Source organism: Pleurodeles waltl, chromosome 11 (genome assembly GCF_031143425.1).
Source record: "Pleurodeles waltl isolate 20211129_DDA chromosome 11, aPleWal1.hap1.20221129, whole genome shotgun sequence".
NCBI lineage: Eukaryota > Metazoa > Chordata > Amphibia > Caudata > Salamandridae > Pleurodeles > Pleurodeles waltl.
Genome location: NC_090450.1, coordinates 941,949,958 through 942,094,136, shown reverse-complemented (window position 1 = coordinate 942,094,136; position 144,179 = coordinate 941,949,958). Strand labels below are relative to the sequence as shown.

At 45.7% G+C, this 144,179-nt stretch overlaps 1 protein-coding gene across 8 annotated transcripts; it reads left to right on the top strand.

Annotated features, from left to right (window-relative positions):
* The first annotated feature begins 29,768 nt into the window (after nt 1-29,768).
* On the top strand, nt 29,769-102,349 carry EIF4ENIF1 (eukaryotic translation initiation factor 4E nuclear import factor 1). 8 transcript variants are annotated; one of them, XM_069215074.1, is made up of 19 exons: nt 29,769-30,092; nt 41,571-41,686; nt 64,080-64,153; nt 64,725-64,855; nt 65,367-65,653; nt 65,952-66,153; nt 66,612-66,787; nt 84,695-84,830; nt 88,606-88,788; nt 94,409-94,641; nt 95,250-95,318; nt 95,751-95,934; nt 96,518-96,597; nt 96,957-97,099; nt 97,852-97,924; nt 98,299-98,413; nt 99,410-99,748; nt 100,003-100,170; nt 100,882-102,349. In XM_069215074.1, exons 1-19 carry the CDS (start codon nt 30,071-30,073, stop codon nt 101,070-101,072), a joined length of 2,922 nt encoding a protein of 973 aa, XP_069071175.1. In that variant the 5' UTR covers nt 29,769-30,070; the 3' UTR covers nt 101,073-102,349. The 8 variants fall into 8 exon arrangements, with proteins under 8 accessions (XP_069071175.1, XP_069071177.1, XP_069071181.1 ...); XM_069215076.1 differs by having other exon boundaries at nt 29,772-29,973; XM_069215079.1 differs by having other exon boundaries at nt 29,798-29,973; nt 94,409-94,605.
* The last annotated feature ends 41,830 nt before the right edge of the window (nt 102,350-144,179 follow it).

Below are 144,179 nucleotides of genomic sequence, written 5' to 3'. Positions count from 1 at the left end.
AATATAGCTACCACCATGGGCATACCTGTGGAAATATCGGAGCCAGACTCAGATGAGGATGATGATCACATACCACCCCTACAACCAGCAGACAGGACCAGTGCATCAGATGGAAGGCAAAGGCGTGCTGACATCACACACAACCATTTCAGATGTCAGTATGAAAAAACAAATCCACTGACAAATGTACCTGTAGTGAGTAAATGTATTACCTTAATGTCAGGTAATGTAAGTTCAACGAATACCAACAAAAGTAATTGTGAAAAAAACAATAGCAGTTCACAGTAAAGCACTATTCCTTCATAGTGTCCTCATTCCAGACGTACATACAGTCCCCTGTGGCCACTACAGTCACTTCTTTCGGCCACGCACGCCACTCGAGTGCACAGTTGCCTCACTGGCACCTCGATTGTCTGCCTCTGTGGCAGTGCTGTGCCTGGCACTGCGACGTCTGGTGTTCATTGCAGGCACAGCTAGGCTGCTGAGGCTGGATGTGTCCTCCGTGTCCCCCAGTCCAAGCTCGCTAGGTGTGGCTGACCGGTTTCCCATCATATTGTCTTTCACATTAGTGATCTGTACAAATCCTTAGGCCACATCCCTGCTGCTGTGTGCTGCCTCAACCTGTGCAGCCACTGCACGACGTGATATTAGGGAGGTGGAATTAGCCAGCCTAGCCGCAGAGCGACAAAATCCTCCAAAAATGCTCATGAAGCGTCGCTCCTGCTTGCGGTGGCTTACCCTGTCATGGCGCAGCTCCTGACATAGTTCCCTCACAGCAGTAGTGAGCTCCCTTGTGTCCTGCGATGCCTGGACCTGTCCCTCATGCAGCTGTTCAATGTTGACATTCAGGCACTCCAGCTGGCGATGCAGGCCCCCCATGTTTTCATTATGTTGCTGCATCTGCCTTTGTAATGCTGTGATCTTTTTATTTTGCAGGCGCTGCTGCTGCAACATAGCCGATTCCAGGCCACCAAATAAAGATGTTCCCTCACCTGCCTCATAAGCCTGTGCACCTGCATATGTAGGCATCCTGCGAGGTGCTGTGGTCTGCTGCGAACGGGGCTCCTGCATCTGGGTGCATCTGCCAGTTGGGGACGGTGTGTGTGAGCCTGCTGCTCATCAGGGTCCTGACTCAGTTCTGACAGAGGGAGTGCCCTAGGCCTGCATCGAAGTGGCGCAACGTTCTGAGACTCACTCGTACTGGAGTCTGAAGCAGGATGGGTGTCGGTCTCCCCTGCACTGGCACATGCTGTGGCTGCTGGGCCTGGCCCACCTGCAACGACAATATGCAGCATGTCAGTTATGTTTGTTACAATTAAGGTCACACAATGGTAATAAAGGTACAGTTACTTCTCTTCACTGTGTTGTGGGTGTAGTGTTCTTCTGTGTGTCGCTATGCCTTTTACATTGTATGTGCTACTTTCAGCTCTGGGTTGTGGACTACCACTCCCATAAGGCATTGTTGTGCTGCTTCTAAGATGTGGAATGGACTACTCCTCACAATGTTTTACATTACTTGCTAATTCCTAAGGGGCTTTTGTGCATACACATATGGGGTTACATTTCAATATTGCACTTACCTTTACTGGTACTTGGTGTGCCGGAGGTGTCAATCTCAGTGACCCCACTGACTGCTTCCGGGAGGAGTGTGGACTCCACTAGGTCTTCTATCGGGGTGGAGGGTGTCTCTGTGGGTGGTCCGCCTCCTGTGATCCTGGCCTCCTGCAGTCGTCTTGCCACCCTATTCTTGGCAAGGGACCGCAGGTCGTACCACCTCTTCTTGATTTCTTCAACAGAGCGCTGTGCCACTCCAACAGCACAGATCTTTGTCTGGATATCTGCACAGAGTCTGCGTTTTTCACTCTCAGGCACCTGGAGTGAGCTTTTGCCAAACAACCGGTCATGGCTCCTGACCACCTCCTCTGTGAGCACCTCCAGCTCTTGCTCACTAAACTTCAGCTTGCGCTTCCTTTCTCCCTTCTCCTTTCCCTGGGCAGAGATGTCCATGGTTGTTCTGCTGTGCTGCCTTCTTCAGAGACTTGCTCAGTGTGGCTGGGCTGACTCTCTCTGAGTGCTGGTTTGGGTGTGGCACCTGCAAACTGCCTGGGATGACTCACTTCCTGCTTGTGATGTCATCAGGCTCCTCAAGGTGTGCGTTCTCGCAATTTGCGATTTTCAATTACCGAATTGCAATTTGCAAAAATGCAAATTGCGATTCGATATTTGGACTTCGCAAACCACAAATAGCGATTTTTAAGAAATCGCTAATTCCGAATCGCAATTATGATACATGGCCTATTGCGATTCGTAAATAGTGATTTCTTAAAAATCGCTATTTGCGATTCGCAAGGCCATTTCATGATACATCTGGCCCTTTGTTCCTGTTGCAGGAACCTATCTTTTGGAGATTTTTTCCCCTTTTAGGGTTTTTTTTCTCTCTGGCACTACTTCTGAAGGACACGGCCTGCTCTTGGCGTACCCATTGCCTGCAGCACCGTGGCTACCAGAAAGAGTCACCCCTACCTGGGTCAAGGCCGAACATTCAAGAACAAGAGCTTCACCACTCGTTCAACGGACTCCCAGTTCAAGCAGCACGTAAGTCGTGACAGTTTTAGGTACTCCATAGATGGTAGGTAATTTAGGTTTGCTAACAAGCAGATATCCCTCTTAGGCTTTAATTATGGCACCACTAAGGATGCCACTGGTACATATAACTCTAATCCTAGAGCTAATGTATGTGCTGGGATTAGTTCTTATTTTCTGATAGTGGGCTGACACTGCTAACATAGTTCTAATCTTATGTTTATAGTTTTCAGTCTTCATCATCACAATACCTCCTCCTTTGTCACACGGTTTAACAGTGATTTCCTTATTATTCCGAAGTTCTTGTAAGGCTTTAAATTCTTCTCCTGAGAGATTCGGAACCGGAGCAGGTATATGCTTGAGTGCCCTATTGATTTTATCATACACTATCTTCTCAAACACCTCCACTTCTGGGCCCAAAGATTCTAAATTAGGAGTGAACTTAGATTGAGGTTTAAAAACCTCAATAGAATGTTGTAAATTAGTATCTTTATGCTGGAAAAACTTTATGAGTCTGATTTTGTGGAAAAACAACTGTATATCTCTCATGATTTCAAATTTATTTGCTCTCTGACTCGGAACGAAAGATAGCCCTTTACTCAAACGTTCAAACGTAGATCTCTCTACTGGGGAGCTAGTCAAATTGAAAATGGGGAAGGTCTCTGTGGTAACTAGTTCTTCCAATATTGCTGTCTCCTCGTTTGAAGAAATTGATGGGATTGATCCATTTGATGGTATGATCTCCCTCTTCTCGTATTTCGTGACCGTCCGCGGGAGCTGGACCAGCTCCCCCGGTTGTCTAAAAAAGTATTGGATTTTTTGTTCTTATCTTGTACAAAAGCATGTCTGTTAGACCCTCCTTCTCCATCAGATTCAGAGGTATCTGAAAATGTAACTCTCTGTCTTCTATATGTAGTATTGTTTTCACCCTGATCTGTATTGGTAGTCTCCACATAAAAGTTGTCTTTCAAGTATGGATAAACCCTCTCTAATGAAAAAAGACGAAGACCTTTCTTCAATTTGTCTGTCTTCCTTTTGAATAGATAGTCTTGATAAGTTTCAATCTCTGTATCTATTTTCTCTAATATTGTTTTAGCTTCCTCCAATACTCCCTTTTGTTTGATCTTGGTCTCAAGGGCAATACATTCGATTTCAAGGGCACTTATCATTTCCTTAGCTGTCTCTATGATCAGGATCATCCAATCCCTTGAGCACCTATTGGCTATCAAGGACCATTTTTCCAAGAATAGCTGAATTCTGTAAAAAGTCCTGGTATGTTTCTAACTCTTAAGCCCATTGGAATAACCCCAGCTTTTAGGTATTCCAATATAAAGTTGGCATGCGCTTCAACTCTTCTCAACTTCTTTCTTAAGTTGATGAGCGCCCATCCGTCCTGATCATATTCTTTTAAATGACTACTATGACTGGTGTCATTTGTGGGGGCGTGGCTAAGCCACCAAACATGGCGGGCGCGAGCTGGTAGAGCTCCGCGCCACAACCGGCCTAAACAACATCTAGGTGGGGGCGCAGGGGGGACACGACGCCCCGCGTTGGCTGCCTGGACACAGGGAACACGTCGGGCCGCCTGGACTGAGGCTGCTCCTCCGGTGGCCTCGGCCCCCGAACTTGTGTCGCAGCCGTGTGGGCCGCATTGAGAGACTGAGCCGTGAGTCGGCGAATACATGAAAGGAGGGACGGCCGACGCGGCCGGAACCGTGTGCTGAAGCCGGGACACCCCTGGCTTCCCCACCGTGGACACCCCAAACAAACTGGTGAGAGATGACGCCCCCTCCCGGCATAAAAATAACAAGCCGCGCGCGCGCCCTGCCGGGGAAACGCCGGAGCTGTGAATATGGCCGAGGCCGATCCCCTCTCCCCCCTCTGCTCCCCTGCATCTGTATCCGGGGGGAATCCGCAAAGCCTCGGATACCGGGACTAGCCGGGTGGATGAAAGAAAGCCCCACTGGAGCGACACATCGGAGCTGGGGCGCCCCCTCTGGACATTAACATAAAGAAAAGTGCATAAGCCCTGCGGGGGAGCTACACTGGGGTTGTGGGGGGCACCAGGGGGTACCTGTGGCCCCCTTTCCTCCCCCCCACCTCATTCTCAACAGAGGGGAGGCGATGAGGCCTTGAAAACTGGACCTGCCGGCCACCTACAGGGATGCCTTATCAGGGGAACAGAAGCGACTGCTGTAGCCAGGGCTGAACACCAGAGCTGGGGCGCCCCCCTGTGCTCTGTGGCCCCCCTGCCCGAGACACAACTGCACCCTTGAGGCGGCGGCTGGGTCGCTGGTGACAGCGGAGAGTCGGAGTGTGGGCGCGGCCCAACCGGACCCTGTGCCACACATAGAGGTGAACCCGAACGGCACGCGCGAACTTTTGAGCGGGCTGACGGAGACCGGGGGATCACACCCCTCACCATTGGCAGAGACATTTGAAAAGAGGGTGAACCCCTCCTGGTGGCTGGAGCCTAGTGGGAAACGCCTGGAGAGACACAGACAGAGACCCCGCCTGCCACATATCAAAACTGCTGAGACCGATAAATCAGACCTGCACCGACGCTGGGCCCCCTAGACCAGCCGGTACCCCTTGAGACATGTGGGGCACCGTGAGGGCAGAGGTGGGTGGCGAAAGACTCGGAGGGAGGTGCTGACCGACCGGGCTGCTCGTGCTGCCGTGGGGATACGACCGTCCAACCCCCGACAAGCGGGCCCTACCCTCCCTGAATAAACACAGGAGCTTAACTGAGGGGAAACAGCACTGAAACCATGCAGCGTGCTGATGATTAAAGACGAATGAAACACTCCTGGGGAACCTCCGCCAAATGTGATTCCTTGTAAGACTAGTCACGACAGGAACCCCACACTGAGGACCCGCGAACGATTGATGATAGGGAAACCTCTCACCAAATAGCAACATACCTCCCCGGCAACACTCTAATGGACACCGATCCACGGTATGTAGCATGAGCGGAGACAAGTCGAACGGAGAGCGCCGACCAGAAACCAAACAGAACTTCTCAACAATTTAGACTATGGCCGGAACTGGGTGACTTCGATCTGGAGCTGGATCCGGGAAAGCACAAGACCTCCCAACTCAAGATAACCAAAAGCTAGATGCGGTACTTGCTGCGGTGGAACGCATTGGGGACTCGCTGGAGTGTGCCCGTACATCTTTGGAAGCCAAGATAGACAGAGTGGCGAGTGACCTTGTCCTCCTACACGTGGATCACAGCAAACTATCAGACAGGACCAAGGAGATTGAAGCCACAGTACAGGAACTAATGCCTGCGACCACCCAGCTGAAAACAGGAATGGAACACATACAAGCCAGAGTGGCAGAGCTGGAGCGCCGGGCGGAGGACGTGGAGGGCCGCTCCAGAAGAAATAACATATGTGTGGTGAACCTGCCGGAAGGCACGGAGGGCCGAGACCCGACGACTTACTTGGAGAACTGGCTGCGAGGGCTGGTACCAGATGGAGCGCTCACCCCTTTTTTCTCCGTGGACGCCCATTCATCATTCGCCTCCTCCACTACGCGGACAGAGACATCATACTGCGGATGGTAAGGGCTGCACCGCCACCCCGGATAGATGACATGCAAATATTACTATTCCCAGACTACACCTTGGCAGTGCAAAGAGATCGGGCCCCTTACCTCCCCTTGAAACGTAAGCTACGATTACTGGGCCTAACCTATTCTCTGCTGTTCCCGGCCAAACTACGAGTCGTGATGGAGGACAAAACACACTTCTTCCCCACACCTGAGGAAGCTTGGGAATGGCTTGAATCAACAGGACTGTCCACTGGTGACACGCTGGAACGAGCTGAACGAGCGCCCGGGCCAAGCGCAGTCGAAACAAGCGAGAACGGAAAAGAAACACAACTCACACAGGACCAACAAAATTCGCTCCAAACCTGGAACAACTAATTCGGGAGAGAAGAGAAGCGATACATACCGCAATAGCGATGGGCGCATCCCCCCGGGCTCTGGATCAGACACTGAACTCTCACAAGTGACCGGGGACCGGCCCCTCACACCGGACCACTTATCAGAACCGGGCCTTATCGAAGGAACCCCTGTGACACCAGCCACTGCAGATGAACTTTTCTAAAAGACTCTCGTACAACGCAAAGTAATACCACACTGCAGGAAACATCCAATTAGAGACTCCCACGCGAATTGCTCTAAAAGATGAGCAAACAGCCAACATAACTAAGAAACACCCGTGTCAACCCATGCGGAGCTATGAGCACGCAGACGGATGCAAAGGCTGGCGCTGCACACTACGCTCCCCTCCCTCCTCTTTTTGGCGAACAAACCCAATGAAGATTCCCCTGTGCTCCCACCTATTATCTTAATTATCCATCGTAGCCGGACTACAGGGCCTAAGACTACACCATCTCTTGGTATATTTGGCCTGCCCCCATACTCCTATCAGTGGAGCCACAAAATGTATAGATACGCGTCTGCACGTTCTTGTTTTTGTTGTAGTGTTTGGGCGGTGACCCGTTGTTTAACTGCTCTGATGGTATTAGTTAAGCTTTGTTTTTGCCGATGGTCACACACAATCTCTCCGAATTCTAGCTGGGAACGGAAAACTAACGAAATAGCGCAGTGTAGAGGACAGGGGCGGGCGAAGCGGAAAAAAGACCCAACGCTCAAGACATGGCTAAATATGCAACAATTACCTGGAATGTAAGAGGCATACATACCCCTTCAGGGTATCCTTCCTACAGGAGACACACCTAACAGACCAGGAAATCCTTCGACTGCGCCAGCGCTGGAGAGGGCAACTGTATGCGACAGACCACTCTGCTTACGCCAGGGGCACGCTTATCTGGATTAGGGCAGGCACTCCCTTCACAGGGGAAGAGCAGATTATAGACCAGCAGGGTAGATTTGTACTCGTCAAAGGGAAGCTGGCAGGGCGCACAGTTGTATTAGGCTCCATATACACCCCAAACACAGACCAAACTACTTTTCTCTATAACCTATCACACCACCTGGAACACTGAAGTACACTCCTGTGGATACTGGGGGGAAACTTCAACAGCGTGCTAGACGTTGAACTAGATCGCTCCTTCCCTCCACTGACTACATCCCCAGTGGTAGCTGCTTCGCGTGGTCTGATAAACTGGACTCAGCAATGGCAACTGGTGGATGTGTGGCGGCAGAGACACAGAGAGGACAGAGTCTACTCTTTCTACTCCACCCCGCATTCCTTACATGTGCGCCTAGACCGCATATTTTGCACTGTGAACCTCGCCCCAGTGGTGGAGAACTCGGAATATATGGGACGCACACACTCAGATCATAACCCCTTGATAGCGCAGTTGTGCTGGAGATCCCCTCGCTCGCCCATCCCCACGTGGAAGTTGAGGCCAGAACCTTTAGAAGACGCTTATTTCAGAGCATCATTAAGTGCTGCAATCCTAGAATATTTTGAACAAAACGAAGGCACGGCTACCTTGGGGCTGATCGAATGGGATGCATTCAAAGTCTTCACCCGAGGACACTGTCTGGGAGCTCAGTGTAACATGCGGCGAACTATTGAAAGTGACCTGACCTGAATAGAGTGGATCCTACCGCAGTCAGAAGACAAAATCACTAATAACCAAACTGAAAAGGCGAGTCTAGCAACAATACGCACAGAACATCAGACACTACTAGAGCGTCTGAGATGTCTAAACTACACCGCACATTCCACGAGAACTTATGCATCAGCGGATAAAGCAGGTAAACTGCTGGCCTGGCTGATATGGCGGGACTGTGAGAGGAAACTGATAATAGAAATTCGCTCACAAAGAGGGCAAGTAGTATACACACCCGTGGAGATACAAACCAAATTTATAAGACACTATACGGCGCTCTACACCTCAAAGACAACCCCTGGGGAGGACCCCAGTGCGGAATTTCTTACTAAAATGAAACTCCCAAATCTAGAAAACGACCAGATTGAAACGCTTGAGGCCCCTCTCGACCTCGAGGAGATCAAAGCCAGTATCAGGGAACTTAAATCTGGCAAGACACCGGGCCCAGATGGGCTACCAGTCGAGTTCTACAAAGCATTCACGGTGCAGTTAGTGCCCAAGTTACTCCAGGTATATGAGGCAGCCGAGCAGGAGGGCCACCTATCGGATACACAAAGGGAGGCATTATTGGTCTCCCTTCCCAAACCTGGAAGAGATCCAATAGATATGGGCTCATACAGGCCGCTGGCAATGCTAAACACTGATTATAAAATATTAGCCCAGGTGTTAGCGACAAGACTAGCGCCAAGCGTACCAGAACTAATACACCCCGACCAAAACGGGTTTGTAGCAGCCAGAGACACCTCCCATAATATCAGAAGACTATTCCGGATTATGAAGTATGCGAGACGTGACTGGCCGCGGGCAGGCTGCCTTGTCCTTGATCTGGAGAAGGCCTTCGATTCCCTGGAGTGGCCCTACTTGTTTAAAGTGCTGCAACAATACGGCATGGGACCATTCTTCACTCGCCTAGTTAAACTACTATACACCAGACCAATGATACGGGTGGGTCTGGGCTCCGAGATATCAGAACCAATCCGGGTATGTAGAGGCACGAGACAGGGCTGTCCCCTCTCACAGTTACTATTCTCACTTGCAATGGAGCCCCTTGCGGCAGCCCTACGCGAGGAGGGAACCAACTGGGGAATCCCTCTAGGAGACGACTTACATATAGTGTCACTGTATGCTGATGACCTCTTGCTATATTTTAGAGACATCACACAGATCCTGTAAAGGGCCGGTTCGCTCCTACAACACTTCGCGCTGATGTCAGGTCTAAAGGTCAACTGGTCTAAGTCATGCCTCTTCCCATTCGACCCTGACCTACCAGACCCGAGACTTATCCTAGACGAAAGTCCTGTCCCATGGCAACCAAGCACATTCAGATAACTGGGCGTCTGAATCTATCATAGCGAAGAAGACATATTTGAGGGTAACCTAGTAAAAGCGATATCCTCAGTCAGATCCCAAATGACTTTCTGGAGGACGTTGCCACTATCTGTGGCGGGTAGGATAGCACTCCTAAAAATGGTGGTACTTCCACGGCTCCTGTACTTCTTCTCTAACCTCCCACACTACGTCCCCCCAGCTTCTTTAGAGCCCTGGAGACAGGGTTGAGAGAATTTATATGGAACGGTGGCCGCTGCAGGGTAGCCCTGAAAATACTGTACCTACCGCCCGATAAGGGTGGACTTGCGGTTCCCAACCTGGAGCACTATTATCTGGCAGCCCAACTTCAATGGATATCTAGATAGCTGGCTGGTATACAGCTTGCAGATACAGCAACAGAGGCAGGACCACGCCCGCTCCAACAAATACAGCATTTATTCCACCCTCTCACATACGCACAAACCCCACGACAACTGTTCCTTAGAACAGCTCATAAATGCTATCGCAGATCGCTCCGCCTCACGGGACCGATGATCCCATTTGCACCCGCCCTAGCGTTGGCGGGTACACCGAGGGGCCCTAAGATCACGTCAGACATAGAACTGCGCACATGGCACGAATCAGAATTACACACACTGGGCGACATCTATGATGAAAACCAACTATCACCGTTCGCTAAACTCCAAGAAATGGGACTCCCACCTGGCCAATTCCTTTTATACTGCTCACTAGTGAGGTCTTTGAGCTCCAGGTGGGGAGACATCACAACGGCTCCACCTACCCACCTGCTGGTCCAGTGCCTTCAGGTGGTGGGCTGTGGCCAACACCAGGTTAGATGGCTGGCGGATGCCCTGAGAATCCAAGCTGCCCCCGACAACGATGCACTACGTGTGGCATGGGAAACGGACGTTGGCGATTCCATCGCGATAGCAAGATGGAGATCTGCTCTCTCAGGCCACCTCAACATACCACGCAACTCGCGATTCAGACTAATCCAGTATTATATAGTGAATAGAGCCTATCTTACACCTGCACGCGTGAACAAATACTTTAACTGTCAAGATGCGGCCTGCCCCAGATGTCGTGAGATTGGGGCAGACATGCTAAACATGATATGGTCCTGTCCTAACCTAAGCGCCTATTGGAGGGCGGTGATCGACAACCTAACTAACTGCATAGCACAACAAATACCCTTCACATGGGAGACATGCATCCTAGGACTGTTCCCAAGAAACACACCACACAGAGCAGAGGTGTGATTCACAGACCTAGGACTAATTGTTGCGAAACGACTAGTGACCCGAACGTGCAAATCACCAGACCCTCTGCCGATACAGGCCTGGAGACGCTCGCTTGAGGTGTGGGCGAGAGCAGAGGGCTTAGCACTCAAACATGAAGAAATCTTGGGACTACGACAATTTCCGATCTCCACTTGCTGGGAGGGGTTCTTACTTCAACTATATAACACGGAAGCACACCCGATAGGGGAGGGGCTAGACTAAAGCGAACTAGTATCAATGAGCGAGAAGATCACACCATAAAGGGGGGTTGAATGCAGAACACTACTGAACAAGCTACGACATTGAGAAGCGGGAAAAACATATGCAATGACTTTGACAAAAGATCCCCCCGCCCCGCCTGCAAATTGATTTGTCACAATTGATCCCCAACCCGGCACGAAAACAGCGAAGTTTAAAATAATCACATAGGTGTTGACCTCGGCAGATGTTATTGTTATAGATGTTCTTTTTTCCTCTTATTCTCTTTTCCTTTAAGGTTAATCTACATAAAACTCATATTATCTGCCTTTTTCTTTTTAACCAAGCGCAACAATTGGACACTTGTGACAGAAACAATGTTATCCTAATAAGAACCGCAACTGTGATGAATAACTGAAGAATTGCCGAAACACAATGTAACATATGCTGTATAACTGTGCTGCCACTGTGCTAAACATTATGTAACAATGTGAACATTATATGCTAAAATATATTGTAACAAAATGAACACCAATTACAACAAGATGTAAAATTTAAGCAAAAAACTAATAATAAACAGATTTATGCAAAAAAAATGACTGGTGTCATTTGTATCTTTCCCAACCAGGGCTAAAAACTGTTCCTCTGAAAATCCAAACGTTTTCAATGAATCCATAATGTGGACTGAACCTACCGGAACACAGAAGACCAAACAAGAAAAAGCAAAAAAAAAAAAAAAGAAAGAAAACATACAAAGAAAACAAGAAACAGAAAGCCAAACAAAGGAACTAACACATAGAACAAAAACCCACACAAACCCTAAGCAGCAAGGCTGCGGGAAAAAAGTTCAAAAACATTAAAGGGCATCCCAAAGTAACAATTGGAAAAGGGGAGAATACAACCAAAAAATGTCAGGAAATGTCTCAAGGACACCTTGGGTGCCAAATACCCCCTTTCTCTTTTAGCCTCTTGACTACTGGCTTCATTAACCTGGTGAGGTACCTAGGCATTGAAAATAGTTCAAATTGAAGAGCCATGAATTCCTACCATTCTTTTCTCTGAAGGAACTGTACAAAGCACCTATGAGGGGCAAAAATGGGAACTGTTAGGTAGGCATCTATGAGGTTGAATCAGACCATTCAATATCTGTCCTCAACTACGACTCGTAAACAATGGATGCCCTTCAGCTTGAAATGTCTGAATACGATCCACTGGTCTCTGAGGTTCAAAACCAGCCTGTGGCCCTCACACTTCTTCTGTACCAAGAATATGCAAAGCCGCCCGTGTTTAGTGAAGGATGGGACAGTTTCCTGTTTGTGTAGCAGTTCCTGAAATTCTGCATCAATGAAATTTGCCTCTTGTTGGGAAAAATGGAGTTAGTTGAGTGCCCAAGCTTGGCCTGGAATATGGTAGAAATATAACTTGAAGCCTTGATCGGTGTCCATTACCCGGGCATCTTTTGTTAATGCAGCCTAGTTGTGGAGAAATATATTTACTCTGCTCTCCCAGGTTACTTGTGTGATAGGAATAATGCTAACCATTAACACTTGCACTGGTGTTGGGCTGGAAAGTATCTCAATAGGTACCTCTGGTGTTTCTGCTTCTAGGGAAACATGATCTGGTGGTGACAAAATCTCTGCCTCTTAATCCGAACTGCCATACTGCCAGTCTCCTCACTTGAGGATGCTATACCCATCTAGGGATCTTGGTAATACTGGCAGTCTGGCGAATGCCGCCAACTTTATCCATTCCTGTCAAAAAGGTTTGTCTGAAGAACTTTCCTTAATGATGTTGGTGCTTTGGATAGCACACTAAAAGTATTAATGTATTTGTCAATGTCTGACAAATCTGTCCCCAAATAAGAGACCTTCCGCCACAGGGCCAGCTTCTGATAAGGCTAGGTCCACCAACTTGAGGTCTATCTTCATCAACACTGACTTCCTTCGTTCAACTGATATAGTGCAATTTGCATTTCCCATAAGGCACACTGCTCATTGGGATCACTCTGCTAACACCTTCAGGTCGATCTCCATCCCACTCTCTTTGGTTTCCAAGCCGATATCTCGAATATTTGCAAGTGGGTGAGATATATCTAACAGCTTATCTTGGCATGCTTCCCACACCTGATCCAAGCCCTTCTTAAGATCCGTTGCATACTGTGATGGATTCCACTCCCCGTTCGTCTCCTTACCTGCAAAACAGGACAGCAGTCCTTCTTTTCCTTGCTCACTTCCTCGTGGGCGATGATATCTGAAAGGAAAACAAAACACACAATTAGAGGAAAGATGATGTGGGAGAACCATACACATCCCGATATTGATGAAGGGCTTTTCTAAAAAGATGATGTGGGAGAACCATACACATCCCGATATTGATGAAGGGCTTTTCTAAAAAGGATAGGGGCAGGGCCCTAATGGAGGAACAGGAGGCAAATGGGGCAATAAAAAAGAAAGGACAAACTTCCTGGAGGAGAGGAGGAGCGTAAGATGCCGACACAGAACCCTGAGAGGACAGTGCCCGGGAGGACAAGAGCGGACAGGAGGAGAACGCCTGGTCCAGTGCCGAAGAAGAGGAAGAGAAGGAGCCATGGGATAGCAGCGAGATGGAGGAGGCACCCTAGATTAGGTATGAGTTGGAGCAGTGGATGCCACCAGACAAGTTGCAGCAGCCTGTCATGGCTCAGGAGAGCTGTGGCCATTGCAGTGAGTAACCGGGGCATGGGGAGCAGAAGAGCAATTTACAAGGGGAGCACTATTATGAGGGAAGCACTGTTATGGGGGGGGCAACTGTGAGCTGGGGAGTATGATTACATGGACAATTGTGACCAGGGGAGCACCATTATGGGGGCAATTGTGAGCAGTGGGAGCACTGTCACTGAGAAGATTGGAAGTGTTGGGCGCTCTACTGTTAGCAAAGTTGGCAGGCAGGAGTAGCGTGGAACCCCTAAACCAAACCTTTTTTTTTTTTTTTTGGCAATGCCTGATAGTAGAACAGGCCCAGAAAACCCATGCCCTATTTTTTTGATAATTATAGACTTACCTGACAGCCTCTTTGATGGTCCTCGGCACTCCTTGGGGTCCAGGGAGTAGATGCAATTCTGATACCCTTAAGAAAACAAAAGAAGGACAAAGACAGAGCCCAATTTAGGAAAACACAGGTTATCTAGTGACAGGAGAACAATGTTACTAAAATAAAACACAATACTCACCGCATTGTTCCTATCTTTTGAGGGTGCTGATGATGACATCCCACCTCAGGAACCCTGTAGAAGAAAAGATTAGCACGTCGCCTGTCAATTCTAGGAAGGAGAATACCGCCTTTCCTTATATTCTAGAACTTTGCCATATTTTTGTTGTTTACTTTTGGTGTTCAGGGGTTATGTAACTTGTCTAATATTAACCCAATTACCGCCACGGACGTAATGATTACGTCCGTGGCTCTCAGGCTCCACGGACGTAACCATTACATCTGTGTACCGGCCCTCGGGGGAAGCGCTAGCGCTCCCCCCGAAGGCCGCTCCCCCACACCTCCCAGGTCAGGGCTGGAAAGGAAATAGCTTCCCCTTCCACCCTCGACCCCCCCAGTGATGTCTGATGACGTCAGCACGCAAAAGCATGCTTCCAGCGCGATTGCAGAACCAAAATGCTCAGCATTTCTCTTCCGCTCGGAAGTAGGGGGCCAGCAGAGACATGAAAGGAAAGGAAAGGCCTTTCCTTTCCTTTCATGTCTCTGCAAGCATTACTGCTGCCCGATCGCGATGCGATCGGGTAGCAGAAATGCCCACCAGACACCAGTTTTTTTTTTTTTTTAAATGGACATAAGGGGAGTGGCCCCTGGGGGCAGATTGGCCTAATATAATTAGGCTAATCTGCCCCCTGGGGGGGGGCAGAAAATCCTCTAGACACCAGGGATTTTTTTTTTTTTTTTATGTTTAGGGAGCGACCCCTTCAGCAAGGGTCGCTCCCTGGGGGGGGGGTCAAATTGTTTCTAGGCCATTTATGCCCCCCCTGGGGGCAGATCAGCCTAATATAATTAGGCCGCTCTACCCTCGGGTGGGGCAGAAACCACTAGACACTAGGGATTTTTTTTTTTATCATATACCTACGTATAAAGGGAGCGGTCCCTTGGGTAAGGGCCGCTCCCCGGGGGGGCAAATCATTTTTATGCATTTCTGCCTCCCCAGGGGCAGATTGGCCTAATATAATTAGGCCGATCTGCCCCCGGGGGTTGGAGGGGGGCAGAAAACCCCTAGACACCAGGGATTTTTTTGTTTGTTTTTTATTTTATGTTTAAGGAGCGACCCCTTCAGCAAGGGTCGCTCCCAGGGGGAAAAATTGTTTCTAGGCCATTTCTGCCCCCCTTGGGGGTAGATCAGCCTATTTTTGTTAGGCCAATCTGCCCCCAAGGGGTGCAGAAATCACTAGACACCAGGGATTGGTGTGTGTGTATGTGTGTGTTTTGTTTGGGGGGCTGCCCCTTGGGCAAGGGTTGCTCCCCATGGTGGCACATTACTGTTGGCCATATCTGCCCCCCTTGGGGGCAGATCGGCCTATTTTTGGAAGGCCCATCTGCCCCTGAGGGGGGCAGAAAGCCCACCAGAGACCAGGGAAGATTTTTTTTCAAAATAAGAGGGTGGGGGTATGGCCATACCCACACCCCAAATAAATGGGGCCAAAGTTGTTCTGCCCACCAGTGGGCAGATGGGGCAATTACCCCCGGTCCACACCCCGGGGGACAGGAAGTCTACTAGATGGCATGGAATTAAAAAATATATATATATAGTGGGGTGGTGGCTACCAACCAGTATGGGCTTGGTTATGCCCCCACCCCAACTGAAGGGGGTAACAGTCTTTCAGCTCTCCCCCCGCACACTGAAACATTTTATCCCACGGCAAGCAAGAAGACATTTGATTATTTTGGGTTTTGGTTTTACATTTGGGCCATGAGAGCTTGGTAACTCTCAAAATCGGCCCACTTGGAAAGGTGAGGGCTGCACTTTTTTTTAACTTTGGGACGCTGCCATGTAGAAAAATCCACAAGACCCAGACACATCTGAAAACGAAACACCTGGTTGATTCCAGGGTGGTGTGCTTCACATGCACCCCGCACCATTTTCTTACCAACATTGCCCTGTAAACCTCCCACTTTGCCGAAAATCACACATTTTTCCCACATTTTTGAGATGGAACCTTCTGGAATCTGCAGGAATCCACAAAATTCCTACCACCCAACATTGTCCTATCTATACTGATAAAAATTCTGCTGCACTTGTCAGCATAATTTTTTTTTTTCAAACTACCCTTCTGGACCCGCTTTGGTTCCCCCTCAATTTCGACATGTTTTTGGCTCTTCCCTGTCACAGGCACTTGGCCCACCTACACAGGTGAGGTATCATTTTTACTGGGAGACTGAGGGAAATGTTGGGTGGTAGGAAATTTGTCCTGGTGCGGTGATCACACACAGAAATGTGGGAACAAAGTGATTTTTTAGCTAAATTTGAGGTTTGCCGAGGATTCTGGGTAAGAAATCATTGGGGTATCCCCGCAAGTCACACCTCCCTGGACTCCCTTGGTTGTCTAGTTTTCAGAAATTTCTGGGTTTGGTAGGTTTCCCTAGATGGCTGCTGAGCCCAGGACCAAAAACGCAGGTTGCCCCCTCTCCCCCCCCAAAACAGGTAGTTTTGTATTTGATAATTTTGATGTGTCCAGATAGTGTTTTGGGGCATTTCCTGTCGCAGGCACTATGCCTACCCACACAAGTGAAGTATCATTTTTATCGTGAGACTTGGGGGAACGCTGGGTGGAAGGAAATTTGTGGCTCCTCTCAGATTCCAGAACTTTCTGTCACCGAAATGTGAGGAGAAAATGTTTTTTTAGCCAAATTTTGAGGTTTGCAAAGGATTCTGGGTAACAGAACCTGGTCAGAGCCCCACAAGTCACCCCATCTTGGATTCCCCTAGGTGTCTAGTTTAAAAAAACATGCAGGTTTGGTAGGTTTCCCTAGGTGCCAGCTGAGTTAGAGGCCAAAATCCAGAGGTCGACACTTTGCAAAAAACACCTCTGTTTTCTTTGGGAAAATGTGATGTGTGCACATTGTGTTTTGGGGCATTTCCTGTCGAGGGCACTAGGCCTACCCACACAAGTGATGGATCATTTTTATCGGGAGACTTGGGGGAACGCTGGGTGGAAGGAAATTTGTGGCTCCTCTCAGATTCCAGAACTTTCTGTCACCGAAATAAGAGGAAAAAGTGTTTTTGGGCCAAATGTTGAGGTTTGCAAAGGATTCTGGGTATCAGAACCTGGTGAGAGCCCCACAAGTCACCCCATCGTGGATTCCCCTAGGTGTCTAGTTTTAAAAAATGTGCAGGTTTGGTAGGTTTCCCTAGGCGCCGGCTGAGCTAGAGGCCAAAATCCACAGCTAGGCACTTTGCAAAAAACACCTCTGTTTTCTATGGGAAAATTTGATATGTCCATGTTGTGTTTTGGGGCATTTCCTATTGCGGGCGCTAGGCCTACCCACACAAGTGAGGTACCATTTTTATTGGGAGACTTGGGGGAACGCTGGGTGGAAGAACATTTGTGGCTTCTCTCAGATTCCAGAACTTTCTGTCACTGAAATGAGAGGAAAAAGTATTTTTGGGCCAAATTTTGAGGTTTGCAAAGGATTCTGGGTAACAGAACCTGGCCAGAGCCCCACAAGTCACCCCATCTTTACCTAGATGTCTAGTTTTAAAAAATGCACAGGTTTGCTAGGTTTCCCTAGGTGCCGGCTGAGCTAAAGGCCAAAATCTACAGCTAGGCAGTTTGCAAAAAACACATCAGATTTCAATGTAAAAATGTGATGTGTCCATGTTACGTTTCCTGTCGCGAGCATCAGGCCTACCCATGCAAATGATGTACCATTTTTATCGGGAGACTTGGGGGAACACAGAATAGCAAAACAAGTGTTATTGCCCCTTGTCTTTCTCTTCATTTTTTCCTTCCAAATGTAAGACAGTGTGTAAAAAAGATGTGTAATTGAGAAATGCCCTGTAATTCACCTGCTAGTATTCAGAATTCAGAAATGTGCAAATAACCACTGCTTCTCAACACCTTATCTTGTGCCCATTTTGGAAATACAAAGGATTTCTTGATATCTATTTGTCACTCTTTATATTTCAGCAAATGAATTGCTGTATACCTGGTATAGAATGTAAACCCATTGCAAGGTGCAGCTCATTTATTGGCTCTGGCTACCTAGGGTTCTTGATGAACCTACAAGCCCCATATATCCCCGCAACCAGAAGTGTCCAGCAGACGTAACGGTATATTGATTTAAAAAATCTGACATCGCAGGAAAAAGTTACAGAGTAAAACGTGGAGAAACATGGTTGTTTTTTTCACCTCAATTTCAATATTTCTTTATTTCAGCTGTTATTTTCTGTAGGAAACCCTTGTAGGAGCTATACAAATGACCCCTTGCTGAATTCAAAATTACGTCTACTTTTCAGAAATGTTTAGCTTTCTAGGATCCAGCATTGGTTTCACACCCATTTCTGTCACTAGGTGGAAGGAGGCTGAAAGCACCAAAAATAGTAACTATGGGGTATGTCCCAGTAAAATGCCAAAATTGTGTTGAAAAACAGGGTTTTCTGATTCAAGTCTGCCTGTTCTTGAAAGCTGGGAAGACGGTGATTTTAGCACCGCAAACCCTTTGTTGATGTCATTTTCAGGGGAAAAACCATGAGTCTTTTTTGAAAAAAACAAAAATGTCGGTGTATTTTGGATAATTTCTTGGTCTCCCTCAGGGGAACCCACAAAGTCTGGGTACCTCTAGAAGCCCTAGGAGGTTGGAAAAAAAGGACGCAAATTTGTCGTGGGTAGCTTATGTGGACAAAAAGTTATGAGGGCCTAAGCGCGAACTGCCCCAAATAGCCAAAAAAAGGCTTGGCACCTGAGGGGGAAAAGGCCTGGCAGCGAAGGGGTTAAACCCAAGGCAAAATTTGCAAAACAAACTAGCCTCCGAAGCCATATTTCCACCTGTTCCTCTCACAAATACTTTTTCAGGACGGTTAATATGCTGGGATCAATGTCTGGGGAGTTTGCCGCCTTGCCAGATAAATCTCATCTGGGGCAGTTGGCACGTAAAACTGTTTCTTACTTTCTTATTTGATCTTTTTCTTAAACATGCTTGCAGATAATCTGCCACCGCAGGGGCAGCACTCAATTTGATGACCTCCGAGATACAATATTTTCGATACAATATTTTCCAGATCAAAGGCTAATGAGTTATGTGTAACTAAAATATAATCTGCATTTCGGGTGAGGGTCCCTAGATCAGTGGTTCCCAACCTTTTGACTTCTGTGGACCCCTACTTTATGATTACTGGAACCCGGGGACCCCCATTGACTCGTTCTTGGAGTCCGGGGACCCCCCACTAAGTCATTACTGAAAGCTGGGGACCTAATCTTTTAATATTTTCTAATTATCTAAGCAGTCGCGGACCCCCTGAGGAGGCTTTGCGGACCCCCAGGGGTCCCCGGACCACAGGTTGGGAACCACTGCCCTAGATCTTTTACACTTCTGACTGTTAGATTTGATGTGATCCAAACAGGTTGATTTAGTCAGTGGCAGTGTTAGCGGTTGGATGAGCCTGCTTAGATGTCCTACTGGGGTCATTAACACTGTTCCTGTTGTCACCCAGCTAGTTCTATGGCATTTTTGCTACGGCCTCTGATGGAGGACATTCTTGAGACTTGGCTTCTGCGTTCTGGGGCTTAATGCCCCCTGATGGTATGGCCACAGAAGTCAAGGGTTGGTTTCTCTCTTGTATTTTTGCATTTTGTTCTAAATGCTTTTTAAATGGTTGATTCGCCACCACCAGCGCTTTGTTAACCAACTCCTGCACTGGCTGATCTAAAGCTTCAACTAGCCTAATTTCTAAGTAATATTCTGATGGGTCATCAGGGTCGCAGGGGCTATATCCAGTGAAATCAAATGGGTCACAATCTGACATATTGTTCAAGGTGGTCTCACCAAAGATACAGCCAAGGTACGAGCTCAATATACGAATTGGAAGTATTGTGGTCACATACCCTGAGAGAGATCCTCAGACAACGCCTGTGTGGGAGCAAAACACAGTATCATTTGCATTTTGCAGGAAAAATATTAATTGCCACTTAAAAATGAGGGCTGTGACAAACTCCTATTGGAGTGGGGTGGATTGGACTGAAGTGGGGTGGATTGGACTGGAGTGTATTGGATTGGTGTGGGGTGGCTTGATGTAGGGTGGACTGGATTGTAGTGGGATGGATTGTGATAGATTGGAGTGGGGTGGATTGGATTGGGATTGAGTGGGGTGGGGTGGATTGGATTGGAGTGGGGCGAATTTGAGTGGGGAAGACTGCTCTGGATTAGAGTGGGTTGTTTGGGATTGGAGTGGGGCAGGTTGGAGTGGATCAAATTGTTTTGGAATAAAGTGGGGCAGATTGGAGTGGGGCAAATTGAAATGGAATTTAGTGGGGCAGATTGGAGTGGGGCTGTTTGAAGTAGGACAGACTGTTTTGGATTGGAGTGGGGCTGACTAGAATGGGGCAGATTGTTTTGGATTGGAGTGAGGCAGATTGGAGTGGGGCGGTTTGGAGTGAGGCAGATTGTATTAGGGTGAACTGGAGTGGGGTGGATTGGACTGGAGTTGGGGTAGATTGGAGTGGGGTGGATTAGATTGGCATGGGGTGGATCAGATGAGAGTGGGGTGGATTGGATTGGAGTGGGGTGTACTGTTTTGAACTGGAGTGGAGCAGACTGGAGTGGGGTGGATTGGAGTGGGGGTTGATTGTTTTATAATTGGAATGGGGTGGATTTGAGTGGGAGACATTGTTTTGGAATGGGGTAGGGCAGGTTGGAGAGGGGCAGATTGGAGTGTACTGCACAATTATGTGTTAAAACATCATTTCAGAAATTACACATAAGAAACAATACAGCTTTGCAATATTTAGAACAAGTAAATCATCATCCTTTGAGAACAGCACCCAGCAGCAAAAACAAAAGAAAACATGACTGCAAAGTGAGAAAAAATGACTTGGCAAAATAAAAGATAGTTAGCTATAAAAAATAAAACTTTGCAGTTTTGTTTGTCCTGCTGGGCACAATATTGAGTCACAAGCCTTCTGTTTGTAAGGCACTAGAAGTTAAAAAGAATAATCACATTGGGAGCTATGGACGGTCACTGATTACGTTGAATCTATTAGTGCTTGATCCCTACTCCACACAGAGGAATGGAAATGATGCCAGGCCCGCAGCGACAAATTAAGAGGCTGTAAAGAAGAGTGGCAGGCAAGGCAACAAATGGTAAGTGACAGGCGGACTTCAAGCCCTTCACTGTATACAATAGAGTCACGCAAGTGAGATGCATGCACTAGCACATGCACTCGCAGGCTCAACCCTAAAAAGGATTATCATATTCCTATGGCCAGCCCGCTTATGTGGTGGAACTGGCCCCAGGAAACAGTGCAATCCTTTTCACAGCAGAAAAATTATCACCCTCGTAAACAGTGACACATGAAACCAAAGAAACCAACTTATAAATCATAGCTACATCTTATAAATTAGCAATTAGCATGTTACATACAATGACAAGCATATAAAAACTGAGAGACCCTTATCTTGACTGCTCAGCAGCAAAGAAAAGGGCAGTAAGATTGTGTCTAAGTTTTGATGGCTGGTGATTGGTAGAAAGAGGAGGGGTTGTACTCATGATGTTCATGGGATTTGTAGTCCTTTGAAGTTCTTTATTTTACTCGTAACTGCCTGCTGTTGAAATGACAGTAAGGAAAATGCAGCATAATCTGAGCCTCCAGTCCTGACATAGAAACTGCTGGCCTAAACCAATCTGAGGACATCAAGGAATGAAAACTTTCCTTGCAATCATAAAGTCCAACTGCATCATTTCCACAGAATGCAGGAAGTCCATTCTAGTGCGCATTGACCCAAAGCTCTTGGAGTTGGCCTCCGCAGAAGCTGGGCCTGTAGTTAACAGACTTCTGTTTGGTGACCCTTTTATCAAAGCCCTGGGTAACTTTGTGAATACTTTCACTGCCCTCAATAAGGCCCAACCTTAACTGAGGAAGGTATTCCATATGTGCCATTTAGCCATGGCTGAGTGTTATTGAGGCCGCTTGACCGGCCGTGCCTTCCTATGAGGTCTCCAGTGCTGCTATGATGACTGCCGATATTCCTCTTGGCAGGATTCTAGCAGCTGACCCAGCGATCCCACACTGGGTCCTACAGCGGATCACAGTTATCCATTACAGGTTAGAATGATTGCTCCTTCAGAGATTTCTTTGGGGGTCAGATACATTTTTTCCTTCACAACTGGGCTTAGATCACTTAGGACACTTGGATTCGCCAGACGGTATCGGGGTATCAGATAAAGGGGGTTATTCTAACTTTGGAGGAGTGTTAATCCGTCCCAAAAGTGACGGTAAAGTGACGGATATACCACCAGCCGTATTACGAGTTCCATAGGATATAATGGACTCGTAATACGGCTGGTGGTAAATCCGTCACTTTTCCGTCACTTTTGGGACGGATTAACACCTCCTCCAAAGTTAGAATAACCCCCAAAGTTATTTGGGACTCCCTCTCAGCATGTTCCTTCCTGTTGTCTATCTTTTTCCCTTCCAGATCAGTTGGTTGTAGAAGAAGAAATCTGAAATCTTCCGAGAAAGGGGGTCATATCCCTTTCTAAATGCCATCTGAAAGGGTTTTGCAGCACCATCTTTCTTGTCCCCAAACGCGGGGGAGGTCACATGTTGGTTCTAAACCTCAGAGAGTTCAACGTTTGGGTTTACTGCTGCCACTTCAAGATGGAGGGCATTCATCTCCTCAGGGATCTTCTCAGGGGAGGCGACTGGATGGCCCATCTTGACTTGAAAGACTCCTAATTGAAGGTTCCTATTTACACTCCTCGTAGTTGTTTTTTCTAGTTTCAATGACGGAACCTCTAGTTTAAGTATACAGCTCTTCCCTTTGACCTGTCCTCCATCCCTTTGTGCTTCACCAAGTTGATGAAGTCCTTGGTGGAGTTTCTACAGTCTTGTGGAGTCCAGCTTATCATTTATCTGGACAACTTCTTAACCCTAGCCCAGGAGAAGGACCTCCTTCTCTCTCATCTAGACATGACAGTTTCAATACTTTCGTGTCTGTGGTTTCTCCTGAATGTAGGGAAATCCATGTTGATATCTTCCTGTTCAGTGGAATTCCTGGGGTTCCAGATAAATTCAGTGATGGTGCAATTATGATTGCCTGCCCAGAAAGTCTGAGATGTCAAACGGGAATTGAGATCCCTCCTTTCCAGGATGCTGGTACACTTACGGCAGATTGTTTAAAACTTGGGGCTTCTAGCTTCCTCAGTTCAAACCATCTTCCAAGGCCTGCCTCAGTACTCTGTGCTCCAATGCCTCAGAATCCACCAACATCGGAAGGGCTTATCCTATTCAGACCTGATTCTCCAGACTCAAGAGACCATGGAAGAAACAAAATGGAGGCTGCATCACATGGAGGCGTGGAACAGCAGAGCGATCTTCAGGTCGCAACCTGATGGTGTCATTGAGGGCCTGATGTGCAGTTTGGTGAATGGGTTATTCCGTCACAAACGTGACAGATATTTCACCCGCTGTATTATGATTCCCATAGGATATCATGGGATTGTAATATGGCAGATGGTACATCCGTCACGTTTGGGATGGAGTAAACCCATCCGCCAAACTCTAAATCAGCCCTTGAGCCAGATGTGAGCAGATGGGTTGGAGTGCCCAGTGTTGCTTGATCTCCACAGGGGGATGGTGTTCGCAGGAGGAACTTCACCTCCATATCAATTTCCTGGAACTATTGTCCGGGTCCTTTGCCATCTGAGCTCTGTCCCCTCTGAAATTTTCAGGGTGCATCCTTTTGTGGATGGACAATGTGTCAGTCGTACGTTATGTCAACAAGCTAGGGGACACCAGGTCCCACATTTAGTTGGAGATCACCAAAGGTTTGGCACTTTTCCCTACAGCTCCTCAGTGATCGTGGAACACCTTCCTAGCCAATCCAATGCTACAGCGAATTGAAACTCCAGGTTTTTGAGAGATACCAGTGATACGAGTCTGTATCCGCCTCTCTTCCAAGGGCTTCAGCATCTTAGGAGTCCATGTCAGATCGATCTGTTTGCTTCACGTTTCAAAACTCAGCTGCCACGGTTTTTCAACTGGAGGCCGAACAATTTGGCCTTAGCAATGGATGCAAACTGGACTCAAGGTCTGCTGTAAACCTTTTCTCCATTCTTGATGATTCCTCAAGTGGCGGCTCAGGTGAGGGTTCAAAGGGCCAACATGATTCTGGTGACCCGTCTTTGGAGAGCCCAATCCTGGTTTCTGACTTTGATGGATCTGTCCTGCAACTTTTCGGTCCTCCTTCCATCCTTTCTGGAGCTTCTGACAGATTCATCGGTCCTTCATTCTCTTCAACTCATGGCATGGAGTCTTTCAGGGGTTGCTGAAGATTGCCTGGACTTTTGCAACAGTGTGAATTCTTCAATCCTGGTCTTCCAAAACACACAAACAATATTCATCTGTGTGGATTTGTTGGGTCAGTTGCTATTATCCACACCACAATGATCTGTGGGGGCAGGCGTACCACATGTAGTGAATTTTCTTTCATCTTTGGTGGACTAAATGGCCAATCAATCAGATAACAGGTTCTGCTGGACATCTTCCTCTTGAGGGTAAACCTATTGGATTCCACATAGAATTCTTCGGATCCCCAGCTCAGGTGGTAACACCAACCCCCCATTCTTTTCAGAAACAGAAATGGCCTTGATCGATGTAGAAGTTCAAGGGCTCCTCAAGAAAGGCACAATTTGCAGGTCGGTATTACACCCGTGAGGTTTCTTGAGCAGTCTATTTTTAGTAGAGAAGAAAGACAAAGGGTTCTGCTCAGTCATAAACTTATGAGCCTTAAACGAGTGGGTAATATTCCACCATTTCAAAATAGAGGGTATCTACCTCCTCAGGGATCTTCTGTTGTAGAGTGATTGGATGGTACACCTGGATCTCAAGGATGCGTATCTCACAGTCCCTCTCTTTCCATCTCATTGCTGCTTCCTGCAGTTCATTTGGAAACATCAGGTCTCCCAGTTCCAATCTCTCCCATTTGGACTTTCGTTGGCACTGTGGTGCTTCACGAAACTCCTCAAGCCTGTAATTGAAGCTCTCAGGACGAAGGGGATCAGGTTGATAATTTATTTAGACAACACATCCTTCTGATGGATCAGTCTTGTTCCCATCTTCTATCTCACTTTACCACGATTATTGCCTTATTGCAGGACCTAGGTTTTGTCATAAACCAACAGAAATCAGAACTGTCCCCAGCCCAGACCATAAATTTCCTGGGGTTTCTCATTGATTCCATTGCGCCCACCCTCAGTCCACTGGAATCAAAGGTAAAGAAACTGAGGAAGGTACTGAGGAGAAACAGGATTTTCCTCAGACAACTGGCCAGGATAGTTGGACTATTATCCTCCTCAATCCAGGGCATCTTTCCAGGCCCTCTACATTACAGGGCTTTACAAAGCTTGAAGGTGTCACACCTCAGGCGAGGCCTCACATATTTGGAACTGATTTCGCTGAATTTGGGGGTTCGGTGGAGTTGCAATCCTGGATAGAACACATGGACATGTGGAACGGCAGAGCAATTTTTGGATCCTCTCTGGACCTGATCATAGAGTTAGATGCCAGGGCTGGGGTGCCAGGTGTAGCTAGATCTCCGTGGGAGGGATATGGACACAGGAGGAACTGAAGCTTCATATCAACTGCCTGAAACTCCTGGCTGGATCGTTTGCTATCAGGTCCCTGACTCGGACAGGGTCTCCTGCTGCATTCTGCTCAGAATGGACAATGTGTCAGCTGTCCAATACATAAACCGCATGGGCGGAACTCACCCGAGGGCACTAGCGGAACTGGCGAAGGACTTCTGGAACTATTGCCTCCAACATCAGATTTCTGTGACAACAGAGTACCTGCCGGTGTCTCAGAATATTCTAGCGGATTGGAAATCCAGGTATATCAGGGATTCCAGCAACTGGCAACCAGACAGATCCATCTTTTGTGCCCTCATGGACCAGTGGGGTCCATGCACTGTAGATTTGTTTGCTTCTAGAGTGAACACCCAGCTCCTGAGGTAATTCAGCTAGTGCCTAGATCCTGGGGCAATGGTGCTGGACGCCTTTCTGCAGGCTTTGTAGACAGAGCAAGCATATGCGTTCCCCCCTTTTCTCCTGATCCAGAGAATGATGTCTCAAATTCATCATCAGGGGGCTTTTGTCATTCTCACAATGCCCCTCTGGAAATCGCAAGTATGGTTCCCTACTATTCTGGAACTATATTGGGATGCCCTGTTTCTGACACCATCATTCCTGTAGGTCCTGTTGGATCCCCTGGGTCATCCACATCCACTGATGTTGCAGGGTCATCACAGCCTCATGTTTTGAAGGATTTCCAGCGACAATGGAGAGACATCAGACTTTCAAAGGAGGCTGAGAAGTTCATTCAGCAGACATGGGCCCCAGGGACAAACAGGAGGTACAGATCAGCATGGGTCAGATGGGTTTGTTGGCGTGTGGAGAGACACCTGGATCCCGCGGGGGCCCAGATTACAGATATCTTGAAGTTCCTGTCTGAATTAGCAGGTTCCGGTTTAGCCTACTGTAAGGTGAATTCTTTCAGATCAGTGATTTCATCAGGCCATCGGTCCATCAACAGTACTCCAGTAGGGGAACATTCCTGGGTTTGTAAGTTACTTAAAGGCAGCCAAATGTCCAAACCCCCTGAACCCAGAATTCTGGTTTGTGGGATGTCAATCTTGTACTACGTTTTTTGTGAGGCTGGCACGATAACCAGTATCTTTGTAGGGAAGACATTTCTGCAAAGCTGGCCATTCTGGTTTGCCTGATTTCTTGTAGGATAGTCAAATGTCAGAGCTCTAGATAGTACAGCGGGGTAGTCACAGCAATCGCGTTAGTGGTGAGTGAGCTTTAAACATGCATAATCCACGCCGCTGGTTCTGACGTAGAATGAAAAATGTTCTAGCTAACAAGAAGGTAAGTTTCAATTCTGTTAAGGACACAGAGGTGAGGATTATCCCTCCCGACACATTGGTGATATGTCACCCTCCCAAGAATGGATGTAATAGGAAGTACAGTACAGCTATAAACAGGGGGTTTAGTTTTCACATTCACAGAAGGATTTGCCTGTTGTTGTTTTCCACCATACATCAATGAAATGTAAGATGATGGTATTGTGATGGATTTATTGGTACATAATACTAACATTACGTGATTGTGATTTAAGGGCATGTTGTTATTGAACATTGACATGTGTATTACATACACTGGGATGGATTTAACAAACTGTGTTTATGTATAGGTTCTCATACCAAGACCGATTGAGGCTGCTTGAACTTAACAGCAGGCCCTTCTGGCACACAAGGCACTTTAAAACGTGGTGCACTGGCTGCATTTGTGGGACCTGTTATGCGTGACTTAAGTGTTTTAGTGCGATTATGTGGACACCACAACTAAAATGTGTAAGTCTAACTCCTGATGCATGGTACTTGCCAGCGATGCAGCTCTTGTAAGTGGCAAATAATGAGGGAGGTTGTGACAGAATCATTTATATGATTATAAAGACTCTGATTGGGCATTTAGTGTCACATTTTTGGTAGTTTGCTATAAATGCCTACTGGGTATTGTGGAAGCAGAGATTTTAGGGATAAAAATCTAGAATTAATATGTACTTATTTTACAGATTAATGTGTGGTTTAATTTTTATTGAAGATCATATTAACAAGGCACCTGTTCTTATAATGTTTTGTGTAATAGCCACCATCTTATGTGGGCCTATGTTAACTTAGCATGAATAGAATTATTTTCATTTATTCTGCACATATTCTTCTCTAGTGTGTTTCTTAACCAATAAATGTGTTAACAGTGACACCTGCAGGACTAAAAGAGAAGCAGATGCAAGGTCATTGTATGATGTAATTAAAGAAATGTTTCAACTGTTGTTCCAAGGCATAATATTCTCATTGTTAGAGAAATGTTACTAATGTCTGTGATTTCCTTGTGGGTAGAAGTGAAAGAAACAAAGTTAATCGTACATCCTGGGTACGTGTTCTTGATGAGGGGGAAACAAAGGATCCGCAGACGAGACAGAAGAGAAGGAAGTCTAGGATACAAATGTATTAGTTTAGGGATTCGACAACCAATGGAAAACATGAACAATGACTACATGCGTAATTTCTAGATATCTGTCTTTATTCTAATTGGTTATATTTTCTTCACCTTATGTTTTGTCCAATCACTGTCATTTATCAAGTTTAATTTAACATTCTGTCACCGCTTCTTTGGGTCAGTCTTACCGGGGGGACTGTAGTCAGTCGTCTTTGGGGAGGCTTCTAGTTTTTCTTGGGAGTCTTGGGCAGTTTAGGCAGTGACCTCTTGGTTCATTGCATGGCTGTATTCTTAGTTTGTTTGTTCCTAATGCTTTAGTGGTTTAGTGTAGTTTATAGTCCAAAGTCTAAACCATTACCCTGTCCCATCCTGTATCCTGATGCTGATTGCTGATGGTGTCCCTCTGATGAAGTAGAGGAACATGCTGATTTTATAGTGCTTTGGGTAATGTATGAAATGCACTTGTCATGTGTTTTTGTTTTCCAGGTACCAGCTGGAACTCATTGATTTAACTGCTGCTAATGATTATTATTATAACCCGAGTTAGATGTTTTTCTAAATATGTTTCTAAACGTTTTACAAGGAAATGCTTTTCTTCACATGCTCATGAATTGTTACTGATGCTTTATCATTTTTCTGATGTATTCAATCTTGTTAGCAAAGATCTTAGTGCTATGGTTGTGTGTCATAACTCTAGAGTTGATTTGTTTACTTGCTTTGATTAAATTCAGATATATGAGGCGTTCTAATCAGACTTTGTTAACTTTCCACATGTATCATTTGTGTTTGAGAATTATTTTTGTGACCAGCGTTGTTAATATAGGGAAGTAAAATTGTTAATCTGTACAAAATTTGTGTTATTATTGGAGCCTCATGAGATTGTATTGATTATTTATGCTGTTGTGGTGATTATGACCTCATGCAATTGCCATTCCCCTCTATACAATGTCGTTTCGGTCCATCGGCCTGATGCGTGAGACCCACTATCTGTTCGGCTGTAATAGCTAGGCTTTCTCTGCGGTTAACAGTACTGTAGTTGTTTCGACGGCTGCTGTGAATAAACGGTAAAAAAAATTAAGGAAAATCTGAGGCTACGGTTTTTCCTCTAGTTGTCCATGCGCATAGTCGTCGTTATGTGGTCGTTGCAACAGACTGAACTAACAATCAAGCATCAAAAAAGGAGAGAATGGTGACTTTGACGGGATCTCTATAGAACATGACGATGATGACGGATGTGTTCTCTGCATTTGTAGTCCACCCCACGGTATTCTGGGTGTTGTAGTTTCATTGTTCTGTACTGTTCTTACGTTTTCTGTTCCTTTACTATCTAGATGCTATGTGATAAAACGAGAAAAACAGCATAATACTTGCCCACGTATCTTTCATACAACTTGAACTTTCAATATTTCGTAAAAAATCTCTATTATCCGCTTTTGGAGATCATGTTGTTAGTCTGTTTTTCATGTCCTTCGTTACGCAGGCATTTGAGGCATTCGTGCGTCATCTCGTACGTGCGTGGAAAAAGAGGGTGTTAATAGGGAGGGTGGAGGAAGAAAGCCTCCGGTTACGGTGGCCGAGAGGAGACTTAAAGCAGGCATAAAGAAAGGATACGCGGAGTGTGGCGGAGCGCGCGACTGTTTGCGAGCTTACGGATAGCGTGAGAAAAAAACCCAGGAGGCGCGTGGCGGAGCGCGGGCTTTCCCGGTGCGGGGAAGCCGGGGCTCCCGGGCTGGTACCGGTACGTGGCGTGGTGGGATGGAGGCAGTGCATGTGAGCTAGTGCGAAACTTCGGCGGGGCCCGTGAGCCAGTGACAGCAACCGGAGGCGGTGTGTTGATGAACTTCTCAGTGTGCCTGGGTTTGTTTATTTTGCCCTTTTTATCACTCAGTCCCGTGCCCACCGCCGCCCCTCCCTCGGGATACCTGTGCCTGCCCAATGGTCACTGCTTCTTTCCGTGGCACTGTTGTACGAAGGACCTCTTTAACTCCTTACGACTTTGCAGGTGCAGAGCTTTCTACTAATTACCTTGTTGAGTATAAGTGGACCGCCTTGAGCCAAGACTATAGTTCCCATAATGCACCTGTTTGTTTAGTGCAATCACATGAGAGCAACATGGCTGACACCGAAATATCTGATAGCTCACGACTCTCTTCCGGCGTTCCCACGACAGTGCTTTTTCTGCATTCGGGGCGTATCTTGGCTAATCGGTCGCGCAAGAGGCTCTCCGTCCAGCCCTGTCTCTTCCTTCATTATTCTAATGTGACTCTGTTCCTGCATAACGTTTGCTTTCCTCTGCCCGGGTGCGAATTCCTCACCCACGCTAATATCTTTGTATTATTCTCCCAGTTTCGTATTTTCCCGGTATAAGTGTGTTAGACTCGAAGGTGTTCAATCTTCAGATGCTCGAACACCCCCCAGCATCTTTTAGACTTCTAGCCTGACTTTTATGGATAACGACTGTTCCAGGCTAACTTCCGACACGACACTATTTTTGTTTGTTCCCCCACTCGTGCCCCACAGTTGTTAGTTCTGATGCGTTGGTTTCCTTTCACAGCGGTGTCTTTGGGGTACTCGCGCTTACATGTTACCCACATTTCAGAGTTGCTGCCTTGCTACTTGTCTCACTGCGGTGCTGGCCCCTTGTACATTTGTTAACGCCCATTTGTTTTTAGTTGTTGCTCATTGCTTCGTCGTGTTAGACATGCAATAGTTTGTGTTTTTGTTACAAGTATGAGTGCTTGAGCCTCAAAGGTATCTGATTTGCTTTACAGTGTTTCTAATTACAGACCTTCTTGACTTATAAGTTTTGTTTTTGTTAGTTATCTTAGCCTTCTGTTTGACGTTTCCCTGAGTTAGATCCTTATTTTTTTCGCTGAGCACTTCTACCGTCTGCCAACCTGAAAGATTTACTAAGCTCGCCCACTTCCGGGTCTCAGGGGTGCGTTTAGCTGGGTTCACGAATTGGGCTGCACCCTTATGATTTGTCTACCTGTTCCATCACGAGGAGTATTTTTGGCTATACAAATACATGTTTGCCATATTACACGATTTGACACTATTGGCGTATCACTTTACCTTACAAAGCCTGGTAGATGCTTCTTTTGATCTTTTAGGGCAAATATCTCATCTCGGTTTTAAAGCCTCTGAGCTGTTCCATTAAATTCTCAAACACCCCCCCCCCCCCCCCCCCCCCCCCCGACCCAATGACGGTCACCTGATTTATGACCGTTAGTTGAGCTGCTTATGATCCCTCTAACTGCTGTCCAGTTTAGAAAGCTATGTAGAATATCCATTTGCTGTCTGCAGTTATTTATTTATTCATTTAAATCCCTTTTATTGGCGTTCACTGCCATATCACAGACAGCTCAGTTTCATTAGGGCACATGCTCAGAAGAGTCAGGCAGGCACACAGTTCACTGCTGGGGACAGTGTATGGGCGTCCAATGCACCTGAACAAAAAAAAGCTGCAAAGTGAAAAATCGCAACTTCAGTAATATCAAGTCAATAACAATAGTGTAAACATTCCTCCCTTCACGGCGGACTCCTCATCCTCCATCTCAAATTTCAGGATATGCATGGCTCACAGTAGGCAATCAGTATCCTCACTGCCCTTGCGGCAAAGCCTGGCCAGTAAATCTATTTCAGTCGTGGCCCATTTTACCAGGTCCTGCAGGCATCACCCCACCTCTGGTGCTGAGCTGGCCTTCTAGCACAACAAACCTGCTGGTATGCTTATCCCTTTGGTACTGGGCCTTATTCCCAGTAGACAGTATTCCAGGGCTCTGCCATCTCCTGCAGTGTCACCTTCCTGCTTGCCTCCAGGTGGACAAGGCTGGCCCACACAAGTCATCAGGTTGTGCTGGCAGCACAGGGTACACCAACACACCCCCCCCCGGGAATATCCAATCGGTGTGCTTTGGTGTCGGATAAGTCTGGTGCAAGTAGTTAAATTGCACGTAAAGCAAATTGTCTTCCTGGATTCCTTCTTCACATGCCATAGTTTTCACCCATTGCTTATCAGATACGGTGGTGCCCAAAGCAGCTGTCCTCTTAGTTCTTGCTGTTCCCACTGCCTCACAGCGCTGGGCATTCAGAGTACTGTAAATCACAGTAAGTGCCCTTGGGACATCCCCATGCATAATCAAGACCTGTAACGGGAGCACTGTCTGCTGGTATTCAGCTCCCTCCCCCCACAGCACAGTATTTGTTAAAAATGGGGTCTGTGGTTGGCAGTAGTTTGCACCCTGTCCAAGTAGGGGCACCTTACTCTAGTCGGGGTTAGGGAGCAACACAGCCAAGATAACCTCTGCTCATCCCCCTTGGTAGCTTGGCAAGAACAGTCAGGCTTATCTCTGAGGTAAGGTGTAAAGTATTTGTGCACGCACAGTAACAGTGAAAACACTACAAAAGGATTTCATACCAGTTTGGAAAAGGCCAATATTTATCTGAATAAAACAAGACCAAACAACAAATACACAAGCAAAGATATCACTTAAAAAATAAAGTTGTAAAGAGTCTTAGTCCAGAGAAATCAGTGGTTGTCTTTTTAATACAGTTGACGGGATGCGTCAAAAACAGATGATGCAGGCTGTAGAGGAGGAGAGGCGCTGGAAAACAGTGTTGTCGGTCCGTGATGCATCAATTTTCTCCTCACAGCAACTGTTTCCAGTGTTGCAACTGCAGGTCTTGTTGTGGTGGGGGTTGATGTGAAAGTGACACACAGGGACGCTGCATGGGAAAATCCAGGTGCACTGCGATGATAGAGCTGCATTGTAATAGGTGTTGCATCAATTCTTCCACCGCAGGGCAGGCTCTGTGTCCATTTTCAGCCACAATGATCTAATGCATGGATTTTCTTCCTTACAGCACCAGTTTCCACTTCTAAGGGCCCAGGGTCTAGATTTGGCACGACTTGTCAAGTCGGGACTCTCAGTAGAAGGGTCCAGGCACTGGCAGATGAAGTCTTTGATGTCCATGAGACTTCTTTCCAGGAGGCAAGCTCAGTTCAAGCTCTTAGAGAACCTTGGAAAGCAGGATGTAGACAGCAGGGTCCAGCCCTTTCATTCCCAGGGCGAAGCAGCAGGCCAGAACAGCAAAGCAACAGGCAGAGATGCAGTTCTCCTATAGCATCCAGCTCTTCTTCCTGGCTGAATGTCCTCAGTCCAATAGTTTTGGTTTCAGAGGCCCAATACTTATACAAATTTCTGCCTTTTGAAGTAGGCAAACTTCAAAGAAGTCTTTGTAGTGCACAAGACTTGCCCCAGCCCCCCCCCCCCCTCTCCAAAAGTCAGACTGCTTCATGTAAGGACAGGCACTGCCATATTCAGGTGCAATTGTCCGCATCTTCCACCACTCTAGACCAGGAAAACCCATCAGGATATGCAGGGCACACCCCAGCTCCCTTTCTGGGACTGGATTGTTAGTGAATGCACAAAAAGCCCTACTGTCATACCGACCCAGACATGTATTCTACACCCAGACGGAGGCACAGAATGGTTAAGCAAGAAAATTCCCACTTTCTAAATTGGCATTTTCAAACTTGCAAACACGCTTCGCCAAAAGATGTATTTTTAAATTGTAAGTTCATAGACTCAAAACTCCATATCTCTATCTGCTCCCAATGAGAGAGTCCTTGCAATAGTAAACTGAATTTAGCAGTATTTACATGTCCTACCTTTTAAAAATATGCACCCTCCTTATAGGGCTGCCTTGGGCCTACTTTAGGAGTGACTTGCATGTAGTAAAAGGGAAGGTTTAGGCCTGGCAAGTGGGTGCAGTTGCCAGGTCAAGCTGGTAGTTCAAAATTGCATATGCAGGCACTGCAGTGGCAAGTCTGAGACACGATTACAGGACTACTCCTCAGAGTGGCACAATCAGTGCTTCAGGCCCACTAGTAGCACTTGATTTACAGGCCCAGGACACACATGGCACACTATACTAGGGATGTAGTAGAAAATAAAATATGCCATTCAGGAATAAACCAATCACCAATACAATTTAGACAGAGCACTTGATCACTGGTCATGGGTAAAGTGCCCATAGTACTAAAGCCAACAAAAACAAAACGCCGCACATGGTCAAAAACTAGAGGCCTGCTGCAAAGTTTGGGGATAACCATGTAAAAAGGGCCATTCCCAACACCTGTCGAATGGCATTAGTTTAGGAAGTGCCCCTACCAGTGTTGCATAAGTCTCCCAGAGCAAGTAATGACTGCAGTAGCACCTCCTGATAAATATTTTCTGTCTGAGGTTAAGGGGGCACATGCAGTCTTATAGTTCTTGGCCTCTTGTGAGTATTTTACATACCACACTAAAAATTCTGCTTGACAGTTTGGCAACTCTTACTAGAATAGTTGCTTCCCTCCTACCTTGATTCCCACCGCAGAACAATTTGTCAGTCAACACGTGTGCACATTACTCGAATATCAATCTCAAACTTGTAGTGACATTTGAAAAATGTGGTAGTCTATTTTGCTCACTCTGAATTCAAGAAAAAACATTCTGCCTTAGCAGCCAAAGAAGCGATTCTAGTCCTATGGGACATTCTACTTTGTTACAGTCTCCCTTGACCCAACATGGGGATGCAGCCTGTAGAATACATTCCATTACCCAGTACTACTACAGGGCCCCCACTTAATTCTTCATCTATCAGTCGCTCCTTTCCAAATACACTGATCACTTTATTTACCACCTCATAAGGGTTCTCCACCATCTTTTCTGAATAGAAGATAGCTAAAGCTCAGTGCTTTAGCTTGCTCTATGCTACCCAACCATGGTCTCTAAACCAATTGGGCCAATCAGATTAGATTCCTCTTATTAGCTAGCCTGTAAAGCTCCGTATTTGATGGCAGATCTGCATAAGCACTTACTCTTTTGAATGTATTTTACTTTCCCAGAAACGGGAGAACGTCTTATAAAGTCCCAGAGCCCTGAAGAAACGGGTCTATTCTTGCAAACTTTGGCCAGGCTAAGCACTGATTATCCCGAAATCCGTTTGCTATTTTGTATCTGCTGTCAATGTCTTGCCTATGAGCAAGTGGGATGCCAAAGACTAACTTCATCTCTGATGAGACTTCTCAGCACATTTCGATTCGAAGCAATTTGTTAACACACTTAAATGAGTTTCCTGAAAGACACTGCCAACGCTGGATGGGGCCTCCAAATAATGTAAAGATGCAACTTGGACTGCACTCTTCGAAGCTATCCTAGGCCACAGAAAGCTTTTTTTTATATAATGCTTCATGTTTAAAAAAAAAAAAAAAAGATGGAACCTTCTTAAGTAAAGAAAGCCACAGTAATTCAGTGAAACCCACCTGAAACGTATGCTCAAGTTATCGTAACAAAAAGCGGCAGGGACCTGAACTCTCCAGTGTAGCTCAATGTTGACCCTCTTGGACTTGTGCACTGTCATATTTTTGCTTCATATCAGGGTTGCCAGTCCCACCTACGTGATATTAGCATACCTGTTAATGGTATGGTTTTGCTGCACTTCCAGAGTGCTCATTCCCTCTTTGTTCTCAAGCAGCATTTATTTCAGTGGGTTTGACTGCCATTATGTTCCCTTAAATAGCCCACATTTGTATTGACAGATGTAAGGAAATGCCTCCTTGGCATGGTTACCCCCTGACTTTTTGCCTTTGCTGATGCTATGTTTTGATTTGAAAGTGTGCTGAGGCCTGCTAACCAGGCCCCAGCACCAGTGTTCTTTCCCTAACCTGTACTTTTTGTTTTCACAATTGGCACACCCTGGCATCCAGGTAAGTCCCTTGTAACTGGTACCCCTGGTACCAAGGGCCCTGATGCCAGGGAAGGTCTCTAAGGGCTGCAGCATATCTTATGCCACCCTGGGGACCCCTCACTCAGCACAGACCCACTGATTGCCAGCTTGTGGGTGCTGGTGAGGACAAAACGAGTAAGTCGACATGGCACTCCCCTCAGGGTGCCATGCCAACCTCACACTGCCTATGCAGTATAGATAAGTCACCCCTCTAGCAGGCCTTACAGCCCTAAGGCAGGGTGCACTATACCATAGGTGAGGGCACCAGTGCATGAGCACTGTGCCCCTACAGTGTCTAAGCCAAACCTTAGACATTGTAAGTGCAGGGTAGCCATAAGAGTATATGGTCTGGGAGTCTGTCAAACACGAACTCCACAGCACCATAATGGCTGCACTGAAAACTGGGAAGTTTGGTATCAAACTTTTCAGCACAATAAATGCACACTGATGCCAGTGTACATTTTATTGTGAAATATACCCCAGAGGGTACCTTAGAGGTGCCCCCTGAAACCTTAACCAACTACCTGTGTAGGCTGTCTGGTTTTAGCAGCCTGCCACACTCGAGACATGCTGCTGGCCACATGGGGAGAGTGCCTTTGTCACTCTGTGGCTAGTAACAAAGCCTGCACTGGGTAGAGATGCTATCACCTCCCCCAGGCAGGAGCTGTAACACTTGGCGGTGAGCCTCAAAGGCTCACTCCCCTTTGTTCCAGCACCACAGGGCATTCCAGCTAGTGGAGTTGCCCGCCCCTCCGGCCACGGCCCCACTTTTGGCGGCAATGCCGGAGGAGATAATGAGAAAAACAAGGAGGAGTCACTGGCCAGTCAGGGCAGCCCCTAAGGCAACCTGAGCTGAAGTGACTCTGACTTTTAGGAATCCTCCATCTTGCAGATAGGATCCCCCCAATAGGGATAGGAATGTGACCCCCCTCCCCTTGGGAGGAGGCACAAAGAGGGTGTAGCCACCCTCAGAGCTAGTAGCCATTGGCTACTGCCCTCCCTGACCTAAACACACCCCTAAATCCTGTATTTAGGGGCTCCCCTGAACCTAGGAAATCAGATTCCTGCAACCTAAGAAGAAGAGGACTGCTGAGCTGAAAAACCCTGCAGAGAAGACGGAGACACCAACTGCTTTGGCCCCAGCTCTACCGGCCTGTCTCCCCCCTTCGGAAGAAAACTGCTCCAGCGACGCTTTCCCCAGGACCAGCGACCTCTGAATCCTCAGAGGACTGCCCTGCTCTAGAAGGACCAAGAAACTCCCGAGAACAGCGGCCCTGTTCACCCAAGACTGCAACTTTGTTTCCAAAGGAGCAACTTTAAAACGACTGCGTTTCCTGCCAGAAGCGTGAGGCTTGCAACTCGGCACCCGGTGACCCCGACTCGACTGGTGAAGAAACAACGCTACAGGGAGGACCCCCAGGCGACTCCAAGACTGTGAGTAACCAAAGTTGTCCCCCCTGAGCCTCCACAGCGACGCCTGCAGAGGGAATCCCGGGGCACCCCCTTACAGCGACTGTCTGATTCCCAGATCCCGACGCCTGGAAAAGACCCTGCACCCGCAGCCCCCAGGATCTGAAGGATCGGAACTCCAGTGCAGGAGTGACCCCCAGGAGGCCCTCTCCCTTGCCCAGATGGTGGCTACCCTGAGGAGCCCCCCCCCCCCCTTGCCTGCCTGCACCGCTGAAGAGACCCCTTGGTCTCCCATTGATTCCTATTACAAACCAAACGCTTGTTTGCACACTGCACCCGGCCGCCCCTGCGCTGCTAAGGGTGTACTTTCTGTGTGGACTTGTGTCCCCCCCCCCCCGGCCCCCCCCGATGCCCTACAAACCCCCCTGGTCTGCCCTCCGAAGACGCGGGTACTTACCTGCTGGCAGACTGGAACCGGGGCACCCCCTTCTCCATTGAAGCCTAAGCGTTTTGGGCACCACTTTGAACTCTGCACCTGACTAGCCCTGAGCTGCTGGTGTGGTGACTTTGGGGTTGCTCTGAACCCCCAACGGTGGGCTACCTTGGACCCCAATTTGAACCCCGTAGGTGGTTTACTTACCTGCAAAAACTAACATTAACTTACCTCCCCCAGGAACTGTGAAAATTGCAGTGTGTCCAATTTTAAAATAGCTATGTGTTTTATGTAAAAAGTATATATGCTATTGTGATTTATTCAAGCTCCTAAAGTACTTACCTGCAATACCTTTCAAATGAGATATTACATGTAGAATTTGAACCTGTGGTTCTTAAAATAAACTAAGAAAATATATTTTTCTATAACAAAAACCTATTGGCCTGGAATTGTCTCAGTGTGTTCCTCATTTATTGCCTATGTATGTAAAGAAATGGCTCCCTGTTGCAGTTACCCCCCACTTTTTGCCTGATACTGACTTGACTGAGAAGTGTGCTGGGACCCTGCTAACCAGGCCCCAGCACCAGTGTTCTTTCACCTAAAATGTACCATTGATTCCACAATTGGCACACCCTGGCATCCAGATAAGTCCCTTGTAACTGGTACCTCTGGTACCAAGGGCCCTGATGCCAGGGAAGGTCTCTAAGGGCTGCAGCATGTATTATGCCACCCTAGAGATCCCTCACCCAGCACAGACACACTGCTTACCAGCTTGTGTGTGCTAGTGAGAACAAAATGAGTAAGTCGACATGGCACTCCCCTCAGGGTGCCATGCCAGCCTCTCACTGCCTATGCAGTATAGGTAAGACACCCCTCTAGCAGGCCTTACAGCCCTAAGGCAGGGTGCACTATACCATAGGTGAGGGTACCAGTGCATGAGCACTGTGCCCCTACAGTGTCTAAGCAAAACCTTAGACATTGTAAGTGCAGGGTAGCCATAAGAGTATATGGTCTGGGAGTCTGTTTTACACGAACTCCACAGCACCATAATGGCTACACTGAAAACTGGGAAGTTTGGTATCAAACTTCTCAGCACAATAAATGCACACTGATGCCAGTGTACATTTTATTGCAAAATACACCCCAGAGGGCACCTTAGAGGTGCCCCCTGAAACTTAACCTACTGTCTGTGTAGGCTGACTAGTTCCAGCAGCCTGCCACACTAGAGACATGTTGCTGGCCTCATGGGGAGAGTGCCTTTGTCACTCTGAGGCCAGTAACAAAGCCTGCACTGGGTGGAGATGCTAACACCTCCCCCAGGCAGGAGCTGTAACACCTGGCGGTGAGCCTCAAAGGCGCACCCCTTTGTCACAGCCCAGCAGGGCACTCCAGCTTAGTGGAGTTGCCCGCCCCCTCCGGCCACGGCCCCCACTTTTGGCGGCAAGGCTGGAGGGATCAAAGAAAGCAACTAGGAGGAGTCACTGGCCAGTCAGGACAGCCCCTAAGGTGTCCTGAGCTGAGGTGACTCTAACTTTTAGAAATCCTCCATCTTGCAGATGGAGGATTCCCCCAATAGGGTTAGGATTGTGACCCCCTCCCCTTGGGAGGAGGCACAAAGAGGGTGTACCCCCCCTCAGGGCTAGTAGCCATTGGCTACTAACCCCCCAGACCTAAACACGCCCTTAAATTTAGTATTTAAGGGCTACCCTGAACCCTAGAAAATTAGATTCCTGCAACAACAAGAAGGACTGCCTAGCTGAAAACCCCTGCAGAGGAAGACCAGAAGACAACAACTGCCTTGGCTCCAGAAACTCACCGGCCTGTCTCCTGCCTTCCAAAGAACTCTGCTCCAGCGACGCCTTCCAAAGGGACCAGCGACCTCTGCATCCTCTGAGGACTGCCCTGCTTCGACGACGACAAGAAACTCCCGAGGACAGCGGACCTGCTCCAAAAAGACTGCAACTTTGTTTCAAGAAGCAGCTTTAAAGAACCCTGCAACTCCCCGCAAGAAGCGTGAGACTTGCAACACTGCACCCGGCGACTCCGACTCGGCTGGTGGAGAACCAACACCTCAGGGAGGACCCCCGGACTACTCTACGACTGTGAGTACCAAAACCTGTCCCCCCTGAACCCCCACAGCGCCGCCTGCAGAGGGAATCCCGAGGCTTCCCCTGACCGCGACTCTCTGAAACCTAAGTCCCGACGCCTGGAAAAGACCCTGCACCCGCAGCCCCCAGGACCTGAAGGACCGGACTTTCACTGCAGAAGTGACCCCCAGGAGTCCCTCTCCCTTGCCCAAGTGGAGGTTTCCCCGAGGAAGCCCCCCCCTTGCCTGCCTGCAGCGCTAAAGAGATTCCTTGATCTCTCATTGACTAACATTGCGAACCCGACGCTTGTTCTAACACTGCACCCGGCCGCCCCCGCGCCGCTGAGGGTGAAATTTCTGTGTGGGCTTGTGTCCCCCCCGGTGCCCTACAAAACCCCCCTGGTCTGCCCTCCGATGACGCGGGTACTTACCTGCAAGCAGACCGGAACCGGGGCACCCCCTTCTCTCCATTGAAGCCTATGCGTTTTGGGCACCACTTTGAACTCTGCACCTGACTGGCCCTGAGCTGCTGGTGTGGTGACTTTGGGGTTGCTCTGGACCCCCAACGGTGGGCTACCTTGGACCAAGAACTGAACCCTGTAAGTGTCTTACTTACCTGGTAAAACTAACAAAAACTTACCTCCCCCAGGAACTGTGAAAATTGCACTGTGTCCACTTTTGAAATAGCTATTTGTGAATAACTTGAAAAGTATACATGCAATTGAAATGATTCAAAGTTCCTAATGTACTTACCTGCAATACCTTTCAAACAAGATATTACATCTTAAATTTGAACCTGTGGTTCTTAAAATAAACTAAGAAAAGATATTTTTCTATAACAAAACCTATTGGCTGGATATGTCTCTGAGTGTGTGTACCTCATTTATTGTCTATGTGTATGTACAACAAATGCTTAACACTACTCCTTGGATAAGCCTACTGCTCGACCACACTACCACAAAATAGAGCATTAGTATTATCTCTTTTTACCACTATTTTACCTCTAAGGGGAACCCTTGGACTCTGTGCATGCTATTCCTTACTTTGAAATAGCACATACAGAGCTAACTTCCTACAATGTACAACAAATGCTTAACACTACTCCTTTGATAAGCCTACTGCTCGACCACACTACCACAAAATAGAGCATTAGTATTATCTCTTTTTGCCACTATCTTACCTCTAAGGGGAACCGTTGGACTCTGTGCATACTATTTCTTACTTTGAAATAGTGCATACAGAGCTAACTTCCTACAACAGATGTCATAGAAGCGGATCGGATCGAATTCAGCATAATAGCCGCACTCCTAATGTAGCAGCAGCCCATGAGATATTGCCCTTAAATTCGTGTGAATTTGTGACTAGTTGGGGGTTTCGTGTTTTTTTTTTTTTAAAATATTTTTTTAATTTTTTTTTTTTACTGCAACCTGTCAACTTGTGTGTAGTATTAGAGTACTAAATGAAAATTGTACTTTGAATCCTTAACATCTAAATTTACTTGGAACCTGTGCATCTAAATATACTTGGAACCTGTACAATCTTGTTGCCCCTCAATGCTAGTTGTGTAGCATGGCACTTCTCTTCCTCTTTCTGCTTCTTGTGTTTTGACTCTTACTTTACATATCTGCAGGCAAGAATTTCATAGGCATCTTCATCATGGATAGCACCCAGGAGGAAGGGGAGAGTGGTACAAACCTTTTAGATGGCAAAGTTGCAGGCACGTCTGGTCCTCATCGCTATTCCAAGGTAAGCTTAGTTTGTTTTAACAATGTGATTTTTGGAAGTTACTGAATTATTAGTATCTAGTATCCTGAAAGTGGGCAATCCTTTAATAGTTTCTCCCCCCCCCCCCAAAGTATCAGTGGCCATCACACCTTTCTCCTTTGCAGCTCCCTACTTCTCATTGGTGAGCTTTGCTTGCTTGTATAAATGAATTGATTCTTCTCCTATTTTTATCTTGCTATGGCTATATCAGTAGTGCAGTGTCTGCTAGTTAGGCACCTAACTAGCCTCTCTGTGTTGGGGCTTAACTTAAAAATACGTCGAGCAGATCTTCAACTATGGCGCTCATAAATTATTACAATTGTCTGCTAGCACTTTGCAAACAGTCATGTATGTCTGCATACAAACAAGACAAAACAATCAATAGTTGAATTTCTCCTGAGGGGCATATTGTTGGAGTTCAGAACAATTTGCATTGCCACTGTACCCTCTTGAGAAAGAGGACTGATTGTTGATAAGGCAAGATATAGATCACCATGCCTAAGCTGTTGAACGATGGTGTACAGTAACTGTTTTCGGGTGGGGTTTGTGTAAGTGATATAAAGAAATAGTGGTCTGTAAGCTCAACTTGCAGTAACTATGGTATTTCCAACATAAAAAAAACAATTACATACGTTGCAAAACTACCCATTTGTGACAGTTTATAAATGCCCCAGAATTTATTATATGCAGATACATACAGAAGAGTCCAAAGCAAATGATGTACTCACAATATTTTCAAGTTGAAAAAACGGTAAATGTTGACACTTCTGCTAAAGAATTGTGCCGTTTTTTTTTTTTTTTTTTTTAAAATGTAACAAAAAAATATTTTGCAACCTGAGAATTTTGGACACAGGTTATAGACAGTTTTGTTAAGCTATTGTGCACTTTTTAAGAACTAAGTGTTAGATGCATTCCAGTCTTAAAAAGAAAATGGATAATCTGTGTGGAAACATAAACCTGTAAATACAGTTTTGGGGAGGCAAGTGTGGATCTTATTTTTTTTATATCATTTTTTTTTTTTTCCTTGTCAAGATTAAATTTGATTTTTTCTGATTCGGGGAATGGGTTGGAGAGGTTGCTGAATACCCTGAGAACTTCAGTTGGTGGGTGTGCATAAGCTCTGCTCATTTCTGCTCTTTCCCAACCACTTCGGATGACTTCAGGGCATTGTATTTTGTCTTGACTGTTTAGTTTTAAAGTGGTACTGAACACAGTATTGTGTTCAAGCCATTTGAGAGTCTTCACTGTTGGCGATTTTAATTGTCATTCCATTGATGTCCTCAATTTCTCTGCCTGCAGATCTAACCGTTTGTATAGATGCATATATTGTGGTGATGTCCTTGATGTGGTGACCTTGCCAACAGGTTATTGTTTAGGGTATCTATGATATTTGAATTGGAGTGGTGCATCGATTGGTACTGCCTAGGCTGGGTGATGGTAGACATTTATATCTACATCAGTATATTGGCAAGTGGCTAGGGTTTCACATCTACTAGTTGCACTTAACACTGAACCTATGAGCTTTGTGGTTTGGGCAGTGGCCTGAGCTTCCACACAGCTGTTCATATTAACATTCAACTCAGCAAGGCTTGGGAAAGCATTAACATTATCACTCATGGATGAGTGAATTATTATTATAGCACAGCCACGAACCTGTAAAACAGTATCCAAAGTTAAAATACAAATTGCTTGCATTAAGCAGCGGACTGTCTACTTTCCCAGCAGTGTCAGAAAGGACTGCTTTACCATGCATGAAATTTGGAGCAGAATGCTGCAAAAAAAAAAAAAACAGTAGCATATGGCACACGTTCAACGTCTGGTGATAGTTTTGGTATGTGTTCTCTAATTTTCAATCACTACCACCACCTTGATATAATTACAATGTTAGAAATGTAAAGCGCTATCATACCAACAAGTGGGAGTTTAGCTTGAGTCACTAGCCAGCGAAACTTTGACTCTAAAGCAGATGACCTCCTAGGAAGAAAGCTATTTTGGCAGTATTGCAACATACGTGATTGCAAAGGAACAATGGTGAACCAGGAGTTCAGTAAGTCACTGTGTCTGTGCATTACACACGTCCACTTTTTTATGCAAAGTTCACGTGCCCTGGCGGTGCAATGGAAAGAGTGGTGTGAATAGTTTCAAAACAGCAGTCTGTGTTGCACCTCTCTGTAAGTAAGAAGATGGTGTTTTTGTGCTTGGGCTCTGGGAGTCCACTTTGTTACTGTAAAAGGCTATTAATAGTATTGAAGAATAAGAATGTTTTTGATGGTTTTCATGTCTAAAAAAAAAAAAAATTGTAATTGTGAAGAAATGTCCTTTTCTGAGAAACAGGAGGTGAGATTGTGATTATGCTGAGAAGGTTGGTTGTGAATTCAAGAAAAATGAGTGGTGGGCTTTTTAGTCCTGGCTAATTGTGCACTCCTATACTAGAAATATAGGAGCGACTTTGGGTTGACGGTGAACAAGACACTTCAGCTGACTCAGCCGTGGTGGCTTGCTCCAGATTTCTTGTGCATAGGTAAAAGTAAGTGTATCATGAAGAAATGTACTATAGCGGTGGTCTGCATCCTCTTTCATGAGCTATTCTCATGCGAGAATCCTACTTGTGTGTTTTTTTTTTTTTTAAATTTTTTATTTGTTTTTTTTATGTTCTTATTATTATATCGGCCAACAGGCAACATTAAAGAAAATACAGGTGCTTGCAATTTGTTTCAGAGAATAGATACCACAAGATTTTCTTGATTTGCCACATTTCCTATTCCAGTGCGGTAGTCTCCCTCCCTGTGCGTGCATGGGAGCGCAGGAACCACGCCCCGAGGGCAGAAGGGCGATGAGATAATGTACATTTGAGATACATAATTTGTGCACCTTATGAGATGGCAATAAAAGGAAATGAGATTACAGAGAAAGGACACACAGGATAGGGCCCGAGCGGGCGCCATCGGGGAGGAAGGGGAGCGCAAAAAGAGGAGAGGCAGGGCGCAGCAGGGGAGCCGCCTCCCACCCAGGACAGACAAGCCAGCCCCCGGAGCAGGGCCGCACGGCTGCATCCGCAGCTCAAGAGCAGATCGGGGGCTGGGGAGGCAATGGCGCAGCAGTCCCTTAGTGGAAGGGGCACCCACCACTGCCAGTCCCACTGGGGCCGGTCGTGCAATCATGTATTCTGGTCCCCCAATGATATACCTGGGCTGTCCCCATAGGCCGCTTCAGTCTGTCGATTTTAAGGTTTGCAATGTGCATGGCATGGAACGCTTGTTTTGGTGTTGTGGAGACATACTTTAAGTGTCCGGTGTCGTCTGTTATTTATTATTTTCAGGGAGGTCGTTCATCATCCTTATTTTCTACAGCAATCAAAAAAGAATTCCAAGTGTCTAGGCCCTTGACCGGGATTCCTCGGTCCAAGAGGAGCTGCAATGTTTGTGCTTCAGCTTTAGTCCACCGTAGTAGTTCAGCCCGCCACTGGGCGATACTTTTTATCGCTCAGCGCTTTCCATTGCATAGCTATGAGGCGCCTGTACGTCACCAGTGCTAGGGCGATGCAGCGAAGTGTTTGCTTGCGTTTTTTGTAGTTCGGTCCTATACCTAGCAAGCATAGCTCGGGGCTGGGAGTTAGTGTAGTGTCTGTCCATTTGCTAGCAAGGTTATGTCATACTATGTGTTTCGGATTGGGGGGCAGTCCCATGTCATGTGGAAGAAAGTGGCTTCAGCAGTACCACATCTAGGGCACGATTGCAGCGACTGGGGGAACATGCGTGTTATGCGGTGTGGCGACGGGTATGTTTGGTGCACATAAGTCATTTTCATAGCTTGGTTCCAAGCATCCTGTTAGGGGTTCTGATAGCACATTGTCCCATCTGTTTTTTGCTTGTTCCTGTGTATGTTCGATATGAGTAGTGAGGGTTTTATATGTGTTCGATACGCTTATTGGGGCGGTTATACTTCCTAACAAGTCTTGAAGTATGAGAGAAGCATTAGGTTCCGCGTTGCCGCATTTCCACCATGATCGTATTACTTGGCCTACTGCTCCGTAGGCAATGAAGCTACCCTGTCCCAGGGTATATTTCTCAGCCAGAGCTTCATACGTTTAGAGCTGTCCGTTGTTATATATGTCACCGATTGTACGTATGCCTCTGTCTCCCCATACACTCAAACCCACCTTAGTTGCTATTTTTGCAAGTTGCTGGGGAGCCAACAATGGGATCCTAGGAGAGTATTGTGGGGTTTTATCGTTTGATAGTACAAATCGGACCCAGGCCCAGTGTGCAGCAGTCAATAGGATATTGCATACATGTTTAGGGCACTCTCGATTCATGAGATAATGCAATACCTCTGTATTGCCGAGATTTATTAGAACCCTCTGTTTCTGCGCTGGTGGGATTCCCAATCCATTTGGATATACATTGCAGTTGAGCAGCTGCGTAATATAATTCAAATCTGGGGGCCCCTAGCCCCCCCCCCCCCCCCCCAAAAGAGTAAGTGGTTGGAATATTTTGGATAACGCTACGTGTCTTCGGCTATTGCCCCATATTAGCGCAGTCAGTAAACTGTTCAGTGGTTTGAAAAAGGAAGCAGGTTGTACCAACGGCAGTGCCATAAAGAAATACAGGAGGCGTGGTAGTATTATCATCTTTGCTATGGCCACTCTTCCCATATGCGATAGAGGGAGCGAGCACCAAAAGGAAGGGAGCCTCTTATGGATCTAATCGCTTGGCCGAAGTTGCCGTCTCTTAGGTCCCGGTTATCATGATCTGTTTATTCCTAAGTATTTAAATGTGGCGTGGCACCACTTCAGGTCTCCCGGTCAGAGGGCGTCCTGTGATCTTCGGGGATCGGGCGCATGGGGAAATATACATGATTTTGACCAGTTCACCATCAATCTGTCATCGAGCCAAATTGTTAAAGTAAATTCAATAGGTCAGGCAGGGATTCCGTGTGATCGGGGAGAAAGATCACCGCAACACCTGCATACAAATATACTATCCAATGTGCTCGGCCATCCCGGATGCCTCAAGACTGGGCCATTGTACGGAGACGGGCAGCCAGTGGCTCTATGGCCAGGGCAAACAGAAGCGGTGATAATGGGCATCCCTGTCTGGTACCTCTTTCTATGTTGAGTGGCTCGGAGATCGTGTCTTCTGTCTTGACCCTCGCTGTTGGGTTAGAGTATAACACTTTCACCCAGGCAATATAGGTCTGTCCAAAGCCCATGCGGCGGAGCGTTTCAAGCAAAAAGGGCCATCCTAGTGTGTCGAACGCTTTTTCTGTGTCTAGCGATACAGCTACTTGATGATAGTCGCCTTCAGGGGTATTTTCCATCAGGCGTAATAAATTCCTAATGTTGCTGCCAGGAATAAAGCCCGATTGGTCTTGATGGACTAGTTCTGATATGTATGGGAGCAGGTGGTTGGCTAGGATTTTACCAAGTAATTTGAAGTCTGAGTTTAGCAACGAAAATTGCCTGTATGAACGTACATCTAATGGGTCCCGGCCAGCTTTAGGCAACACTGCTATCAGCGCCTCACGGCAAGTAGCTGGTCCCTTTTTTTAGGGACTTCATTAGCATTGCCAGGTATGGGGTCACGTTAATTTCTCTTGTTGTTCCCTGTGGCTGTTTTTACATTTTGTTTTTTATTAAATTGTTAGCCAGTCAGCAACTCTGGTGGTGGTGAAAGTGAGTGGTATTCTATTAGAATTAGCATGGCAGATTTAAATTAGGATGCTAAATAACCTTTTCATTTTTTACTACATGTAGAGTAAGAAGGCAAATTGAAATGCCTAAAAGCAGGGCCAGCAGAATTATGTGGCAGGATTGACCAATTTATGTGGCAAGAAAAGTCCAAATATGCTTTTACAATACCAATAGCTCAAACTCTCACAAATGCAAGACTTAGAGCATTGAAAATGCTCTTGCTGCAAAAATGGGAAGATTCAAAAAGTGTATTTAGTTAACATGCTGAATGTTCCCTCCTTATTAATTCATATTTCAAGGCAACACAATTGTAATAAGTGATTAGTTGTCCAACTTGATTTTTACAAAATATTTATTTCCCCAACAGCTGATAAGGCCAATAGTGAATTAGTGGCAAGTCAGTTGTCTGCTTTTTGGGTGGCCTGGTTTCCCAATTTACATGAACATAGTTTATTTAAAAAAGACACAGGGCCAGGTTTTGTACAGTGTACACCCTGAAACCATGTATTTTGAGGCCCTCCTATACATATGTGATGACGAAGAAAAAGGAGGGAAAATGACATTTAACATACCTAAAATCACACCATTTGAAAGTGGGGAAGCCGTAATTAATCCTGGGATTTCTGGTTTCACAATGTTCAATTCAGCCACTAGATGTCTATAGTTTGCTTTGGCAGTAAGGCAGGTGTAGACAATCTCCCCAATTCCCTTTCCTGACCACGACACTTGCATCAATGCAGCCCTCTAGCACATCAGACACCCCCCCCCCCCCCCCCCCCCCTCTGGGAAATTGTGAATACCCTTGCCTAGTCCAAACCTCACCATACGTTGAACCTTGCAGGTCTTGGATTATTAGCCCCTGGGGAAATTCCCTCTTACACCAGTTTTGGCTTGGCACTAGCAAATCGCTGCTTTTTCTCTCTTGGTCAGTTTGATAAAGCTACCCATGTGTGTCCATGTGATTGACTCAATTCAAACTTTAGAGCATTTTGTTCTACTCTAAATATTACAAACCTTTAATGGATAAAATGTCGAGACCTCGCTCAAGAATGTTTGGTTGTCATGCGTACTTGTTCAAACATGAGTAAGTGTGCCCCTTCCCCCACAGGCTTTCCTGTAAATGACACAACCTTCGTCATCTCTTTAAAGGCTATTGGGTGGGGAATACCAATGAGTTATCATTTTATGTGTATTTCCAATGTTTGATGCGCATCAGTGACTTAATAGCCCTACACCTTATTGCAGACCATGAATCTATTGATATATTGGTTTCCAGATCAGTTTCCCATTGCATTACATATTTGTGATTGAGGTGAGTTTTTGAGCTTTTTAACGGGTTTAGAAATGAAAGTGAAACACTTTCCTAATCCTATCTAGGATCAATTGTTCTGGAGGTTGTGTTCTATGTAATTGCTCCTGGAGATCTGTTTGATACCCTGTGCCTCAAATGAGTTAGTCAGAAGGCTTATGTGTTGGGTAAATTAAGGCAGGGGCTCACTTCTCAGCTTGCCCTCCTTAGAGGGTGCCTAAATTTGGTGTAGTTCCATGTGCAAAACGTGGGGTGCACCTTTTGTATGGGGTTAATGACAATATTTCACAAAACTTCATGGAGGTACAGGCAATGCAGAAAAATGCATAAATTGGGACGTCCTTAAACAGTGTTACAAAAGTGTACCTTTACAGGGCTCAAAATCAGTTACTAGACCTGCCAGTCAAGTAACTTAAATCTACTCGACATAGCTGTAAATGTTCTTGACCCGTAAACGGGTCTCATTGTAAACTATTTGCCTAGGATCACACAGTCGTCTTTTTGTCATTTTCACATGATTGCACCTTCAAATATGTGAGCTCAGCATTTCTGCAGTATAAAAAGACCCTTTGTTTAAGTAGACTAAAGTTTGCTGCATGCATCACAAGAATCTAGCCCACATACCCATGAGATCTAGCCCACATAACCTAGGACTTTTAATTTACTGACATCATTGCCATCAGGGCAGGAGTGTTTCTCAGTTTAACCCCATCCCTGCCACGCCTATTCCCCCTCAGGCGCCACACCTTTTTTGGCTATTTGGGGCAGGGCGAACTTAGGCCCTCATAATTTTTTGTCCACATAAGCTACCCATGCCGAACTTGCTATTTTTTATTTGATTTTTTTTATAGCCTCCTTTCCGCCAGTGACGGAAATGGGTGTGAAACCAACGCTGAATCCCAGAAACCTCTACATTTCTGAAAAGTAGACAAAATTCTGAATTCAGCAATAGGTAATTTGTGTAGACAAGGGTTTCCTACAGAAAATAACTGAAATAAAACAAGCATTTGCAATGCAACGTGTCTCGCGTTTGCTCATGTTAGAGCTGATCGCGTTGTAAACTCCTAACCCGACTTTTTATCTATTGGCAAAAGTGCTTTTATGTACGTAACCTGAAAAAGTGAAAATAACTGTGTAAAGCGTTCAACTTCTGGCAAGCAAAATCGCGCTAGGAAAATAGAGAAAAAGTAGTCCACGATCTGACAGAAAACAGCGAGCCTCACATGTTTTCTGTACTTGGTCGCTGCGCTTGAGGAGGGCTAACCACTGGAAAAGGTATGACGTATGCATGCCTTCCACTAATGGAAGCAAGCAGATTTTACTAGGCAAGCCCACGAACCAATGAAACACACTGACGTGATGTCGACAGGGCTCCGAGCCCTTTTCTAGTAACTAAAGCTCTTGCAGCGATACACAAGCGCGAGCGCATGCAACGCAGGCTCGACCCTAAAAATATTGTAATTAAGGTGAAAAAAACCAGCCGGAACTTTTTTCCTGCAATGTCAGATTTGTTTTAAAGCAATATACCGTTACGTCTGCTGGACTCTTCTGGTTGCTGGGATATATAGGGCTTGTAGGTTCATCAAGAACCCTAGGTACCAGTAGCCAATAAATGAGCTGCACCTTGCAGTGGGTTTTCCTTCTATACTGGGTATGCAGCAATTCACTTGCTGAAATAGAGTCAAAAATAGGTATCAAGAAAACCTTTGTATTTCCAAAAGGGGCAAAGGGTAAGGTGTTGAAGAGCAGTGGTTATTTGCACATCTCTGAATTCTGGGGTGCCTATACTAGCATGTGAATTACAGGCATTTCTCAAATAGACGTCTTTTTTACACAGTCTTATATTTGGAAGGAAAAAATGTAGAGAAAGACAAGGGGCAATAACACTTGTTCTGCTATTTATATGTTCCCCCAAGTCTCCTGATACAAATGGTACCTCATTTATGTGGGTAGGCCTAGTGCCTGCGACAGGAAATGTCCCCAAAACACAACGTGGGCACACCACATTTTTCCACTGAAAACAGGTGTTTTTTTGCAAAGTGCCTACCTGTGGATTTTGGCCTCTAGCTCAGCCGGCAGCTATGGAAACCTACCAAACCTGTGCATTTTTTAAAACTAGAGACCTAGGGGAATCCAAGACGCGGTGACTAGTGGGGCTCTCACCAGGTTCTGTTACCAAGAATCTTTTGCAAACATCAAATTGGTTAAAACAAAAAAAAAAAAAAAAGTTTTTCCTCACACTTCGGTGGCAGAGTTCTGGAATCTGAGAGGTGCCACAAATTTCCTTCCACCCAGCGTTACCCAAGTCTCCTGATTAAAAATGATACCTCACTTGTGTGGGTGGGCCAGGTGCCTGCAACCGAAAAAGGCCAAAAACTAGTAGATATAGAAGGGGTAGCATAGCAAGTTGATAAGGACATAATCTTCTTTTATACATCTTTAGGCTGACTCTGCTTTGGGGACCCACACAAGCGAGGTGTCATTTTACTTGGGATACTGAGGGGAACGCCGGGGAGTAGGAATTTTGAGCTGGAGCGGTGATCCTACTAAAGTCAGGAAAATGCTTTTTTGTAAAGCAAATTTTGAGGTTGGCAGAGGAGTCCGTTTAAGAAAATGTTGGGGTTCCATGCAAGCCACACCTCCTTGGTGTCTTTTTAAAAAAAAAAAAAATGTCTGGGTTTGGTAGGTTTCCTTAGATGAAGGCCGCACCCACAACCAAAAACATAGGTGCTTCTCCCCACCCCCAACAAACACAGGTAGTTCTGCAATGTATCATTTTGATGTGTCCACATACATCGTGATGTGCCAAACACAAACTGTGAAAACCAAGTTGTTGGCATGCTTCGTCATCGGGGTCCCACCTGAGACACCTAGTGTCACAAGTGTGCTGCGACTTTTTTTTCTGTTTTTTTTCTGTTGTCATTTGTACCACACATACTGGTTGGATTTGGCACGAGGGTGAGTGATGGTTTAGTAGATCAAATTTTATTAACAACTTTTGTTAATAACTGAGAGACCAATAAACTGAACCAATGACTCGCAGCTCGTGAGCTGTAAATCCGCTTCAAGGCACCAACCGTTTTACAGTCCATTCACACACCTTTCATACATGACATGCACAAGACCATTCACGGGTCCAGCACATTACACTCGCATCGACAGACCGCACCATTCAAGGGCCCATCACTTACTTACGCCCACATATCTGATACAGCAGTCACACTAGCTGATGGGAGTGTGTGGACTGATGTTTGGCTTGCACCGCCAGTCAAGCGCAACCCCACGCACACTGCATCACTTTTTTTGTTTATAAACAAACCATTAACTAATTATAAAATAAGTACAAAACTACAACACAAAAGCTCTAACTAAATACATGATAGTAATGCCAACCGTGAAACTGAACATATGAAAATATAAAATAGGCAGTTTACACAGGCTTTGAAGGGCAAACGGGGCAGTACATCCAGCTCTCCCTCCGGATACCTCTTCGGGCACATATTCTATATTTCTTAGTGGGTAAGTCTTTTTTGGGAGTGGGAGGAATGTGATCTGGAAAGTGGCGATCTTTCAAATCTAGCCACATCCTCCACCGCTATTACTCTAGGAACTCTTGAATGTTCTACCACGATAAGGCTCTCTATCACTGACGCCTGAAATTTAACAAATGTTATCCTTGACTCAGGTGAACAATCCTTGAACACAATAAAAGCACTGAAAGTTGCCAAATGAAATAAATGTAGGGCCAACTTTTTATACCACACGTAAGACTTACGAAGAGCAGTGTAAGGTTCCAGCCTCTGATATACTCTATCAACACCACCCATGTGCCTATTGTAGTCCAAAATGCACACAGGTTTGCACACTACAGCAACCTGACACCAAACAGTCACAGGGGAAGTACTCATGAATGGTAGATAGCATGTACACATCCTTCCTGTCTGAATTTCAGAGCTAGCAGCTCATTATTCCGCAAGGCACTGCACTGTCCCCCAAGTTTTTTACAGACATGCTCCCTAGGATAGTCTTTCCAGTTAAAACAGATTGTGCCACAAGCAACAGTGTCTACTCTAAACCACTCCTTCTACAACTGCACTCCAGTGTAGAAAGTATCTACGTACAAATGGTGACCTTTGTTAAACAGTCGTCTACCAAGTTCCCACTCAATTTTTTCGCTAACTCAAAGTGGCCGGCCAACCAGGAGTGTCAATACTGGAATCCCTACCAGTGTAGACCCAGAAATTATACACACATCCTGTACTGCTTTCTGACAGCATATGCAATTTAATCCATACGTGCCCTCTTACTAGAAATTTACTGCTTAAAAACTAAACGCCCCTTAAACAGGACCAAAGACTCGTCCACACTTCTCTCTTTGCCTGGAACATAGAACTCTGAAAACCGATCTACAAAATTATCAAGGACAGGCCTAATCTTAAAATGACGGTCACAATCAGGGTGGTCTCGTGGCAAGGCTAAACATTGTCTACAAAATGCAGCATACGAAGAAGCACAACGATTGCGTGTCATAGTTGCAGGAAATATAGCCGTTGCCATGAAGGGACTAGTAGACCAATAAGAAGCCAGTGACTGCTTCCTTATCAAACCCTTCAAAAAAGTCAAACCTAAAAACTCCTCTTCCAGATATGTGGGAACCCACTGAGTAGCTCTAGACTGAGGCCTAAGTCTGGCAGCGTTGTCCCTCAAATATTGGGCCGCATACAAATAGTCTGCTCCACAATCTCTTCCAAAAATACATCGTCCATAAACAAGTGAAAGAAATTGTCAGGCAAAAAGTTTTCTGTATTGACTCTACACCCTGGGAGACAAGTAAATGCAGGTAACTGTGGCTGCTCCATGTTTGGGGCAATCCAGGTGTCAGGTCTTCTAATGGGAAACCCTTCAGCCCCAGGCTGCTGCACTCTTGGCACATCAATGTCCTCCTCTAAAACAAGGCCCTTCATCTGCACCGAGAGTGGCTTCCTCATCAGAAGAATCCTCTCGGACAGAAAACTCACTGCCAGAATCTCACTCCCTTCTCTGCCTCAGATGCAGATGCTTGCCAAAGGGGGCGAATGGTGGTGCCCCAGCACAAAAAAATAAGGGGAGCAACAAAAAAAAAAATTCCCCTCATGTCTTGGTGGCTTGTGCCCCCTTGGGGGCAGATAGGCCTAAACAAAATAGCCCGATCTGTCCCCAAGGGGAGCAGCAATGGTCATCAGTAACACACTGTAAGGAAATGCCTCCTTGGCATGGTTGCCCCCTGACTTTTTGCCTTTGCTGATGCTATGTTTACAATTGAAAGTGTGCTGAGGCCTGCTAACCAGGCCCCAGCACCAGTGTTCTTTCCCTAACCTGTACTTTTGTATCCACAATTGGCAGACCCTGGCATCCAGATAAGTCCCTTGTAACTGGTACTTCTAGTACCAAGGGCCCTGATGCCAAGGAAGGTCTCTAAGGGCTGCAGCATGTCTTATGCCACCCTGGAGACCTCTCACTCAGCACAGACACACTGCTTACCAGCTTGTGTGTGCTAGTGAGGACAAAACGAGTAAGTCGACATGGCACTCCCCTCAGGGTGCCATGCCAGCCTCTCACTGCCTATGCAGTATAGGTAAGACACCCCTCTAGCAGGCCTTACAGCCCTAAGGCAGGGTGCACTATACCATAGGTGAGGGTACCAGTGCATGAGCATGGTACCCCTACAGTGTCTAAACAAAACCTTAGACATTGTAAGTGCAGGGTAGCCATAAGAGTATATGGTCTGGGAGTCTGTCAAACACGAACTCCACAGCACCATAATGGCTACACTGAAAACTGGGAAGTTTGGTATCAAACTTCTCAGCACAATAAATGCACACTGATGCCAGTGTACATTTTATTGTAAAATACACCACAGAGGGCACCTTAGAGGTGCCCCCTGAAACTTAACCGACTATCTGTGTAGGCTGACTAGTTTTAGCAGCCTGCCACAAACCGAGACATGTTGCTGGCCCCATGGGGAGAGTGCCTTTGTCACTCTGAGGCCAGTAACAAAGCCTGCACTGGGTGGAGATGCTAACACCTCTCCCAGGCAGGAATTGTCACACCTGGCGGTGAGCCTCAAAGGCTCACCTCCTTTGTGCCAACCCAGCAGGACACTCCAGCTAGTGGAGTTGCCCGCCCCCTCCGGCCAGGCCCCACTTTTGGCGGCAAGGCCGGAGAAAATAATGAGAATAACAAGGAGGAGTCACTGGCCAGTCAGGACAGCCCCTAAGGTGTCCTGAGCTGAGGTGACTCTAACTTTTAGAAATCCTCCATCTTGCAGATGGAGGATTCCCCCAATAGGGTTAGGATTGTGACCCCCTCCCCTTGGGAGGAGGCACAAAGAGGGTGTACCCACCCTCAGGGCTAGTAGCCATTGGCTACTAACCCCCCAGACCTAAACACGCCCTTAAATTTAGTATTTAAGGGCTACCCTGAACCCTAGAAAATCAGATTCCTGCAACAAGAAGAAGGACTGCCCAGCTGAAAACCCCTGCAGCGGAAGACCAGAAGACGACAACTGCCTTGGCTCCAGAAACTCACCGGCCTGTCTCCTGCCTTCCAAAGATCCTGCTCCAGCGACGCCTTCCGAAGGGACCAGCGACCTCGACATCCTCTGAGGACTGCCCCTGCTTCGAAAAGACAAGAAACTCCCGAGGACAGCGGACCTGCTCCAAGAAAAGCTGCAACTTTGTTTCCAGCAACTTTAAAGATCCCTGCAAGCTCCCCGCAAGAAGCGGGAGACTTGCAACACTGCACCCGGCGACCCCGACTCGGCTGGTGGAGATCCGACACCTCAGGAGGGACCCCAGGACTACTCTGATACTGTGAGTACCAAACCCTGTCCCCCCTGAGCCCCCACAGCGCCGCCTGCAGAGGGAATCCCGAGGCTTCCCCTGACCGCGACTCTCTGAAACCTAAGTCCCGACACCTGGGAGAGACCCTGCACCCGCAGCCCCCAGGACCTGAAGGACCGAACTTTCACTGGAGGAGTGACCCCCAGGAGTCCCTCTCCCTTGCCCAAGTGGAGGTTTCCCCGAGGAACCCCCCCCTTGCCTGCCTGCAGCGCTGAAGAGATCCCGAGATCTCTCATAGACTAACATTGCGAACCCGACGCTTGTTTCTACACTGCACCCGGCCGCCCCCGCGCCGCTGAGGGTGAAATTTCTGTGTGGACTTGTGTCCCCCCCGGTGCCCTACAAAACCCCCCTGGTCTGCCCTCCGAAGACGCGGGTACTTACCTGCAAGCAGACCGGAACCGGGGCACCCCCTTCTCTCCATTCTAGCCTATGTGTTTTGGGCACCACTTTGAACTCTGCACCTGACCGGCCCTGAGCTGCTGGTGTGGTGACTTTGGGGTTGCTCTGAACCCCCAACGGTGGGCTACCTTGGACCAAGAACTAAGCCCTGTAAGTGTCTTACTTACCTGGTTAACCTAACAAATACTTACCTCCCCTAGGAACTGTGAAAATTGCACTAAGTGTCCACTTTTAAAACAGCTATTTGTCAATAACTTGAAAAGTATACATGCAATTTTTATGATTTGAAGTTCCTAAAGTACTTACCTGCAATACCTTTCGAAGGAGCTATTACATGTAGAATTTGAACCTGTGGTTCTTAAAATAAACTAAGAAAAGATATTTTTCTATATAAAAACCTATTGGCTGGATTTGTCTCTGAGTGTGTGTACCTCATTTATTGTCTATGTGTATGTACAACAAATGCTTAACACTACTCCTTGGATAAGCCTACTGCTCGACCACACTACCACAAAATAGAGCATTAGTATTATCTATTTTTACCACTATTTTACCTCTAAGGGGAACCCTTGGACTCTGTGCATGCTATTCCTTACTTTGAAATAGCACATACAGAGCCAACTTCCTACACACACACAACACATACACATGATCCCTGGTGCCTAAGTGGATTCTGAACATATAAAATATTATTGCCCCCGGGGCAGCGAGCGTTGTCTAAGGGGTCGCTGCCCAAAAACAGAACGGAAATAAAATCTCTAGTGGACCAGGAATCAACTGAAAACAGGCACAGGGTGAAAGGGAACTCCCCAGTCAAGCGCAACCCCACGCACACTGCATCACTTTTTTTGTTTATAAACAAACCATTAACTAATTATAAAATAAGTACAAAACTACAACACAAAAGCTCTAACTAAATACATGATAGTAATGCCAACCGTGAAACTGAACATATGAAAATATAAAATAGGCAGTTTACACAGGCTTTGAAGGGCAAACGGGGCAGTACATCCAGCTCTCCCTCCGGATACCTCTTCGGGCACATATTCTATATTTCTTAGTGGGTAAGTCTTTTTTGGGAGTGGGAGGAATGTGATCTGGAAAGTGGCGATCTTTCAAATCTAGCCACATCCTCCACCGCTATTACTCTAGGAACTCTTGAATGTTCTACCACGATAAGGCTCTCTATCACTGACGCCTGAAATTTAACAAATGTTATCCTTGACTCAGGTGAACAATCCTTGAACACAATAAAAGCACTGAAAGTTGCCAAATGAAATAAATGTAGGGCCAACTTTTTATACCACACGTAAGACTTACGAAGAGCAGTGTAAGGTTCCAGCCTCTGATATACTCTATCAACACCACCCATGTGCCTATTGTAGTCCAAAATGCACACAGGTTTGCACACTACAGCAACCTGACACCAAACAGTCACAGGGGAAGTACTCATGAATGGTAGATAGCATGTACACATCCTTCCTGTCTGAATTTCAGAGCTAGCAGCTCATTATTCCGCAAGGCACTGCACTGTCCCCCAAGTTTTTTACAGACATGCTCCCTAGGATAGTCTTTCCAGTTAAAACAGATTGTGCCACAAGCAACAGTGTCTACTCTAAACCACTCCTTCTACAACTGCACTCCAGTGTAGAAAGTATCTACGTACAAATGGTGACCTTTGTTAAACAGTCGTCTACCAAGTTCCCACTCAATTTTTTCGCTAACTCAAAGTGGCCGGCCAACCAGGAGTGTCAATACTGGAATCCCTACCAGTGTAGACCCAGAAATTATACACACATCCTGTACTGCTTTCTGACAGCATATGCAATTTAATCCATACGTGCCCTCTTACTAGAAATTTACTGCTTAAAAACTAAACGCCCCTTAAACAGGACCAAAGACTCGTCCACACTTCTCTCTTTGCCTGGAACATAGAACTCTGAAAACCGATCTACAAAATTATCAAGGACAGGCCTAATCTTAAAATGACGGTCACAATCAGGGTGGTCTCGTGGCAAGGCTAAACATTGTCTACAAAATGCAGCATACGAAGAAGCACAACGATTGCGTGTCATAGTTGCAGGAAATATAGCCGTTGCCATGAAGGGACTAGTAGACCAATAAGAAGCCAGTGACTGCTTCCTTATCAAACCCTTCAAAAAAGTCAAACCTAAAAACTCCTCTTCCAGATATGTGGGAACCCACTGAGTAGCTCTAGACTGAGGCCTAAGTCTGGCAGCGTTGTCCCTCAAATATTGGGCCGCATACAAATAGTCTGCTCCACAATCTCTTCCAAAAATACATCGTCCATAAACAAGTGAAAGAAATTGTCAGGCAAAAAGTTTTCTGTATTGACTCTACACCCTGGGAGACAAGTAAATGCAGGTAACTGTGGCTGCTCCATGTTTGGGGCAATCCAGGTGTCAGGTCTTCTAATGGGAAACCCTTCAGCCCCAGGCTGCTGCACTCTTGGCACATCAATGTCCTCCTCTAAAACAAGGCCCTTCATCTGCACCGAGAGTGGCTTCCTCATCAGAAGAATCCTCTCGGACAGAAAACTCACTGCCAGAATCTCACTCCCTTCTCTGCCTCAGATGCAGATGCTTGCCAAAGGGGGCGAATGGTGGTGCCCCAGCACAAAAAAATAAGGGGAGCAACAAAAAAAAAAATTCCCCTCATGTCTTGGTGGCTTGTGCCCCCTTGGGGGCAGATAGGCCTAAACAAAATAGCCCGATCTGTCCCCAAGGGGAGCAGCAATGGTCATCAGTAACACACTGTAAGGAAATGCCTCCTTGGCATGGTTGCCCCCTGACTTTTTGCCTTTGCTGATGCTATGTTTACAATTGAAAGTGTGCTGAGGCCTGCTAACCAGGCCCCAGCACCAGTGTTCTTTCCCTAACCTGTACTTTTGTATCCACAATTGGCAGACCCTGGCATCCAGATAAGTCCCTTGTAACTGGTACTTCTAGTACCAAGGGCCCTGATGCCAAGGAAGGTCTCTAAGGGCTGCAGCATGTCTTATGCCACCCTGGAGACCTCTCACTCAGCACAGACACACTGCTTACCAGCTTGTGTGTGCTAGTGAGGACAAAACGAGTAAGTCGACATGGCACTCCCCTCAGGGTGCCATGCCAGCCTCTCACTGCCTATGCAGTATAGGTAAGACACCCCTCTAGCAGGCCTTACAGCCCTAAGGCAGGGTGCACTATACCATAGGTGAGGGTACCAGTGCATGAGCATGGTACCCCTACAGTGTCTAAACAAAACCTTAGACATTGTAAGTGCAGGGTAGCCATAAGAGTATATGGTCTGGGAGTCTGTCAAACACGAACTCCACAGCACCATAATGGCTACACTGAAAACTGGGAAGTTTGGTATCAAACTTCTCAGCACAATAAATGCACACTGATGCCAGTGTACATTTTATTGTAAAATACACCACAGAGGGCACCTTAGAGGTGCCCCCTGAAACTTAACCGACTATCTATGTAGGCTGACTAGTTTTAGCAGCCTGCCACAAACCGAGACATGTTGCTGGCCCCATGGGGAGAGTGCCTTTGTCACTCTGAGGCCAGTAACAAAGCCTGCACTGGGTGGAGATGCTAACACCTCTCCCAGGCAGGAATTGTCACACCTGGCGGTGAGCCTCAAAGGCTCACCTCCTTTGTGCCAACCCAGCAGGACACTCCAGCTAGTGGAGTTGCCCGCCCCCTCCGGCCAGGCCCCACTTTTGGCGGCAAGGCCGGAGAAAATAATGAGAATAACAAGGAGGAGTCACTGGCCAGTCAGGACAGCCCCTAAGGTGTCCTGAGCTGAGGTGACTCTAACTTTTAGAAATCCTCCATCTTGCAGATGGAGGATTCCCCCAATAGGGTTAGGATTGTGACCCCCTCCCCTTGGGAGGAGGCACAAAGAGGGTGTACCCACCCTCAGGGCTAGTAGCCATTGGCTACTAACCCCCCAGACCTAAACACGCCCTTAAATTTAGTATTTAAGGGCTACCCTGAACCCTAGAAAATCAGATTCCTGCAACAAGAAGAAGGACTGCCCAGCTGAAAACCCCTGCAGCGGAAGACCAGAAGACGACAACTGCCTTGGCTCCAGAAACTCACCGGCCTGTCTCCTGCCTTCCAAAGATCCTGCTCCAGCGACGCCTTCCGAAGGGACCAGCGACCTCGACATCCTCTGAGGACTGCCCCTGCTTCGAAAAGACAAGAAACTCCCGAGGACAGCGGACCTGCTCCAAGAAAAGCTGCAACTTTGTTTCCAGCAACTTTAAAGATCCCTGCAAGCTCCCCGCAAGAAGCGGGAGACTTGCAACACTGCACCCGGCGACCCCGACTCGGCTGGTGGAGATCCGACACCTCAGGAGGGACCCCAGGACTACTCTGATACTGTGAGTACCAAACCCTGTCCCCCCTGAGCCCCCACAGCGCCGCCTGCAGAGGGAATCCCGAGGCTTCCCCTGACCGCGACTCTCTGAAACCTAAGTCCCGACACCTGGGAGAGACCCTGCACCCGCAGCCCCCAGGACCTGAAGGACCGAACTTTCACTGGAGGAGTGACCCCCAGGAGTCCCTCTCCCTTGCCCAAGTGGAGGTTTCCCCGAGGAACCCCCCCCTTGCCTGCCTGCAGCGCTGAAGAGATCCCGAGATCTCTCATAGACTAACATTGCGAACCCGACGCTTGTTTCTACACTGCACCCGGCCGCCCCCGCGCCGCTGAGGGTGAAATTTCTGTGTGGACTTGTGTCCCCCCCGGTGCCCTACAAAACCCCCCTGGTCTGCCCTCCGAAGACGCGGGTACTTACCTGCAAGCAGACCGGAACCGGGGCACCCCCTTCTCTCCATTCTAGCCTATGTGTTTTGGGCACCACTTTGAACTCTGCACCTGACCGGCCCTGAGCTGCTGGTGTGGTGACTTTGGGGTTGCTCTGAACCCCCAACGGTGGGCTACCTTGGACCAAGAACTAAGCCCTGTAAGTGTCTTACTTACCTGGTTAACCTAACAAATACTTACCTCCCCTAGGAACTGTGAAAATTGCACTAAGTGTCCACTTTTAAAACAGCTATTTGTCAATAACTTGAAAAGTATACATGCAATTTTTATGATTTGAAGTTCCTAAAGTACTTACCTGCAATACCTTTCGAAGGAGCTATTACATGTAGAATTTGAACCTGTGGTTCTTAAAATAAACTAAGAAAAGATATTTTTCTATATAAAAACCTATTGGCTGGATTTGTCTCTGAGTGTGTGTACCTCATTTATTGTCTATGTGTATGTACAACAAATGCTTAACACTACTCCTTGGATAAGCCTACTGCTCGACCACACTACCACAAAATAGAGCATTAGTATTATCTATTTTTACCACTATTTTACCTCTAAGGGGAACCCTTGGACTCTGTGCATGCTATTCCTTACTTTGAAATAGCACATACAGAGCCAACTTCCTACACACACACAACACATACACATGATCCCTGGTGCCTAAGTGGATTCTGAACATATAAAATATTATTGCCCCCGGGGCAGCGAGCGTTGTCTAAGGGGTCGCTGCCCAAAAACAGAACGGAAATAAAATCTCTAGTGGACCAGGAATCAACTGAAAACAGGCACAGGGTGAAAGGGAACTCCCCCCCCCCCCCCCCCCCCCCTCTCCTCTCATGCTGGAAGCAAATGGGGAGAGCACTAGCGATCCCTCCCCTCCCCCCCCCCCTGAGTCCAGCTTGCCCCCCCCCCCCCCCCCCCCCGAGACCAGCTCGTCCAAGGCACCGAGGGGGTTAAACACTCCATTTTAATAAGTTTTATTACTAAACCATGACGTGGTATCATTATCATCTACACACAGTAACTTTTCAAAAAATGTACAAAAACCTCTGCACTAACTTCCAGCTTTACTGATCAAAACTATATAGTGTATTAGACATCTGTGAAAATTGGGTTTCAGAAAACATATCCTTTGTACATCAAGATGTAAAGTACTCTGACTTGTTTTCATCCTATAAAAATATTCTTCTTTTCATCACAAATATAAAAGACTTCAACTACTGAAATATTTTGGAATGTTTGCACAGTTGACTTAGTCATTTAAATGTTGTTAGGTAAAAACCAACAGTGGGTGTGTAATTAAAATGATTGTCCATGGGACCGGTTGCTTCATAAATCTACTTGTTCTGTTGGCCCAGCTAGTGCGGTGATAAATTATGGCAGAAATATCATGTAAGAGCTCTGATAATCGCCTCTGATTATGCCAGACCTCCTGGTAAGGTTTGTATTCTGGCATTTTGCCACCCTTCCACAGATCCACATAGTGGGGCCGGAGGTAGTGTTATGGAATGTGCTTTTGATTCTGTGCATATCTACTAACTTGCATGTATTGGGGGTGTTCGCCAGCTCTTATCTGATCTTTTCCCAGTACTGAGAGCTTGGAAACTTACTCCTAACAAGGGCAGATATAAAACGTCTACAGTTGGTGGGAGGGGAAAAAGTGGTTTGAGGAAAGTGGAATTGTAAATGCTCAATAGATTTCTCGCATGAACAAATTTGCCCATGCTTAATTGTTTGTGCTAAAATGCAATTCACTATTTGTCTAAATTACAATATTCTGGTCTACGTTTAACTTTTTTAGGAATTGGGCCCCTTATTGAGTTAACAAAGACCTTTTTGTTAACATGTACTAGCTTCACTGTGACAGCACTCTGCTCTTTCATGAGCATTTAGGCAGACGAAGTAGGTTTGTTCAGTGCCAGCGACTACTGTGGTAATGTGTGATTTTTTTTTTTTGTTGTTTTTTTTAAAACAAAAAATATCATTGCTTGTTGCCAATATTTATTATGAGAGCCTGGCAGCTCCCACAACAATGTTCTACAAAAACCATGTCAAAACAACACACATTGCCATAACCAAAAGGCTGACTACCAATGTCAGACCTATTGGCTTTGCCAGATGTGTTTTCGTGTTTCATGTTCTTGTTAAAACTCGTTTTTTTTTTTTTTTTTTTAATACACACATCCCGAATATTTTTTGGGAATACTAGCATGCCTCAGCACCTTTTTAGTAGATACTTCAAAGAAATGTTACCTAAAACTTCAGAGGTTCAGTAAAAAATTTCGTTTTGGCTGCCTTTTTTTTGTGATCACGCCAATAGTAGACTTTGCATTAATGATCCATAAATACAAGTGCGAACAGCATTAATATGGATACAATTATTGCCTTAACTGCAGACCTTGCCCATCCCTGATCCATAATAAGGTACTGTAAACTGGCAGCTGAAGGGTGTGTGCTGCAGGGGTTTGGGCCTACCTGTCTATGGACAAAATAAACAAGACAACTTGTTGTCCTTGACCTCAAACAATATGTCCTGGGAGTCGGGCTATAGGAATTCCACACCCATGTACTAGCTGTGTGCGTACACTAACATTTGATAAAAGTGCCACTTGAAAGTAAATTGCCATAGCAGTTCACAAGACACTGCTAGAAAGAATGGCAACAAGTTGGCCTGCTGCAAACTGAGCAGCCTTATAATCCGATCTACTATATAATAAAACTGCTTTATAAACTGAGCCTGTGAATACCTAATATTTGTAAAGATATAATCCTTGTATGTTCAGAGGTCTTGTACAAAGCTATGCTAAAATCCAAACCCTAAACCAATATACCTTGCATAGTTCATAGATTATCGGAGCTCTGAATGCTCGCCTCATTGCATATAACAAAATAGGATAACTGAAGCAGACTTCATTTTTTTTTATTTTTTTTTTATAACAAACTGAAGACTGGGACTCCGCCATGTGGGTCATTTAATAGATCTGTTGAACAGCTTAGTTGCTGACCTTGGAATCTATAGTAATGGCTCCTGCACAGAAGTAGAAACTGTTGTTTTGAGATGATTATGTCCACCCCAGTTGCAAATGTAATGTCAAAATAGTAATGCAAATCTTTGTACCCTGCTTTGACTGGTCTCATGGTCCCCAGTGATGTACAGCACCCACATTTCATACACATTTGTTTAGAGACTTTAGCTCCTCCCTGGTTGTTTGTAGACCGCTAAAGCTTTTGCATCACTTAAACATTTTTATTTTTTTGCAGGAAGAGTTGTTGGATATTAAAGAACGCCCTCACTCTAGACAGCGACCCTCTTGTCTTTTGGATAAATATGACAGGTATGCATTTTTTTCTTTCTGCTTTTGAATGTTCTAAACAAAGTATTTCACACTTGTACCATGGTAAATACACCGCAATTGATTTTAGGCTATCGATAAACATCAATTACTATTTTTATTTATTAATTTTTTTCCTTTAAGCTGAATGAGTGCAGTGTCTAAAGTATACCCATCTCTAATCACATGCAGGTTGGCATAGCTGTTTTTGTAGGTCTACGATAAACCAAGTGTTACCCCCGTTTTCAACCTAAGTGTTCTGTAAATTGGCTACGTATGGCTCTTGAAAAGGTGTCTTAAGTTACTTCATGTTAAACAATGGTCTAGCTGAAACTGCGTTTGATAAAGGATGCATTGCGTTTTACCTACCTGATCATACTGGCTGCCCCTTAATAAAAGCTCTTTAGTGCTAGCCATTTGGTTGGCCATGGAGTGGCTTGTTCTGATGTCTGGTTTCTGAGGTGTTTTTTTTTTTTTTTTTTTTTTTTTTTTTTGTATGGGGGTATTCCTAATGGATCATATTCATGTGACTTGCTAGACTTTTGAGTTCTAAAGATTCTTGTTTGATTTGCAGCGATGGTGTATGGGACCCTGAAAAGTGGCATGCCTCACTGTACCCAAACTCTGGACGAAGTTCTCCAGTTGTTGACCCCTTAAAAAAAGATTTGGAGTCTGACCGTACATCGCTAAAGCGAAGAATAACTGGTAAGTAATTACACTTTCCCGAAAGTAGAGCTCTTATGTGCAACATGCTTTGAGGTGAGTGCAAAGATGAGGCTGGTCGATGACTTTTTAAGATCAGACTTAGTCCTGATGCATTTCTCATTTTGACACTTGTATATTTTCTTTCAAAATACTTTTATCCCAAGTCTACTTCAGTGCAGTTGCAAAGCAAAAGAGATTCTTCAGCTGACTTAATTTGCTGCTTATCTTGATCAATCGGGCCTACAGTCATGTCACGAATAGGTCAGTTTAGGCTACCCATCCCCACACACGTGTTAAAATGATAATACAAAGTAACAGTGGTGTGTAATGGTTATGGGCCAGTTTTGATTTACCTCTTCACTTTGAATGTAAGTGAAGGGTTTCACATACCTAATAACGCTAAATTGGTGGCTGTATTTAAATTCTCTGGCTTCAATCCAAATGATGGGAAATTTTGTATCACATATAATTGTTTTCTTTTTACCAAGAAGAGTTATTACTGTCCCTATAGATCCAAGAGAGCGGCTGAAGGAGGAAGAGTTGGATGTGGTTCTGAGTCCACAGAGGCGAAGTTTTGGTGGAGGCTGCCATGTTACTGCAATTGCTGGCTCCCGTAGAGCTGGGAGTCCGCTAGAGAACAAGGAAAATGAGAACCTTCGCATTTTGGGTGGGCGCAGGATTGGCAGTGGCAGAATAGTCTCCGTGAGGGGCTTTGAGCGTGATCCCCGAAACGTGGAGAAAGACGTGAGAGATGCAAGAGAGGGTCGGGAAAGGGATTACAAGGACAAGCGCTTCAGAGTAAGTTTGGCGATGTGGGATGTTAGTTCTGTCCTGTTGGTTTTGTAATACAGCATTCAGCTTGTTTGGCTGACTGAGGAAATTGTAGCTATGAATGAGGCTTTTTAGTTTTTTGATCAGTTTCACATCTGGCTAATATGTTAGAATTGTGCTTGGAGGTAGTTTACATGTTTTAAGGCTTGTAGTTTTGGGAGTGTCGAGGGTGGCTAGTAAAACATAACTACATGAGTCTCTGTGCATACCGTCCTGAGTTTTTATTCACTTACCTCTAAATTTGTTTATCTTTATTTTTTTACAGCGAGAGTATGGGGATAGCAAGCGTGTTTTTGGTGAACGCAGGCGAAATGATTCATATACAGAGGAGGAGCCTGAATGGTATTCTGCTGGCCCAACAAGCCAATCTGAAACAATTGAGCTGATTGGCTTTGATGACAAAATTCTAGAAGAGGATCCAAAAGGACGGAAGCGTACTCGTAGACGGACCACTTCATTAAAGGAAGGTGAGGGAGCAGGTTACTTAGTTTTCTGCATGCTCAGTTTGAAGTTGGGCCATGACAGATTGCTTTAGCCCTTTTCAGTTCGCTCACTTGTGCCTAAACTGTAAGCTGCAACTTTCTGGTCCCTGGTTTCTCTGTATTGTCTACGTTTTGTCTCTGTATTCTAACTCCAAGTAATATTTTAAATTCAATTTTTCAGTATCCTTGAATCTTGGGTTTTATAGAAATTCAGCAGAACACTTAAGCTGTCTTTGTTTATATCACCTCTTATGTAGTAGACATATTTTCTGTGCTTTTCACAAAGTTGGTCTGCAATTTCTGATTACGGGTTAAATTAATATTTTGGGTTGAATTGGCGGTACATGCTTGTTGCATAAGTCAGGTTTGTTGTAGCTGTGTTAAGGTTCTTGTTAGTGTAGCTCACTTTCTTAATTTTTTTTTTACTTTTGTATTAATTTTAGCGTTTGAGTGCAATGGTGGTGTAGCAGAAGTGGACGAAGTGGAGCCATGTGTTCCCCAAGAGCCAGCAGCTGACCAGGAAGTACCCCAGGAAGTGGTGTTGCCAGAACCAGCTCCTGGAGAGTTCGACTTCAACGAGTTCTTTAATCTTGATAAAAGTGTTCCCGGGCTGGCTTCGGTAAGTGAGGTGGTCAGTTCGGCACTAAAGGTTTAGGGAAGCACCAATTTATTTTACTTTGCTCTATATAAACGTGCTTTTTGTATAGTCTATTAGCCTCTGTGTTATTGCGCTGTTAATTTTGTGCTGGCTTGCAGCTCATTGTTATTTTTATAAGTTGTTGCTTCCCATTGGGTTTATCGGATCTTACTTTGTTGCACACCTTTAAAACCTTGTTGGCACACTTCACTGGGGATGCTTTGTTTACACATTTTTTTACAGAACACACTGTCTTGCATGATCTAATACTGTTCCTTGACAAGTCTTTGCTGGGGGGCACAGGTATTTATTTTTGTCTTGTATCATTTATATGCTTTACACAACTTTGGCCACCTGACTATTCCAGGGTGTGTTCTGTTCCAAATCTTGCTTATCAGGGCTGTCTGTATTTGTGAAATGTTTTACGAGGCAGTTTCTACTAGAAGTGTAGACAAAGGTTGCGATAGCCTTAACCATGCAGAAGATGTTGCAGTGTGTTACAGAGAAGTGTGCTCGACAGTGTAGGTCATGGAACCGAAGTATCAATTGACGATTTCTTGTTCTAAAGTATTATGATGGCTACAAGATCTGTTTATTCTTTTGACTGTGGCATGTTGTAGCTTGCTTCTGTATATCATGACTGGGTAGAGACCTCTAGTCTACATTAGCTGCCTAAGGTGTCTGCCCCTTTCATCGGTGCACCTGTCTAAGTAAGTTTTCCTTTCAAATGTTTGAAATGGTATTGCTGTGCTAGAAAGATTTCATAAGAGCAGATTTTGTCAAGAGTTGCCCCCGGGCCATAAAATTGCTTTATAACTCACGGATATTTTAACCACTTTAAAAGAGGTCATATTGACATCGTCAGGATTCCATGCAGGTCTCTGAAGCATGTGCATTCACAGTGAGCAAACTTGGTTGCTAGCAAAAGATCTTTAAAAATGGCAGTCCTGGGCGCTGTCTATTGCATTTTGATTATTGAAGGCTGCAAAACAGGAGATGGAAAGGGAATAAAAGGGGGTAAAAAATGAACAGATAAAGAATGGAAGAAGTGTACCAGCAGGGATGAAAGTAAGCATTTGGTAATTTTTATACACCAAAGTAGAGCAAGAATCGTGATAAGGTGAAATTAAGTTATTTAGCGATTGGGATGGAGAAAGGAAAGTAGGACACAGGAATAGATGAATGATGGTAAGAAACTATGACTAAATTAACACATAGGAGGGAAATGTGAGGAATTGAAGAACAGATGGTACCAAATAGTATAATTGCAATTCCGTTTTCTTTATTTTCCTTTATTTTTTTTTCCATATGTTTGTGGTTAATTGTGCTAATGAGCCAATAGTTCTGCGAAGGTTGGAGCACTAAAGCCTTTTAGGGCTTTTGCAAAGCTAAAGCAAATGTACTGGAGAGGAAGAAATTGTTAACTAACGTTAACTTGTACTAAGGTTTCGTTTTGCTTCTTCTGCCAAGAAGAGCAGAACATGTGCTAAATTACTTGAGCAAAGACTGTCTGAGCAGAAGCTCAAATGACAGTGACCTTTTGTTTGAAGGATTACAAAATATGCACTTAACAGTAGTCTGGCCACAGCCTTATGTCAAGGGATGATCATTGCTTGTGAGGGGGGTTGGTGGGGGGGGGGGGGGGAATGGGTAGTTGTGACTGGCCATGAATGTGGAACAGACTGGCAAAGTATGTAAAATAGTACTCCAGCTTCTTATAGTGTAAGTGCAACAATATATATAACTGGATTCCAATAGTGAGTCAGTGGGGGTCTTTTGGTTCCAGTAATGAAGTGGGGTCCTTGGAAGTCCAAAGGTTGGTAACCACTGCACTAACCAGGAGGGAGAACAGGACTAGTCTTCCCGCTCCTCAGAACTTAGGCAGCATCTTAGTTTTCTTCTAACCTTCCAGGAATGTTCTGAAGAGGATGCCTGGAGACTCCACATTTACTGCTGGGACTACGAGTAGGTTGGAATAACCACTGGGAATGGCCGAACCAATGTATTAAAGGTTTTTGGGGCCAACCCTAGCCACTTTAGGCATTTTCAAGATGATCAAAGTTTTCGGAGAGACAATGTGGGTGTGAGGACTGTAATGGGGAAATCCTAATGCCATCTTACATGTAACATTAATATTCAGTGCGAAGCAGCCACAGGATCACCTGTGTGCATGACCTTTTTAATAAAAAGGGAAGATTAGGCCTGCCAATAGTTTATTTTGATAGGTTAGATTCAGTTTTAAGGCTCGCAGTCATGTTTAAACTTGTATGTGGCATAATGGGTACTCCAGTCCCCTAGGGAAATTTAACTTGCAGGCTCTTGATACCTTTAATTTCCTAGTATAGGGTACAAAAGTGTAAGTTGAATGTCAATCGGAAGTTTGCCAATGCCCTTGTTGAAAGTGGAAGCAGACACTCTTAAAGGCTCTTTAGCAGACTGTGAAGTGCACAGTGCTGTACAGCCAGCAAAAAACAATCCAGGCAAAAATCTCGGGGTACACCATGCAAAACATGGTCATTTCCAATCGTCCTAAAAAAAACCTGCAATGGCTAAATTGGTCACTGCTGTTAATCTTTAGATGCGTGGCCCTACCAGCATTTTGGAGGTGGACTTAGTCATGCGTGGCTCAGACTTTCTGTTTTCACACCAAAGGTATAGGCAATTGATGGGGAACATTTGTTTGACAGTTAACTGCATTTTGCAAACGTGAAACTCCAATGAAACTAATGACCGTAGGAGCCATACAATCTAGAGCATTGGTACTCACAAACATTGTTTCAGGGGCCGCAAAGTTTAGTCTGTGATGCGACGAGGGCCGCATTGATGCCAGCAAAGTGGCAGTCTTGGAAGGGGGGAGGGGAGACGGTAAGGTGGGTGTTCATGTGTAATAGGAACCCAGGCCACCCTATGAGTGCAAATAACTGACCTGCCTCTTAGTTCACTATTAGCAATGTTGTCAGTGTGTGGAGAACACTTCAGTCAACCTTTAAAGAAATACTTGCCTGGTTATTTTTTTTTCATGTAAGTGCTGAGTCGAGTGAACACCTGCCAGGTGCTGCTGTTGATCAGGGGGCCTCATATAAAGGTTAAGAGGGATGCAGGCGGCCCCCAGGCCGTACTTTGAGTATCACTGATCTAGAGGGACGTACCAGAAGCATATTGTAAGGAAATGCCTCCTTGGCATGGTTACCCCCTGACTTTTTGCTTTTGCTGATGCCAAGTAATGATTTGAAAGTGTGCTGAGGCCTGCTAACCAGGCCCCAGCACCAGTGTTCTTTCCCTAACCTGTACCTTTGTTTCCACAATTGGCACACCCTGGCGTCCAGGTAAGTCCCTTGTAACTGGTACCAAGGGCCCTGATGCCAGGGAAGGTCTAAGGGCTGCAGCATGTCTTATGCCACCCCTGGGACCCCTTACTCAGCACATGCACACTGCTTGCCAGCTTGTGTGTGCCGGTGGGGAGAAAATGACTACGTCGATATGGCACTCCCCTCAGGGTGCCATGCCAACCTCACACTGCCTATGGCATAGGTAAGTCACCCCTCTAGCAGGCCTAACAGCCCTAAGGCAGGGTGCACTATACCACAGGTGAGGGCATAGGTGCATGAGCACTATGCCTATACAGTGTCTAAGCAAAACCTTAGACATTGTAAGTGCAGGGTAGCCATAAGAGTATATGGTCTGGGAGTCTGTCAAACACGAACTCCACAGCTCCATAATGGGTACACTGAAAACTGGGAAGTTTGGTATCAAACTTCTCAGCACAATAAATGCACACTGACGCCAGTGTACATTTTATTGTGAAATACACCCCGGAGGGCATCTTAGAGATGCCTCCTGAAACCATACCAGACTTCCAGTGTGGGCGGACTACTTTTAGCAGCCTGCCACACACCAGACATGTTGCTGGCCACATGGGGAAGAGTGCCTTTGTCACTCTGTGGCTAGTAACCAAGCCTGTACTGGGTGGAGGTGCTTCTCGCCTCCCCCTGCAGGAACTGTAATACCTGGCGGTGAGCCTCAAAGGCTCTCACCCCCTTTGTTACAGCACCACAGGGCATTCCAGCTAGTGGAGAGGCCCGCCCCTCCGGCCACGGCCCCACTTTTGGCGGCAAGGCCGGATGAGATAATAAGAAAAAAAGAGTTTTCACTGGCCAGTCAGGACCGCCCCTAAGGTGTCCTGAGCTGAGGTGACTCTGACTTTTAGAAATCCTCCATCTTGCAGATGGAGGATTCCCCCAATAGTATTAGGAATGTGCCCCCCTCCCCTCAGGGAGGAGGCACAAAGAGGGTGTAGCCGCCCTCAGGGCTAGTAGCCATTGGCTACTAACCCCCCAGACCTAAACACACCCCTAAATTGAGTATTTAGGGGCCCCCAGAACCAAGCAAGATAGATTCCTGCAACCTGAATACGAAGGACTGCTGATCTGAAAGCCCTGCAGAGAAGACAGACACCAACTGCTTTGGCCCCAGCCCTACCGGCCTGTCTCCCCACTTCAAGAAAAACGGCAACAGCGACGCGTTCCCCAGGGTCCAGCGACCTCTGAAGCCTCAGAGGACTACCCTGCATCTAAAAGGACCAAGAACTCCAGAGGACAGTGGCTCTGCTCCAAAGAAGAAACAACTTTGCAACAAAGAAACCAACTTTAAAGGACTGCACGTTTCTCGCTGGAAGCGTGAGACTTTCCACTCTGCACCCGACACCCCCGGCTCAACCTGTGGAGAAACACTACAGGGAGGACTTCCCGGCAAATGCGACCCTGTGAGTAGCCAGAGTTGACCCCCCCCAGCGACGCCTGCAGAGGGAATCCAGAGGCTCCCCCTGACCGCGGCTGTCTGCTTCTAAGAACCCGGTGCCTGGTAAAGACACTGCACCCGCAGCCCCCAGGACCTGAAGGATCCGACCTCCAGTGCAGAAGCCCCCCCTCCCCCCAGGGGGACCTCTCCCTTGCCCAGGTGGTGGCTACCCCGAGGAGCCCCACCCCCCCCTTGCCTGCCTGCTTTGCTGAAGAGACCCCTGTGTCTCCCATTGAACTCATTGCAAACCAGACGCCTGTTTGCACTCTGCACCAGCTGCCCCCGTGCCGCTGAGGGTGTACTTTTTTTGTGCTGATTTGTGAGCCCCCCTCGGTGCCCTACAAAACCCCCACCCTGGTCTGCCCTCCAAAGTCACGGGTACCTACCTGCTGGCAGACTGGAACCGGGGCATCCCCTTCTCCATTGAAGCCTATGCGTTTTGGGCACCACTTTGACCTCTGCACCTGACCGGCCCTGAGCTGCTGGTGTGGTAACTTTGGGGTTGCTCTGAACCCCCAACGGTGGGCTACCTTGGACCCAACTTTGAACCCTGTAGGTGGTTTACTTACCTGCAAAACTAACAAATACTTACCTCCCCCAGGAACTGTTGAAAATTGCACTGTCTAGTTTTAAAATAGCTTATTGCCATTTTTGTCAAAACTGTACATGCTATTTTGCTGATTCAAAGTTCCTATGACACCTGAGTGAAGTACCTTTCATTTAAAGTATTTATTGTAAATCTTGAACCTGTGGTTCTTAAAATAAACAAAGATATTTTTCTATACAAAAACCTATTGGCTTGGAATTGTCTCTGAGTGTGTGTTCCTCATTTATTGCCTGTGTACACAACAAATGCTTAACACTACCCTCTGAAAAGCCTACTGCTCGACCACACTACCACAAAATAGAGCATTAGAATTCTCTTTTTGCCACTATCTTACCTCTAAGGGGAACCCTTGGACTCTGTGCATACTATTCCTTACTTTAAAATAGTACATACAGAGCCAACTTCCTACACATCTTGACACAGAATATCTCTGGGTAAATTATACTATTGCAACAAGAATTTATGGAAATGCAAATGCCATATGCACAGCCACAAACCCTACGGCTCTTGATGGTGGCTGGTATATATACATTTTTTTTTTTTTTAAGATTAAATGTAATACCTGTGAAGTCAGACTTTTTTATTTATTTTTTTATCAATTTGACTCATTCACATTTACTATTTCCTCTCACTCACAGCAACTCACATGCTGTCATGCATACTTCCACTCAATTACTCGCAAACCTACTCGCTGGTTCTCGTTCACCCTTTGCATTTACAGACTTATAGGTTCCTCAAGGCCTTACTCGTGCTTCCTCTGTCCTGATTTGTTATGCTTCAGTTGGACTCCGATTTGGTTTTGACCTTCCTGACATGCACTCCTTTCGAGCCTCTCCACAATTGTTCTCTCGGGCCTCACCTTGAAACTGTCCCTCCATGTGTCCTTTACCTCTGCCCGCAGAGTGAGGGAGCTGCAGACATTGTCATCTAAGCCGTTTTGCCTTTCTATCCTGACATTGTGCTTCGCACAAGGGCTGCCTTTTTTAAAATTGTTTTATATTTTTTATAACACCAAAAGTGGTTACGCCCTTTCATGCAGGCCAATCCATCACCTACTTTTTACACACTCCTGCATCCTTCTAAGGAAGAGATTCCACCATTTGGACTTGGTAAAGTAAAATTTATTTGTACATTGCTAGACCTCTGTGATTGACTTCTGGGTGATAAATTCTAGCAGAACTATGGCTATACCATCAGTCCTGGCACTGCAGTATCAAAACTGCCTTTTTCTGATTCAGAATTTCACTTGAATGTGGAAGTTGGGCTAATTGACATTTTGCATCATCTCAATTACATTTGCTTGCGTGTTACTGAAATAGCTAAACTTTGGGTACTGGAACATCTAGTGGTTATTATTCAAGTGCAGAGATCTGCAGTGGTGAATGCAGGCTAGTGATGTGATACCTTCACTATTGGTCCCCTTGTGATAGTGTTTAACATACAAGGTTGGGTTACATTTGAGCAAACTACAAAACTATTGAACTATGTTTATTTGACTTTGAAGGCCTTTCTAAACCAGATATGTGAATGGTGGGCTGGTGCAATGCAAACTATAGGCGAATTGGAGGTGCCGGCTGTTCAAGCCAGACCAGGTGGTTTGGCACAGTTTATCAACAGGGTCTCTGTGGCTAACCTCTTATAACGACGCCACGACTGATGCATTAAGTAAAGCAGTGTGAATATCCTTGAAGTGGGGGTTAGAGCAAGAAGCTGGTGTCTAGATTTTTGCAAGAGGGTAACTCCTACCAATCTCATGCAAAATGCCCAGACTTAACATCTAGGCAGTGGTGATAGAGTACGTTGCTTGCGATCATGTAGATAGATAGATTTATTTTTAAATACCCTATGCATTTGTATATTGCCAGGTCAGTTGTACATCACTTGAGGTGCAGTTGTCATTGAGAATACATTGTCTGTGTGTTTCATTTATTTTTTTATTAAGCATAGGCTGTCCCGTAAATGCCTAAACTAAATTAGAAACTAGACGTTCTAACCAAAACTGAGGCTGTGTACAAACATTTAAGTTACGCAACTTTCTGTTGCATTGTTTACAGGTGAGTAATTCTACTTGTTATACTGCAGTAGTACTGTGTGCACATAAAGATAAGTTGGTTGTGAGAACAATCCCCACCTTTATTTTTAACTTAAGATTTATCATGTCCTTCTGTGGTGGTTTATTTATTTTTAACTTTATAATTTTTTTTAAATTTTTTAACTTTTTTTAACCCTCCAACAATAGCAGAAAGGTCACTGGACATTAGTGATGGCAAAAGGAAGGTGATTAATTTCATCGAACAAACAATTGGAGCTACCCAAAGAGCTTATTCTTCTACATTTTAGAGTAACAAAGGCATCCGTTGCCAAATGGATTGAGATTTCAGTATTTATCTTTTTTTTTTTTTTTTTTGGGGGGGGGAAATCTTTGTTTATATAAAAAAATATGTATTGACAATATAAGATAAGAAGGGTGGCACAGTGTGGGAGCACTTAAGTACATAAATGGTCTTTACATCAACCCACCCGCTGAAAGATACATCTACACCTAGCTTTTAGAATAGAGTGCTTTGTCTGTAGTCCGAGGTGAATGGTATGTGGGCGTGTAGCTTCCCCATGTGCCTGATGGGTTATGGGAGCAGGTGAACAGGGGCAGGACTTGCATCCAGTGTGGCCACCTCATTGCCTGGGTTTGGATGACCACATGTTCCCTGATATCTTTTGGTCGTGATTGTGGCAGCATAAACTTGTTTGGGTGCCAATGGAGGTTTGAAGTGGTTGTCTGGATACAGCTCCACAACTGTGAGGCTGCATTTGTGTTCTTGCCCTGGCAACCTCATCCTGCAGTAACAAAAGTAGGGGGTTGCCTGCAAGGGAGATGGAGGGAGCATACAGGCACGGGCTATTAGCACTTAGTCTGACCCTTCATATTCTAGTGCAAACAGTGAAGTTACTGCTGATATGAGTTTTTAGGGGTGTTAGAGAAGGGTGTGTTGGCTCCACTTTTGTTTATTTTGCATATTTATTGCTTTTTAAGGAATCTAGCTTCAGATGTTTAAAAAATCAATGGGTCTTTGTCATCAGTACTTTTATACTGACAACGCAGTCTTAATGACACAAACTCCTACAGTGCTAAGTCTTTTGATTTTTGGTTTTGTTGAATTCATGGCACAGAAAAGGACACAAAAATAAATAAGTTAAAGCGCATCCATCGAGACAATGAAGCCAAGCATGCAAGTTCATGATTTTGACAACTGATATGTGGCCAGCGTGGTATTTGAGTAAATCCAACTGTCAGTGGGCGCGATGCTTGCTTTGTTTTAGGGCATGTATAATTAGACATCAGTAAAGTTTCCCACTGGCCTTAAATCTATACCTTGTCCTTGTGATAGGTGGTCTGGACGATCAGTAATTGTAGGAAGTTGGCTCTGTATGTGCTATTTCAAAGTAAGGAATAGCATGCACAGAGTCCAAGGGTTCCCCTTAGAGGTAAAATAGTGGTAAAAATAGATAATACTAATGCTCTATTTTGTGGTAGTGTGGTCGAGCAGTAGGCTTATCCAAGGAGTAGTGTTAAGCATTTGTTGTACATACACATAGACAATAAATGAGGTACACACACTCAGAGACAAATCCAGCCAATAGGTTTTTATATAGAAAAATATCTTTTCTTAGTTTATTTTAAGAACCACAGGTTCAAATTCTACATGTAATAGCTCCTTCGAAAGGTATTGCAGGTAAGTACTTTAGGAACTTCAAATCATAAAAATTGCATGTATACTTTTCAAGTTATTGACAAATAGCTGTTTTAAAAGTGGACACTTAGTGCAATTTTCACAGTTCCTAGGGGAGGTAAGTATTTGTTAGGTTAACCAGGTAAGTAAGACACTTACAGGGCTTAGTTCTTGGTCCAAGGTAGCCCACCGTTGGGGGTTCAGAGCAACCCCAAAGTCACCACACCAGCAGCTCAGGGCCGGTCAGGTGCAGAGTTCAAAGTGGTGCCCAAAACACATAGGCTAGAATGGAGAGAAGGGGGTGCCCCGGTTCCGGTCTGCTTGCAGGTAAGTACCCGCGTCTTCGGAGGGCAGACCAGGGGGGTTTTGTAGGGCACCGGGGGGGACACAAGTCCACACAGAAATTTCACCCTCAGCGGCGCGGGGGCGGCCGGGTGCAGTGTAGAAACAAGCGTCGGGTTCGCAATGTTAGTCTATGAGAGATCTCGGGATCTCTTCAGCGCTGCAGGCAGGCAAGGGGGGGGTTCCTCGGGGAAACCTCCACTTGGGCAAGGGAGAGGGACTCCTGGGGGTCACTCCTCCAGTGAAAGTTCGGTCCTTCAGGTCCTGGGGGCTGCGGGTGCAGGGTCTCTCCCAGGTGTCGGGACTTAGGTTTCAGAGAGTCGCGGTCAGGGGAAGCCTCGGGATTCCCTCTGCAGGCGGCGCTGTGGGGGCTCAGGGGGGACAGGGTTTGGTACTCACAGTATCAGAGTAGTCCTGGGGTCCCTCCTGAGGTGTCGGATCTCCACCAGCCGAGTCGGGGTCGCCGGGTGCAGTGTTGCAAGTCTCCCGCTTCTTGCGGGGAGCTTGCAGGGATCTTTAAAGTTGCTGGAAACAAAGTTGCAGCTTTTCTTGGAGCAGGTCCGCTGTCCTCGGGAGTTTCTTGTCTTTTCGAAGCAGGGGCAGTCCTCAGAGGATGTCGAGGTCGCTGGTCCCTTCGGAAGGCGTCGCTGGAGCAGGATCTTTGGAAGGCAGGAGACAGGCCGGTGAGTTTCTGGAGCCAAGGCAGTTGTCGTCTTCTGGTCTTCCGCTGCAGGGGTTTTCAGCTGGGCAGTCCTTCTTCTTGTTGCAGGAATCTGATTTTCTAGGGTTCAGGGTAGCCCTTAAATACTAAATTTAAGGGCGTGTTTAGGTCTGGGGGGTTAGTAGCCAATGGCTACTAGCCCTGAGGGTGGGTACACCCTCTTTGTGCCTCCTCCCAAGGGGAGGGGGTCACAATCCTAACCCTATTGGGGGAATCCTCCATCTGCAAGATGGAGGATTTCTAAAAGTTAGAGTCACCTCAGCTCAGGACACCTTAGGGGCTGTCCTGACTGGCCAGTGACTCCTCCTTGTTATTCTCATTATTTTCTCCGGCCTTGCCGCCAAAAGTGTGGCCTGGCCGGAGGGGGCGGGCAACTCCACTAGCTGGAGTGTCCTGCTGGGTTGGCACAAAGGAGGTGAGCCTTTGAGGCTCACCGCCAGGTGTGACAATTCCTGCCTGGGAGAGGTGTTAGCATCTCCACCCAGTGCAGGCTTTGTTACTGGCCTCAGAGTGACAAAGGCACTCTCCCCATGGGGCCAGCAACATGTCTCGGTTTGTGGCAGGCTGCTAAAACTAGTCAGCCTACACAGATAGTCGGTTAAGTTTCAGGGGGCACCTCTAAGGTGCCCTCTGTGGTGTATTTTACAATAAAATGTACACTGGCATCAGTGTGCATTTATTGTGCTGAGAAGTTTGATACCAAACTTCCCAGTTTTCAGTGTAGCCATTATGGTGCTGTGGAGTTCGTGTTTGACAGACTCCCAGACCATATACTCTTATGGCTACCCTGCACTTACAATGTCTAAGGTTTTGTTTAGACACTGTAGGGGTACCATGCTCATGCACTGGTACTCTCACCTATGGTATAGTGCACCCTGCCTTAGGGCTGTAAGGCCTGCTAGAGGGGTGTCTTACCTATACTGCCTAGGCAGTGAGAGGCTGGCATGGCACCCTGAGGGGAGTGCCATGTCGACTTACTCGTTTTGTCCTCACTAGCACACACAAGCTGGTAAGCAGTGTGTCTGTGCTGAGTGAGAGGTCTCCAGGGTGGCATAAGACATGCTGCAGCCCTTAGAGACCTTCCTTGGCATCAGGGCCCTTGGTACTAGAAGTACCAGTTACAAGGGACTTATCTGGATGCCAGGGTCTGCCAATTGTGGATACAAAAGTACAGGTTAGGGAAAGAACACTGGTGCTGGGGCCTGGTTAGCAGGCCTCAGCACACTTTCAATTGTAAACATAGCATCAGCAAAGGCAAAAAGTCAGGGGGCAACCATGCCAAGGAGGCATTTCCTTACAGTAATGCACTCTTTAATTTTTTGTAAATATTTATTTATGTATACCAGGCTCCCTTTACTCGAGGTAAAATGGGGGGGTGGGGTGCTATTGCTCGAAGAGCCAGGTCTTAAGGCGCTTCCTGAAGGTCAGGAGGTCTTGGGTCTTACGTAGGTTGGTGGGAAGTGAGTTCCAGATTTTGGCTGCAAGGTAGAAGGATCTGCTGCCGGTTGTGGTTTGGTGGATGCGAGGGACTGTTGTGAGGGAGAGGTTCGCGGAGTTGGTGTGTCGGGATGTGGAAGTTGAGTCGATCGTTGAGGTAGGTCAGTCTGGTGTCGTGGAGAGCTTTTGTGAGCGTGGATTCAGATTTTGAAGACTACCCTTTTGTCGATGGGTAGCCAGTGGAGGTCCTTGAGGTGGGCAGAGAGGTGTTTGTGGCGAGGCAGATTGAGGAGGAGACTTTCTGAGGCTGAGTTTTTTTTTTTTTTTTCTGGAGCTTGGCCGTTGTTCCCGTGTAAAGGCTGTTGCCATAGTCCAGTCTGCTGCTAACGAGGGCGTGGGTGACTGATCTTCTGGTTTCTGCGGGAATCCACCTGAAGGTCTTGCGGAGCATTCGAAGGGTGTTGAAGCATGAGGACGAGATGGCGTTGACTTGCTAGATCATGGCGAGTGACTTCTAGTATGAAGCCGAGGTTGCATGTGAGGTTGGTGTTGGGGGGGGGGGGGGGGGAGGGGGGTTAGGGGAGGAAACCCCATGGTGGCTGGCCGGGGGGACCCCATGGTGGCTGGCCACCAGGAGTCGTCCCATGCTGACTTGTTGGGGCCGAAGATGATGATCTCGGTTTTGTTCTGAGTTTAGCTTGAGGTGGCTTGCTGTCATCCAGTTGGCAATAGCGGAGTCTGGTGTGGAGGTTGTTCTTGGCTGTTGCGGGGGTTCCTTGTGAGGGAGAGGATGAGCTGGGTGTTGTCAGCATCGGAGATTATGTTGAGGCCGTGGGATCGGACGATGTTGGCTAGCGGAACCATGTAGATATTGAAGAGGGTAGTGATGAGTGAGGATCCCTGGGGGACTTCGCAGATGGTTTTGGTGGCCTTTGACCGGAACGGGGGAGGCTAACGCTTTGTGTTCTCTCAGAGGAAGGAGGTGAGCCAGTCCAGGGCTCTGTGGCGAATTCTGGCGTCGAAGAGGTGTGAGGAGGTTTTGGTGACATATGGTGTCGAAGGCTGCAGAGATTGAGGGCAACGGTTTCACCTTTTCTAGCCTGGTCCTGATGTTGGTGCAGGCGATGAGGGCGGACTCGGCGCTGTGGTTTTTGCGGAATCCTAACTGGGAGACATCGAGTAGGCTGTTGTCCTCCAGGAAGCGGGAAAGCTGGTTGTTGACTATCTTCTCTGACCTTCGCTGGGAAGGGGTGTAGGGAGATAGGTCGGTAGTTTTTGAGGTCTTCGGGGTCGGCTTTGGGGTTTTTGAGTAAGGCGTTGACTTTGGCGTGTTGCCAGCTTTCTGGAAAAATGGCAGTCTTGAAGGAGCTGTTGATGATGGTCCGGAGCTGGGGAGCAATGATTTGGCTGGCCTTATTGAAGACGTAGTGAGTGCAGGGGTCTGCGGGGGATCTGGAGTGGATGGTGCTCATGGTTTTGGTGGTTTCGTCATCGTTGGTGGGGGTCCAGGTGCTCAGTATGTTGGTGCAGCAGGGTATGATGGGGTTAACCATGTCGGTGGTGGGGGACGGCGTTGCGAAGCTTCTGTGAATGTCTGATCTTGCAGTGGAAGAAGAGGGAGTCGCAAAGGTCTTGAGTGGGGAGGGTCGGTGGAGCAGAACTTGGGGTTGGTGATTTCCTTGATGTAGAATAGCTCCTTGCTGGTGTGTGTGTGTGTGTTGTCAATTCTTTCTTTGTAGAAAGATCTTTTGGTGGTCCGGATGAGCTGGTGGTGTTTGCGCATGGTTGCTTTCAGTGTGGTGAAGTTGCTCTCTGATCTTGGCGCCAGATTTTCTCTGCGTTCCGGCATTCTTGTCTGGAGGCCAGGAGGTCTGCGGTGAACCAGGGAGCTTTCTGGGTGACGTAGGAGTTGGTTTTCTTGAGTGGAGCGAGGGTGTTGGTGCAGCCTTTGCTTGAGGTTGAGAGCAGTGATGTTGGGGTTGCTGGTTTTGGGTGGTAGGGTTTGGGCGAGGTTGGAGATCAGTTGTTCTTTAGAGACCTTGTCCCACTTGCGGTGAGGGAGCGGATGCTGTGGGTGGTGGGCTTCAGGAAGGAAAAATGAACGCAGTGGTGGTCAGTCCAGTGGAGTTTGTTGGTGTGGGTGAAGGTGATGTGGCTGCTGGAGAAGATGGCGTTGAGCATGTGCCCGGATGAGTGTGTGGGAGAGGTGACCAGTTACTTGAGGCCGAGGTTGTCCAGAAGGGCAGCGGAGTTGCAGTCATTGGTGTTCTCTAGGTGACAATTTAGGTCGCCGAGGAGCAGGTAGTCCAAGGAGGCAAGGGTTTGGGAGCTGATCGTGTCGGCGATGGTGTTGCAGAATTGGGAGTGGGGGCCTGGTGGCCTGTAGAGGAGGGTTCCTCTCAGGGTCGTGTTGGCGTTCATGTATATCTGCAGGTGTTCTGTGGCATCTGGGGGCGTCGGTGGAGATCCTGATGGTGCTTCTGTGTATAATGGCGATTCCTCCTCCTGGTTTGTTGATAGTCTCTTCGGGTGATCTTGTAGCCCTCAGGGATGGCTGTGGCGATGTCTGGTTCGGAAGAGGGGTTCATCCATTTTTCGGGGAGGAAGGTTGTGTCAAGGGAGGTTGACGTGAGTAGGTTCCAGAGCTTGATGGCATGCTTGTGGACCGAGCGGGTGTTGAGGGGGTTCAGTTGAGATGGTTGGGGTGTCTGGCGTTGTGGGGCTTGACTGCAGGGGAAACAGCACAAGCAGCAGGCAAAGGGTCTGTAGGTGTGCCTGGGTGCAGGCGGTGGGCCAGCTGGGTTTGAGTGCATGGAACTCAGCAGTGGTGTAGTGGCACCTGGAGGCATGGGGAGGTGCAAGGGGCAGGGGGACAGGTGCTGGGCAGGGGGACAGGTGCTGGGCAGGGGGACAGGTGCTGGGCTCGTTCCAGGCGCGGACGGGCTTGCCTCTGGCATGCCTCCAGCGTGACTGCCATTAAGAAGGGGAGGTGGAAGGGAGGAGCAGGTGGGAAGTGGGAGGGGGTGGTGAATGGGGGCGGGGCCGCAGGGGGTGCAACAGCGGGAACAGGAACTGGGCAGAAACAGGCAGAAAAGCAGGAAAAACATGGTAGACGACAAAAGGCAATAAGCTGAAACAGCACAACAGGCACAAAAAACACAGGATAAAAACACAAGACAAACACCTGATACTTACGATCACTAGACACCAGGGATGAGGCGCAGGTGGGTGCCTGCGGGTGGTGTAGGGCCTCGAACTCGTGGCAGCAGCTAGGGTGGGGTCAGGAGCACGAAGGCAGTCTGGTGCAGCTGCTCGTCACGCAGTGTGGTTCCTAGCCTTAATTCAGGTCAGGGGGGGGGTCACTCCGTCCAGGTCAGCGTAGTTGGTTACCTTAAAATCGCCTTAAGGATGCCCAATTGTTTTGTGGTGCAGATGACATGTGAAGATCCAGCAAACAAGCCAGCTGGTACACCCCGGAACTCAGTGCAGTGAAATGGAGCTGCAAACAATTAGAAAGATGGGGAACCAGCAAAGACCACACAGACAGAGCCACCTTCATGTTAGCCCTCAACTACCTCCATCCCCTTCCTCACGGCTCGGAGTTGAAGATGAAGAATCTGAATCTTCCCAAGTACTTGTTTTGGGGATAGACTGGAAGGCATTATAGTTGTGGTCCTCAGCCAGCGACCACACATTGTTCAAATACAGCAGTGTTTCTGGTTTTTAATCTGATTTTAAGCTCACTGAGCTGTGCAATCCTGAGGGTTCCTTGCTGCTGCAAGGCAGTGTTTGGGATCCAGTCCTGTTGTTCAGCAAAGCCAAACAAGTGTTGCTTAATGGGCTGTATAGCTTGAGCCAAGGGCACACTGACCCATTAGTCAAGTGCATAGACCAGGTCTTGTTCAAAAGACCCCACAATCATCCTAGTAGAAACCTTCTCCACAAATCTTCCTCATATGCATCCATGATGAGGGAAGGGCACAAAATGGCAAAATCAGGTAGTACCTGACAGCAGGAATGCTTCACCAACCAGATATATATAATTCAATGATTGAAGTGGGGAGGTAAAACTTACTCGAAATTTACCGTAGGGCAGGTAATGTAAAGTCAACCCAAAAATAAACTGGGTAAGAAAAAAATAAAGGTATCGCATGGAGGGAGCCCTGCTAGACAAATGATGTAGGCAAATTCGAATTGTGCATATTACAGCCCAGTAAAGGATTCCAATCCGGGAGTAGGCAGAGAGAAATGTCACTTGGGGGCCTGAGACTGTATCACGTGTCTCCACCGTATTCAGCTGCCCTCCTCAAGCGGGCTGGTTGAGAAGCCGGTTATATTGCATGTGTGCGAGTCCCTGAGCAGCAGACCAAGAAAAAGGACAGTGAGAAACAGACGTGCTTTCCCGCTCCACATCAAAGGGTCGCTTTGAGCACATCTCAGGGAGCATAAACGCTCCCTCAAGCTCGTGCGCACAGAGGCTGAAAGTACTAAAGCAGGGAGCATCAAACTATAATGGTACAGCCGTGAGTGCACAGCACACAAGCATGAAAATACAATCATGGTAACTGACATTAAAGGTCATGAGAAAAGACAAAAGGCACTTAACTGGCTGTGGAGCAGCAATTAAAGAGGAGGCTTATTGTCTCGGGTTATATAGGGTTAGGAGGCTCTCTAGTAGGTTGTGACTGTCATTTTTGGGGATATGTAGTTCATCTTTATTTTAATTGGCTGTTGTAAACATTTAAAGAATAGAAAGAAGCTTAATCAGACCCTCTGGTCCCGACATAGAATTGTTAATGAGGGGAGAAACTGCTTTTTCAAAAGACAGGAAACTCGGTATGCAACAGAAATGTATTGCTCACTGGCACTGCTGCAGCAACAGTATTTTCATCTGTCTATATACTTGATCGTGGTATATAGATGTTTGTTCACTGAATGGTGAAGTGGGGCAGACGATGCACTTGTTTTCTACTAAACATTTACAATCTCAGTCGAGGGGGGTAAAGGATGCTCCTGCATAGCTTCTTTTACAGTTAACCAAACTAGGCTCACAAGCTGTACATTAGTCACTGATTTGTAACAGTTTTGCAGTTGATACTCTTTGAAATTCACAAAGTGGCCCGCCCACTAAAATGGGTTAGTTCATATATGTATGCAAAAGTATTTTTAATTAAAGGGCGTGTCTGCAAATGTGTATGACCTACTCGTACACAACAGGAGAAAATAATTGAAAGAAGTACACGTACTTGAGCATTGTGGCCTTGTGCTTATTGTCACTGGGACTACTGCTGACTTGACCTATGGTCCGCAGCCATAAGCAGAACCTGCTTCTGTTAAAACTTTAGGCCCAACCACTAGATGGTACTGTAATGCACAGCTGGTGAATCAAAACTGAAAAGGTATTGTTACGGGTTACTTAAACTTTATTCTGGCAGATGATTTAGCATTCGGTGGTACAGGGTATGAATGCCTCTGAAGTGTAACTAAACAAAGTGTGACTTTTTTTGTATGAACCAAAACAGTTGGTTTTGGGAGGGGGGAGGAATTTATCCACCTTTTATATTAGCCTTCTAACACCACCTGAACTTTTCCTTTGCACTACAGCCGTTTTTAAAATTGCAGTAGTTTGCATGACCCGCTCTATTTCAGCCAGTGATAGAGTAGCATTTATGTCTGGTAAATGCTGTGCAGAAGCAGTCTAGAGTATCCAACTAGAACTGATGTCCGTGTTTTTGGGAGCTGAGGGGAGGGAGACTAGTATAACGAGCAAAACAGTTGTCAAAAGAATATAAGCCTTTACAAATGAACTATTTTGATACACGTCTGCCAGTTACACCTAAATGTAATTTAGTTGAAAATGCCCATTATTTGGTGCAAACTTTGTATGCTTAAGTAACTTGCCCTGATAAAACTTTGTACTCTAGTACTCTGGTTTAGTAATCAAACTGAGTTTCAACAGTTCATCCCTTGCATGTTAATGGGATGTTGAAGGTGCTCAGCCTTCTGTTGCATCTCATGACTTGCTGCTTCAGTTCAATCTGCTCCTGGTGGAAATAAGTAATTAATTGTGAGACAGAAGTGTCTGAACCTGAGCTCAGTGTTGATTTTCAAACCTGCACCATCCCAGGATTATTTTTGGAAGTTACTAAACAAGTAAGTTTCCTGCCTACTTATATCCATCCAACTTGTTGCTTCTGGCTGGGTGTTTAGAACTTGTACACTCCACACATCCGCTTCTCTTTTTCTCCACAATGTAGATGATAGAAGATGTTCTAGGTGAAGGCTCCGTCTCTTCCAGTAGGTTTAGCAGATGGTTCTCCAACCCTAGCCAGTCTGGAAGCCGCTCCAGCAGCCAGAGATCCACGCCACATGAAGAGCTGGAGAGGCTGGCAGGTATGAATAGCCTCCTGTTAGCTAAATGATTTCTTGCTCCAGTGTTCCACTGCCACTTCTAGCTGTCTTCTGCGTAATTTATATGAAATGTTTACCAGGTAGAACTGAATGTTGGGCTTTTAAGTATGGATGTTTGTATGCTATTGTCTGCATTTGTTTATAAGTTGGACCATATACCAACCGTGGAAAAATGGCCTCAGAAATAATTTAAAAATATTGGTGAGTAACTACCACAAACCATTAGTTGATGCTAAAGTATCCACTACAAACTTGAGTTTTATCCTTTAGCATCTAGCAACCTGGAACATGAAAGGACTTGGATTGTTCCTTCATATAGTGACTGCATTTTTCTATTTTTGTAACTTAGTTATCAAACTAACTTTGATAACTAAATTCTTTGAGCTTATCTTAATCTTATGTCCTTAACTCTGAGCTATTGTGTGATAGAAAAGATTTTAATTGCATCTGATTACCCGCAGGCTTATCTCTTAGCGTTAACGGTTACTTCAGAGATCCAAATTGTTACTGTAGCTTATCAGTGACCCTTCCAGCTAGAAGCAAGTATAGTTCTTAACTGAAAGTTTTGACTTTGGATTTTGTGCTGAACATGCTGTAATTCTGTTGTCAATCAGTGTCTGTCAGGTTGCGATTCGGGTGACAACTTGGTGTTTTACATTTCTGTAATCTGGGGGTAATCTGTACTTTCTGTTCAAGGCTAGGAACACTAACCTATCTTAGTTCTTTTGTTGCCCGTTGAGAAGACTGCATCTAACATCTAGACAGTATTGCGTCAGATGTGATTCCAACATGGTAATTCTTTATTATATAAAAAATGGTACGGTGACTCAAAAGGGACAGAGGGCATGCCATTCACTAACCTCCTGGGATGAATGCTGTGACATGCAGCCTGCTTGTGCTTATATACTAGCCTCCTGAGAGGATTGCCATTAATGCTGCAGGCAGACTCTTGCGATGGTTTTCAGGTATGGGGTTGGGGCTAAGACCTTAAATCGGGACAGGCAGAAGGGTACATCAACTATGCGCTCACTGTAGTTTAGGGTTAGGTAGGAACTTTTAGAACCACGTTTACCATGGTTGGATTGTTTCTTTACAATGTTTGTAATGTTTGTAATGTTTGTAATGTTTGTAATGTTTGTAATGTTTGTAATGTTTGTAATGTTTGTAATGTTTGTAATGTTTGTAATGTTTGTAATGTTTGTAATGTTTGTAATGTTTGTAATGTTTGTAATGTTTGTAATGTTTGTAATGTTTGTAATGTTTGTAATGTTTGTAATGTTTGTAATGTTTGTAATGTTTGTTTTGTCTGCTTAATTATTGCAAGGTGGGGTGGGGGGGGGGGGTTTGAGGCACTGAGCTAGCTAGGAATTGGGCCAGCAGTTACTGAGAGTGTGGATGGACTCCGTATTAGCGTGCTATTTATGCACCCCATCCACATAGGGGAAAAGCAGACAACTTCTTGGGGCGCTGGGCTTCCACAGCTGGATTAGGTGGAATTTCTGGAAGAGGAGCTTGGGGCAGCTCACAGAAGCTGTGAGCCCCATGAATGTGGGGAAAAAACACTAGGCCCAATGGATTACTAGCAGATTTATTCAAGCCTCTGGGGGGATTCTGGTGCCCCCCCCCCCCATCTAGTGTGATTTGATGCCTCCCGTGCCCAGTTGCTTCATCCTCTAGGCCTGCTACATGCCCTGATAAGTGTGATTTACAAATAAGGGAAGCTGTGGCATGACGCAGTTCCTACTGACCTATTACCTTGCTGAATGCTTAGACTAAGCTCCTGGCAACTATTGGCATGCAGATTAAAGTGATAACCAAATTGATCCATCATGACCAAATCTGGCTTATACCCTGCTGCTTAATGTGGCAGAACATTAGGTGCCTCCATAACCAGCTAGATGCGGTGAAAGACCAACTGACCTTTGACTGTCATATCCACAGACGCAGAAAAGGCCTTGGATTCAATCCACTGGCCCTACCTTTTTGCAGTGCTACAACAGTTTGGTTTTGGGCCCGGCTTCTGTAGCTGGGTGGCCTTATTGTATGCAGAACCCACAGCAGCTGTGAATGGGATGACATCAGTGTCATTCCAACGGGGTGGGGTGGTATACCAGACAAGGCTGTCTACTTTCCTCTTTACTGTTCACTTTGTGCATTGAACCTTTGGCCTGCTGGATTTGGGCACTGGGGGTGGAGGCCCTGAACCTTGGCAGTTTGAGAGCATTTCCTTATAAGTGGACATCACCTTGCTGTACATCCCAGAGCCTGGGGTATCCTTTGTCCCCTTGTTTGGTTTGGTGCAGGGGTTTTGGGAACTGTGGCTATAGGGTGAATGGGGCAAATCGGCACTCTTCCAGATAGGCTAGTGGGACTGAGGAGTAGTAATTCCTGCCACCTCATGCAGAGCTCCAGTTGTTTCCTGGAGGGAAAATTTGGCCTTTCAGCTGCTGCAATTCCAGGACAGTGCGGCCAGGTGGAGGAAACTACCCTGATGGCCCTTGGTAGGGCTGCTATCCTTAATCACCCTACCCAAACTACTATGTCCTACAGGATATGCCATGCTACTTTCCTGAGGGTGTCTTTGGCAGTTTAGATGGGGAGATCCATAGACTACTGTGGGTTTTTTGGGGGAGGGAGGTGCAGGTATCAAGCAAGCTACAGGGCTTTTGCCAGTCGGGAGCCAGTGGCATAGCCAGACTTGAAGCTGTGCTGGCTAATAAGGGGGGGCTCAATAGTTTGTGTTTTTAACACACGGAGCACTATAAATATATGCAGTTCTGACATGCTCTCTATGCAGAGATGGTGGACTGGGCCTCATTGTCAGAAGCATCCCCACTGAAGACCCAAGTCTTAACTAATCCTTTGCTCCTGGGCCCTCAGATGCGACAGGGTAAAGTTAATTAACTCCTGGAGTCACTCTAGTTGGAGGTTCCTGTTGCATGGCAGAGGGTGCAGAGATGTCCACCTTCTAAAAGTGGTATCTCTAAAATAGTAATAATAAATCTAACCTTACCTGTAAAGAGGTTTTATCATCATTACCATTCCAATGGAATGGCAACTACACTCAAATCAGGAACTACAGCTTAAAGACTTTGTTTTAATTTTTTTTTTATTTTAAGGAATTCCCAATGCTGACCTATGAGAGGGGCGGGCCTCAGAGTAATGAAAAAGGACTTTAGGATTTTTTTCATTACATGAGAAAATTTAAAGTAAATGCCCTACCTTTTTGCTGACATGGCACCCTGCCCTACGGGCTACCTGAGGGGAACATAGATATGCTCTGCTTCTGGGTCTGGTGGTGGCTAAGGGGGACCTGGCACAAATGTGAGGGGAGAGGTCCCCACCAAGAGGCAATGGATTGCATGAATGGATGATTACATAGCAGTAGAAAAGGTAGTTGTTTTGCCATGACAGGACATAACCATACTATTATAGCCTATTTGTTTGTTCTTGCATAAAATGTTAATAAAAAAACATTTTTGCACTTTGGCATTAAGGTCTAATTTAGTGTTGTCTGCATTGCTGGGGGTAGAAACCTTGCTGCATCCCTTTGATATGCCTCTGCGCTTGATGGATTGAATGTAGTCTGATTTCACAATTAGGTGGGCTACTATCTATTTTTGAAGGTGAGGGTTTTTTATTTTTTATTTATTTAAAAAACCCAAATCTGATCAATGAAATTAAACCTAATTGGAAGAATGTTAACATGCTTATTGGCGTGTGCTGTGGAATCTAGATCTACCTTTTCCTCTTGTAGGCTTGGAGAACCTGATCCCATCCCCAGGGCACCATCCTGGCAACTACTTTGCCCCCATTCAATTTGAAGACCCCTCTGAAAACAGCAAAGTTGACATCTTGGAGATGCTCCAGAAAGCCAAAGTTGACCTAAAGCCCCTTCTCTCAAGCCTCACAGCAAACAAGGAAAAGCTCAAGGAGAGCAGTAAGTGTGATGTTCGCAATTTACTATTACTGTATGGATGGATGTGGGTAATATATTGAATTATCGAAATAGGGCAACAGCAGTGAGAGCTCTGTATTACCATGCACTCATTTTATTTATTTTTTTAAATAATAAATCCTTTAACTTGAGGCAATTCAACCAAACTGGCCCCGACTGGGAGTTAAAATACGAGCACAACATTGAAATAGGTACAAGCCAAATCCCGGGCCTAATCTACAATACATGCAAACATTAGTTAGCATATTTAGAATTACCTTTACTTTGACCTGTATTTTGAGATGAGAAATAGTTTGGGGCAGTGGTGGTTTGAGATCAGGGATGGAATCCAAAATGTGACACAGAATTTCAGGCCATGAAATTTCTCACGGTCTGCATCCATTTTTATGCAGTTGTGTGATCTTCAAAAACGAAGGTTACACAACATTGGCCCTGATGGATAACATTATTTCACCTCATCCAGAAATGGTTAAGCCACAACCACTTTGAGAAAAAATATTTGCCAATAGTTCCTTAAGCTAAACTTGTATGACCAAAAGAATCTCCGGTTTCCACAACTTCATGATACTTTTCATCAAGTAAAATTACAAAGTTTCAGGGAGACCTGTTTTGGTGTAAATGGAAACCTGAATTACCTTATTGCGGCAGCAAAGAAAGGCCAAACCAAAAGTCCCTGGGGAAAGCACAAAAGGCTAGAGAATAGAAAATCTCATTGCCCAGGATTGTGTGCTAATCTTGGTGTGCACAGTGACTGTCTTGGCTCTCTCAGTAATCTGGCAATGGTTGCACTTCAGCTAAACGCTTTTCCTGCATCGTAGATTCCAAATTACCAGCTAGCCCCTTGGACTCTAAACTGGTCTGTTAACCTTAGCCTCTGTCCCAGACCTGTTGCTTTTCCCCATTAATCCATAGAGGTTCATCACGTTTTTTTTTTTTCTTTTCTTTTCTTCCCCCTGGCTGATTGATGCCATGGCATCCCTTTTGGCCTTATACCAGCCCCTCAGAAGCCATATCAGTAGTTTCCACTCTTTATTGGTGTTGTGAGTAACCGCAGTGATGCTATTTACTAGAGTTTAGAATAGCACACGTTTTGGAACCTACAACAATGGAATGATACTTTGAGTACTGAATTGAGCAATGCAGACTAAAGGGCTAGTGAAGAGAAACCGAGACCAAAATTACTACAGCAACAAATGACACTCTGCAATGGCTGCTCACTATTGTCTCCAGAGGAAACACCTCCCCCCTTTCATGTCCACATTGATATCGCAGTGACCCAACTACAACTCCTCAGTTGCCTCTCAGCACTTTTTTTTTTCCCTCACACAATCATCGACTTCTTGTGTGTGTATATATGTATGTGTTGGAGGGTGGCAATCTGGAAAGAAAGCCCACTGCCATTGACTCATTTTAGTATAAAGCAGATATCAGAATGTTTCCCCAGAAATCTGGATTGCTAATGGGGCTAACCCCAGCTACTACAGTTAAGTACAACTGTTGAGGGCAATGTGCTCTTGATCCCTAACTGCATTTTCAGCATGGGGCCCCACCGTAGTCTCCTCGGTCTTACTTGGGGATTCCAAACGCTCTGAGTTGTGGCACCACCTTCTTCCCGCACTCATGATTTCACACTTTATCAGCCTTCCTTATATTGGGGAGTGTTTATAGATCAGCACATTTTGTATAGCACTGGCACACATTTATTTGACTCTTCCATTAATGCTTCATGTGCAGTGTTTTTTATTTTTATTTTTTACTTTTTTTAGGCTCCTATTTTATCCTCTTGGCTCTGCCTGGAAGGATCTAAATTCCCCCCACTCCCATCTGTCACCTTCACCATACTAGTGGCCTCCAACTGGTCTGCTTGCACTCCATTGATCAGCTGCAAAGATGTCCATCCTCTTTGCTTCTGGTGATGCCCTTTCCCTTGGGAAGTCATTAGCAGTCATGGGGCACGGAATGGGTGGGGAGATGGGTGTGGGGGAGGGTGGGAATGAAAATTTAATTTTGGGTGGTCGAGGGGGAGGAGGGGGAGAATGAGCACTTACCTTGCTTGCTCCAGCCGGCCCCCAGCCTGCCCTGAAGCCAATTCTGATGCTGCACAAGCAGTGTCGGGAGTGCCCAGCCAGGGTGTTCCCATGCAGACTGGGAGTCTGTGCAGGCTCTCACCAGCCCGGCAACTGTTGCTGGGCTGGAGAGAGCCTACTGTGCTTGTGTGTTTGGCTGGCGCGAGACGGCTAGCTAAACATACGTGTGCACTGTGGGGGGTGGGGGGGGTGTAGGGGGAGGAGTGCTGTGCACTCACCCTCAGAGCCAGTTAGCCCCATGGCCCTGCCCCTTTGCAAGGAAACAATGAAACACTGTTTATAGTTTCCTTGTAGAAGTTTTGCCACGGCTGGCGGGGTGGACAATGCTCCTCCACCCTAATGGAGGAGCTGTCCCTGGTCATTAAACTCTTGCTTGTTTGCTATGAAACTCCTCCTTCCTGACGTTAGAGGTTACAGCATGCAAGGTGTCACCACCAAATGTTGCTTTTTACTCTTGGCCCTGATCCTCTGATTAGATCCGTGCATAGTGGCAGGACTGGCACCATTCAGGTACCCATGGACACAGTCCGAGGCAAACTGCTGTCTGCTATCCAGAGCAAGACTTTGGCTGGGCACTTCTTTCTGTTGAGACCGTAGCTGAACTGTAGTGCACTACAGCTGCAGAGCTGGTTTGTACATGGTTGCCTTTGCCCCAGCCCTCCACTCACTGCTTGTACTATCTAGGTGACCCATACTCTTGCTGCCAGTGTGTGCACTCTGCAAAGCTGCCAGCACAGTTTCTGTGCTGAGTGAGCACCATTGCTGTTTGGCCTCCGGGGATGGAATGTCTAATACTATTGCTGCGGAAGATGAGTGATATTCCACTTCATTTAGGGCACTGATGTCCCCAACGTCAACCCTTTCTGAAAACCTCTGCACACTTTGTTTTGGGAGCTCTGAAGCGGCTCAGTTTCCTGACATGTGGCTTGAACCAGGGTTAGCACCCAATGGACACTAATACTCAGTTATCCAACCCCCATTATAATAAAAATAAAAAGTCTGCATGTCCCGTATGGACTTTTATTGCTCATTCAGTCTCCAGCGGTGTTGCTATCACCTTGACCCGGTCAGTATAAGTCAAGGACCTCCTCCAACTGATGGTCAGATGACTTGAGATGCCACTTCTGTCAGGCTGACAACCAGCATTGTCCTCTTGCAGCGTTGTGTCCTTCTCTGACCAAGTGTCGAGTTATAAGCCCACTTGTAGTCTCAGCCTTTGGCCCTTCCCCACAGACCAGTTTATTGGTCGACACCCGGTTAATTCCGTTGTGTAACACTGAAGTTACTGCAGTGGTAGACCTGACACACAAATGAGACTTATCCAATGTAAAACTGAGACAGGTGTTAAGCACCAAAATGAATGTATGGGGCCTGGCTTTATTGCCGCAATCTATGGTCCAGTGCCCTTCCCCTGTGAAAAATGCTGTGAATCTTGCCATTGTATCTGAATCTAATGTCTCTGTAGCCCTGTCCCAGCTGTTTCCAAATACATTTTCTTTTTGAACCAACTAGTGGTTTTATCCTATTCCCATAAAATTATCCACATTTTTATTTAATTCAGATTGTGGAGATATGTATTTGGATCTCCCCAAAAAGTTTTGGATTGTCTACGAAATGAACGTCCAGCTTGTCTGCAACCCAAAAACTTGACCGTCTGGTTTCTCACCAGAAACAACTGCATTGGATACCAGTTAATAAATGCAAAAAAAGTAAGGTTGCATGCTTAAAACATTATAAACCCGTGGTTGCTTCAGTAGATTCTAAAAATGCCAGTCTTTACCTTCAAGGTCTTTTGCTAAGGCTGCTCTCTGTCCCAGGGGCTGAATGGGGAGGGCGATCCCCTTGTGTTCCAGACCAAACCTCTACCTTAATATTTATGTGGATCCATATCACTTCCCGTTCTCGAAAAATGTTAGACCTGACTGTTTAAGTCTCAAAATGACATCCTGCTTGTCAAGGGAGTAGTTGGAAAAATAAAATTTCCCCCAATTCTGAACCATATTCCAATTAGTTCTGAGCAAAGGCTTGGGGTAAGTGAATCCGGCAGTCGTTCTGGAGATTGCTCCCTAGAAGGGAATCAAATTCTTAATCTTCCTTGGCTCCATCCTGAAGTTAGTGTTTTTGTCCTTTCTTGTATCTCTTTCCTACCTTTTATCATCTGCACTTTTTTTTTTCTGTCCATCTCACTTTTTTCCTTCACCTGTCCATCGTTTTTATCCTTTCTTCTCTGGCCTTACCTTTTGTCTTCATCCATTACTTCTTCCATTCCTCATCCTTCTATACATTCATCTTTTCTCCATTAATCCACCATCGACCTGCTCTTCATCTAACTCCGCTCAGTCTTCTGAAGGCTCACACGTGAATGAGGAGTGCAATGGAATTGATTGGTGACCTGGTATATTAGGAGGAATGATATTTTAAAATTGGATATGATCTCCTCATAAGTAGACAAGTAAAAGAAGTGAAGTCTGAGGATATATTTAAGGGACTCCCATCGTACTAGTCCTGAAGAAGACCCATTGTGGAGCTGGGATTTGGCCCAAGGTATAGAGGGGTCGAAATGTCGCCGGATATATCATAGTCTGGATTGGTTTCTGCAGAGGATCTTTGGAGGATTAAAGGAATTGATTTAGACTCCCTGAGGATTTGGAATGGAGTTAATGCAGCAAACTGAAAAGAACCAATCGACAGTTTTTAATGTTTTTTGTATAGGTTTTTGATTCATTGGAATAGGTATTCTTCTTTCCATCACGAGCAATTTTTCTCACACTATCTGTTCTTTGGTGTTTTTTACTAGATGGGTTGTCCATATAGGATGAATATATTAAATTGATATTTATGTATAAGTAAGTAAATGAATATATATATTTATATGAACTAATAGTGTTTTTTGTTTTCACCTATGTTGTTTTATGATATATAATTAATCTGTCGATCTTTCCCCGTTAGGGCATTGTTGTATTTAATGATGATCTCCATCTAACTCCCCCATGCACCCTACATGCATTTCTGAATCCATCTTTCCATTGTCCTCCCTCTTCTTTACCCCTCCCTCATCTGAAAGAGGTGGTTGAGCTTTTTGGAGTCCAGTCCCCAGAGTAAAAAGTCCTAAATGTAAACTTTTATGTTGCACAAAATTGCTCACTGATTTCATCCAAGGGTCAAGGTATTTAATTGCAAAATCAAAAACTCCTTCACATATTCTGTGAATGGTCCTCCTTACTGTATGTACGTTTTTTTCCTCTTGTAGTGTAATTCTCCTCCCCTTAGACTTTCACAAATTGAGACCATCATATTGCTCATAAGTTTGTGTAGGGCAAAGAATGATCTATTTTATACACACTTCTTGGTGCCCATAATTGACGAGCATTATGTGGTACATATTATTCTCATTCCATTAAAACTAAAGGATTCCAGAACCAATAAGTAGTATTCTCAAAGTGTGGGTCTGCAGTAGTGTTTGTGAAACCCATCCTGTTTTTTTTTTTTTTCTCTTTATACTATTCAACTTGCAGCACACTCTGGTGTTGTCCTTTCTGTGGAGGAGGTTGAGGCTGGGCTCAAGGGACTTAAAGTGGAAGCAGAGGGCAAAATTGCCACACCGTTCATGGCAGAGCAACTGGAAGAAGCGTTGACTGCCATGACTGGCCCAAGGCCACACAAGAAGGATGGGGATATGTCTGCTTTCAACAAGCTGGTCAGCAGCATGAAGGCAAGTGGGACTCTGCCTTCCCAGCCGAAGGTCAATGTAAGTACTAAAACTTTTGCACAGGCCAGAGTCTGCAGATTCCTAGCAAGGTATGTCTCACTAATGCTGTTCTCTGATGGTGAACAAGGCAAAGTGCTGTCTTTCATGAAGTCACTAATTAGCCCAGGTTTAATTGACCTAAACCAGAGATCTGATGGCAGGTCTGCATTTTACAGAAAATTGCCCCAGCACCTATTGAGGATGTGTGGCTGATGTCCCTGGTGAGGGGATACGCCTCGGAAGTAAGCAAACCTTTGGGGTGGAACGATACATGTTGCTGCGGTTTAAGTGTGTTTTTTTTTTTCTCCCCTTTAATGACTTTCAGCAAATAAGTTCAGACGTCCGGACAGCAGATACATTCCTGTGTATTGCTTCTAGGGTGCTGCTTTTGTTTTGCATTTCACAGACGCAGGCAGTCCTTCTCAGATGAGTTATAGAAATCTAGTATCTTGTACCAGGACAAGAAAATGAGGTTGCTGAACGTCCTCTTATTTACACCCTTCTGTGGTGGCACTTGGGTTTTTGGTGTGGTCTCTTTACTCACTTGCTCCTTCATCGTAAATTATTTTTGCCTTGAGTCTTATTGTCCGTTTTATTCCTTTTTGTAGCGAAGCCAGGAGAACCATTTGTCTCATGGTGATATTCCCAACAATCACCTGCACAGAAACATTTTGCAGGTACATTACCCTGTTTTGCTATGGGATTTGGGGGACACAGGACTCTGTTAAAGGGCATGCTGATGTAAATCAGGAGGATACACGGGTTCTAAGATTTTTACTTTATTGGAAGCTATTAGTTTAACCTAAAATGTACCTTTCAGCCTCTTGCATACACTTGGAAGCTCTGCTACGGTTAAAACTCCCCTTTGAAAGTTGTCGTGTGAGTGTTTTCAAGCCTAGTCCTAGCAGACTAACTTTGTTCTCGATAGGGATGAAGATAGCCCTTTGAATGAGACTGAGTACAACCCTATAACGTTGACCTGTGCCCCTTCTCTGGTTCTTTGTGATGCCTGTATTTTGGGCAGCTGATTAGCAAGTAATCTGTAGGTGTTTTAGTGTGCTCTTTGACAGCTGTTGTTCATGGTGTAATTTTTTTTCTTCCTCATCTAGGAGCTATTGGGCCCCCCACTGACGCGTCCAATCTCCTCAAACGTCCTTACTGGGCTGATGGGGGCTCTGGATCCAGCTGCCTCTTTGTTGGCACAGAGGGCACAAGGTTCTCATGTGTCCCAGGCATTCCCAGGTCGAGCCTCTTCTGCTGAATACATGCGTCCTCGGGTATCACCCCCAATTGGTAATGTACCAGATTACACTGTAATCTGCTCCTAGATTGGCTTTTTTGCTGTGCAAGATTGGTATGGGAGCTCATTGTGTTCAGTAGTACTGTTCAAAGGTTGCTCATTACAGATTTCCTTCAGTGAGTTTAAAAAAAAAAAAAAAAAAAAAAAAAATTGTCACCAGTGTTTCCTGGGTAGAATTTCAGTGGTAGATTTAAGAGTCTCATACATCTTGCTTGTAAATGATATTGAGTTGCTGGTGTGCTCAGAATTTTGTGCTTTGTTCTAAGGAGGTCATGAGGTTGATCAACTTATTTTCATGTCTCATTTCATAACTAAATGAGACATGGGAGTTTTTAGAAGCAGCTTAATGACGCATCTGACTTGGGCCTTGAGTGTGGTGTGAAATACCTAATGCAGTTTACTTTCCAAGTCATTTATTTAGACTTGGAAAAATAAGCAGATTCGGATGCATTTCGCTATCTTATTCACTCTAGGACCAGTGAACACTCTTTGCTGCTCTAATTGTGTTAAGCTTTGGTAGTATTTTTCTATAGTTTTAACAATGTGGCTTTTTTTTTATTTATTTCTTTTTTGTAGGTTTTCCTTCTGGTCCTCAACAGCTCATTGGTGATCACTATCAGAGCATGCGGAAACCAATGAGTCCGGTTAATGCACAGGTGTGGTTATGTATGAATTGTTCTATATCGCTTTTCACAATTTCCGTTTTCTGCATTGTGAATGCTCAAGTTCAGAACCTTTTTAGTTTTTTAAGGTGTATTGTATCGCACTAACTTCTTACAATATTTTAGTTTGCCTATTTAGATTGATCTAAACACGTTTTTTCTTTTTCTTTTTCTTTTTTTTTTTTTCTTAAAAGTTCAGCGTTTATAGTGATGCTCAAAACTGGCATTGTCCTATAGACTAAACATGGTTGTTCATTAATAAAGAGCTGTTGAACACCTTTACAAACACTGCAGTTTATGAAGATTCTGAAGTGTTTTTTCTAACTTTTCTTCCCTCCGGTTGTCTTCCACAGATCAGTAATTTAGAGCTCCAGCAAGCTGCATTAGATGGGCTCCTTTTAACACATGATATGTCTGTTAATGCAGCAAATTTCTACCAGCCTGGCTTTGGCAAAATGCAGATGGACCAAGGCAGAGATGGCTATCGAGGCAACAGGCAAGTCAGTCTTGTTCCGAACGTGACTGAAGTATAGCACAGTGGGATTCAGGGTCTAGGAGCATACACAAATTACAGAAACATGGAGTTCAACAAGTGCTGAGTTTCAAGGTTGTTGGCATGGTATCTAGAACTCAGTCCTACTCTGTGCCCGCTTTATGGTCTACAGTCTTTTATCCAAATAGAACCCGGTCTATGGCTATCAAGTAACCAAGCAGAGCGTCCCCTGCCATGCTGGGAATCTAAGGACTCCTAAAAGTTACTTAAGTGGGCTTTGTGTGCATATAGACTGACTGGAAATTATCCTTTGCACCCTAAACGTGGGACCTGGGCAATTCTGGAAAGGTTCCTGAACCAGGCAGCAACGATTTTTCATCTTGTGTTGCTTTCCTCCACCCAGGCACCTCCAAACTTAACACGCGCTGATGTATTGTGATTACTTTCTATTTTTGTACTTGTTTGCTTTGCACATATTCCTGTTTTTAGTTTCTTACTGTTAGTTGTGCATAGCATACTAAGAACTCTGAACTTAGCACCCCACTAAACTAAAGGTCTGTAGTGCATGATCACAACTGAATTTTCAGGTGATGGGTAGAGGGAGACTTTGTAGGGTAGTGAAACTTTGGTTGCATGCTTGCACCACTAACACTTTGTATTTTTCATGTTGGGTAATTATTTTTAGAGATTACTTGCTCTGTCCGAAACAAAGCACTCTCACTGACTCCACAATAACCACAGTTTGTTTTTCACAGGCCCCAGCGAATGAATAAGTCTCCTGTGATGAATCACAGAGGTAATGCCTCTCCTGCCTGCATCACTAGTATGGTAAGTCTTTTCCTTGTTTGTGTGCTGGTGGAAGGTAGAGCGCGGGCCTATAGCATAGCATTTCTTAGTTTGGTTTAACTGGGGTTTAATGTGGTAGGTTTGCAGTACTTCATAATCTCCAACATTGTACATAAGTGGGACCTTAGTATTCAAGGGTTGGGTGGAAAGATAAGGTAGCTAAAATATAAAACCTGCATTAACCCAGGATGTTCTGTCATGCTCTACAGTCCCTGAACTATGGTGGCCATGGAGAAATGTGGCAGGAGTGGAACCGGGATGTCATTCTCTTGGACAGCTTTTAGTGCTTTTTAAGGTCTAAATTAAAATCCACAACTTGTATAGGCACTCTATTCAGTTGGTGTTTTATTTTGTAGCTTTCTCCTTCGTTCACCCCTACCTCAGTTATCCGCAAAATGTATGAGAGCAGGGAGAAGAGCAAGGATGAGACCTCAATCAGCAGATCTATGACCAGTGATGGTAAAGATGAAGGTAACTTCTACTTCCTTTTGTTAGTCTTTAAGCTTGTTTGCTTGAGCATACCTGTGCGCAAGCCCTGCTTTTCCTACGTGTTGGTATCTATGTAGACATTTAACCATGCCAGTCTCTATCGCCCGTTCATGGGCTTGCCTTTCAAAAATCCTTTATCATTGGCAAATTATTTACGCTTTTCCCGCCATGGGAGTTTACAACGTTAACCGCTCTAACGCGAGCAAACGCGAGACCCATTGCATTGCAAATGCTTATTTTTGTTCTAAGAGGGGACAAAGTTTTTATACATGCAGGCACTTGATTATTTTGCCCTTACTAGCCTTTCATTGGTTGTGCAAGATGAACTGGTAAGGATAGGTTCTGTCATTTATTAACTGCATTTGAGTAACACTACTGCCACTGGTGACACTGTGGCACATATAATGCCCTACTGTGTGCACGTAAATCCATTTTGCATACTGTATAGATTGTAGTGACTGCTGGGATGCAAGCCAGGTCTTCTGTTTTAATTTTAAACTTTATACACATAGCACACTATTTGCCAAGCCCTTACTACATATTACATGTGTACTAAACTAGTATCTAGCTTACACAAGCCAACTCAGTAACTTTTAACCACTGAGCTGGTTTCTAATGGATGTGCAGAAGTTTTGTATGAGGGCAACTGCACTTTTGCTGTGTAAGGGTGGATTTTACGATTTTCCGTAGCAGATTGGCTGTTCGTTAGATTCTGGAGTCGGCTATAGAATTATCTTTACTCTGAAAAAGTATTGCAACACGTGCCCAGTCTCTTGCCTAAAATTGTGGAAAAACTTAAGATTGTGGACAAGGGCATGTTGTATAGCCTACGTTAACAGCAGAGCTTATGATTTGAGATTCTTCCATGCTGCATCCAGAAGGATGACATTTTTTGACCACTCGTCTGAGGCTCAGTGGACAGAGGAGGATGGAGAAGATTAAAAGAGGTTGAATCACCTTTTCTTTCTTTTAATTCAGATGGCATTGTTTCTGGTTCCATTGCAAATTCTGGTCAAAGTTCATCTCCAGCGGCAGGAAACAAGTACTCTGCTCCACAAGGGTCAGTTTGTTCTACACCTCTTGCCCAAAACAATCGCTACACCAAAGATCAAGATTTTCGACCCAAATCTACTGGCCGAAAGACTCCTACTATGGGCTCTCCTGTGCCAGGAGCTCCTTTCCTGCGTCCAGTTCACCAGGTGCCAGTGGCTCCTCATGTTCCATTGGTCCGGCCTCCTCAACTTCACCCTGGACTTGTCCAAAGGATGCTAGCGCAAGGCATTCACCCACAACAACTCCCACCTCTTCTACAAACGGGTAGGGCTCTACTGGTCTTAGCATAAGTGATGTTTTTGGATTTCTAGGTTCAGAGGAGAGCTGTGAGAATTAACACTTCACTTACCCTGATCAGTTTTATTGACTTGTTCTAAAATGTATTTGAATGAATGGGCACTGATAAGCGTTTAATTGTGGTATGACAATCTTTGCCTACATGGAAGGCTAGGGCTGCATTTTGATTAATTTGAAGTCTTTCTTGTAGGTCTCTTCTAAATTGTCTCTTCTTTTCTCAGGTATGCTACCTCCAGGTTTAGATTTGTCTCATTTGCAGGGGTTATCTGCCCCAATCATTGGGCAGCCTTTTTACCAATTGCCAACTCCTGGACATCCCCTCATGAATCCACGTTCTGCAACATCCCTACAGCTAGCTGTAATGCAGCAGCAGCATCTTCAGCGTGCAGGTAAAGTTATCTTTGATTTGGTGACTCTGCAATAAATGCACATTTGTGCTGTTAGAGGCCGGGCTTAACCTTTCTGTCATCGTACATAATGGGGCAGTGGTTTGAGGATAGTGTGGACTAAAAGCTCGAGTCTGGAGTGGTCTATGTTATGCTTGAGTCTTTGCACTGACTATTACATCTCAACATATCAAATGTCCTTAGTTGGGTAGACGTTCATTCAGTTGGTGGGACATCAGGTGGTACCATTTCGGAGGCTCCCTAACATGGAAAGTCTTCAAATGCAATGTGTATAGTAAAGCAGTGTACCTCTCTCCTGGTGAGTTGGATAGACTTTATTTTAATGTGAGTGCCAGGTAACGGTAACCGCCTATAGTGTAGGTCCAAGGAAGTCTAGAAATGCATTTATTTGGCCTACAATACCTGTGTCCAGTGCTGTTACGGTCATGTTAGTTTAATGCCTTATTTTCATTGACTTGGTCTGCAAGGTGGGATAAAAGCTTGGTGCGTTTTCACTTGGCAATAACTCAGTACAACTCTGTAATCTCTTGTCACCCACTTTGTCTTCTGAAGTCTACTCTGTAGAGTTGTCTACTTTCAAACTGATTGATCTTTCACTTTTATAAACTTAGACGCTGCTAAAGGTTTGTTATGACTTTTTTGCAGCAAAAATGTGCTTTACTGTTTTATCTGAGAAATTTCTTGTACTTTCAGGTTCTGGATCTCATAATGCACACCCAAGCAGGTCAGGGCTCCCCTTGATGCAGTCTCAGATGGAGCCGCGCCACAGAAGCACTTCCCCTGTTGGCTTATCGAAATGGTTTGGTTCAGATGTCCTGCAGCAGCCCCTACCATCCATGCCAGCCAAAGTAATTACTGTGGATGAACTGGAATATCGACAGTGAAACTGGACTTGGCAATGCCAAGGCAGTCTTCGAGGGGAGCAGAGTCTGCAGCTTCAATCTGCATAGGTTCTACAAACCATGGCGTAGAACAATAGTCTGCATCATGATCGTTGATCCTCAGTGAAGTGTCTGAGGTTGGCATCTTTCTACGAATTTTTTTTCTCCCTGTGGGAGGTCTGTTCAGACTCATTAATGAAGCAGAAACAGCAGCCTATTCCCTGTGTCCAGAATGAACGCTTTCCACATGTCTGCCAGAGGGGACAGGTAGGACTAGGCTGAGGCTGATCCTGTAGTTTTTTTTGTTTTTTGTTTGTATAATATGAAAGGATGGCTTCATGAAGTGACTTCATTGCACCGAGGTGGCCACCAAGGGCTCTTGCACAGACCATGAAATGGTTAGACCCTTGTGTACAGATTGTATAAAGGAACTTTTTTTTTTTGTATATATACACACACCTACAAGATGGCGACTTTGTTTTTCTTTTGGAACCCCTACTGCTGTACATAAGAGTAACTGGCGTCTTTAGTTTATATCCTCAGATTGGACAATCTCCCTTTATTCTACATGCAGGCCCTTCCCTTTTATTTTGTGAACTTAGTTGTAGACACCAAGTGAGTGACGGCAAATGGTAATGTTGCTGTCTTTCCTTTTTGCTGCTGGTTTCTCTCAAATGAGACTCCTGACATTATCTGGCCCTGTGATGTTCCGTGAATTGTACATGGTTTTGGTGAGTGACTGGATGTGGGAGGATGGATACTCTGTGCTGTCTGCTGATGTCTAGGAATAAAATCTCTGTCCGTAGAGCTTATATAGCGGATTTGTTCACCAAGCCCATTCCCTTTTCCTGGCGGTGGATGAGAGTGTTGCGGTTCTGATGGAATGATTTGTTTTTCATAGATATGACTGGAATAGCTTCTGCCCCACCCAGGCTGTGCGTTGGATAACCCGATCACATTATTCACGAACAGAACTACTTCGAGTTCTGTGCTTCCCCCACACGTTTATATTTAATTTAATGGTACGTTATGACTTGGCCAAGTATATAAATTTTCTGACCTTTCGTAACCCTGTTAATCTTCTTTCATTTCTCCCCTCCCCCTTGAATCCCTCACACCTGCCCCCTCACTGACCTTTTATTTCCTTCATTGAGGTGAATTGCTGCCCTTTTTTGTTTTTTTTGTTTTTTTTGGTTGAACTTCAAAAATTGTGTACGTTATGTATGGGGAAAGAAGCACAACCAGCAAAATAAAGAATCCCGTGTTGGGACAGACTCCTATTCTGTGTGATAATTCCTGCTTTGCCTTCATTTAAAGGGAGGGGGGGGGCCGAATTGTACCAAATAAGTTCTTGTAGTTGGTTTCTTGAATATTGATTTGATTTCCTAAATAGGTTTTCATTTTGTTTGCAATATTAACTATTTCTGTTGAATACTTGCTCTCTCCTCTTTATTGCGAGGTAGTGTGATCTTCCACGTTAATCTCTTGATGTTGAAGACTTGTGCCTAAATCTAGTCTCCTTATTTAGATTCCAGTTTTTTCATATTTCCTAAATTGGCAGCAGTTCTATACTCCTTTTTTGTATTGTTTTAAAAAAAATGTATTGAACAAACTTGCATAAGTGAGAACCTCTGCCATTTATGCATACTCTTAACCTAATAATTCTAAGAGTACATGTATGAGGTATAGCAAACAAAAGGCAATTGTAAAAGAAGCATCCAACCCATGCTGCCTGTTGCATCTAATGTTTAACGGGACTAACGAAGAACCACTCTTCCAGCCCTATGGCCTGAATTTGAGGGAGTCCTGTCATAAAATGAATGGGCAGTGGAATGTCTCAAGGCTGTTCTGATGCTGGCTTGTCACTTCTAGCATCATCAGTGAATGACCACCTGTAGGAAGTTGGCTCTGTATGCACTATTTCAAAGTAAGGAATAGTATGCACAGTCCAAGGGTTCCCCTTAGAGGTAAGATAGTGGCAAAAAGAGATAATACTAATGCTCTATTTTGTGGTCGAGCAGTAGGCTTATCAAAGGAGTAGTGTTAAGCATTTGTTGTACATACACACAGGCAATAAATGAGGAACACACACTCAGAGACAAATCCAGCCAATAGGTTTTGTTATAGAAAAATATATTTTCTTCGTTTATTTTAAGAACCACAGGTTCAAATTCTACATGTAATATCTCATTTGAAAGGTATTGCAGGTAAGTACTTTAGGAACTTTGAATAATTACAGTAGCATATATACTTTTTACATAAAACACATTTAGCTGTTTTAAAAGTGGACAGTGCAATTTTCACAGTTCCTGGGGGAGGTAAAGTATTGTTAGGTTTTGTAGGTAAGTAAACCACCTACGGGGTTAAGATTGGGGTCCAAGGTAGCCCACCTTTGGGGGTTCAGAGCAACCCCAAAGTTACCACACCAGCAGCTCAGGGCCGGTCAACCGCAGAGTTCAAAGCGGTGCCCAAAACGCATAGGCTTCAATGGAGAGAAGGGGGTGCCCCGGTTCCAGTCTGCCAGCAGGTAAGTACCCGCGTCTTCGGAGGGCAGACCAGGGGGGTTTTGTAGGGCACCAGGGGGGGGACACAAGTCCACACAAAAAGTACACCCTCAGCAGCGCGGGGGCGGCCGGGTGCAGTGTAGAAACAAGCGTGGGGTTTCCAATGGGAGTCAATGGGAGACCAAGGGGTCTCTTCAGCGGTGCAGGCAGGCAAGGGGGGGGGGGGGGGGGGGCTCCTCGGGGTAGCCACCACCTGGGCATGGGAGAGGGCCTCCTGGGGGTCACTCCTGCACTGGAGTTCCGATCCTTCAGGTGCTGGGGGCTGCGGGTGCAGGGTCTTTTCCAGCCGTCGGGATGTTAGTCAGTCAGTCGCGGTCAGGGGGAGCCTCGGGATTCCCTCTGCAGGCGTCGCTGTGGGGGTTCAGGGGGGACAACTTTGGTTACTCAGTCTCGGAGTCGCCGGAGGGTCCTCCCTGAGGTGTTGGTTCTCCACCAGTCGAGTCGGGGTCGCCGGGCGCAGTGTTGCAAGTCTCACGCTTCTTGCGGGGATTGCAGGGGTCTTTAAATCTGCTCCTCTGAAACAAAGTTGCAGTCTTTTTGGAACAGGGCCGCTGTCCTCTGGAGTTTCTTGTTCCTCTTGAAGCAGGGCAGTCCTCTGAGGATTCAGAGGTCGCTGGTCCTGGAGAAAGCGTCGCTGGAGCAGGTTTCTTTAGAAGGCAGGAGACAGGCCGGTAGGACTGGGGCCAAAGCAGTTGGTGTCTTCCTCCTTCTGCAGGGGTTTTCAGCTCAGCAGTCTTCTTCTTCGGTAAGTTGCAGGAATCTAAATTCTTAGGTTCATGGGAGCCCTTAAATACTAAATTTAAGGGCGTGTTTAGGTCTGGGGGGTTAGTAGCCAATGGCTACTATCCCCGAGGGTGGGTACACCCTCTTTGTGCCTCCTCCCTGAGGGGAGGGAGGTCACATCCCTAATCCTATTGGGGGAATCCATCTGCAAGATGGAGGATTTCTAAAAGTCAGTCACCTCAGCTCAGGACACCTTAGGGGCTGTCCTGACTGGCCAGTGACTCCTTGTTTTTCTCATTATCTCTCCTGGACTTGCCGCCAAAAGTGGGGGCTGGGTCCAGGAGGCGGGCATCTCCACTAGCTGGAGTGCCCTGGGGCATTGTAACACGAAGCTTGAGCCTTTGAAGCTCACTGCTAGGTGTTACAGTTCCTGCAGGGGGGAGGTTTGAAGCACCTCCACCCAGAGCAGGCTTTGTTTCTGTCCTCAGAGAGCACAAAGGCTCTCACCGCATGGGGTCAGAAACTCGTCTCTCAGTAGCAGGCTGGCAGAGACCAGTCAGTCCTGCACTGAACAATTGGGTAAAATACAGGGGGTATCTCTAAGATGCCCTCTGTGTGCATTTTTTAGTAAATCCAACACTGGCATCAGTGTGGGTTTATTATCCTGAAGTTTGATACCAAACTTCCCAGTATTCAGTGTAGCCATTATGGAGCTGTGGAGTTCGTTTTTGACAGACTCCCAGACCATATTCTCTTATGGCTACCCTGCACTTACAATGTCTAAGGTTTTGCTTAGACAGTGTAGGGGCATAGTGCTCATGCACTTTTGCCCTCACCTGTGGTATAGTGCACCCTGCCTTAGGGCTGTAAGGCCTGCTAGAGGGGTGACTTACCTATGCCACAGGCAGTGTGGGGTTGGCATGGCACCCTGAGGGGAGTGCCATGTCGACTTACTCGTTTTGTCCTCACCAGCACACACAAGCTGGCAAGCAGTGTCTGTGCTGAGTGAGGGGTCCCTAGGGTGGCATAAGACATGCTGCAGCCCTTAGAGACCTTCCTGGCATCAGGGCCCTTGGTACCAGGGGTACCAGTTACAAGGGACTTACCTGGATGCCAGGGTTGTGCTAATTGTGGAGACAATGGTACATTTTAGGTGAAAGAACACTGGTGCTGGGGCCTGGTTAGCAGGGTCCCAGCACACTTCTCAGTCAAGTCAGCATCAGTATCAGGCAAAAAGTGTGGGGGGGGGGGTAACTGCAACAGGGAGCCATTTCTTTACACCACCTAATGGCGAGGTTTTGACAAATGGATTTTTTTCTTTTCTGCTGCTCTGAGGCCCCACACATTGTCACCATAAAGTAACAAGTAGTACTTTGATTGCTTTCTGAGCATTGGCTATGTCTCTCACAAGCCAGGAGTAAAATGCCTAGTTTATTAGGCATAATTTCAAGGAATTACACTGTAAATCTCAAAGTAGTGTTAAGCATTTATTTGACTTTACCATGATACCTCGAATGATCGAATTGCTTACCAGTATATTGTGGTGCATGCCATTGTATGTAGTACGTCACAGTTATCAAATTCGTCCACAGCATGTCTGTCAACAAGCATGTAGTTTTTAGGTATCTTCCATATTTTCATACTATTACCCTTAAGAACTGCAATCTCAAATGGTTTGCTAGGGTCCCAATTGGGGTGTTGGAACCCTTTCAAAGGACCACAGAGCAAGCTGGAATTACAGGGCCCATCTGGAGGTTGTGGTGGTTTCATTCTTGTTGTCCTGGTGCCTGACTTAAATACTAGACTTTAATTGCGAACATGGGATAGAGCTGTTAAAGGCATTTTTGGGGAAGGCAGATACAGGTTACAAAAGGGTACGTAACTCAAAATGCCCCAGTGCCAATAACTTGATTGTCCAGTGCTGTTATTTAGCATATGTAATAAATTATACTTTTTACACTAAACGCAGGACTGGGTTCCCCCTTGAATCCTCTTGACCTCCCCCACCCTCTCTACCATTCTCCTTTGAGCAGTGGGGAAGGGGACCAAAGGCGCCTACCTGAGTCCCAGCATCGTGGTGCTTCAGCCCCGATGTTGATTCAGCCAGACTGGTCCCCTGGCCAGAGCCTGCAGCCTCTTTCTGCAGTGACCAGTCCCTATACGAAAGCACTGGGCACCCAATGCTGTTTTGCACTCTGTACCTGGTCGTCCCTGTGCCACGGAGGGTGCACTGTGGGTGCTGCCTTTGGACCTGCCTATTGCTCACCTTAACCCCAGGAGATTTCTTGTAAGACGCTGTATTCTACCTGTTTGCAGAACTTGTTTTTCCTTTCATAGGCTAACATTGCAGAACTCAAAAGTTGCACAGTGACCACTTAATGTGAAAAGAATTCCTATTTAAAAATGTGCATACCTTACTGATTTCTCTGTTGCCTAAACATGTATAAAGATATCATTTTTATAAAATGATGTGGATCTCCTTTCGGAGTTATCTAATGTTCGATGGCATATGTTGCTGCAGATACACATGTTTGGCACAGTCCGCTGCCTGGTGTTGGGCTCGGAGTATTACAAGTTGTTTTTCTTCGAAGAAGTCTTTTTTGGTCACGGGACCGAAGGACTCCTCCCTCTTCGGCTCCATTGCGCATGGGCGTCGACTCCATCTTAGATTGTTTTTTTCCGCTGTCGGGTTCGGACGTATTCCTTTTCGCTCCGTGTTTCGGTTCGGAAAGTTAGTCAATCTCGGAAGAAAGCGTCGGTATTGTTCCGTTCGGTATCGGGATAGTTAGGTACATCGACACCGATCATCGGAAGACTTTGGGGTAGCTTCGATTCCCCCATCGGGGCCTGGTCGGCCCGACCGCGTGCGACATCGAAGCCGATGGAACGGACCCCGTTCCGTTTCTGCCCAAAATGTCACAGTAAGTATCCTTATACAGATCAGCACTTGGTCTGTAACTTGTGCTTGTCCCCCGAGCACAAGGAGGATACCTGTGAGGCCTGTCGAGCCTTCCGGTCCAGAAAAACACTCCGGGACCGAAGAGCCAGGCGTCTACAAATGGCGTCCACGCCGACAAAACAACGTTTCGACGACGAAGAGGAAACCTTCTCGGTTCCGGAATCAGAATCCGGAGACTCCGACGTCGAACAACAGCAACAAACTGTGAGTAAGACGTCAAAGTAAAACCATCGACAAAACGAAAGCCCAGGGGACGCCACTGCCAACAGGCCATGGCTCGACCCATAAAACAGGCGACCCGTCGAAGGCGCCGAAAAAGGGCACGCCCATAGCGAAGACACCCGACTCCGGTCGAGGGACCGCCATGGAGCAACCTCTGAGCCGAGAAAGCGGCTCCGAGAGACAAAAACAAGATACCGGCACCGAAAAACATCTGCACCGAGAATCCATGCCGAAAGGAACAAATTCTGTCGGTGCCGAAACCGAAAAAAGATTCTCTCTCGGCGCCGAAAAATACCACACCTTCATCCTACTCAGAGGAACAAGGAATAAGTGGCCAGATGCACAGATTTGGACAAGAGCTCCAAAGTGTAGAATCAGACTACACACAAAAGAGACTGTACATTCAGCAAGACACAGGGAAGATATCAACCCTTCCCCCAATAATGAGGAAAAGAAGGATCAGTCTCCTCAAGGATGACGCACAACCACAAGCCAAAGTGGTCAAAAAAGTCACGCCTCCGCCCTCTCCACTACAACAGGCATCGCCGGCGCAAACACTGCCACAAATGCACTCACCAGCGCAAACTACCATAAGTCAAGATGATCAGGATCAAGACGCTTGGGACCTATACGACACCCCAGTGCCGGACAATGATCCAGATTCATACCCCACAAAGCCGTCACCGCCAGAGGACAGTACCTCATACTCACAACTGGTGGCTAGGGCTGCAGAATTCCACAATGTCCAACTGCATTCAGATCCTATAGAGGATGATTTTTTATTTAACACCCTCTCGGCTACACATAGCCAATATCAATGTCTCCCAATGCTACCGGGGATGTTACGGCACGCAAAACAAATTTTTGAAGAGCCCGTAAAATCAAGAGCCATCACCCCAAGGGTGGATAAAAAATACAAACCACCACCCACAGATCCAGTGTTTATTACTTCGCAGTTACCACCTGACTCCATAGTAGTAGGGGCAGCTCGCAAAAGAGCAAATTCCCATACATCTGGTGACGCCCCACCTCCGGACAAAGAAAGCAGAAAATTTGATGCGGCAGGAAAAAGAGTAGCATCACAGGCAGCCAACCAGTGGCGCATCGCAAATTCTCAAGCGCTGCTGGCCAGATATGACCGCGCTCACTGGGATGAGATGCAACTTCTCGTAGACCATCTTCCCCAAGAATACCAAAAAAGGGCGCAGCAAATAGTTGAAGAGGGACAAACGATCTCAAACAATCAAATCCGCTCTTCACTGGACGCAGCCGATACTGCAGCGAGAACAGTCAACACTGCTGTCACCATAAGGAGACACGCTTGGCTCCGCACTTCAGGCTTCAAACCTGAAATCCAGCAGGCTGTCCTTAATATGCCCTTCAACGAAAAACAACTTTTTGGCCCTGAAGTGGATACAGCCATTGAAAAACTTAAAAAGGACACAGACACGGCCAAGGCCATGGGCGCACTCTACTCCCCGCAGAGCAGAGGCTCTTTCAGAAAAACTCCATTTAGAGGGGGGTTTCGTGGCCAACCCACAGACACCACCAGCCAACAAACAAGAACCACACCATATCAGGGTTCCTTCCAAAGGGGAGGTTTCAGGGGATATAGGGGGGGTCAATTCCCAAGGAGTAGGGGAAGATTCCAGACTCCAAAAACACCTCCACCTAAACAGTGACTTTCAAGTCACGCAACCCCTTCACTCAACACCAGTGGGGGGAAGACTAAGCCAATTCTACCAATCTTGGCAACAGATTACAACAGACAATTGGGTATTAGCAATAATCAAACATGGCTATTGCATAGAATTCCACAACTTCCCACCAAACATCCCTCCCAAAACACGCAAAATGTCACCACAACATTTAGAACTTTTAGGACTAGAAGTTCAAGCACTACTGCAAAAGGATGCAATAGAGTTAGTACCAGTACAACAAAAAAAAAAACACAGGAGTTTACTCCCTGTACTTTCTAATTCCAAAAAAAGACAAAACATTAAGACCAATATTAGATCTCAGGACACTAAATACCTACATCATATCGGACCATTTTCACATGGTCACACTACAAGACATCATTCCACTGCTCAAACAGCAAGATTACATGACCACATTAGACCTAAAGGATGCATACTTTCATATACCAATACACCCTTCTCACAGAAAGTACCTACGGTTCGTATTCAAAGGAATACATTACCAATTCAAGGTGTTGCCATTCGGAATAACAACTGCACCAAGAGTGTTCACAAAATGTCTAGCAGTAGTAGCAGCACACATCAGGAGACAACAGATACATGTGTTCCCTTACCTAGACGATTGGCTAATCAAGACCAACACAGTAAAAAAATGCGCAAACGACACCACATTTGTCATACAAACCCTTCACAAACTGGGGTTTTCCATCAACTATACAAAATCACACCTAGAACCGTGTCAGACACAACAATATCTAGGAGCAACCATCAACACATCAAAAGGAATTGCCACTCCAAGTCCACAAAGAGTGCAGGCATTCCACAAGGTAATAAGTGCTATGTTTCCAAACCAAAAGTGAAAGCAAAATTTGTGCTAAAACTTCTAGGCATGATGTCATCATGCATAGCCATTGTCCCAAACGCAAGACTACACATGCGACCCTTACAACAGTGTCTAGCATCACAATGGTCACAGGCACAGGGTCAACTTCAAGATCTGGTGTTGGTAGACCGCCAAACATACCTCTCGCTTCTATGGTGGAACAGCAAAAATGTAAACAAAGGGCGGACATTTCAGGACCCAGTGCCTCAATACGTTATAACAACAGATGCTTCCATGACAGGGTGGGGAGCACACCTCAATCACCACAGCATTCAAGGACAATGGGATATACACGAAACAAAATTTCATATCAATTACCTAGAACTGTTAGCAGTATTTCTAGCGTTAAAAGCCTTCCAACCCATAATAACACACAAATACATTCTTGTCAAAACAGACAACATGACAACAATGTATTATTTAAACAAACAAGGAGGAACACACTCAACACAATTGTGCCTCCTAACACAAAATTTGGCAGTGGGCGATTCACAACAACATTCGCCTAATAGCACAATTTATTCCAGGAATACAAAACCAACTAGCAGACAACCTTTCGCGAGACCACCAACAAGTCCACGAATGGGAAATTCACCCCCAAGTTCTGAACAAGTACTTTCAAATTTGGGGAACACCCCAGATAGATTTGTTTGCAACAAAAGAAAACTCAAAATGCCAAAACTTCGCATCCAGGTACCCACACCGCAAATCACAAGGCAATGCTCTATGGATGAGTTGGTTAGGGATATTTGCGTATGCTTTTCCCCCTCTCCCTCTCCTTCCATATCTAGTAAACAAGTTGAGTCAAAACCAACTCAAACTCATACTGATAGCACCCACATGGGCAAGACAACCTTGGTATACAACTCTACTAGACCTTTCACTAGTACCGCATGTCAAACTACCCAACAGGCCAGATCTGTTAACACAACACAAACAACAGATCAGGCATCCAAACCCAGCATCATTGAATCTGGCAATTTGGCTCCTGAAATCCTAGAATTCGGACACTTAGACCTCACACAAGAATGCATGGAGGTCATAAAACAAGCTAGAAAACCTTCCACTAGACACTGCTATGCATCTAAGTGGAAAAGATTTGTTTACTACTGCCATGCCAATCAAATACAACCATTACATGCCTCTACTAAAGACATAGTAGGATACTTACTACATTTGCAAAAAGCAAATCTCGCTTTTTCATCTATAAAAATACACCTCGCAGCAATATCTGCTTACCTACAAACTACTCATTCATTGTCTCTATTTAGAATACCAGTTATTAAAGCATTCATGGAAGGGCTAAAAAGAATTATACCACCAAGAACACCACCAGTTCCTTCATGGAATCTTAACATCGTCTTAACAAGACTCATGGGTCCACCTTTCGAACCCATGCATTCCTGTGAAATGCAATATCTAACCTGGAAGGTCGCATTTCTCATTGCAATCACATCCCTCAGAAGAGTAAGTGAAATACAGGCATTTACCATACAAGAACCATTTATTCAAATACACAACAATAAAATAGTTCTAAGAACAAATCCAAAATTTCTGCCAAAGGTAATCTCACCATTCCATTTAAATCAAACAGTAGAATTGCCAGTGTTCTTCCCACAACCAAATTCTGTGGCTGAAAGGGCACTACATACATTAGACATCAAAAGAGCACTAATGTATTATATTGACAGAACAAAGCTAATCAGGAAAACAAAACAACTGTTCATAGCTTTTCAAAAACCACACATAGGAAATCCAATCTCTAAACAAGGCATTGCTAGATGGATAGTCAGATGTATTCAAACATGCTATCTTAAAGCCAAAAGAGAATTGCCTATTACACCAAAGGCACACTCAACCAGAAAGAAAGGTGCTACAATGGCCTTTCTAGGAAACATTCCTATGAGCGAAATATGTAAGGCTGCAACCTGGTCTACGCCTCACACGTTTACTAAACACTACTGTGTAGACGTACTAAATGCACAACAAGCTACAGTGGGCCAAGCTGTACTAAGAACATTATTCCAAACTACTTCAACTCCTACAGGCTAAACCACCGCTTTTAGGGGAGGTAACTGCTTTATAGTCTATGCCAAACATGTGTATCTGCAGCAACATATGCCATCGAACTGAAAATGTCACTTACCCAGTGTACATCTGTTCGTGGCATTAGTCGCTGCAGATTCACATGTACCCTCCCACCTCCCCGGGAAGCCTGTAGCCGTTTAGAAGTAGATCATAAATCTTAAACATCTGTACATTTGTAAATAATTATTATAAACTCTTAACGTACATACATATTCACTCCATTGCATGGGCACTATTTATACCAAACAACTCCATCCTCACCCTCTGCGGGGAAAACAATCTAAGATGGAGTCGACGCCCATGCGCAATGGAGCCGAAGAGGGAGGAGTCCTTCGGTCCCGTGACCAAAAAAGACTTCTTCGAAGAAAAACAACTTGTAATACTCCGAGCCCAACACCAGGCAGCGGACTGTGCCAAACATGTGAATCTGCAGCGACTAATGCCACGAACAGATGTACACTGGGTAAGTGACATTTTCATTATTGATTGTGTGTATTTGTAGATGTCTTGCACTCATCTAAGCTTAAGGTTGCTCAGAAACACTACCCCTAAGTAGAGCATTTTGGGATTGCATAGAAAAGCATATCCACTAGCTGAGGGACACCTTAACCCTTTACACAGTACTCGCATTCCACATGAAGGGCCAGCTTCCTACATGGGATTTGGCCTTAAGATTTCCAGCTCTTCGGGTGGTAAACTGCCGACTTCAGTCGGACACAAGCTTATGGCCATGCTTACACCTAACCCCCAACTAGTCTTCAGAAGAGTCCAGGTGTTGTAGTTGGACTCTCGCTCCTAGCGAGACTGCTGGTTTAGGGGTGACAGCACTTGTTTGAAGGTGACAGCCACTCCGCCAACAAGGTGCAACTGTGTCCAACCCTCCTGGCTCACAGGCAGTACCTCACCAAAAACCCAGGCAGTAAAAGGTGATGTCTGGGAGCCTTACGCATAGACTCTAGAATGGGACATCTCAGCAGAGTCGTAGTGGAATGGAAGTTACCCTTTTCTTACATTAGTCTGTCACACACAAGCACTAAAGGAGATGCAGGAGAGCTTTCACTGAGTTTATTGAAAAGGCTGCAATCTATGATAAAATGCATGAGCTGCAATTAAATAAGAAATAATAAAACAAATGGACTAAAACAGAGCATGCTAAGCAGGTTAAGTCATTAGGTGATGGGGGCACAGGCTTGCAAGCCAAAGGGCTGAGCTAATCTGCTCCCCCCCCCCCAAAAAAAACTAACATGGATTTACCACACAGGATCTAGGTGGCTTCTCACCCTGCAATTCACACTGAACAGCTCACTGCACCCCTCCTGTGGTTGGCGTAATCCGTGCCCTGGGACAGTCCCAGATGGCGATTGCTTTTGGGTGCTGCAGCTATTTTGTCTTTGTGGTTCCTGCCAGTGAGTTGGCGAAGCAGTGGAGTCACTGCAGGTGGCTTCTAGACTTGTCCCTAAGCACCATCACTGGTTGTGGGTACACCAAACATGGTAACGTACCCAGTGGTCCCCTTCTGTCATGCAGTTGGGTGTCCTGATCAGGTCAGATTCTCCAGGATCAAATGCAACTGCCCAATGTCTGAGCTGCCCCCTGCCTTGTGATCCACCACATAATATAATCCTTGTAGCGATTTGACCGTCTCAAACTTTGAAGTCTCTCCTTTTCATAGGCATTAACCCCTTCCGTTGGTATGATCTGTTTGCACTACATAACTAGTTCCAAACAAGTATGCATGGAACTTCCCCCAAGGCCTACACTAACTCCAAGCACTCCTCAATGGCCACCCAGTTAATCCCCCTTAGTGTAGGCCCTATTGGCGTACTAATAAAGGCATCCAGCTGTAGACCGGTTGTTTATAGCTCCTTTGCATAGTGTCTTTAGTTCTTTGGACTACCTTTGTACTTCTCAGTCCAGGTCACTTTACTGGGCGACTTTTGGGAAGTCAATGGGGAAAATACTCTGCCCTAGTTCACCACATAGGTATCCTGTAATACACTGAATTCTAAAAAGGCCCTTGTGCTAGTGTAGGTAGGGGGCATCTCCCACTCAATCACAGATTGGAACTTGGCATCCAACAGGTGAACCTGCCTGTTAACTACCTCATGCCAAAGGTAGATAACAAGGACTCCCCCTCCTGAAACTCACCTTGATAGTCAGCCTCCCTGCCTGTATCCTGGCCACCACCTGTTCTAGGTGTGCCTCTTGTGGTCCTGCCATGAACTGCTGAACATTGCAAAGTTAAGCAGCATGCTATTCAACACCTTCAGCCCTGTGAGAACTCTGTGCTGAAGTGTCCAGAGCATTCTCAATCTAAAGGGCATTACTTCAAAATGAAATAACCCTCCTGCCAAGAAATGAAAATGTCCCTTACCCAGTGTACATCTGTTCGTGGCATTGGTCGCTGCAGATTCACATGTTGTGCACAGTCCGCCATCTGGTGTTGGGTCGGAGTGTTACAAGTTGTTTTTCTTCGAAGAAGTCTTTCGAGTCACGAGACCGAGGGACTCCTCCTCTTGCTTCCATTGCGCATGGTGAGCTGCCAGTAGCTACTGGCCAGACCAAAGGAGCTAAAATACTTAGCAAAACCTAATCCATAAGTTTATCTGCTTTCAGGATAGGATGGGCATCCGCCTGTCACACCCCTTGAGTGTTTTGTAGTCCATACACAACCACAAGTTACTTTAACGTTGCTTGGGTATATGTACCACAGGACTAGACCAAGGACTAAAATGCCTCTCAGTGACCTCAATCTGATATCTTGGCTGTCATAGAACCTGGTCTGACATCTGGTGCATTTTTGCCTTTCGCTGGCAGACTCATCTGTTAAGCCCCCAGACTGCTGTTAACCCTGGAACTAGCAAGAAGGTTAGGAAACTGTCCCAGCACCTCTTTCCATACTGCTGCTTGGGCATTCACTCTGGGGTCAGCTGAACCCATCCCATCCTTCATGTCACTATGCAGCAGGTCTGGATGAAACCTTATTTGCCATAGCCATGACAGTCACTCTGTAATCACATGATAGCTTCAGCCTATTCACATAGAACACCCTCTTGGGTTCCCTTGTTACACCGCTGTCCACCAAGTAGTTAAACTAAAGTTTTCTGAACTACTTTGCATGACCCACACTTCCTCCAAACACCAATGACCAAGACAGCAACATCTAGTCACCCTGCTACTCAGATAGACTAGCCTTCCGATCATACCAGTCCTTTGAGTGCTTGGCTTGCTTAAAGGTTTTACTTTACCTGACATGTATTGTGCCATCAGTCTCCTGAGGCAAATCACATGGTCCTCCACATCCCTTTGTGGAGAGACTGGGGTACCTTTCAACCCTTTTCTGAGTGTACCACACACTGGGTGTCAGAGGAGCTCAGATGGACTAAATCCCTACCCCATGTCTGCAGAATCCCCCAATGAAGAGCATGATGGGAATTGCCAGAGAACCTAAGGAGGAAGTAGGATCTTCTGCCATGTCTCGTTAGCTTGAGTATCTTGTTGAACTGCTCCATCAAACAATTTGTTTGTGGGTAATATGCTTGGGGAGAAGAGGCATGTCACCAGCTTTCTCCCAGATCTCATGCGTGAGGAGATCAAGTTGGTTCCCTGGTTTGAAATTACTGTTTGGATACCTGCTCCCTGAATAAATCCCCCAGGAGCTCTTGCTGCCACCTGTGTAGTCCTGCTCCTCAGGAGTTTGGCCTCAGAACCTAGTGACCCACCACAACCAAGATAAGCTTATTGCTTACGTGGGTAGTCTTAACTGCTCAAATGGAACACCTGCAATGGATAGAGGTGCTAACCAGCCTTTGTCCTCCCTCCTGACGTACCTTACTTGAGCAATAAGACCGGTTCTATAGAACCTCTGTGCATCCCTGGCCAGTAGAACATAGGCACCAACCTGGGCTTTTCTAATTCTCTGGTGTACCTAGTGAGCCAGCATCAACAAAGATCCTGTGCACTAATGGAACCATCATCCTTTTTGCTAGTTTCGGTCTCAGGATTCACAGTTCACTGTAAAGTAAGCTGCATTATTTTTCAACCAAGTTTTTTTTGGTTGATCTTGCTAGACTTTCTTCAGGAGTTCCACAAGCATACAACATTCCTTGTGCCTTTCAGGAATGTTATAGTATTTGTAGAGCGCTTGGCTGCCCAAGAGCTTCCCATCACTAGGTAAGTGAAGCTGATCAATGGGATAGTAACGGGATAGTAAGGAGGCTACTGAGGAAAGTCACACTTTTGAACCTTTTACTAAAACTGGGTTCCTATTCCAGATGCCTCAACTGGCGGGGCATGGATTTCCAAAGTTTGGGGACCAGATATGTGAATGATCTGCCTCCCCAGCTTGCCCTCCTGATTCTTGGGATTCTCAACATGCGATCATACTCTGATCTGAGGGATCAAGTCGGTAGATGAGGGAAGAGGACGACTCTGATCTAAACTGGCCCCTTACTGTTGATAGAAAATGCAAGATAATTTACATAAAGCGAAGTTGAGCGCGTACAGATCTTGCGGATTGTTCTAAGTAGCCCAAAGCAGGTTGCAACTTTTTTTTGTGCTTCCATCACTAAGGTTTGGTCCAGCCACATTCCCAAGTTCTTTATGGGGAAACTGGGGACAGGAGTATTTCCTATGCAGCTACGCCAGTCGATCACAGGCCTGGAAAGAGGATTGTTCTCCCAAATAATTAACTCTCATCACTGTTTAATTTTAGGCAGGTTGCCATCTGTTTAGCCACATTTTTCCAGACCGGGCACTAATAGATGCCCCAGATTAGAGCCATAGGCAAAGGTAAATACTAGCGGAGTCCCTTGTGTAGGAAACTAGGGACAACCCAGACTGTACAATGTTTGATAGAGGACACACAGATGTTAAACATGGTGGGGCTAAGTGACGAGCCTTGTGGAACCCTGTACTTGGATGGCAGTGTCTGAGAAACAAGTGGTTTCAATAATTTAAAAGGTTCTATCTTTTACAAAGGATGTCAACCAGTCCAGAACTTTATCTTGGATCACCAGTTATCAACCAGTATGGTATGGTCTACAGTGTTGAATGCCATATGTAGATCTAAAAGAATCGCGATAGTTCCTCCCTGGCTCATTACATCTTGCCAGGGTGGATGGCAGGAGGGTGTTACCCTGCTCATCAGTCATGAGAGGATTAACAGTCCTAAATAGCTCAATTGGAGGCCTGGTTGATCTCGTATAAGGCTTGAGTCTTTAATTTCCTTATGGCACCATCCGATAGCCTCTATAATCCTTGTTTAACTTTGGGTCATCTTTCACCAAGTTTATTACAATAGTCTTAACGAGGCAAGATGGCTATTAAACTAAGGGGCTCTTTGGTGTTGGGATTCTTATATTCTGGACATTGGGATACACTCAGAAGGTGTAAGCGGCGGAAGCATCATGCCAAATTGGACATTTTCACAGGCAGATATTGATAAATGGGTGGTTAGGGATCTAAATTTGTCTTCTAATGATGGCAATACTACCCCCTACTTCGCCTGTGTGGTCGTGCCTGCAAATATGGTAGCCCAGGGGAGGGGCCATCAGAATGTCGGTCAGCATGATCATGAACCCAAGTTTCTGTGATTGAAAAGAACATCCAATCGTTCTTCTAGCAATAATCTAATCTGTTTTGTGGTTTGGGAGTGATCTACTATAATTAATCCCACCTTCCAGTATTCCTTGTTCGTATGTGGACCGCCTAACCATTTATTGTCTTATGTGATTTTAACTCATAATTGCAACAGTGACTTCCATTTCTATCCAGATCAAAGATTAGGCAACGCTGTCCCCTAGGGGATGGCTTAAGTGACAGTAATTGCTCTACTGTGTAGATTAGCTGGTGGGGTAAAATTTGGACAGGATTCTTGGTCCCCTTTGGGCACAGACTGACTTGCCTTGGGTGCGCCAGTGGCATGCCCATATCTCAGCTGCTATAAAAGGGAGTGGATGGCTACCCTCTCGAGCTCCAACCTTCCTGCTATTCTGATACATGTAGTAAAAAAATAAATGCCCTTCTAGGATTCCCCGCCCCCTTTTGCAGCACGTGATCCCTTTTCAGAAGCCCAACATGATGTTCTAATTGCCCCAAGATACTTAATTTTAAAATGCGTACTGTTAAGTCTGGCAGCAGTTTAAAAAGGTGTCCTAAAATAGGGATGCAAGTTCCCCTGCAGTGCATCACTCGCCTGTGTCTCAGCCACCATAAAGGAGTGGGTGGCTGACCACTAGAGCGCCAACCTTCCAGCGACTGATACAAGTAGTAAACAAGCATTTGCAATGCAGTGGGTCTTGTATTTGCTCGAGTAAGAGCTATTAGCATTGTAAATTCCTAACTGGACTTTTCTTGCCACATAAATTGAAATGAAAAGTAACAGTTAGCCTAAGCAAGCTGATTCAAAGCGCCATGGCTGCCATGACAGCAAAGGAGAGACAAATAGAAAAAAAGTATGCAGTCAAATGTATCCGCAATCATGCAATTATCCATAAAACCGGGGCAGTCTGCAAGGAGTGGACAAACATAAAGCATTTACAATGATAAAGGGTTTTTGAAAGGTGAAAGTGGGCGTGGTTAAAAGCCTACAATACTGACAAGAGGTCGAAGCACTTGCAAACTTGACCTAAAAATGTCTCTCTAGGATCCCCTGTCCCTTTTTGCAGCACACAATCCCTTTTTAGACTCCCAACATGACGTTCTAATTTCAAATGCCCCAAGGTAGTCCATTTTAAAACACTAAGTCTGACCGCAATCTTAAAGCTTTAAAAGGTGACAAAATAATAAAGCCAGTTCCCTTGCACTGCAGCACTCAAATAATCCTGGGTAGGAGCCCCAGCAGGTAACAAACCCTGCATTTCTGGAAGCAACCCCGAGCCCAGGCAATGGTCTGCTTCGGGAGCCTCATCCTCTTCGCTCTGGAGCAGAAGTGATGACCTGCAGTGCCTTACTAGAGTTGGTCCATTCCTGAGCACTACCTTGTTCCTGCAAATCTGGAATGATTCCAGGCATGTGTATGCCTTGCAGCCTGTACTCTGGTCAACACAGCTAAGTCAGTTACATAGGCCTTTAGCTCTGGCACCAATGCAGGGCATTTAAATAATTTCCCAAGAGACACCTACTGTAAGGAAATGCCTCCTTGGCATGGTTACCCCCTGACTTATTGCCTTTGCTGATGCTATGTTTTGAATTGAAAGTGTGCTGAGGCCTGCTAACCAGGCCCCAGCACCAGTGTTCTTTCCCTAACGTGTACTTTTGTTTCCACAATTGGCACACCCTGGCATCCAGGTAAGTCCCTTGTAACTGGTACCCCTGGTACCAGGGAAGGTCTCTAAGGGCTGCAGCATATCTTATGCCACCCTGGGGACCCCTCACTCAGCACAGACACACTGCTTGCCAGCTTGTGTGTTCTGGTGAGGACAAAACGAGTAAGTCGACATGGCCTCCCCTCAGGGTGCCATGCCAACCTCACACTGCCTATGCAGTATAGATAAGTCACCCCTCTAGCAGGACTTACAGCCCTAAGGCAGGGTGCACTATACCATAAGGTGAGGGCACCAGTGCATGAGCACTGTGCCCCTACAGTGTCTAAGCCAAACCTTAGACATTGTAAGTGCAGGGTAGCCATAAGAGTATATGGTCTGGGAGTCTGTCAAACACGAACTCCACAGCACCATAATGGCTACACTGAAAACTGAAGTTTGGTATCCAACTTCTCAGCACAATAAATGCACACTGATGCCAGTGTACATTTTATTGTAAAATACACCCCAGAGGGTACCTTAGAGGTGCCCCCTGAAACCTTAACCAACTACCCGTGTAGGCTGACTGGTTTTAGCAGCCTGCCACACTCGAGACATGTTGCTGGCCACATGGGGAGAGTGCCTTTGTCACTCTGTGGCCAGTAACCAAGCCTGCACTGGGTGGAGATGCTATCACCTCCCCCAGGCAGGAGCTGGAACACCTGGTGGTGAGCCTCAAAGGCTCACCCCCTTTGTTCCAGCACCACAGGGCACGTGGAGTTGCCCGCCCCCTCCGGCCACGGCCCCACTTTTGGCGGCAAGGCCTGAGAAAATAATGAGAATAACAAGGAGTCGTCACTGGCCAGTCAGGACAGCCCCTAAGGTGTCCTGAGCTGAAGTGACTAACTTTTAGAAATCCTCCATCTTGCAGATGGAGGATTCCCCCAATAGGGATAGGAATGTGACCCCCTCCCCTTGGGAGGAGGCACAGAGAGGGTGTACCCACCCTCAGGGCTAGTAGCCATTGGCTACTAACCCCCAGACCTAAACACGCCCTTAAATTTAGTATTTAAGGGCTCCCCTGAACCTAAGAATTTAGATTCCTGCAACTTACGAAGAAGAGGACTGCTGAGCTGAAAAACCCCCGCAGAGAAGACACCAAATGCGTTGGCCCCAGCCCTACCGGCCTGTCTCCCTCCTTCAGAAGAAACCTGCTCCAGCTACGCTTTCCCTAGGACCAGCGACCTCTGAATCCTCAGAGGACTGCCCTGCTTCCAAAAGACCAAGAAACTCCCGAGGACAGCGGCCCTGTTCAACAAAGACTGCAACTTTGTTTCCAGAGGAGCAGATTTAAAGACCCCTGCAATCCCCGCAAGAAGCGTGAGACTTGCAACACTGCACCCGGCGACCCGACTCGACTGGTGAAGAAACAACGCTACAGGGAGGACCCCCAGGCGACTCCCAGACTGTGAGTAACCAAAGTTGTCCCCCCTGAGCCCCTACAGCGACGCCTGCAGAGGGAATCCAGAGGCTCCCCCTGACCGCGACTGCCTGACTCTAAAATCCCGACGGCTGGAAAAGACCCTGCACCCGCAGCCCCCAGCACCTGAAGGATCGGAACTCCAGTGCAGGAGTGTCCCCCAGGGAGGCCCTCTCCCTTGCCCAGTTAGTGGCTACCCCGAGGAGCCCCCCCCTTGCCTGCCTGCACCGCTGAAGAGACCCCTCTGTCTCCCATTGAAACCCATTACAAACCAGACGCTTGTTTGCACACTGCACCCGGCCGCCCCCGCGCTGCTGAGGGTGTACTTTCTGTGTGGACTTTTGAAATAGCTAAATGTGTTTTATGTAAAAAGTATATATGCTTACCTGCAATACCTTTCAAATGAGATATTACATGTAGAATTTGAACCTGTGGTTCTTAAAATAAACTAAGAAAATATATTTTTCTATAACCAAAACCTATTGGCCTGGATTTGTCTGAGTGTGTGTTCCTCATTTATTGCCTGTGTGTATGTACAACAAATGCTTATCACTACTCCTTTGATAAGCCTACTGCTCGACCACACTACCACAAAATAGAGCATTAGTATTCTCTTTTTGCCACTATCTTACCTCTAAGGGGAACCCTTGGACTCTGTGCATACTATTCCTTACTTTGAAATAGTGCATACAGAGCCAACTTCCTACACCTACCACCTGGCTTCTCGTTCACATCTACCATGGATGACCTGCCATTGGTTTCCACCTCAACTCTAGCAAGTTGGTACTCTGTCTTCACCCATGGCACCCAAACCTATATATTTGGAGACAACCTCTCAACCATAGTCCTGAAGAATCCAGTATCTCTCCGGGCAAGTAAGTTTCTCCCATTGATACTGACTTAGACACTCTGAAGCCCACTCATCCTAACACGGTGGGGTTTGTGCAGTCTCCCAGATTTCCAATCCACTAGATTGAGCGCATCAGGGCCCCTCTGGTCCCTTCGCCCATGTGGAGTACACATGCTATCATTGTAGCTGCTGGTACAGGGTCTTTCACCTGACTGTCCCATCTGGTGGCTCTGATGGGAAGTTGCCACCGTGGACCTGGAACATTTCTGTCCTTGCTTCTGGCACATTAACATACCCATTTCTCTTGGACCCTCCCTGAGTCTCTTGGCGAATATCCTTGCTCTTACCCTCTGGTTTGGAGCCAGTTTGTGGAGTGTTCAGCTCCCATTTTAGCTTAGAACTATCCTGTTAGAGTTCTTTTGTGAACTCTGTTGGCTACTATTGTACGTTTCTCTGAATCCCTCTGTCAGGATGGCCAACATAAATTGCATAAGTGAGGTCGAGCACTCCTTGAGTCGCTCAGCCAACGTCGGCTGGGTAACGGAATTAAAATCCTTCACATACATACCTATCACCCAACTCATTCAAATCCTGCAATACACCATGTATTTGGAGTTTAAAACAAATCCCTTCTCTACTCCTGCAGTTTTGGAACCTTTTGAGGTACTGGGATTTATTATTATTTATTTATTTTTTAAGGGAGGGGGGTGGTTGCGCTTTTGTGGACTTTAACTGCTAATGTTGTGGTGGTCTGAGCTACTATGAGTCCTCGGCCAAGTATTACCCCTTCAGCACTTGACTGTCAACTATGGCACTGGTTGAGCAGGTGGTCAACTGTGTGGGGGAAGCCCCCACCCCACCTTGTCTGTTCTGTGTTACCCTCTGGGTAGGAGAGGGGCCAATGGAAGCCCCAACAATCCGAATGACCCTTCCTCCTGGCACATGAGAGTAACTGACTGGTGACAGCACCCAACTAGGGGGTGAAGCAGGGAGGATTGCTGACTGGTGAGTGTGCTGCTTGTTTGCAACACTGACACCCCCCTCCCCCCAAACTGGTCCAGATGCCTTACACTGCTCACTGGAGATCTACTAGCCAGATTCCCTGCTCCTTTCAGGTGCTCTTCTCCTCAGAGTACACTGGATTTGGAAGGCAGAAGGCTGGAGCTCCATGCAACAGGGTAAGTGTTCTTGGCCCGTTTAATGGCCCGTCACCCAGATGGGAGACGGGCAGACCTTGGTCCTCAGTCCTGGTTCCAGCAGCAAGAAGTCTTGGCAGTATTCCCGTTCTTAAAGAGATGGGTGCTGTTCAAAGTATGGGGCACAGGCTCATACCTTTTTATAGTCCAAACCAGGCACATAAGTGATTTAATGTCTTCCCTGTGAAATTTATTTTCAGGGTGTCATCTTTGTTGCTCTCTTCTGCACTGCCCAGTGTCAAAGGGATAGTCTGTCGTAGCAAGAGTGACTCCAGTTTGGAGTGATGCAAAACACAGGCCGAGGGAGTAACTGGGGTTGCACCTGGCTGTAATATGCCACACATCAGTTCGAAGGACTGAGCAGTCCTCTCACATTCCCTGGTAGTACCAGCTTGATCAGTCCTACCTGACAGCGTGGCCAGGGCATACTGACCAGTAACTCTTCCAGGAATCAAATAGCCATTGATGTGCTTAGAAAATGCCCTGCTACTCATGTCCCATCCCAGTCCTCACGAATGTCAGCAATAGACCTCTCCTGCATGGAGGTTTCTGCTGTCACTTCTCCAGGCCTTGAGATTCCAAAATGGAACCCACAGATATCCATGTTGGGTACCATCCACAGGCACATGTTCACCACCCCACATACGCGTATCTTGTGCTGTCCAGTGCTGTGCACAAACCAAGCCGTTCAAGCGTGAGTCAAGTACTCCGCCACAGAACTTTACGAGGTGGGCCAGTAGGCCCCCCTCTTGTGCCTGGTAAATGGGCCTGTACGCATTAGGGATGCTACAAAAAAAAAAACTGGTATACTGCCAACACTGCATGTGTGACGGCTCCAAGTTATGGCTGTGGCCACCTACCTTCATTAGCATAGTAATTAGTGCACCCCTCCTACTCTAAACAGACTGCATTACCACGAGACAGGTCCAGATCATTGAATAAACGCTTACTTATAATCAAAATCAGTACCAGGGGTCCAGCTATTGTAGCTGGGGCAGGAGTGCATGTCTGTCACCAGACAGGGGACTTGTCCATCTGGATAGGGAGTTTTCACAATATTTCAGTTCCTGTTTAGTCTTAAAACTATTTTCTTCCATGGGTGGTTATTGTATCCCTGACGTAAACTAGTGATGGGAAAGATCAGATGTCCAGTATTTTGTGAGCCGTAAAGTGGTATAGCAGTGAGAAGGTAGAGTTGTATGATGTACTAATGAACAGCTGGTTCAGAAACAGGAGCCAAGTACTTTTATGGTGTGGTGGTGTAGTTCAAATATGATGCGTGTTTTCCTTATTTTTTTTTTTGATGAGATGTGAATGTCCATGGAACTGCTAATCACAACTTGAGCAATGAATCATTGTGCAGATAAGCAAAACTGAGTGAAAAATAGATTCTGGAAATCGAATAGATGTCCCTCCAAAACCATGGAGTCCTAGAAGCTGGTTCGTTATATAGGTTACACACCCTATACACCTGTGGTCTTTTTCATGGGGAAATGGGGTAAGTGGTCATTAAGCTGCTACTCGTGTTTGGGGGGGGGAGGGAGGGGGAAGTATAGTCACCATGGTTTTGTTGACTATGTAAGGTGTATAACTGAACCTGGCACTGACAGTCTGGAGTGTTGAAAGGGGGGGGGGGGGGGGGGGGGGGGGGGGAAGAGTCTGGTTCCACACTGTGGTGCAGCTGTTGGCCTAACCATTTCGGCTAGCTAGCAGCACCTCCTTAGAACCAAAGAGTGAAGGTGATTTGAGGCAGCCTACCTCATGACACTCGAAGGCTCCTCAGGGAAGTCGTGGTGGAACAGGATTTGGTTGCAATACGTTTATTGAAGCAACTGCATTCTATGTAAAAAGACATGAATTGTGATTGTTAGGACAATGAAACATGACCCCATTGGAGCGGTGGCTAGAAAAGTGAAAGACCCACCATACTGTCACACTAGTGAGTCTAACATACCTACCTGCACTAAGATTCTACATGAGAGCAATAGCAGTGATAGCCCCAATCTGCCCATCTAGTCCCTGGGAGGAGACCTAATCCCCATACCTGTGCTAAAGATGGAGAAGAGGTCTGTCTGCTGGGCATCTTCCCAAATAGATGAAGAGAAGATGCAGTTTCTGCTGAAACTGCAAAATCAATGTGCAGCATGAGATGGCAAGCTGGTATTTTGTTTTATAATTAAACATTTTTTTAGGAACTGCCCAGACATAAAAAAAAATTCTGTGTAGGGTAGACATCGCACTTTGCAGCAGCAATACACGGTAAACTATCATGTGCAGCCTTGGGCTGAGCGCAGGATGAAAATGTTGTGCAAAGAAATGAATAACAAATTCTGCGTGAAATGGCAACTGATTATAAATAAAACATCACCACTAGAAAGAAGCTGTGCTAAAACAAGAGAAAAGAAATGTAGCTAGGTGAAAGAATGCTAAAAGAACCGCTTGACACCCTCCCCATTGACAGTTCAAAAGTGCAAAGGTCCACAAACCTAACATTAAAATCACCATTACTACTAAAACCAAGCTCAAATACAAATAAAAAGAAAAATGCCCATGTTGCCAAGCAGGACAGACCAATGTTGAACCAAATTAAAAAGGGTCAATTTAGAATTTCACAAAACTTGGATACAAATTATGACCAAATGACAAGATCAACAATAATCGTGATCCTTTAAAAAATAAGATCCCCAATGTCATCAATTGTTATTGAATCCAGGGAAGACTGCACTTTGGCAGGTGTTAAAATAACCAAGTTGATAACAAGAAAAGCAAAGGAGCACTCATGTTCAGCTGATGTGGCAGCATCCCATGCAGTGCCAGTTGTTGTAGTACTAAGTGCCACTTAGGAAGCCTCTTGTAGCAACCGCAATATTGATGTGATCTGGTAATGAACCCTCCTCGAGAACACTGACCGACCTGTGTTCAAAGAAGGTATGCCCTCCATAACAAGATACTTCAGTACATGTTTGAATGGACACCACAAATATCGAAAGACAGGCTGCACGCAATTTAGAACCGGTCTGAATAACCGACCAGTTAGACTCCAGTTTGTCCAGGAGTTGTGATTCAGAAAACTGTGAAAGGATGGCTGTCCACATCATTGAATGGCTCACAGAAGTCTTCATTCACTTCCTCTAAGAAAGACCTCTTTCATGCCATTGAAACATTTGTGTTTAAAGGGTAGCTCCCATACATCATGGCTGAAACTATCTCCTAGCTTCTCAAATCTGCCTACAGGAATGTGCTTCAAGCTCATGGTGAATTGAAGTTTTGAAATTGGCTGATTAATAACTCCGTGAATTAACCAAATTACAGATGGTATTACTGCCACATTGAAAGGCAATTTTTTGATGTTAAGCATAATGTGTGGCTTCTTGCTTCTGTTTTCGCATCAAGTTAAACACAGCAAATAGGTCCCTAGTGCTGATGTGTTGCCAGGGTACTCGTCCATTTTTCAGAACTTGTAAAGTCCAACCTAACCTGAGTTGGCTCTGTACATGGTGTAATTTATAAAAATATTTTGTATGTCAATTGCAGATGAAACAATGTTAAGTGTGTATATGTGGTTGGACAACCCCTTCATATCATTATCTCGGTGTCTGCTTCCATTTCAGACAATTTCCCAATTTCATAATATATTGCATATAAGAAGCGCTGTGCGGTTTTCTTCAGCCTAACAGAAAATCTTGTAAGTCTGTTTTCTGACAGACTAAGGTTCTTTAACTGGTGTTAATGTGGAGTATTTCAACCATTGTTGACATAGTTTGCCCATGCTATGTGTGGTGATGAAGTCAGTGTTGTGAGATGTAATGAGAGGGTCACGTCGGCTCGATCTAAATCCCCTCCCCCTTCCCTTGAGGAGTTTACAAAATGCACATGAGAATAACTTGTGTCCACTGGCCACAATAACCACCCGTTGGGACTTGAAAGTGTCTAGTTAAAGGTTCCATTTTGAACCCATCCATTGAGATGTTCTTCAGTGACATTTACATTATTTTGCCATTTTTCAAATTTAGGTGGTGACGGTGTTCTGGCCTTATTCAATTCCTTAATTTTTACCAAGCCTAAACAACTTGTTTTGCTGTACAATTTAATTTAAAAAATATAATTTGCAACAAAATAAGGCATGCTCTGAACAAAGCTTCCCTTCCCTGTATTTACCAATTTCTAGTTTCCCCCACACTCTAAGTCAATCGACTCCAACCAATATTCATAGCCTTCTATAGCCAACTGGGAAACAAATGAATGAGAACAAATTTGGTATCTTAACAAAATGTTCTGCAATTTCATTGGTGGCAGTTTTAGAACTCCCCACCGGTGGAGCTTGACAATGTTCCCATTGTGCATAATTATAAACAGAAAATGTCCCCATAATTTGCTGTTTGTTAAACATCTTCACTTTCAAACACAGTATATTATTCAAGGTCAAAGCATAGAATCAACCTTTTTTTACATCCCAATAATCAGAAACCACCTCTGGTGTTTTTTGTATTATTCATAGAAACTTTGAATCTATATGGAATTTGAATAATTTCCATAGGCCCGAATATATGTAATGACACTTTATCCCAAACAATCCCATCAGGAATTTGGGACAAGTCTTTTCAGACCTTATGTGAGAATAAGTAAGGCTTCAAAACCTCATCCACCAATTCAACAGCAGAGCATTCATGAAGATAATGACCATGTATCAGCAGAAAGAAAACCATGACAAAACCAATCCAGAGAAGGAAGGCAAGCAAAGTTAACAGAATCCACAGATAACTCCATGGGTACATTAGATAAGTTTAGATTAGATAGTTTTAAGCCAGTTGAATAGTTTATATGCTCTTTATACAGGTACTGCTGAAGAATTTGAAAAGCAGTCATTGATGTAGGCAAAATACCCAGAAGCAGTTCGGGCAAACACTGGAGCTGATTTAGAAGAACTGGCAGATGTATCTCTCAGTGGCTTGTAGTAAACGATTCCGTCTGTGTAGAATTTGAATAAGAGCTCAGAACATCAGACATTTCTTGTTGTGGATGTAGTAACCAGTACTAATGAAAGTTCATTTTCCACTCTCCCCAAGCTCAGGAAGTTTCATCACTGTTCCCTAAAATTTGTAGATGTACATCCTGATTGGCAGTGAGAGCGGTGCAGGAACTATCCAGGAGTCGTCTTTGTCTACTGTCCATAATGTAACCTGACATTGTCAATTGAAACAAATGGGTTTACTGTGGAACCAGGCAGCGGTGGTATGACGACTGTTCTGGAACAGTGTTCCCAGGACTAAAATCTGTACTAGATATGAAGAGCCAAGTTTTTATAGAAATCTTTTCTTGCACTAGATCCCCAACTTTTGGAATCCTGCCAGTTGGTGGTGTTGGTGAATCCCTCATTCCGAAGGTGGCAGCACATGCAGATGAGTTCATCACAGAACTGTTATAATTCCTGCAAGACGGTGACACATTTGTTTGTCAAAAGGTGTCTGCCACCACTGTGCCAGAGCCATCAAGATCCGGGACATACATAGTTATGCCAAACAGTACCTCACATGGGGTTCACCCTCAAGACCTTCAGGGCAGATTGTGCTCTTTGGGCTCTATACAGGTGGGTAAGCCAGCTACGACCCGACCTGTACTTAGTACTCTTGCTGTTAAGGATTGCCTTAAAGTCTTGGTTTTTCTGCTCCAAAACCATTTTTCTGCGAATGGTAAGGAGATGAGAAATGGAGTTGGACACCCATTGTCACCATGGTGTTCCTGAATGCTATGGAAGAAAAGGTAGGGAGGGCCCTGGTCTGAATGGAATGCAGCAGCTGTGTGTCTAGATGAAGACTTGCAAATCTTTAAGTGTGAGCATCAGCTGATCATTGTGGCCATACCCATAGAAATCTGGAACTAGAATCGACAGCGACTAAAATGTATGTGTGCACCATGAGGTGTTAAGGGACCACAATGGAACAGGTACACACACTGTAGTGGTTTGTTTGAAATTAAGATGGGTGGGAGCTTGGTGGTGGACATACTGTTTGGCTAGACCTGGCCATCAGTAGCATTTTTGCAGTAAGGAAATAGTAGCCGCCACACCTGCATGGGCAGAAGCAACCCCTTCATGCACTGCTTTTGAGATCTAATCTTTGTTCTTGGATGGGAATCACATGATCCCCTGGTATGGTTGTGAATTCAATATTTTGGGCGTTTAGGTGATAGGAATCTTTGGCGAGATACGCCTTTGGCAGAGGCTTGCGTTCAGCTGGAGCTTTCACAGCAGTCCATGTTTCATCATCCAACCTCATACGAGAACAAGTAATAACAGCAATAGAAGCTGTGGCTACTGCCGACTTGGCTGCTTCATCAGCAAGAGTGTTTCCTACAACTTGTACTCCTACATATTGAGGCCCATAGTGTGCACTACATTGGTATTTGGTAGTGTTTCCTTCAGGTCTGCTACCTTCCCTCACAAGAATCTTAAGTTTGATGGCGTTCCCTTTTGAATCTCTGAACCCATTTTGGTGCCAGTAATGCAGACATTAAAGGACTGGATGCAATAGTACAAATTGCACTCAATCCATGTCAGAAGTTCAGGATCCTTATGTTTCAGTGCCAGTGTTAGAGAATTGAGCTCTGTCAGTTGTGCAGTCCCCTAGGGTCTGCGTGCATGGTTTTTGGGGGTGGAATTCAACATCCCTCATGAAACCGCTCTTGGCCCCACAAGCGGCGGGATAATGTTTGTTAGTGCCTGCTGCTGGTTGCACTGAACCACCCGTGTAAATAATTTGGTATTGATCAAGAGGCAAAATGTTTGTAGGTATTGGGTATTGAAGATCATATAGAAGGAATTCTTGGGTCTGAAGTTTTGGATCAAAAGCATAATCATCAGTGGCAGTCAGAGGGGTAGCCTGTTGGATCCAGCGTGGATGTAATGCTTTTGTTTGGAATGCTGGCTTTTGTAACAGCCTCTAAGACTGGTATTGAGGTCACAACAATATGTTTCCCCTGGCCAGGAGGTCTCTTGACAGCCATCTGAACAGCAGTCAGAATTTTTTTCAGTGGGAGCAAAGCGTCTTTCAGCTGTTGCATACAAATGTGATTTGTATGCCATTGGAATGGTATCCCCTTCATTGAACGTTACATAGGTGATTCAGATGGCACCAGCAATTACTCTGACCAAGTTTTTGTTATGTGGGCAAATGTGTGTTGCTTCAAGCATGTCCTGCCGAAGTGCTATAAGAAAGTGGGGTTCTAGGCATTTTCCTTCAACTGATAACTTGTATCCTAGAAACAGGACACTGAGAAAAGCAATTTTTGTTTTCTTGAAATTAAATTTGTAACCTAATTTGGCAAATCCCACAACAATGCGGTCCACACGTCGTAGGTGTTTGACCAAATCGTCATCTGTTAGGTAGATATCACCTACATAGGGCAATGCCTTATGGTCAATATTGTGTAATATTGATGTTACACATGCTGAAAACAGTCCAGGGCTGTTCTCATACCTTTGTGGTAGTCGACAAACTTTTCTGTGAGTCGAGTATGCTAAAGGGACTTACATCTTTATTTTCAGGCACTAGATTTTGGCAGAAAAATTAGTTGGAAATATCCAAGGTTGTCTTGTATTGTGTGCGCACTGTATTGTTAATAAGCACTGCGCTGTGTGCATTTTGTATAGCAAATATGCATGTGTAACTGTTTAAATGTCTGTAATATAAAACTATTCTATAGAAATGGTCCAGCTTAGCTACTGGGAACAAAGGGTTGGTTGTTCATTGGTGGTATGCAGGGCTCAATTACAGCCTGGTATTAATGTTGTGTAGTTCCCTCACTGGTGCTTTAGCCTCCTGTTTGATGGGGTATTGTGGTTGTGGTATAGATCTGATTGGTATCATATGGTAGGGGGAGACTTTATCCCATCCTACATGATTTCAATACAGCGCGGGGCTTGTTCCAGTGGCCAATCTACGGCATAAGCCTTAATTCTTCAAGAACAAAGACTTCGAAAAATGGCAAAATTACACCTTCTCCTAGTGGGAGGTTATGGGACAAATCTGGTGGCCAAACGTCCTCTACCAAGAGGATATCACTTAATGTTAACCCCCCCCCCCCCCACAAAAAAAATATTACTTTAATTGTTCGCTCAGTCTCCTATTTGAATTTTCACTTTGTAAACCCTGTCTGAGGGAGACCTGCACCTGTCTGCAGTTTTGACGTCTACAAAGTCATCAGTTGCTGTCACATCCAGAAGCTCTTGAAGATTCTGAACCATTGTGACCTCTGCTGTGCTGTCGAGGAGAGTCACTGCCCACTTCAGTAAAGTTCTCGTAATGTGAGTCTTTCTTAGCCAAACCTGCTGCCACTTTTTTCTTTTTGAAATGTACTTTCTGTTGAGGTAGTTTCTCTTCCTTTTTTATGGAAGCTTCATGCGAGCATTGAGAATCTTTTCTCGATTTCACATACTTGTTTCGTTGTTCTAAAAGCCCTCCTCTCTCACTGCGTTATCAGTGAGTCCTGGGAGGAACAAGATTATCATTTTAAAAACTCCTGATAGATACCAATATACTGATAGTGTCCCTATTTCTAAAATAATAGCGTTTCTCTGAGGTCTCCAAATATGGAGATGCTCCTCTGTTTCACACGGTCTTTTGTTTTGTATTTTAGAACTCTCTGCTGCTTGCTTGGTAGAATCCTTATTGGATTTACTTTGCAGTTGTGGTTTACCTGGTCTTGCTTCCAGACTATCCAGACCTATACTAGAATAGGTCTCCGACATAATTTGTGGAAGCTCACGTTCTTGATCCTGTGCAGGAACTTCCTGGAGCCGCTGGTGTACTGTCAGTGCTACTCCTTCCCTTATAAGATTACTTAATATGATCGAGTATACTGTGGCAAAATTGCACATTAATTGCAGCCTCAAATCTAGGGTTGGGATAGCCCCATATTCATCCTGACTTTGTTTAAACACTTCCTGGAAGATTTGCAAGTTTCGGTATACCGTGTGTGGTAGTGTAGAGTGCAGCAAATACTGCACCTCAAGAGGCACAGTTATCGACCGAGGGAACATCCCAAATGGCAAGCACATCGGAGAAGTCTGTTTATCTTTGGGTCCAGTATGGGGAAACATGGTTTCTAAAGTGCTAATGTTTTGTGCTAACCAAAATGAAATCTCTTCACGTTTACTGGGTACTTTACCCATAATTGAATGCACAGTAACTGAATTACTGACTGCTGTGGCCACATGTGGTTGCGTAGAGCAGCCCTTGCTGGGGCCGTATTCGAAATTTGCATTACAAATTGTATTTACCTATATATTTCTACACAATTGTGTATAGGCCGTGTACTTCACTGCAGGCATTGCACCTGCATTAAGGTGTGGTGTATAGGTGGCCAATTCAGGCCATGTAGGTCTGTCATTACTTAAAAGAACTTGTCTAAAGTCCTGTTGAACATGGGGTAGCTCACCATCAAGCCAATTTTGGTGTTCTTGATAAGATAGTAGTATACACTTGGTCTGTATTGATCAGGTACATTTGCTGGAGTGTAGTGATGAAATGTGTGTATTCCCATCTGCTGCTTGAAAGGTGACCCAAGAATAGAAAATTTCAATTCTGTATGCTGCATGAGCCTCAACGACAAATAGAACTTTTCCTCCCTCATCTGTAAGGCCATTATTTCTTAAAGGTGTTGTAGGGGGGGTGGGGGGGGGGGGGTCTCGTGTTTGCGCAATTACATCCCTGTTTTGGTCTGCCATTAAAATGGAGTGAAATTGTTCAAAGATAGAAACACCAATTGGGGAAATTCTTTTAAGAGTTCAAGCTTGAACAACCTACAGCATCAAATATGTGCTACCTATCTAGCTGAGGAGGCTATTCCCAAATACCACAGATGTTTCTGTATATGGTAATTAGCACGCCTTTTGCATGCAATGAGACGCATACTTGGGAGATCCGTAAAGTTAGTGCCTAACCAATGTTGCATGGCCTCATGTTGTAGGACTCGTAGGAACGAGTCTGTTGGATTTTGGGTGGCAGCACCACCAAGCGTGGGGGGACTGAGTTTGATACCACACTATGTTACAGCTGTAGGAAGCTGGCCTGGTGTTGGACACCTAAGTTGTTGGCACCTTACACCGGTTCCAGACAACCCCTATTAGTGAATGAAGACCGTGTTTAGGAAGCCAGGGCTCTCTATAGGTAGCTGTGGATGAGCAGCCAAGACTTATCTAGGAGACATGCAAATTGTATGCTATACTGTAGGAAAGTACCCTCTTTCTGGCATGGTTATTACCCCTACTTTTTGCCTGTTGCAGTATGTTTTGTGTTCACTGGGATCCTGCTAACCAGGACCCCAGTGACTATGCTCTCTGCCGTTAAACTTGGTTGCTTGGACCCCTCCACCCCCCCACACATTTAGTATACTGGTGCCCCCAGGTAAGTCCCTAGTATATGGTACCCAGGGCATTGGAGTACCAGGGGTCCCCCATGGGCTGCAGCATTATGCCACCCAAGGGGCTCCCATGCAAAGTATATCTGCAGGCCTGCCATTGCAGCCTGCGTGAAAGGGTGCATGCACCCTTTTCACAATAGGTCTCTGCACAAGGTCACTGTAAGTCACCCCTATAGTAGGCCCTCCTAGCTCAGAGGGCAGGGTGCAGGCACCTGTGTGTGAGGGCATCACTGTATGAGCAGAGGTGCCCCTACGATATCAGCTCCATTTTCATGGACTTCGTGAGTGCGGGGATGCCATTTTATGAGTATACTAGACATAGGTTACTACCTGTGTCCAGCTACATAATGGTAACTCCGAACCTAGGCATGTTTGGTATCCCACATGTCGGAATCATACCCCATTACTGTTGCCAGTATTGGAAGTATGATTCCATGCACTCTGGGGGCTCCTTAGGGGACCCCCAGCATTGCTCCTACCAGCTTTTTGGGTTTTTCCGGGCAGCCTGTGCTGCTGCCACCCCTCAGACGGATTTCTGCTCCCCTGCTGCTTGACCAGCTCAAGCCCAGGAAGGCAGAACAAAAGGTTTCCTCAGAGAGGGTGATGACATCCTCTCCCTTTGGAAACAGATGTTACATGGCTTGGGAGAGGTAGCCTCCCCAAGCCACTGGTATGCTTTGAAGGGCACAATTGTTGCCCTCCCTGGATAAACCAGTCTGCACCAGTTCAGGGACCTCCAGTGCCTGCTCTGGCACAAAACTAGACAATGGAAAGGGAAGTGACCACTCCCATGTCCATCACTTCCCCAGGGGTGGTGCGCAGAGCTCCTCCAGAGGGTCCCCTGATTCTGCCATCTTGATTCCAAGGTGGGCTGAGGCCCCTGGGAGCATCTCAGTGGCCAGGTCAGGCAGGTGACATCCTAGCCCCCTCTTGATAGGTGGTCACCTGGCTAGGTGACCAATACCTCTTCCAGGGCTATTTAGGGTCTTTCTCATGGGTTGGTCCTCAGATCCAGCTTGAAAGACTTCTCATCTGAAGTTATGCTCTGCTGCTGTTGAAGCTCTACTTCCATCACTTGATCTGCCTCCTCAACTGCAGCAGTATACCCTGCATTCCCTGTTTGGCACAGATTCAGATAGCGATTACAACCCAGGTGATGATGCTGGCCAACTTTACCATGAGGAAAATTGATATGATGACCTTCAGGAGGCTAGCTGCCTGGATACCTCCCTTGAGTCCCGACTCCTCTCACCCCATGGCCATACCACTGAGGAGAGTGCTTCCAATGTCATGGTTATGCATAGGGTGACTGAAGTCCTTGACCTTAAGCTCTCCCACCTTGCAGGTCCAGACTAATGTTCTTAAAGAGGTCCTTCAACCTTGTTGAGGGCACAGGCCAAACCTTGCTCTAGGCCATATTGCATAATGCCAACGCCCTGCCCAAGGTGACCCATCATTTTTATTTCTACATTCTTCACTTGAAAGCTTGGTGGTGCAGGCATCTGCAAGCAAAACCAATCCCAACACCTTTCTGACTACTTCCCCTGATAGGGAGTGAAAACTGGTGGATATATTTTGGAGGAGTCTTTTCTTCCACCACCTTGGTGCTCATGTCCGTGAATGCCAGCTGTCTGCTCTGGGACTCGATGGTTCAAGTTCTCTTAGGTGTACCTGATAAGTTCTGACCAATCCTCGCCCAGGCTATACAGGATGGTCTTGAGGCAGCAAAGTTCATAATTCATTGTGGCTTGGAGACCAGCGATTCCTATGGGTGGGCCATTAGCACCAGTGTCTGTATTCGCTGCAACGTTTGTCTGTGGTCCACCATTTTTTTTGTTTTTTAGGCAATGTCAATATTATACCACATACCATCAGCAAATCCGGCCGCTCAGCAGTTCCATGGCCATGCTGCCCACCACTCCCATGGTTAAGGTCAGTTTGCCCCCACCCTATTATCCCGATCCCTGCAGCCCCACCTGCCATACCCATTTAATGTGCCCTTAGTGGAGCAGAGTCACCCAGGAGGCAGAATCCAACAATTCTTGCAGGTGGGTCTTGCAAAATGTTTCGAAGGCCTCTGCACTACCTTTCCTTTCTGCACCACCTTTCCTTTCTGCACCTTTGACTGTCCCCTCCTTCCTACTGGCTGATGGAGGACCAGCTTTCTGTTTTGTGGAAGGAACTGTGAGCCCTTTTGGCCAAAGGGGGTATCAAGAGGGTGCCCACACCAAAAGTAGGTCACGGTTGCTATCCCCGCTACTTACTGATGCCGAAGGAGGACAGAGGCCTAAGGCCTATTAGTCTTGCGTACTCAACTGCTTCCTGTAAAAGGAAACATTCAAAATGCTAGCAGTGGCCCAGGTCTTGTTTGCCCATGACCCAGGGGACTTGAATGGTGTCCTTGGACCTGCAGGATGCCGATTTCCGTATACTCATCCTGCAGGCCCATAGGTGCTACCTGAGGTTCATGATGGGACTGGAGCATTTTCAGGTTGCTGTGCTTCCCTTTGGTCTCACCAGTAACAGTTGGGTGTTCACGAAAGTGATGGCAGTAGGGACAGCATAGACTTGGAGGTGAAGAGTGCTTGTTGAAGGCAGGCTCATCCCAGGTAGTTGTCAACCACCTCCAGACTAATGCAGAATTATTGTCCTCTTTGGGGTTGACTTGCTGAAGTCACACTTGACTCCTTCTCAGAAGCTCCCCTTCATCTATAGCCATTCTGGACAAGACTGGTTTCACGCCTTTCCCCTGGGAAAGTGTTCAGGACATTAAGGCTATGATCTTGATCTTTCAGCCTCAGTCCTGGATTTCAGTGAGGTCAACTTTCAGGCTGCTGGGGCGGAGGACCGCCTACATCCTGTTGGAAGCATGTGTCAAGTGGCATATCCAGGCTCTGCAATGGGATTGGAAGTCCCAGTAGGCCCACGGGGACCTCTCTGATAACTTCAGATGATGGAAGAGACTGCAAACGTTCTGCAGTAGTGGTTACTGGACCCAGACTGGGTAAACAGCAGACCCCTCTCTCTACCCCCCCTCCCCCCCACCCCAAGCTGACAGTGGTCACCCATGCATTGCTTCTGGGTTGGGTGGCCATCTGAGAGAGATCAGAGGCCTCTGGTCCCTGGCGGAGTCCTGGCCTCATATCATATCCTTCTGGAGCTGAGGGCCATCCGCTTGGTGTTGAAAGCCGACCTTCCATTCGTCAAGGGCTAGCTATAGAAAGTGCAAGTGGCACAAGGTCTCTTCCACAAATTGGGAGAACCTTAGCTTGATCTGTTCACCACTCCTGAGAATGCATAGTGTCAGCATGTCTGTGCACTGGAGATTGAGGCGTCTCTCTGAGACATGTTCCTTCTTAACTGGACCTTGGGACTCGTGGTGTTCTGCTGATACCACTCCGGCCCCAAGTTCTCAAGATCATCAGACCTAACTGGGCCCAAAAAAACCCTAGAGGCCCTGGGCTAGGTAAGGAGAGTATTATATCTAGAACATGTGGGCTTGAACATCTGTCCTCCAATGCGACTCCCTCTCCGGGAAGCACTGATGTTGCATCAAAATGGCAGTGTTCGGTCTGTATCCATATCTTCACTACATCCACCTTCATGCTTGGAGATTTAATGACAAAAGATGAACACTTTTGACCTTCCTCTGGAGGCGGTTGATGTCCTCTTGGTTGCCAGGCTTCCGTTGACAAAGACTGTATACAACTGTTGCTAGGACAGATTTGTAGTTTGGTGTGATAATTGGCAGATAGATCCCCTCCAGGCAAAGTTCTGACATTTTATTGGTTTTTTTTGGTCGCTAGCCCAGCTAGGCCTTGCTCTGTACAGTTACAGGGTATCATTCAGCTCTTTTGAGGTTGAAAGATTAGCCCTCTTTGGTTAAGTCTCCAGGTTTGTGCTTTTTGAAAGGTTTGCAATATTGGTTTCCTTCCTTTTCCTTTGTCATGCCACAGGCGGACCTTAACTTAATAAATCTGAGGACTAAGTGTACTCCACTTGAGCCACATCACAGCTGTTCCTTGGGGCTCCTCAAAGGAGGTATCAGGAGGGTGCTCATAGTCACTCATTTGTGTGGTGAGTGAGCGAGCTATAAGCTCTGTCAACCCCGCTTCTCCCTCCACACTACTGCCTTCCCAAACAAAACTGTTTTCCATGCATCTTTCTTGCTTAAATTGTGGTGCCATTCATCAGTCAAACTATCAGTGTGTTGGCATTCTGTACTGCGCCTCTCCACTCTGGAGAGGAGGAGAGGCTCAATTGCTTGGACCCCAAGAGAGCGCAAAACTTTCACACAGATTGCACAATAGAACTCCAGGTGGACAATTAACTCTTGTAGGGTTCTCTGGAGTGAAAAAAGTAAGGCTGTGCAGAAGAGAAACATCTCCCGCTGGCTCGTTCTCTGCATTAAGATCTGCTATGCACTGGCTAAAAAACAGCCTACGGAATGACTGCAAGCTCTCTCTCTATCAGGGACAAAGCTACTACCACTGTTAGCACTCTGCGTCCCTGTGCTAGACATCTTGCAGGTGGCTACATGAATGTCCTTTAACACGTTCCCAAAGCACTAATGTCTGTATAGTCACATTTTGGCACATGAACTACTATAGAGGGGCCAATTCCCCTCTTGGTGATCCTAAAGTTTGGTGTGCATGCACAAATGGTAACTCCACTGGTTATCATAGAGACCTTATGGCCCAACTCCATTTTAACAAGGCCAAGACTCTATTCTGTCGAAGGCTTGTTTGGAAAATAGCGGTCTTCAACTTCCTAGGTTTGAAACATGGTGTCCTTTGTCTTCTTGGGGAACTGTAAATATGTCACATCCTTTTGACTCATAAATGTGTCACATATCTTGACCCTAACGTGTAAAAGTGTATCATCCTCCTGTCAATGACAGACAAAAACATGTGCAGTATTAGTCTGGGACAGGTGCCTTCTTCAAAGTTAAATAACAAGCACAACCCAAACAACCTAGTCTGTATTGAAATATTTTTACCATATTAGTATATCTATCTGATTTATGATTGTCATTACATGCCTTGAAAAAGATACAATGGGTCAATATACTATAAAAACGCCATGAAACTCATTGTCAAAGCAGAGAGGTCTTTGCCCCAGATTAGCACATCAGATGCTGCCCAAGAGACTGCTAGCCCGCGGGATTTCTTCAGATTCCAGCCCCATGCGGAACGCTGAGGAGCTGATCCCGAGAGGAGCTGAGCCCAGCTGATGCAAGTTTTCTTACGAGAGAATGCTCTTTCTCGGCCCTCCTGATAATTACAACTTTTCATGTAAACAGGCATGCAGGAGGCAATAACTCAAGAAGCTATGGATTCAAGTTAATGTACTCCATGCTCGCATAGTATGACATATAGAAGTAGGTGTCAGGGTTTTGAATGACTTTCTCAATATGATGGAAATATTCATATTTTCGTTGTTGCATGTCTCAGTGCTGTATTAACCATACTCTGTAGTTACTTTACATGTGCTAAGCAACAATGTTAGAATTTTGGAATAAACTATTTTTGACCATAATGTGCCTTGTTTTCTTAGCACACCACATCAGAGAGTTGAGTGGGTCTGAGGGGGTGACGACAACCTGGACTTTCATGTTTAAGTGCTGATGCACTGAATTAAGCTCAGGCATCCTTGGGCGGAAAGTTAGATCTTGTAGAACTAAATCAGTAGCCTTAGTTTATGCAACATGACGGCAGTGTTCAATTGACTGGTACTTGTAGTTAGGAAATGACAGAAAAGCTGAACATCTTATGTGGTATGAGGGGCTGAGATGGTATTGCCTTTCTTGGCTGAATGGCCTGTCTTGTCCTTTTGATGGACTACTTTGAGATATGTGAGCCTTGGACCACATTGTTGGGCAAGGAAGGTATTTTTTTCTGTTTAAAAAAAAAAAAAAAAAAAAAAAAATCAATATGAGTTTGGGGATCTACAGTGAAGATCAAACCATTGGTCTACAGTAAGGCCGATCTAGTCTACATAAGAGATGAGGGCGATTTGCATCTCAAAACTGATTAAGATCCTGACTTCTAGATGTTCTGTAGATTAATTTCACTTATCCTAAGGAGCTGGGAACAGCCTCTAAAAGTTTTTAGTTTATGCAGCATGAATTCACCCATTCTACATTCATGATTCACCTTCTAGTGACTGTGCTCAGACTAACACAGATTAACTTTTTTAATTAATAAAGTGGTCGCCTGTAAGAGGAATGTGGGTTCTGATTACATGACTCATGGCCTCATGACATAGCTATGGTTTGTCTTTCTTTTTCCTGTTATTAGGTCGAATGCAGGAGTTTGCTTTAACATTTTTGGTACTTTTTCAGAAAACTTAGTGGAGCCCAATGTGAGTAAAATGTACACTGCTTCGTTGGACAATGTCCTAGACCTGATCGTGCTTTCTCCAAGAAATGCACTTCCTTGACAAAAGTCAGAGGTTTGAAACATTGCTTTACTCGAATTCTTTCTTTTTGGAGTGACGACAGTTGGGGGCATCCTTATAAATGTGTGTTGATTTGAGAAGACTATTGCAAGGTTAACGATGGCCAACATATACAAGTAAATCGTTGCCAAAGAATAAGAAAGGTATTGATGGCAGTGCTGAATGCTCCAACTGGGCAAATCGTTATTCTGAAACTATTTAGAAAATAAGTGCAAGCATCTGGAGGTCTGCTTATTCATTTTTTTGAGGTGGGTGTTTACGAGATTGCCACAGGGATTATTTCCTAGACTACAGATAGCTGTTCTGTCTCCAGGGTGAGATGCTTTAGAGGCCTTCGTCCCAGTGAGACCACTCGGTATATTGTTCATCTTCTAAAACCTGTGCCAAAATGCACCATGAACTGCACCCCTACAGTTGATCCTGCCCAAAACAGAAAGCAGATTCTAGTCTGTGATAGAATCCTGAAGAGCTGGGCATATAAAGGTACCTGAACCGGACAGCACATCAAAGCCATGCAGCATTTCACAAAGCAATGACCTAGCCTATGCATGAAATGATCTTGTACGGATTAGAGCCACCATATAGGACAAAGTGACACAAACCTAGCACTAAGTATTGTTGGATCTTGGCCCATTCTGAGTGACACATAGAACACGTCCACCATTGACTTGAAATCTACAGGGCATTACCTGAAAGGTAAATGAGTACCTATTGTGCAAGAGCCTAGTTTTGTAACCCAACGACTAGGTGAACAACAAAACATATGCACCAAAAATGGATTTATTGCAGCCTACCGCAAAATGAGAACAGCTGTAAGGGAATAAATGGAGGAGCAGAGGAGGCTTGAAACCAAAGCAAATCCAACCACAAAATATTTGGAAACTAGTAATGGCAATTAGAATGCCAATACCAAAGTTCGTGCTTGACAAGCGCAGAGAATAAGCTTGCATTTAAACAAGTGTTATGTAAGGTGAAAAGAACTAGGAAAATTCAGAGCAATGTGGAATAATACAGTAGTTGGTCACTGCTCTGAAACAGAAAAGGGAGTGAGAAAAAGGCAGAACTGACCACTAGCGAGCAAGAATTTTTTAAGAACACTGCAAATAACAAATTAAATTGCTTTAAGCCATAAGAAGTATACTAAAAGTATACACGAGGTCGAACGTTTGCGCTCAACCTAAAAAAAGTTCAGAGGGCTCTACCAAAGTTGAAACTGTGGATCTACCCAATATAAGATTACTGGAGCATTGGTCCCCACATCTTTTTCCCATCACTCTTCCTACCTCCCGATTGATGTGGGTAAGACACTATTCATATTTCCACCCTAGCACAAATATTACCTTTTAAATTTGTCCTATCTAAAAAGCGATACATGCACCAATTCAGTTTTCATACCTTCAAACCTAATGCTTGTGGCGATCAGAGGCTTGCATGTTTTACGTGAACCGTGGGCTAAGTTTGAAAACAGGCAAAGGAATGGATACTGCTTATTTAGCTTTCTGTGTGTGTTGTAGTAGAGTATCCTCTGATCTCCTTTTTCACCAGGTCCACATAACTCCAATACTTGCACTGGTTTCTCCTACTTGCAGATGTAAAGCTTTGTAGACATGAAATCTCCAGGTGTCTCTCCTCCAACAAGTTTCGAGTTTAGTTGGGGTTAATGTGCAGCCCCCTCCTTTGTCACAGTAATCGTTACATTTTAAAATGTTTTTCAGGATCTAGAGAGTTTTGTTTTAATGGCACAGCCTAATTTGTTTTCCTAACATCTCCTTTCCTCTTTCACTATGGCCTCATACTCCTTGACGAAGTGGACTCTCGTGAGGCAGCAGATTACTAGTTTGGGAGAAGGCTCCAACTACACTAAAAATTCTGGGGTTTTGTTTTTTCAGGAAAAAGGTTTAATCGAGAAAACCTGAGCTTAGGCCAGCTAGCAAAGGCAAAAACTAGCTGGCTTTTCATTGGATAAAAGTGTTTATGTATTCAAGCAGGACCATGCAACATTGAAGTCAAGAACAGCAAACATTTCCAACCCTATTAAGCAAAAAAGAAGGAAAAAAAAAAAATACGAAAAATGACTAACCGCAATCAGATTAAGAGATGAATTTTTAAACGCAAGTAAAAATACACAAAAGCTGAAGTCTCAGTTTAAGTTTGTGTATTACTAGAAGCAGGAACTCATGCGCAAAAACACGGTACTAGCCAACTGTTTTTCCTGGAAGGCACAGACCGTTACCTTGCAGGTTAGGATGCTCATGCTTCAAAACCTCAAAGGTTGCAATAGAGCTTCCTCCTGGTCACGTCCACATTTCTGAAGGAGGCTTCTAGGGTTCCAAGCTAAATACAGGTGCGAGAGGCAGTCTCACTCCTGCACTCCTGCAAGGCAAAGCAGTTTCACCTCCAAGTGAAAGCAGTGACACGCAATACTCTGTCTCAATGGATAGGGAAAAGATGTTTTTAAGTGGGTTATCGATTGGCCCTGGCTTCAACCTGTGCCCCAAATTGGGGCGAGACACTTTCATGAAAAGTAAAAACCTGAACATTTTAGATTTTGCACAGTATTTGGTAGTCTTGGCAATCAACTAGGATCCGCCAAGGTGAGGGTTAAAGACAAGACAGTAGGGCACTCCGGGATTGTCTAAGGAAGCCTCGATTCGGCTACAAGGTTAAGGGAGGATAGTGCTCAATGAGGTTTGGCTGTCTGTTTCGCCATGCAACTATCACTATTTAGTGTCTTATAACACATGCAAGTACAAGGTCATTTGAACCTGTCTGATTATGGGCCATTATCTTGCAATATACAGTTATGTATGGAAATGACAAATTGGCCAGTGGGTTGGAAATTAAGTACAAGCCTACTAAAGACACCTTTGATAGCAAAGGAAATAATGTAATCTGAGGAAATATCCTCATTGAACAACAAAGGTGATACCACTAGAGCAGTCATGTGGGATATGATATGCTTATTTGGGTCCAGCTTATGGCAGCAGTGCTTGGCTTTAGAAAACAAGGGAGGCTTGGGTGGAAAATGTGGGTAAGGAACTGCTGGAAGCTAAGGAGACAGAAAAACAAAATTCTCAGAGTGGAAGAAGGCCCTCCTGGTTAGAGGGCCATGGAGGGTTATAGAAATGCAGATGTTAGAATATGCATTGACAAATTTGCAACAGAAATACTACGAAGGGGAAATTTAAGTGGAGAAATTGCTATTAATTGAATACAGCTCTATGTACTCATAATACTAAAACTGTACTCATTATTTCCCGATACTAATCCATCACTAATTCTTGTTGGGTTCCAGAGTAGCGTGCTACTCATCGAAAAGCGCTTTGACGCCTCGTCAGGGGTAGTAAGCGCTATATAAATGATTACAATACAATGTAGGCTTTGTGGTTTGTAACAGATTGGAGTGGAGTTGCTTCTCTAAAGATTTCAATAAACTGGAGCTCTTTCGGGGTTTCTACCAATACCTTTTCTTGTTTTTTTGGTGTTCTCGGGAGCAGCAGGCTGGGGCAAATTACTTTGCCCAAACAGATCTCCCTACGCTCCCAAATGTTGAAAAGGCTATGGTTGAGGCACCCGTCTTGAAGAAGTTGCTGCTAGAGGTTAAGTGTCTAAAGGCTTGAAAGTCAAAGGACCCAGATGGGTTACTGAGCTCCTTTTATAAGTAGTTAGTACCAAGTCTAATTGGTATCTTTGCAGATGTAATTATTGTGTAGACCAATGGTTCCCAACCTTTTGACTTCTGTGGACCCCACTTTGCATTACTGGAACCCCCACTGAATCATTACTGGAATTCAGGGACCCCTCACTGTCATTATTGAAAGCTGGGGACCAAATCTGTTAATATTTTTTTATTTTCTAAGCTTTCGCGGACCCCCAGGGGTCCCCGGACCACAGGTTGGGAACCACTACTGTAGACAATACAAAGACTCTTATCTCATCCATGACAGGGGCTGTGATATAATTTTTGCCTAAACCTGAGAAAGAACTCTTCTTATGTGCATTGTCGTCCAAAAGCACTCCTAAATAGAGATGGCAAGATATTTATGGGAATATTGGATTATATAAAGTAATATCCTGTTTCATTGGTGCTGAGCAGTCAGTTTGGCGAGCAGGTGATTACCCAAGAAAGTGCTACACTGAATCAGTATGGCTAGAAGGCAAATGGGTTCATTGTGCTTGCAGTGGAAACAAAAAAGGCATTTGATCGGACACTTTTGCAATAAACGTTTCTGGTAGTGCAGGTAGGACCAGTATTTGAATTGGACTCTGCTCAAATAAGCGTGAACGGGAGGGGGAGGGTGGGTTAGATAAGATTTGTGTTAT

What these genes read in the sequence shown, in the direction of transcription:
- EIF4ENIF1 (XM_069215074.1), top strand. Translation starts at nt 30,071, where the DNA reads ATGAACTTCTCAGTGTGCCTGG. An exon ending in AGAGCTGGAGAGGCTGGCAG is followed by an intron (nt 84,831 to 88,605) that starts GTATGAATAGCC and finishes TTCCTCTTGTAG; the next exon opens with GCTTGGAGAACCTGATCCCA. An exon ending in CAGTGATGGTAAAGATGAAG is followed by an intron (nt 98,414 to 99,409) that starts GTAACTTCTACT and finishes CTTTTAATTCAG; the next exon opens with ATGGCATTGTTTCTGGTTCC.